Consider the following 144,179-nt stretch of genomic DNA (forward strand, 5'->3'; position numbering starts at 1 on the left):
ACTACTATAGTATTAACTCTTTCCCCACAGCAACACCTACAATCTCCTTGCTTTTCTGATTTTTTTTTTTAATTACTAAAAGGCTTGATAATCAATATAGTGGTAGAAAAAGCAAGATACAGTCTATCTCCTCTTATGCCCTAGCAATAAAATTGCAGTTTAGTCCTGATCACAGAATATCTGTTGCTATCAAAGCTAAATTACAAACTATATGGCTGTGAAAAAATGTAGCTCAATTTTCAGATACTGTGTTAAGTGCAGGCCTGGCAGTTAGAAAAATCTTATTTTGCCTTATAAATGGAGTGAATTCGATACGGAATTTAGTGAAGAAGCATCAGAATGAAACATCAACATGCCGTTTGCCAAGTAGAACAACATCCCTCAGGACAACTAGATTTGCATGGAAAAAATATTATCCAGCATTGGGTTACCTGTTAGCACCAGAGTACGTTCTGCTGATCAGAATGTATTAACAGTCATACTCATGTCCAGATCATCTGAAAAACCTCTGTATGAGACATGGAACAAAATTCTCTTAAAAGAGTTAAGTAAAACCCTTTGGAAAGAGGTTGGTCTAGAGCTGAGGAAGGAAAAAAGGTCAGAGATATGGGGGGGTTTCTTAATTTTACTTTTTGTCTCCATAAGGTTAAAATAACTGTTCTGACTCTAACTCTTTCACCATGCATTTCTTCTTTTCTTTGGTTTCTCCTATGAACCAAGTGGAGTTTCTCCTGTGAACATGCACTCTTTTGCACAACCACCCAGCATATTTGCAGGTAGACTTTTACAAACCAGCATCTCTTCAGATCTGGCTCAACACTTGAAATTATGCCTCTGCTGGCAAGTTCATGGGAAATCACAGGCAGTAAGACTTCTGTCTTACTGCATGGCATCTGAGCCACTGATTGCCATCTCAGTTTGAAACTTCCAGTTCACTTTGTCTTACTGAAAGCAGACTTGGCTTTTCTCTCTCTCACAGATCAGCACAGACCTGTTTTTTCTGAGCAACTATGAAGCATGCTGTTTCACTTCATACACACTTCCAGAAATAAAGGCAGGCGGATCCTGATGTGATATTCTGATAGAGCATATGCAGCTCATTTCATCCTACTTTCTAAATGAAAAAATTGCACATTTTTTTTCTGCTATACAAAGTGAGAAGTATTGCAAAAGGAGTGACTACAAGGCAGCCAGCTAGGGAAGCAGAGACTGATGAAAAAGAATACGCATTGTCAGATTTTTCTTTAAATTTGCAGTAGAAAAAGAACTGGGAGAGAGTCTAGCCAGGAGAGTTGGAAACAGAGAAGTGGCTTTAAGCTCAGTAGAACAATAGGCAAGGCAAAAGGTTAATTATTCACTCTGTGGAAGTTATAGTCCCTGAATTAAAGGAGGCAGCTGCATCTCCCCCTTAGAAGCAGTTACTGGATTCAGTCATTGCTGTTCCACATGAACTATGTTGAACTGCCAATGTATAACAATGCTCAGTGCTTGCTGCTAAGCTTCCCACCACCCCTAGGCTTCCCAAAGTGAAAAGAAGTAATATCTGCTAAGTCCACCTTCACGGAATGGACAGTTTTATAGGGTGGCATTCTAGTTTACAAAAAGTCTGTATAAGAGAAGCAACATGTCTCTGCAACCGCAGGTCATCACAGCCAGGGGTACAGTGCTAAAGGAGTATCGATGAGTTCTAAGAGCAGTGCCAGGTAACAGGAAGCTGGAAGAGGTTATACTCCTTATACTGAAGCAGATTTAAGAGAAAAGAGGTAGTTGAACATCTACTTCTTATATATACTAAGCAAAAGTAACACCAATCCCAAGAAAGAAGGCAGCAGCAATGGGAAGCAGAGCTTGCTGCAGCTTTTAATACTTGCTTTGTGAATGAGTAGTGATTTTAATAACCATTCTGAATCAACTCTACTGGAGAGTGTATGGCATAGCCCAAGTGTTTGTGTACCTGTAGGAACTTTTTTCCTAATTTCAAAAGTCATGGAAGTTAGTAAGTCATTCCCTTTCATCTTCAGTTTCTAGAAGGCATATTCACTGATAAAAGAGCATGCTTTGGGGATAGGCACTATAACTCCAGACGTATTACTTCCAGCCTTTCAAACGCACAAGAATATGAACTACTGGAGACAGTGGAGAAATTGCTGGGAGAATTCTACAACAAAAAGACCTCATTAGCCTTGAACTATTAAAAAATCCAACACAGTCACTGGAGTCAGCCAAACTGCTGCTTTTGAGTTGGCTGATAAGAAAAATGCTAACAACCTTAGAGGTAAATCTTTGTCCTAAGTGGCCCTGCACAAAGAATGTGAAGCTGTGTAATAAGGCATTGCCAATTCTCTTCATTTTTATTACGGGCCTTGCAATATATGATGTTTGTTTAAAGCCCAGCTCCCAGAATCAAGAGATTAGATGAAAGTCTCTGTTTTAATTAAGGAACAAACAAGAAAGGTTTTCTTAATTTTGTGGTTGCTGGAGAAAAAAACCTCCAAGGGTGCAAAACCCCCCAAAAGCAGATAGAAAAATACTTCATATTGATATATGATTTAGATATATTAAATCACCTGATTTAAGTTGATTATATTATTTATGGATACTGAATTTTTAATGTCCGTTGTTTAATAACACTGATACTAATCTCAAGAGGTTTCTTTTTTAAATGGCCCATCCTTTAATTAGCATCAAAACAGGTTCAAAGAGATCCAAGCTCAAACCAGTTAATTCCTTTGTGATAACAATTGTGAAAGAAAAAAAGAAAAAAACAAGCAGCACTGATAGCTGATATTATACCTTTAAGATTGCAGCTAAGCAGGATATGCAATATAGAGCATCAATCCATGGCTGTTTCCAAACAAAGCTGCCACATGACTGACATTACATGCACAAGATAATGGCAATGGTATCACTGTGGCACAGAGAAAAGGAAATAATCTTGTCTGGAACACATAAATCTGCCAATGAGGAATCTTCCCCTTCTGGTATGTCACATTAGGTCTTTGCGAGACTGAACTGCAGATATCTGATTCTAAAAGCAAGAACCCCCATTGAAGTTGCCTCTCAGTTGTAAATAATACACACCTTTCTGGTCACAATGGGCATCTGGTCTTTCCATTAGATAGGACAGAAAGCTATCATGAATCAATCTATCTAGCCTGCTATTGTCTCTGCACAAGAGGTTCTTCCAAACTGCAGAGAGTACTGAACGTGATGAACCTTCACTGTGAATGTAGCCCTACAAGGTGGCATTTTAACAACTGAGCTAGAATCTGGGTCTTCTAGACTTGTGTCTCTCTTGCCTTCTGTTTTTGACTTCTTGCCCTCTAAGAAGCTTTAGAAGTCTTGTACAGATCGGAAGCTAAAGCTCCCTCATTCTTTTGGGCAGCAATGGACCTCTTTTCTAAGTTATCATTTAGTATGACTGATTTTTCTCCAACTCAACAACTACTGCAACCTTCCTCAATATTGCTCACTGTACAAAACAGTGGACTTACCAGTTGGGTGTTTGTACTACAGTGTGTTCAATATTGAAACAAACTAACACTTCTAGATGGCATCACAAGCTGAAGTGGTGGGAGGTGGTAGGAGGAAGCAGGACATACCACTTTTCTTTCAGGATAATCACCATACACTATGTGGAGACTTATACAGACATGTTGCACGGTTTTATGATAGGTGACATTCCGATTATTATCTTTCCACTTTGAAGACGTAATGCTTTATTATCTTATTAAATAAAAGATTAACTCAACATGTGGACCAAGATCATATGATAAATTTTAAAATAACTTGGTAATTATATAACCATGTTTTTCATTAATCGTGCATTTGACTCCTATGTAACAGTTAATACCTTTCATGGTTCTCACATTCTTGACCTTTATCTAATTTCTGGCAAGGTTCCCTGAGGTTTAAGAGTTTTGCACAGCTTTTGAAGTGTGAGAGAGTTAGCCCGCACAAACCACAGCCATAGAAAAACAGTTCTGTGCAGTCTAAAATTCCAGAAAGTGTTTTCCAAGCTTACTATAATTTCTAACTGCTTTTAATAATTCCTAACTAAACTCACATGAACTTGCCATTGAACTGTAATAAAATGAGTGCCATCATCATTGTGAAATAAGAACATATTCAGAAAAATCATGTATTTTGTTTGTTACCATATTCAGGTTCAATTTGTGCTGAAATTAGCTATGATTTGCAAATAACAGTCAGGTTAAGATTCATCCTTTTTCCTTACTTCCGAATAGCTAGAATGGCAAGAGGTAATTAATTTTTCTTAATAATTGCTTCTGTAGAAAAAATCTCTGAAAAGACAGTTAAGCCAAGTTTCTCGAACATTGTAAGATAATACTTGGATCACACACAGAAAAACCTTGAAATGTCCAGTGCAGTAAAACTTGGGACTCCATTTCATGGTGCCCATAAAATCTGCTCCTAAGCCTCCAAAAAAAAAAAAAAAAAAAGCGCCTTAAAACAACTCAGAAAATGTCTGATTCAAATTACAAGAACTTCTCAGTGATTGAAGCGACAGTAGAGATAGGGTCACTGTCAGCTCAGGTTTGTTTTCAGGAAGTTCACTCCTGTACTCCTATGCACAATTGAATAATGAATTAAAGCATTTTAAAACACATTTAGACAGGTTTTCCAAAATGCAAGCTGTACATCATGAATTTATTTTTCTAATGACAGCAGAATATAATGATGTGCCTGATGTCACCAGATGGTGCTCTTCCACCATTTGTCAAAGTGCCTTTGCAAGATTTGATTCTTAAAAAGATAGGTTTTTCTAACGGCAGTTCTGGATTATGTCAGAGTCTACCGCTTAGAAGTAGTCTGAAGATGGAGGGAGTAGAGTGAACAGTAGCAAAGTTTGCTCTTCATTTAGGGTCAAGTTGCAGTCAGGCTAAAATTCCTGAAAAACGATGTTCTGTGAAACTGTTTCATTTCAAACCACATATACATGTTTAAATTACTCAAGTTAAACTTGATGTCTACCCAGAATATACAGCTAATTTTTTTTTCTGCAGGCAAGCTGCATGGTAAAGCAGCTTATGTGTGGTCCTGGATATCTTAAAGGTTTGTTATAGTGCCATAATGAGACACTAGTATAGGAAGAAGATGGAGGATTTATAAAAGTTAATATTTTTCATCCAAACCTTTTCATCACAAAAGGCTGCAGATCATTCTAAATTTAAATTGTTGATGCAGTAACTGTAATTCACAGAAATGGTGAAGTCCTGTTTACTGGAATAAAACAGAAATCAAGCAAGTGGAAATGTCTTTGTTCCGTACTTCACATGCCTTTCCACTCAGCCTTCAGCCTCTTTTCCTTTTTTGCTTAGCTGTCTTCAAGGTTACACTTCAAGTGTTCATCTTGTATCTCTGCCTTTCTGTTCTTTCTACCTCTGTATCACTGATAGTTTCTCTTGCTCATCTTACTACTTCTGGGCCTTTTAAATTCTCTTTCACAAAAACTGACGTGAAAGAGAAAGCCAAAGAAACTCCTTCACTTGAGATTTTCTTTCTCTTGGGAGTGAGGTATACCTGTGAGAAGTCTGTTACTGTTTTAGATTATCTGACTCTGCCACAGAACTTAACTGTTCATTCTTAACAACTATTTTAAGTGGAACATGTGCCATACTATTATGACACAAAGAAGGTAAAGTCTAAATCCATATATTTTGCCTAAAAAAGGCACAGAGAAAATATATGCCTCTCTGCCCCTTTTTAAGGATTTGTTCCAAGACAGCCAGCAATCCAACAACCTCTATACTTTTAATCTTTGAACACCAAATAAATTTTAAAGTGTGATTCTGTTGGGAAAAGTTTTACCTTTTAAAAGTATATTTTAAATTCCTGAGCTTTTTGTTTTCCAACAATTCCAAATCAGATTTGCCCAGTCTAAATATAAAATCAAAATTAAAAAAATTCTCCCCAGTGCTACATCACAATCACAGCTGAAATCTCAAATTTAATATCCTGGCCCAAATTGAGGGCAGTGTGATGCACTTAAAGTGCAACTGTTCTCATTTTCTTTTTATCTTTTTAATTGTTCCATGGATGATATGTCACAAAAACCACTTAATTCTCCCATAGATTATTTTTTCTTGACTGTGACAGCTACAGATGACCCAAGACTTTCAGAAGAGGTGATGTGTAATGGCACTGTCCCAAACAGACTTTGCTATAAGTCATTACTCTGTGTCAAGGTGTACTGCACCTCTCCTTAACTGGACTTTGCAACGTGTACCCATGTAGAAACTGAGAAACTCCTCAGCAGCCTGATTTTCAAATTGGGCACAGTAGGCACTCTCTGAAAATCATGCTCCTCGTAAAGTTTCTTAAAAATTGAAGTACCCAAAATGACTAGTTACTTGCATATTCTGACCCCGGTCTTTGAGGGATGCGACCAAAACAGAAAGAAGTCTGGTAAAAACTTTAGTATTAATCAGATACTTAGTTATAACATTCTCTTATTCTTCAGGCAGACTGCTATGAAAGAGCTTGCACAGATGAAACTGTAGAGAGGACCAGCCACCAATTTTGTCAACTTCTGTCATATAGACCATGATGTGTTTGTTGGGTTGTTTGGTTTTTCTTTTTACCAGAACATCAGCATTTTCACTATTGGACTGTATTATCCTCTAGAAATTCCACAGGCCATAAAATTTTCCCTTTTCCTCCTGCTTAAAAAGGAACTATCTCTTGGCCATTTGCTAACTACATCACCAGGAAGGTGACCATGAACAGGAGCTGCTTCTGTTTTCTCATCCATTACTCCCTCCTGTGTTATTTGTGCTTGCCTTGTGCATGGCTGGGATAAACTAACAGCTTGGTGAGTGAGCCAAAAATATCCACTGCCAATCTTAATAAAAAAATACTAAAAATTACACAAACAAAATTTTCAAGAAACATGTCATCCTGTCTCCCTGAATTTTTTAAACTACTAAATGCTGTGAATAGGAATCATTCAGAGGTGAGACTGAATAGGATCTTTGTGGGACTCTATCTTCTAGATGTCATCAATGGATGTGATAGTGGGCATGTTTAAAAAATCACTATTTAATGTTAGATGTTATTGCTGAAATGGCACTACACCTTGCAAAATATATCAGTCTGTTTGATGGGATGCAACATTCTGCTGCAGCCTCTAGCACAATGGCTACTGTAACAGGTCTGTGACTTTTTCATTTCACAGTGCACAGTCTCACTTCCACTGATGATAATTGGGAATTTGCAATTGCCTACTGAATCTACTATCTACTACATCTCAAACAATAGATCAAGAGTAGCTGAATAACTGTAAAGAAAAGGGATATGACCAAGACGACAACTAAAAAAAAAAGAATAAATGTACACAGAGGATGATATGGCTCCCGGCAGTATTGCTAATTCCAGAAATCTAGATGGAAACTTTCATGGCAGAAGTCATTTCATTAGGGATCAGGAAGTGATCTCTGTGCTGGAGTTGCCAGACATTAAAATCGGTTGAAAACAGAGCTTGTCCAGTAGATGAGCCGCAGAAAACAATGCAAAAACTGAAACTGATTGTGGAACTGGGTTCTGTCTCCTACAGTTGGCTTCAGCTTCTCCTGTAACTGGGCATACAACTCAGGAGATGCAGTCATGGCATTACTGAGGTCCATAGTCCAATGCATTCAGTGGAATTCTTTCCATTTACTCCCAAGATCTATCCATGACACTTCATTTTATGGTATACATAAAAGAACATTTAGCCCTAACAAAAAGATGCTATACAAAGGACCATTGCACAGGGAGCTATACTTACTTTATCTATCATGCAGAATTTATGGAAATAAATTCTTTTAGACCTTCTCAGCATGGAAACACTGGAAAATTACTAAAGTCTGTCTATTTATTTATCTAACTGTGCCTGCACAAAAAAGAGTGAAGCCCTTGCTGTTGCTGTTTTAACCGCATCTCTTGTCTTAATTCTTGTTAAAAGAAAAACCAAGTATGTGCTAAAAGATACACTGAAACCTATTTTCAGTTGTGACCAACTCTGATGCTGTCAGAAGTCCAGGCTGAACAGCTAAATAAATCATGTGGTTATCATAAAAGGGAGGAAGCTTTTTAGCTCAGCCTCATGGGGTCAAGATTAATGAAATTCAAAAATCAAGACAGGATTGTTCAAAGCAGCTGTACCAAGAACCAGAGGTTGCTTACCTTCACAGATCAAAACAGAGCAGGGAAAGGAAAAGCTGAACCTGCTAGAGATTTGCAAGCACAAAATCTAAAGATCTGAAGGAAGGGAGGATTTTCTTTTTTAGATGGTACCCCTCTTGGGACTATTTTTAAACCTAATTGGTATTTAGAAGATTGATTATCTGAATGTCATAGGGGACAATGGCTCTGTCTGGATAACAGGGTGAATTTGCATAACAATTAGGTATTGGGAAGCAATGATTTGAGGTTCAAGTCATCAAATATGAGTTGCAATGACAACAGATACTTTTTTTTTTTATTATTATTTTCCTAACTTTCCTTTTCATTTCCTAACCATGTACCAGGTGAAGGAACATTCAAGTCTTCACTGTAAAGGAGAAAAATGTTTCCACTCCTTGTGGTCGCATAGACAGAAAGCAAATTAAAAGAACCTATTATATTTCTGCAAGTATATAATTTCAAACCTTGTCTAATACTCAGTTACTACTTAAGCCCCTAGTTTATACTACCCTTGGCTTTTTATTTACCCTTTGTATTTAGTGTGTTGCTTTGAAAAAAAGTCTTATGACCATATGATGGCTCAGGAAGCGTTTTTCTAAGTTGATGTTTCTTTTCAGTAGTTATCTTATAACCTGTGGTGGCCACTGCGTCTGAAGGTCACATACATCCCTTCCTAACACTCTTCTCTTTCAACCCTTCTTCTCGTCCCTGTTTTTCATTTCCTTGTTTGTTTGAGCCTTCCTCTGCATGACAATCAAATTACAGCTGTACAGTTCTTTGTGAGAAGGCAGACAAAGAGCAGAAAGCAGTATTGCTCTGGTGAGCATGTTAGCCTGTGGGGCAGCATAACAGTTTTCTGCAACTCTAATTAAGATGTGGCCTGTCGTTACACCAGTACACAGCCTGGGCCAGCCTGGCATATTTTTGCTTTTATTATTATTGTTTTGATTACTCTGTCAGGGCAGCAGTTGGTGTGGACTGGCTTGGGTATGCTCCGCTGCCCTTCAATGGATGGAAACAATGCTCTTGTGTGGCTTGTTTCTTCACCTCTCAGAGATGTTTCCAGCCACAGCCTTACACAGTTTATTTTTTATAATGCTCTGTGCACGGCCAGGAGCCTAGAAATGGAACACATGGGGCAGGTGTGAAAAGAGACCTCTGTCAGGTATTTCCGAAGCTGGCATTGACAAGAAAGTTTACCCTGCTGCCGAGCTGTGGATGAGTTCACTACCAGACTGTGCTCACCCAATAAATCCTTGTGCATTGGTGCAATTTTACAGGTGTTAGTGACCAAATGGTGTTCGGGCACAGACACCCCTTCCTAACACTGGCACTACCAATGAACACCCATCATGCTGTAGTGCTTGCTAGTGTTGGTGAACATGCAATGGGAGGCCAGGCTCCAGCATAACCGGTCCCTGAAGGCAAACAGGTGCTCACCTTCCCAACAGCGCTACCCTTATACATGGGCCCCAAAACACACTTGCTGCCCCAAGGCTGAGGTAGAACCATGTTAGGCAGGCACAAAGGGTCCTGGGCATGGGAGCTGTGTGCAGGAGAGAGACACGTAGCTAAATCCCCCTCAGCTGTCAGGTGACCAAACGAAACCCAGTGGCTATGGAGGCGGGTAAGCATCCTGTGGGTCACGAGGGGCCGATCTCTCAGGTCATAGAGCACTCAGTAGCTTCTTCTCCATGCCAGTGAAAGGCCTCAGGTCCCCTTGCAAAAGATAAAAGGAGAAGGGCGGGCGACCACCAGCAGAACAGAAGCAAGCGCCCGGGACCAGCGGGTGCCAGCAGGGCGGGAAGAGGCCGTGCGCGGCCCAGGCGCAGCCGTGGGCACACGGGTATTCCGTGAAGCGCGCAGGGGCGCCTCCCGCGGGCACAGGCGGGCGAGGGCGGGACAGCTCTCCGGCGGTTACGCTCCATGCAGTCAGTCACATGAGCCGCCGGGGAGCCGCGCAGCCCCCGCCCTCCTTCCCCCACACCCCTTTGGCCGTGAATGGCACGGCCCGGATGCGCTTGTACGCAGGGAGGGTGCGGGCGAACCATTGAGCGGGGGCGGGGGAACCCGGCAGCCGCCGGCTGGGAACACCTCTTCGCCCGGGCGTTGCGGCGGCGGCAGGGGGGAAGCGGACGTGACAGGCTGAGCGGCTGGGCGCAGGCTGCCGGAGGTGGAGGACGATGGTCGTCCCCAGGGGACAGGAGTACCAGGCTCCCCAGGAGGTACCGTGTCGGCATTTCCCCCAGCCTCCCTCCCCCCAGCGTTAGGCTGAGCAGCGTTGGCGAGGCGCGGCCGCCCGCTGCTTCTCCGGCCTCGCTGCACTGGCTTCCCCAGACTCCCTGCCTGCTCCTTCCCCTGTTCGCCTTCCCGCGGGCTGGGGCTGTGCCGGGAACCTGTGGGTCATGGCTATTGAGCGGGCTCGGCCCTGCGCGCGTGCGGCCCCCAGCCCCGTGAGGGCGGTCCTTCGGGGCGTGGGGAGCCGGGCTCCTGTGCGCCCTGTGCCCGGGGGCGGCCTGTGGGGCTGCTGGCAGCGCCTGTGTTGGTCACCTCCTGCGCACCATGGCGTTTCCTTGTCCCCTCTTCTTGCGAGGTTTTACATATTTCCGAGGGAGGGAGGGAGACGAGAAGAAGAGGAGGAGGCTGTCGAAAAGACTTTGGGGAAGAGGATGGTGGGGGGTGGGGGTGTGTGTGTCTCTCTGGCTGTGTCTGTGTGTGTGTGACTGTGTGCGCATCCTTGCAGCCTCAGAGGGGAGACCTGAAGCCCTGTTAGATGTCTCTTGGCTGGATCTGAGGTGTTTGTGGGCTCTGCGTCTCTAGTAAATCATATATATTCTTGGAGCTGTAGGGTTTCATCCTGTAACGTGGGGACAAAAGTGCTTTTACGGGCTTGCTGCGCTGATAAGGCTTTGGAGCACTGAAACTATCCAGGCTACTCATCAGAGTTTACTTTTTTGTTACTGCTGCACTTTGCTTAAAATTGCATTACCCAAAAAGTGGAATTCCACATGAATTTCTCATGTTTTTATAAAAAAGTTATAGAAGTGTTAAATTAAGGTGTATGGTTTTGTGAGCCCTGAAATTGGAACAAGTGTGCAAAAAGGAGAATAGATAACTGTCTTGTAACAATAGTAGCAGTCTGTCTAGCTAGAGGCAAGCAGTAGACCAAGAGTTTGAACGGCAAAAGCAGATTAAAGTATTTAACTGGGTGAAAAAAAGTGTTGTTAAATCCATGTAGAAATGCATTGCCTATTTCTTTAACATTTTTCAAATTAACAACCCAGTTGCTAATGGAAGTCAGGTTTTTCCCTGATGTATGGTTTGTACTAAGATAAACTTTGGAAAATATTAATGGAAAGAATGAAAGAGAAACAAAGAATTAGTGTTCTGTTGTTCGTTTGTCAGGTTGAAACGAGAGAAGATGAGGAGCAAAACATCAAGTTGACTGAAATTTTGGAACTGTTGGTGGCCGCTGGGTATTTTCGAGCCAGAATCAAAGGGTTATCACCCTTTGACAAGGTGAGACCAGTGCAATGTTTCTTTCAATTTTCTAAGTGTATGAGGATTAGACATTTTTTGCTGGGTAGTTTAGCAGTTCTAGGTGACTTTAAAGAAGAAGACGCTTGCAACATAAGAGGCTTTCCTATGTAAATAATTCTGTAAATGACCTAGTTTCAGACAGATAGGAACTCCTCAGTCTGAAAAACAATTTTGTGTAACAAGGCCTGTTTTAAAGGAGACAACTGGATGCAACTAATTGCTGGTGTGGTTTTTTTGTGGGTGTTACAGCCTAAGTTATAGTCATATATGGGGAGTTTTGCCCCTCTCTCAGCTCCAGTTATAATAGCTAGAAAGACTTGATAATTGGAGATAGAATGGTAATTTTAAAAAGAAATATTGTAAGAAATGAGGAAATACTTGTCTTGAGAGGTCTGTTTAAGAATGGAGCAGTTAGCCTAGTGAGACTATTTTTGGGCTGTTTTTACATATCTTTAGAATGTTATGTACGTTAACCTTTCATTGTCCTAGGAAGGAAGTATGTGATACTTGCAGTGAGCAAAGTTCAGGTTGAAAAGAGACTTCTGAATCATTTGAGTGCTGACTCTGTGAGAAATTCCTGAACCAAGGTTTGAAAACACGGAATTACAGCAGCCCTGAAATAGACTCTCCTGCTTTCTGCTATTTCTTTAATCGTTGCACAGCTGTACTTTTCAATGCAATTTTAGTTTCTTCGAACTTCTTGGCATTACTGACCTTAGCTGGTCAGAAGGCTGTGCATGAACACAAAGTAGTTCCAAGGAGACCACCTTAGGATGTAATATTACTGCATTTATGTGTCGAAATGGTTGTATCAGGTGTATACTTGCCTAAATACAATTGCAAAGTTACCTTTTCTTGACAATGCCCAACCTATACAATAATGAGAATTGCTGTTGAAAATAATCTAGATGCTAGTGTAAAAGGGATACTGGTTAACTGTTGCAGAGGGTAATGAGAAGGGTAATGTGTTACAAAACCTTGTATAAAACACCCTAAGTTGCTGTGTGATGTTGGTAACTTATTCCACGTTTTAATCCCTATTTCTATGATTGCCTTTGCATACATTTAGGTTAACTTGCATATGTTTATGCAGGCTGTCTTTAAATATTTATGTAATTTATGTAAAGTTGATGAAATGGCTTGGGAGTTTAAATATGCCAAGTAGCTCTAGGAATAGCGCCTGAAATAGAAATTTCTGCAGAGCTGGTGGTTTTCATTGCTATGTTGATACTGTGCCTAGCGTTTGGTGTTGCTTATGTTAGCAAGCAAAGAATAATAGTAGCAATGGTTATATATAAAAGTTAAATATATGAATACAGAAATTATGATCCTTGACAAAATTTTTATACAGTCACTTTTTAAAGACCATGTAGTTTAAGATACCGCTGTGTTTTATCTATCGGTTTGGATTTTTTAGTGAGAACTGTGTCAAAACTAACATAAAGGTAAGAGAGGAATTTAGAATGTCACTAACTGCTGTTTTTTATATTTATGTTTCTTCTTGTATATGTGTGTTACATGTAGAAGTTGTCTGCTTTTTGTATATATTTTAGTCTCCATGTAAGAATACTGAGGATGGAGAAAGTACTAAGCTGTAGTTTCTATAATAAATAAAGCCTTTAAGATGTACTTGGGTTTAGTTCTTCAAATTAAAATGGAACTAACTACGCTGTTGGTCCTTTGGTAGGTGGTAGGTGGCATGACGTGGTGCATCACTACATGCAGCTTTGATATTGATGTTGATTTATTGTTTCAGGAAAACTCTACTATTGGTCAAAAAATGTAAGTTGGTTAAATGGTAGGTGTGGCGGGTTTTTTTTCTTTTTCTTCTTGGAAAAGAAGTGGGTGGTGTGGGGGGAAAGTTAGCCGATACTTGCTTGTTTATAAAAAAGATTTTTAGTCCAGGTTTCCTGTTTTTCAAGACCATTTGTTTGTAAAATACTGCACTTGTTTCTGGATTTCTCAGACTGTAGTTCCACAAACTCTAGAACCAGAAAGAAGCTTATTCCAAAAAAGACAGTGCTATTTCCCTCTGTGCTGCATGTTCTTATATCCCTACTAAGCAGTGAAAGTATTTGTGGGGCTGTACTTTGAACTGGATTGGGATCTGATCCAGATTAAAACCTACCAAAAAAAAAATATATAGTTTTAACGTGAACCAGTTCCTGGATCCAGTTCTTTATGCAGCTGTACAGATGCTTGTGCTGGCACAAGGGGATGATGCTGAAGCCAAAACAAAGGGCAGAGGGAGACCATGCTGCTGGAAACTGGAGTACAACATTAGAAGACCTTCCTTGAGGTCTCTGTCTGCAGTTTTGCTGTGTAAATAACTTCTGATTTTCCTTTATGGCTTTGAGTTGTAGTTGTAGGCATCAGCAAACAATTTAAAGTATGACACTTTCTGAAAGAGTTACTGAGGAGGAGTTCCTTCCTCATGGTGACCCAGTGAGACCATTTTGGATTGATTCGTTTCTTATGCATGGAATTTGCTCATAAGATAGCTAATTCCTGTATTAAGGAGGTTGTAAATGTTGTTTATGATGAGAAAAGAAATACATTCTAAACTACATTATTGCTTTACGCATTTCTGTGACAAGAGAGCAATAATTAAAATTTGCAGGAAATAAGATTGGCCTGTCAAGTTACAGTTACATGAAGAGAACTGTTTGATCAATGTAGTTGAAAAAACGTCCTTCTGTGGCTTTTTCTTTAAAGTCATTTAGCATTGGCAAGACTGTAGCACATTATAAATGTCTCTAATGAGACACTTAAATCATCACAGATGACTAAATACATAAAGCATTAAGTGCACAGAATTAAGTACAGACTAGGATTGAAGGTGGTTTTTATAATTGCCAAGTTTTTGTGATTGCCATCTTTATTACCCTTAAGAACAGCAAGGTAGGAAATAGTTAAGTTGTTCTCAAAATGTTCTGTTATTTTTCCAGCTAACTGGATGCAAAACTAGCAAAATAAAAATCAGGCTTCTTCCCCAAACCAGGAACAACGATTTATTTGCAAATCTAAAGAGTTCTGAGTGGAAGTATAGGCTGTTTTGATGTCCTTGAAATGTTTATATTGGTGGTGGCTCAGTGCTTCTGTGATATTCTCAAGATAAGGAAAAGTTAGGTTGTGTTTTCGCAGTATTATTCTGAAGACATTTTGATGGTGTCCTATTATTTAATTGCTGGGTTGGAAATAAACATGGAAACACATTAGGAGAGGATCTTGAATCTATTGCCGTATAAGAATTATGTCAAGGTTTTTACTTCTCTTTAGAAGTATAATTTTTCAGGCTCTTTTCTTAGACTTTGGTCTCTGCCTCATGTCTTGCTCGCCTTTGTTCTTACAGAGTATTAGTTGTACATTGAGCAGTACTGAATATCACTGAAGTCAGTACTGGGCCAGTTAATTTTTTTCGTTCATGGAAAGGTAGTTTTAGTTTTTCCAATCAAGTGCTCATCCTCTGTGCTGGCACCTGCTTTACAAATGTGTTTGACAATATTGGCAACAAAGAAATAGAGAAATAGCTTGCCCTATAAGGGATTCAGTGGAAGCAGTCTGATGGTCTTGTAAATGACTCCCTTGTGTTAGGGTAATCCTTTTGCTTTACCAGCTCTTACTTGAGCTGTTAGAATAAGATGATTGCCAGCAAATTCAGTTTTACTCACTTCAAAACTATGAAGCATGCTGTGTATTTAGCTTTTAGGTGCAATATATATTTAACCTCAAAATTTCAGTAGTAACATCAAGGTATATTTGGGGAGTTATACTAAGCAAATTTTTAAGTACTTCATTTGATTCTGGACTTTCTTTGAGTGCATATCATTTACTTAGTAGAACTGTTCTTAAAACTAGTGTTTTTTCATGTATGCATATATTATAATATGCAAAGGTGTTTGTAGATACATCTAACATGGGTATTTTATCTCACCAGACATGCAGATCTTAAAATTTTGTATGCAATACTATAAATGAAATCACAAGGGATTTAATCGCCTCTTCACAGGCTAACTGTATATATAGTAGAATTAAAATCTATTTTGTAAATGGAAGTTTGATTGCTCTTCACAGCTGTATACAGTGGAAGCCACTAGAGGGAACCTTCTAACTTCTGCGTTTGCAAAAATAATTTGTAAGTTACAAAAGAAAATTGTAGCATACATACATGTGTGTGTTTGTTGTTTTATTGTAGTGCCTTAACTGAAAAAATTGTATCAGTATTGCCAAAAATGAAGTGTCCTCATCGTTTGGAACCACATCAGATCCAGGGACTGGATTTCATTCATATATTTCCTGTTGTACAGGTAATAGTTCTGTGATGTTTCAGTACCTTGCTGAAAAAAGCTAAAAAAATTTTGCATAAAGAGCTTAACAAAGATATGTAGTATTACTTGGCTCTTTATTTAACTTTGGAATGAATAATTACAGAAAAGTAGTTTAAATGGATGTTTTTAAAGAATTGAGTGACATTACGGATGATAGAATTCTTATGTGTTGTTTGATCCACATTTAAGAAAAACACACACCAAACTCTTTCCATTTTTTGAAGTGGAGTCAAGATTCTGCATTTATGGAATGTCTGCCTAAAAACCCTAAAATTTAAGCTTGTTTCAGAATCTGATAATCCATTTTGCCACACTAGAAAACAGAACAAATATCTTGCAGTCTGTATTTAAGCTTATGGAGTAAGTTATGCAGATAGTCATTCAATCAAAAGGATATGACTAAGGCAGAAGCCAGCTGAGGTTGTTTCTTTGAGATTAATTCATCCTTCATTTGTATCACTCTAAAACTGTATGGGTGGAAAAATAAATTGCTCTGACCTCACTTGAAGTACTGTGTACAGTTCTGTGTCCTCAACATACTTGGAGCTGTTGGAGCAAGTCCAGAGGAGGGCCATGAGGGTGATGGTAATGGGACACCACACGAGTGGTGCCCCTCAGGGATCGGTGTTGGGACCAGTCTTGTTCCACATCTTTGTCAGTGACATGGACAGTGGGATTGAGTGCGCCCTCAGCAAGTTTGCCAATGACACCAAGCTGCGTGGTTCAGTTGATACACTGGAGTGAAGGAATGTCATCCAGAGGGACCTTGACACGCTTGTGAGGTGGGCTGATGCCAACCTTATGAAGTTTAACCATGCCTAGTGCAAGGTCCTACATCTGGGTCAGAGCAATCCCAGGCACAGCTACAGGTTGGGCAGAGAAGAGATTCAGAGCAGCCCTGCAGAGAAGGGCTTGGGGGTGTTGGTCGGTGAGAAAATGAACATGCGTTGGCAGTGTGTGTTTGCAGCCCAGAAAGCCAACCGTATCCTGGGCTGCATCAAAAGGAGCATGACCAGGAGGTCGAAGGAGGTAATCCTGGCCTCTGCTCTCATGAGACCTCATTTGGAGTGTTGTGTACAGTTCTGGTGTTCCAACAGTTCCATATCCTTTTTATGTTGAGGAGAAGTTCAGAGGAGGTCCACGAGGATGATCAGGGGGCTGGAACTCCTCCTGTGTGAAGACAGGCTGAGAAAGTTGGGGCTGTTCAGCCTGAAGAAAAGAAGGCTGCATGGAGACCTCATAGCAGCCGCCCAGTATTTGTAGGGAGCCTACAAGAATGCTGGAGAGGGACTGTTCATTAGGGACTGTAGTGATAGGACAAGGGGTAATGAGTTCAAACTTAAACAGGGGAAGTTTAGGTTACCGTAAGGGTAGTGAAGCACTGGAACAGTGCCGGTGAACAGAATTCACGAAGGAAGTGGTGAATTCTCCATTCCCGGCAGTGTTCAAGACCAGGATGGACAGAGTCTTGGGTGACATGGTTTAGTGTGTGGTGTCCCTGCCCATGGCAGGGGGACTGTGGAACGAGATGATCTTAAGGTCTTTTCCAGCCTTAACTGTTCTATGATTCTGTGATGTGATCCTGTTACTGTGTGTCAGTTGAGCACCATGAACTGAACATATGCATGCTCATAGTTCTCCATTTTTTTTAAGGTTTAAGCTAACATGTGATGTGTTCCAGTTACGTGTGGTATCTTGAGAATCCTTGGTATTTCATGATCATTTTTTTGTTTTACTTCATCAGCACACAGAATTTAACTTTGATAAATAGGGAAAATTAAGACTGTTAAGCAAGCTTCTTTTTCATCAAATATCTCCTTACCTCCTGCCTATGAAAGGATTTAGCAAGAGTTTAATATAAATTCCAGTTCATAAGAAGTGGCAAAATTTCGTGTTGTGTATTTCCTGTAACCTTCTAGTTAAGGGGCTTTGGAGGAAACCCACATTCACTGCACTCCCCACATAAAGTTACATGGTATGTGCTACTGTTATACAGCTTTCAAGCTGTGCTGATGCTGCCTAAGGTGGAAAGTTTGTATCTTGTTAATGTGAGTTTTTACTTCTAAACTTGTAATTTCCTACCAAAGAAAAAAAAAAAAAAATCCAGCCCATGTTAATTTCTTGCCCTGGTCACTTGATGGTAATGAATGGTCATATTTATCAGATACAAGATTTCTTTCACAGGAAGAATAATTCTTCTGTGAAAGTGAGAACATGAAATATTCTCTGACATGCTCGATCAAAAATCCTGATTTGGGATATTTGCCTCTGGAAAGGCAAAACATTAAGTGGTATATCTAATCCAAAGTTGGTGAAGAATTCTTGATGAGCTTATTTTTTTTGTATGTAGAGGATTGTTTTTAGAAACTGTGGCTTTCTGATAGGTCCCTGTGAAGTTCTGTCTGCTTCAGATACTGTTAGTTCCTTATTCATCCCCACCCAGAGAGGCTTTCAAGAAAACTTATTGGTGTCACTAGTATACTGTGTTCTGAAAAAGACCAGAGAAGAGCTATAATAGGCTGACCACACTATGGCATGTAGGATTTATGTATTTGATAATGGCATTTTACTCAATTCCTTGTTAAATTTAAAATTTCACTTACTATCTGTAAATCTCAAATCAGTCCCCAAAGAATCTCTTTCATCTACCTAGCGTTGTGTCCCAAAAGCTCTTGCACTGTGCAAGCTAGACTGGTGAACATGACGGGAGAGGAATTTAGATGAATCCTTCCCTACAGGAAGAAATTAGATTGAGCTGGCTCACTGCCATAGGCTGTAGTAGAACTTTAAAAAACAAACAAACAAAAAAAAAAACCAACCAAAAAAACAGTATATATATGCACACCCTAAGAAAAATTCAGCAGCCAAAAATGGTGCTGTTCTTACTTGTAAATTCTGCTTATATTCCCGGAGAAAAGTATGTACACAAACTTGTGTTGAGATGTGCTTTGTTAATTACTAGTCTGCATTTTCCCTGTCATTGTCATCAGCTTCCCCTCACTTTCCAGGGGCTCATGGTTATAGCAGAGAAGACAGTTGCTGGTTCAAACTTGGATCCTGAGATTGATCTGATCTCTTATGTGACCTGCTGCATGGGCTGTCAACAGCCCACAAGATTTATCTTCTTCAGCACTATTTAAAATGTACTTCAGTCTTTTGTGGCTTTTTGTGTGGTTCTTATAAATGTCAGAAGAAGTCTTTTTTCTTATATGGGCATGGTTATTCTCGAACATTTCATAGGCTTGAAGATACATATTTTCATGGAGGAGCTGTAGTTTTTGAAAACAGTAAGTGATCTGTAATAGAAAAGAAGAATCATAGAAATGCACATAACCTAGCTATATTCACTTCTACCTGGTATACAGCCAAGATTAGTGAGGTGAGATCATGTTCCAGATGGTGTCTTATGCCAGAGTATAATGGACGAGTGATACAAGACAGTTTCGGTGTTGGGTCCTGGCACTGAGAGCCAAGAGCATTTTCTGTTCAACTTCTAATTGCTTCAAATTCCAGTAGAGCTTCAGCCCGTCTCCTCCCACTCAGGCTGATAGAGGTGGGTGCTATGAACAGTTCAGGCTTGCTTTATAGGAGGATGACTGTAACAAAGCCCACAGACTGTATAAAAGCCACCTGGAATATCTGTTGTTTTAAATCATGCTCCCAAGGGCTTCTTTGGAGTAGAGAGGGATGATTGGGATAGGTTGCCCAGAGAGGTTGTGGAGTCTCCTTCCTTAGATATATTCAAGAGCTGTCTGGATACGATTCTGAGCAATGTGCTTTAGGTGACCCTGCTTGAGCAGGGAGGTTGGACTGGATGATCTCCGGTGGTACTTTCCAGCCTCAGGCATTCTGTCACTGTGAACCCCGTATGCATGCAGACACATTTTTGTATGTGTGCTGTAAATTAAATGCTTCATAGAACTGAGAGATTTCTTATTTATTCAGTATGGCTTGCTTAGTAGGAGTACAAGATTAATAGCTTTTAAAGTACAGTAGAGTTTTGAGGTTTTTTTGAAGGTAGAAGAAGACGTATGTTTTGCAGGCTGGTACAACTGAACTCCTGATCTAGTTAGTTGTGAAGTATGCTGGCTATTCCATGGTATAGATGAAAAGAAAAAGCCAGAAAATTAACATTCCTTTCTTTCATGAAATACTATGTATTTTTCTATATTATGTATTACTCTATATTTTCATAATTACATTATTTTGTTATATTAACATTATTAATGTTTAACAAGTAATAATAATATAGCTACTATAACTACTTAGTGTGATGAAATGTACTTTTTAAAAACATACTTTTAGCTTAAGTAGTAGATGTCTTCCGCTAGAATGTAAGTTTTATGCAACTCAGATTTTTGGGAGGGCACTTCAGGGTTGGTTTTTTTTTTGAGGGTATATCTTGTGGGTTTTTCACTTTCTTAAAGATGCAGGCTAAACGGATAATGTTTAAAGTGGCCCACATCCATTTCTGTTCCACAGACACTCTTAATTTTTCTTTTTTGGAATGAATTTATTGAAGATACAAATACTTGGATTACAGTAATCCATTTGGCAAAATTCCAGTGAATTTTGGTTATGCTTGAGAAGATTTCATATGGTTTTGTTTATAAATGAATTTGTCAACTAAGAATTCCTAATAGTTGAAATTCACAATAGAATTTTCTTTCCATACTTACTAGAACAAAAATAGTTAGAATGCAAAAGCAAGTCAGTATATGAGAAGTTACAGTGCAAGCTAAAAAAGAGTAAATCATGCAACAAAATAAGTAATTTTACAATACAATATTTACAAATAACATTTAGAAAAGTGGTTTCTGGGGGTGATACTGAACTTTGCTCTAATGAGCTTATAAGGGAAGGCAGTTTGTTCTTCTTTGGACTATTGAATCCCATTGTGGTGTGAACAGTATGGCTCATTGAAGTTTGTATGGTTTGCTATTGTTCAGCAAGATGAAGGGTATTTAGAGTTTTAAATGTAAAACTGGTTATAGGAAGAAACGTGATTTCTTAACTTATGCTTTATCTGATTGCTCTACTGAGATTTTTAGAACATAGAAGAAGAGCAAATATCAAGTTTATGAAATAGCTAATACTGAAGCACTTTGTCAGATCTCTGAATTACCATGTTTACAAATATATGTTCTTGTTTGTGTGCTTAAAATGTGCCTTTAGCTTTTATCATGCAAAAAAATTAAAACCGATTATGCAGTAGTTTGTTTGCCGCTGTCACTTCCCCTCCTTTCAATTGATACAAACTTTCTTTTTTTCTAGTGGCTGGTAAAACGTGCAATAGAAACAAGGGAAGAAATGGGAGATTATATCCGTTCTTACTCAATATCACAGTTTCAAAAAACTCATAGACTACCCGAGGTAAGATTAAGCCAGTTCTTGTTTCTGTTATGTCAGATGCTTAGGTGGAGTACCAGCTTCACAGCTCTGAAATCAGCCCAATATACCGGATCTGCCTTTGTTATTGTTTTCATAATCAGTCCTAGAGGAATCCATGTACAAATTCAAAATGTTATGAGAGAGAGTTCATAGATACTTGTTAACTTTTGCTTTATAGTTGCGTTAGTTTTTCTGCAATATTTGGTACTTTTCTGTCAGTCTGACATGCCAGGTAGGTTGCTTCTGGAGTGGGTATAGACCTCTGTGCAGTATATACAGCCTAACTGTGTGACTGGAGCTGTGTTGCCTGAAATGTGTTTGAAAACACCTGGCATGCTATGAAGAAGCTGATCAAGCTAAATGAGAATTGATGTGTTGTCAGTGTTCTCCTTGGGTTTTGTTTTAGAGTGTTCAAAGTCAGCTCCTTTCTCCCTGTATCCAAACCCTAAAATTTGTTCTTGAAAACTAGGTTCCTAAAAATCTTCATTCAAAAACTCAATTTGGGGAAAGACAGAGAGGGACATGTTTGGGTTAAAAGAAAATACATTTGTCTCTGTAAAATATAATTGCCAAAGGAGTGATAGGTAGAGTTTTATCTAAAAGTGTAGTGGTAAGAGTAATTTTGCACTGTGTGTGATACCTTAATAACATTCCTTCTAATAGTCAGATGCCCCCTGTTTTGAAATTACATGCTTCAAACAGTGTTGTGATCCTCTCTTCTTACTATTCTGCAGCAATGATGTAAAGTTTCCTTGGTGTAGGAGAATGAGCTTGGATTTGTGCCTTTAGTGCAAAGTCACCAGCTCTGTTCATGCATATCCCAGGGCAATTCCATATTTAAAACCTAGGACCCAAGTTTTGTTTCTAGTTCAGTAACAGCATTAAGGGTAGATGTACCTAGTACTGGGAGAGACAGCTGGATTTTATTAGCTTTGGGTGGTTTAGATAATATTGTTTAGGTATTTTTATTGTTTTTAATGCTTAGAAACTGAAATAATAGTAGGGGAAATTTTTCTTTTCCACATTGTCCAGCCTAAGTTCAGTTCTTCACAGTGTAGAAATTATTTGAGACCCCGGTAGTGGGCTGGCATTGCATTTGTGTTAGGTACTTTGTAAGCAGAGAGCAGAAAGACTGTATTTCTGGATACAGTTTTAAACATCTACCACCCATCTGATGAGGGAAGTAAATAAATTTCTGTTAGAGCATATCACTAACATTTCACCAGATAATTTGGTTAGAAGCTATTTGGCCATTTAGTTTGCTAAACTCATTACGGTATCTGAGATTTAATCTCCGTTCCTGGTATTTTTAATCACCTCCATTAATGTCTTGCAGGATGATGAATTTATGCAAAGAAAAGAGAAGGCTATCAAAGCTGTCACTGATATATTTGTAAGTATTTTAGATTTTTATGATCGAGAAACTAGTGGGTTTAGTGGGTGGTGGTAAATTCTTATTAATGCAGCCAGTCCTGGGTTTCCTCATGAGGAGGTCCCAGTTAAGTTACATGTCAAGCTTCATATTTAAACCAGGTCTCAAATACCAGCGTATCAGAAAGCCTTTTGGGTGTGCACTGTATGAATATATAATCTGTATCAACAGTCTGCAGAGAGAATGTGAAGTTCCATGCTATCGAACAAAAGTCACAAGGTGGCTTATAAGCTGTTAAACCCTCAGCAGACTGTTTGTTCTGAAGTTATCAGCAGTTGGACTGTTTGTCTTTAACCAAATAGCAATGATCTCAATTAAAATGTCTGCATTTCAGCACTTGTCGTTTTTACTCCTTGTAATTATCAGTGGAAATACTGTACTTTGAAAATACTTTCTTCAAGTAGCACATGTTGGTTGAGAAATGTGGTATCACCTCTTGTGATTCCCTGATATGTGGGAAATGTTCTACCTCTTCAGATGCATTTTTTTCTAAATCTTGAGTAAACGTTTTGTATTTTTTTTGGAAGCTTGTTCATGAACACTGCAAGGAGTAACATTTAAAATACATAGACTGTATCACTGAGTTCAGATGCGTAGCTAGCACTTGATAAATTTTCAGGCCATCATTTCAGAAGGTATGAGAAATCTTGGTATGTTTTGAGTGGGATACTTCCAAGGCTGTTCAGTAGATAGGAAACCCCACTCTTCTGAGAAAATCAATGCTACCTGAGCCAGCAGTGTGCCCTTGTACATGAGAAAGTCAATGGTACCCTGGGCTGCATTAGGAAGCGCATTGCCAACAGGTCAAGTGAGGTAATCCTCCCTCTCTACTCAGCCCTGGTGAGGCCTCATCTGGAGTATTGCATCTAGTTCTGGGCTCCCCAGTATAGCAGAGATAAGGAGCTCCTGGAGCAAGTCCAATGAAGAGCTACTAGAATGATTAAGGGTCTGGAGCATCTTTCATATGACGAAAGGCTGAGGAAGCTGGGCCTGTTCAGCCCAGAGAAGAGAAGGCTCAGGGTGTACAGATACTTACACACTTACAATGTGTGTAAGTATCCTAAGGGAAGGTGTCAAGAGGATGAGGCCAAACTCTTCCTGGTGGTGCCAGACAACAGGACAAGAGGCAGCGAGTATAAAATGAAATGTGAGGTTCCATTTGAACTGTGAGGGTGATTGAGTGTTGGAATAGGTTGCCCAGAAAGGTTGTGGGGTCTACTTCCCTAGAGATACCCAAGAGCTGTCTGGACACGATCCTGAGCAATGTGCTCTAGGTGACATGGCTTGAGCAGGGAGGTTGGACTAGATGACCTCTGGTGGTCCTTTCCAGCTTCAACTATTGTGTGGTTCTGTAACTTCAGGTAGCTCTGGCTAGACACCCTGAACTCTTCATCCATGGAATAGGTGTTAAGTGCCAGTATAAGAAGCTGTATGGTAGCTTACATAACAGACCAGACAAGTCATCTCACTCTTTTGTCGTGTTTTGGATGTAGTTGGTTTTCCATATTAATGACGTGAGTGCTGTTGAGCCTAGTATGTGGTTGAATTACAGTGTATGTTTATACAAAAAAACGTTGCTATGAAAGTCTCCAGGTGATGACCAATGCAAATCCCTTGTTAATCTATTTGTGTAATTACTCTTGCTTTAAAATTTTCAATTACAGTCTCTGATTGTTGTTCCCCATGGTTTGGTTGGGGTTTTTGTAACTATTAGCAGATATATAGTGAGTCTTCTGCTCCAGCCGGCAATACGTGTCTTTCTAGTGAGATCTGTTTTCCATTTTACAAGTTAGCTCCCCTTGTGAATGGTTATTATTGTTTTGTTTGTGCACCTTTATAACCCTTTAAATTGAGAGAGAATGCAAATCCATGTAAGAAAGCAAATTCCAAATGTGTGTTGGATCAATTAGCACTTGAAATTCATTAAGCATCTGCTTATTTTCAACCTTCAGAATAATTGTCCTAATTTTCGAAGTGATTAAAATGTGTCCATTTTCTACCTTCATTGTCTTTAGCTAGCACTAAGGATTCTGTGTCCAAGTGACTGATACCAACGTTGTCACTGAAGAGACAAAGTAATAACAATGCTGTTATGAGATGTATGTACCTAGAATTTTTGGTGTAATTTAAAAAAATACAGAAGAGACTTGATTAACAGTGATGAAGGGATCGCTTTGATTGCTGAGGAACAGAGGTGGTTTCAAGGCTTTGTTTTAATGTTTTAATAATTAAGGGATTTAAGTTAATTCTGCTTTATTAATGCATTTATTTGTGAGAACTTGTATGAAAAGAAAATGCAATGTACTTTCAGTGTGCAGTTACTTAGTAAACGTCGGGTCCATTCAAATGGCTTGTCTAAAGTCCCATGGTGCTTTGTGGGGTTTCCTTTATCTATCTTTCTGCATGTTTTCTGGAATTGCTTTTTAGTGCTTGAAGAGAATGACACAGCAACAATGAAGCAGTTACATGTATGCCAAATCGTGTGTTTCTTTGCTGGTTGAAGCTAGTGAATTGATTTTCACTTACCCGTTATATTAGGGCTGTTACTTTAAAATTTATAGGTCATGGTCCTTGAGTGGATATGCATGTGTCTACTTCTGCAGCTAAGGGAATAGTTCCATTTTCAGGTTCCAATAATGAAACAGATAATGGAAAGCGAGGAAAACAAGATACAATCTTAAAAGTTTGATACTATTTTGTACCACTTGGCTACCCTGTCTAAATAACTCTGAATAGCTCTCCTGCCTTTGAACATAATGGCTGCTTTCCTGAGTTTTGATCCATCTTCAGGGTTGATAAAGGTGTATTCTGTCTTTTCCTTTGAATCACAGATCTGTCGTTTTTAGGTGCATCTTCATGGTAGATGAAGTTTTGTCATTTGTTGTTTTGACATCATTACTCAGGATATTGCTAGACAAACACCTCTTTCTTAAACATGAGCTCTGTCAGAATTATATCTGTTATTGTTATAACTCCAGCTGGCACCTGATCTTGTTAATGGTAGATTAGTTAATGAGATCTCTTAAGGCATTAAGGCATGAGTGCAGTCTAGGAGAACATACAAAGTGAATTTTCAGGAGAGAAGGTGCAAAGCTTTCCAATCTATCCATAGGAACTGGAAGAAGGTGGCAGCTATTAGATGAAGGCTCTCTTGCAGGTCACTTTTATATTATTATGCATTGGAATCGAAAGAGAAATCCACTTTCCTAAAAGAGGACCACCAAGTTTGAAAGATTACTCTTTTGCCTGAATTCATTATTGTAACTGATCTAAGGGCCTGTTCTTTTCTCCTCAAGGGGACAATACAGTGAGATTTATGGTCATGGTCAGGCTGAAAGGTCAGACAAGGGATTATTAAATATTAGTAATGGTTATTGGAAAAGGAACTATAGCTGCTGAAAGGTGACAGACTAGTGGATTATGATTATTTTGCAGTGGTCTTGTTCAACTACTCAATTATCTGATGCCAAGACTAATGTTTATGGTATGATGTCTACACTTTGTATAGCACAGATAAAATATAGAATGCCATCATAAAAGCTATAATTACTTTCTTAACTTACATTGCTTTTCTGTAGGTGTGAAAGTACATTAAGTGTGAGATTCTTGATCATAAAAAGTTTTTTCGTTCGACAGTCAAAAATGTAGCAAGATTTAATACCTGGAAACAAAGATAACAGAAATTGAGACCAGAAATAAAGTAAAAATTGCAAAAGCTAACTGACAAATTCAGGAGACACTTGCCAAGGAATACTATCTATTTTCACTTACTACTTTGGGATTACATGCCTTTGAAAAGATTGAAAGCTATTTTGGCAATGTTATGGTGTAGGAATTGCTTGTTGAAAATAATAGTTTGTGTTTGTACAAAAAGTCAGTTCAAGCAAAAAATCTTTTTTCTTTTCTTTTAGAATCTTCACAGTTTCTTGCATTGAACCTTTTGTGCCATGTGAATATAATTTTCTGAATTTAAATGTATATGTGGAAAGACCAAAATTTGATTTCAATTTTGGCTTTTGTAATGTATTTCTCCTAAGCATTCTGGCCCTCAAAGGGTTCATATATTTAAATTCATGTATTTAAAATAGATGAATTTAAAAATATATGTAATATAAATTTGAAAATATATAGAATCATAGAATAGTTAGGGTTGGAAAGGACCTTAAGATCATCTCGTTCCACAACCCCCCTGCCATGGGCAGGGACACCCCACACTAAATCATGTCACCCAAGGCCTCATCCAACCTGGGCTTGAACACCGCCAAGGATGGAGCATTCACAACCTCCCTGGGCAACCCATTCCAGTGCCTCACCACCCTCTCAGTAAAGAATTTCTTCCTTATATCCAATCTAAACTTCCCCTGTTTAAGTTTGAACCCACTACCCCTTGTTCTGTCACTACAGTCCCTGATGAATTGTCCCTCCCCAGCATCCTTGTAGGCCCCCTTCAGATACTGCAAGGCTGCTCTGAGGTCTCCATGCAGCCTTCTCTTCTCCAGGCTGAACAGCCCCAACTTTCTCAGCCTGTCTTCATACGGGAGGTGCTCCAGTCCCTGATCATCCTCGTGGCCCTCCTCTGGACTTGTTCCAAGAGTTCCATGTCCTTTTTATGTTGAGGATACCAGAACTGCACACAATACTCCAAGTGAGGTCTCGAGAGAGCAGAGTAGAGGGGCAGGATCACCTCCTTGGACCTGCTGGTTACGCTCCTTTTGATGCAGCCCAGGATACGGTTGGCTTTCTGGGCTGCGAGCGCACACTGAAGCCAGCTCACGTTCATTTTTTCATCGACCAACACCCCCAAGTCGTTCTCTGCAGGGCTGCTCTGAATTTCTTCTCTGCCCAACCTGTAGCTGTGCCTGGGATTGCTCCAACCCAGGTGTAGGACATTGCACTTGGCATGGTTAAACTTCATAAGGTTGGCATCGCCCACTTCACAAGCGTGTCGAGGTCCCTCTGGATGGCATCCCTTCTCTCCGGCGTATCAACCAAACCACACAGCTTGGTGTCATCAGCAAACTTGCTGAGGGCACACTCAATCCCACTGTCCATGTCACCGACAAAGATGTTGAACAAGACCAGTCCCAACACCGCTCCCTGAGGGACACCAGTCGTTACCGGTCTCCAGCTGGACATTGAGCCATTGACCACAACTCTTTGCGTGCGGCCATCCAGCCAGTTCTTTATCCACCGAGGGGTCCACCCATCAAATTGATGTCTCTCCAATTTAGAGACAAGGATGTCATGTGGGACAGTGTCAAACACTTTGCACAAGTCCAGATATATGATGTCAACTGCTCTGCCCCTGTCCATCAGTTTCGTAGCCCCATCATAGAAGGCCACCAGATTGCTCAGGCAGGATTTCCCCTTAGTGAAGCCATGCTGGCTGTCACCAACCTTGTTTTTCATGTGCCTTGGCATGCCTTCCAGGAGAATCTGCTCCAAGATTTTGGCAGGCACAGAGGTGAGACTGACTGGTCTGTAATTCCCCGGGTCATCCATTTTCCCCTTCTTGAAAATGGGAGTTATATTTCCCTTCTTCCAGTCGTTGGGAACTTCACCTGACTGCCAAGATTTTTCAAATATGATGGCCAGTGGCTTAGCAACTTCATTCGCCAGCTCCTTCAGGACCCGCGGATGGATTTCGTCAGGTCCCATGGACTTGTGTACGTTTAGTTTTTTAAGATCGTCTCAAACCAGATCCTCTCCTACAGTGGGCCTAGGGTCTTCATTCTCACAGTTCCTGCGTTCACCTTCCAAAACTTGGGTGGTGCGGTCAGAGACTTTGTCAGTGAAGACCGAGGCAAAGAAGTCATTAAGAACCTCAGCTTTCTCCAAATCCTGGGTAGCCAGTTCTCCCAATATCTTCCGAAGGGGGCCTACATTGTCCCTAGTCTGTCTTTTACTCACTACGTACCTATAGAATCCCTTCCTGTTATCCTTAACATCCCTAGCCAAGTTCAATTCTAACTGGGCCTTAGCCTTCCTCACCTGATCCCTAGCTTCCCGGACAGGATCCCTGTATTCTTCCCAGGCCACCTGTCCCTGCTTCCATCTTCTATAAGCCTCTTTTTTCCTTTGAATTTTCCTGAGCAGCTCCTTATCCATCCAAGGAGGTCTCCTGGCCCTCTTGCTGCCCTTCCTTCTAGTTGGGATGCAACACTCCTGAGCTTGGAGCAGGTGATCCTTGAATAACAACCAAGAATACGTAAGCATATTTTAAATTCATCTATTTAAAATTCATATATTTAAAATCTATGAATGTGGAACAGACCAGAAGAGAGTGTCATGTTCCTTTTTGATGCTGATTATTTGATGGTGATGATGAAGGTTTCCTCTGCTGTGACAAGGGCTAGGATTTCATTTTAGGAAAAGGAGAAGAGAAAATGTAATTTAGTTGATCAAGGGGAATACTTTTAAAAAATATGAACTGGAGTAAAAAAAAATCTTTGAGGTCACAGGTTCTTGTTTAGATTTTTTTCAATATCTGCACTAGCAGGAAAGCACTAAATACTAGACTTCAGTCAACCTCAAGATCTTTATTCCAGCAACAGAAATGTTGTCTTACAGACTCACTGCACCCTAATCTTTCACCAAACAAGCAGCAAAAATAATTCCAGTCAAAGTAAATGTTATCTTGGTTCCAAGTTCTAATCTGCGAAAGCTCTCATGAGAGAGAAAGGATTGCTGATTATTTTTTCTTTAGCTTTGGGTTTTTTGTGCCTTAGTTAGAATAATTTCTCTAATGTTGTTACATAGATCTTTTATAGTGCCACAGTTGATCTATATGGAAGGAGGTAATAAAAAGGTGCTTTAATATAGGCTGTATTTACAGTGCTGTAACAGTTGTATCTGTGTTAACAGTCAGAATAATGGCGTTTTTGTTTCTATTTTTTTTTTAAATTAGAAGTAGCTCTATCAGCACAAAATAATGCTCATGAATCCTTTTTATATTTGATGGACTGTTGTCCAGCTATAGGGTCACTTTGGGATGCCATGATATCAAATTATTTTAATACCAAATGTCTTAAGATATTTTGTTCTTATATTGCAATTAAATCTGGTTTAATTCCATCGTAACTTGTGATCATTGAGTAAGTAATAATTGCATTTAGTTATCTAATCAGAGATTACAAATCAGTATTAGCCTGTAAAGGAGGTAGCATTTCTAGACACTGGCATTATCAGCTAAATCATAGATATTGAATAGATATTGATTATATGATTTTTCACTTTTTTTTCAAACATGGTGGAGATGGTTGAAGAAATCATGTTTGTTGCTAAATACCAATTTGTAATTTTTTAAAACCTGGAAAGACATGTCCTGTAGCAGATTGTTTAGAAGTAAATTCAATGAGATTTTATCATATCATTCCAAAAAGAGAAAGATGTTTATTTGGGTAAGTATATGGAGCTGGAAAGCCAGCAGTGGTATATATGTCACTCTAGGTAACAATTCATTTATTTCAGAAAAGCCTTTTACCAGCTCTGAATTCATTCACTGTCTTTCAGGAGGTTTACAGACCCCAGAGAAAATATAAACGTCAGAAGGGAGCTGAAGAACTGCTAGATGAAGAATCAAAGGTTCATGCTACGCTGCTTGAATATGGCAGGTGAAAGGCTTCATTTAATTGTCTGTGGGGTTTGTATTGTCTGTATTTAGAAGCATTCTGTATAAAATTTGCATTGTGGTTTTGGGGTTGGTTGGCTTGGGTTTTTTCCCTACTTGAGAATCAAACTGTTTCAGACTTACTTCTCTTTGGTTTCAGATTTTGTTTGCTTACCTTTATAAATTCTCTGGGGACTGGACAGTCCTCATATGTGCACTATTTAATAGTGGGAGCCCAAGTTCTGATTTTATGCTTAGGTTTTTTTATTTAACATACTTGTTCTTTGCTTCATAAAAATATCTTAAATTCATGATGCTTCTAGGTGGCATCTGTCAATCAGTGTTGCCTCTTTGTAAGCAATCCCAGAAAGTGGGGAAAAAAATCAAATGAGTCTTGCTATTTTCTAATGCTAGTAGAGTTAGGCTTGATTTACCTCATCCATTTTAGAGTCAGATTCCTTCCTCCCCAGTGAAAATGGAATTTGTAATTTGGTAATGGTGTCAGGGATTATTCTACTTGGCATGTGGATTTCTTTCCTGGCTTCAGCAGAAAACATGCCTACTGAAATATCTAGATTTAGATCAGGTCATTGCTGCCTCGTAAGTGCTCACTATAGGAATCCAAAGAGCTGGTATGGAAAAACAAAGTCCTGGTGTATTCCCAGTCTGTTTATTTATAGTTCTTGTACTGTTTCAGTGTCATTATTCCATATTGGTGTTAACAGACATCTCCCAACAAAAAATGTATAAATCAGTTTATGACCTTTAAGGGAATTCATGTGTTTGATTTTTCTAGAGTAATTTTAGGTTTGGTTTGTTTTAGGGTTTTTGAGGTTTTTGTTTTGTTTTTTGTTTTTTTTTTTTAAAGGCAAAACTTGAAATCACTATGTAGCTTGAAAATATAAATAAATGAAAGATGGTTTTTTGTAGATTCTTACAATTGTTTTAGCATTAGGTACTGTGGAACAGTTGAGACCCAAGTAAAACTGGTTTTGCTGGGAAAAAAGATAAGTCTTTAGTATAAAAAACAATGAAAATGGATGATGGAGAGTTGAAGCACAGAGGAAATAAGAACAGAAAAGTAGAAGGCATTGAAAATACAAAGGAACAACTCTTCTGTTGTATAGTGTGCAGCAGTACGCACACATGAGAAGTCGCTTGGGATTAGTGAGATGATCAAGAAATTGTGAGCTTTGGGGAAGGAAAATACCTCTTTGAGTCAGTATTTGTGGAGGTGACCTTGACGGTATATCAGAGCCCTAGCAGAAAAACAAAGGGAGAAGAGGAGAAGAGAAGGCTGTGTGGAGACCTCATAGCAGCCTTCCAGTATCTGAAGGGGGCCTACAAGGATGCTGGGGATGGACTGTTCATCAGGGACTGTAGTGACAGGACAAGGGGTAGTGGGTTAAAACTTAAACAGGGGAAGTTTAGATTGGATATAAGGAAGAAATTCTTTACTGAGAGGGTGGTGAGGCACTGGAATGGGTTGCCCAGGGAGGTTGTGAATGCTCCATCCTTGGCGGTGTTCAAGGCCAGGTTGGATGAGGCCTTGGGTGGCATGGTTTAGTGTGAGGTGTCCCTGCCCATGGCAGGGGGGTTCAACTAGATGATCTTAAGGTCCTTTCCAGCCCTAACTATTCTATGATTCTATGATTCTGTGTTGGAAGGACATTTATTTAAATTCGTGATAGAAAGGACAGGACTTACTGAAAGACCATACAATTACCTATTTGATATGAAGAGCTTAACATTAATTGAATGAAAGTGGAAGAAAATAATGGCTGGATTTAAATGTGTTCTGGTATTGATTTCTTAATGAATTCTCAAAGCATAAAACTTGTGATCAGAAAACTATTTTTTGTATGGTGCAAAAATAAAGAACATCTAAGAAGACCACAGTAGTGAAATACACAAATATCTGCTTCACGTGTTTTGGTAGAGAAGGAGACTCTTAGGGAAGGTGATAGTATGTCTACTGTGAACCTAGTAATAAATTGTCAAGAGTACAATGACTCCAAGATTACTCTCAGAAATCTGTGGGGGCAGTGGGGATTACTTTCCACTTTTCAACACTGTTAGGGAAACAAGAATGCTGCTGAAAAAGGCAAATCCTAAATGTTTGTTAGATTTAGGAATAGAGTTGAAAATTTTTAAAATTAAAATGGCTGAAGTGAGCCTTTCATTGTCTTATTGCATGTAGACTGCAGTCACAGAAAATCATGAGGAGAGGATTTTTTTTTTTCTCCAAACTGCCTCTTGGTTATCATCCAAATGGCTCCTGCTTCTGCAGTGGTTAAGGAATTGGACAAACAAGAGTGACAGCTGTAGCTGTAAGTTAATCAGGAACATCACTTTTCACATCTGTGTTGATGGTGGCTTTAGTGCTTCATAATACCAAAGATGATCGCTCGTATCTAAAATTTTTCTACCTGTCTTTTTCTTTAAGGTAATATTTCCAAAATAACAACGTAGCTCAAATGATAATTTTATACTCTCCCTCAAAAAAAACCACAACCAGATGTAAAGAAGTCTATTTGAGTATGTATTTAAAGCTCTGAATGCCATGCTTCAGAAAGAAATTGTGAATTCATCAAAGCACACAAGCATGAATGTTTTTTGAGGAGTAGAGATTGTATTGACAATTTCCTGAGGCCTTTCGAGTATTCAGTTGTATATATCTAATAATAGCTCAGGAATAACTTCCAAATGGAAAGAGAGCATTGTTTTTTCCTTTCATGAGCATTATAAGACAACATGAAATGTCTAGATTTGGAAATCATAATGGAAAGAGTAGATGGAGCTAAAATTATTCTTCAAATATGCTGCAGTACCTGCTTATTTAGTTTATTTGAAGCATTCCAAGACTAACCTGAATTTGGCTGTTGATGCATTTCTTATGTTGAAAATTGATAGAACAATGCATTGTAAAAAACGATGTCTTTCATTTCGTTATTGTTCTTTTAGGAGATATGGATTTAGCAGACAAGCAGGAAAAACGGAACAGGTAAAAAATACACTATTTTTAAATACTGAAATTGTGGGAAGAATTGCATTGGTTTTGCTGAAGTGTTGGGTACTGTAAGATCTTAAAGTAATACAACAACAACCAGCTGCAGCTTCTATTATTACCATCTCTTAAAAATGGTAAACTGGAACTAAAAATCTACATGCCATGAAAGATGCAATTTACCTTCCTTTTTGAAATGGTTTCTTTCATTTGTAATTAAACATTGCATTTTGCAAACTTTTTTTTTTTCTTAGAAGGAAGGGAGTTTAGGTGTTTTGTTTGGTTTTTAATGTGAGGTAATGACCATATCCTGTGTGTTTAATGAATAACTTTTAACTAAAGGTTCCATGATGTGATCCTTAAGAGGTTTTCCTTTTTTTTTTTTTTTTTTTTTTTTTTTTTTTTTTTTTTTCAAAGAACCATTCAGCTTGGTAAGAAATTTTGTAGGCATTTATTACATAACATGTTATTTAATGTGATAAGAGAAATGTGATAGCATACCATAAATAAATCGTAGTGCCTCTTGAAAAGCAGCTTCCTTGCTGTGCTTTTGATGCTTATGGAATCATAAAATGTCCTTGTCAGAGTATTTCCGGTTTTATTGTTTCAGTGCAGATATTACTTTAGCTACAAATTTTTATTACAGACAGAGATAGTGAAGAAATGCAGTGTGTTGTGGACCCAGCAGTACATTGAGTATATTTACATTGCACTTCTTTGTTATCTCAATAGTCCACAGACAAATCTAGCATTTAAATTTTAGCAATTGAGATGTTCTTCCAATCTAGGCATACCTTTTTCTCCTCAAAGTAGTTGCCAGACTGCAGTCATATAGAGTTAATAGAGTTAGATTTTTTATAGAGTTAATTTTTTTTTCTTCAAAAGCATTACTGACTTTGAAATATTGTGTATTAGATGGTCATCATGCTTGCTGTGTAAATTAAATCTCCTTTAAGGCAGAAGTGGAAGATTATTCAGGTTGGTGGTGCACTAGAGTGACCTAGAAATTTGTATGTAGTCACTTCTTATTAGTCTTCTCACTGAACTAGGCAGTTTAACACTTGATGTTGTATGTTTGTGATATTGTTAGAAAATACGTTTTGTGAAAAATACCTAACCGCTTTCTCCTATATTTTGGGGTAGGTAGTTGTCATGTGAGGTTGGTTGCTCTCAGAAGACTGTGTAATAGAGGATCATTGCCCCAGATGTGCCCAGATTAAGGTAGACACCCAGCTTGAACAGCTGGAATTCTTGTGAAATCAGGAAGGGTTACATTTCAGTTAGCATGAATTGGAGTGTGAGGATGTTCCAGCTGAAATATATTCATAAAAACAGAACAGCTATGTTGCAAATTTCTCCTTGCTGTCCTCCTTAATACTTTAGAATACTGCAACTAGATATAATATTTTCTTAATTCTTCTTTAAAAGGCTGAAGATAAAAAAATTGCAGTACCTCCAGGGCTTGCAGCAGCAGGAAAAGCTGAGCCTTGTGATGAAGATGACCTTCAAGCTGCTGAAGAGGTGTGCCACATAGATAGTAGGCATTGATGTTACTAATGGGGAGGGGAGGGCATCAGCTATCACTGCACAGTCCTTCTCTGGAAGAGGGAAAATCTCTTAAGCTTTGCTGAAGTGAGAATTTTGACCCACAGGAGAATATGGAACCTGAAATTGATGCACAACATTAAATGTTTGTTGGTGTTTAATACCAAAAACAATGCTTATGCATTGGAATCTGAGTGGTTTTAAAAGGCCAGGTTTTAGTTGACAGGGGGAGCTGAATAGTCTGAACCTTTATTACTATAAGGAATTTTCCTTAAATTTGGTAACTTCAGCCACCTCTTCTTTAACTTTCATAGACTTACTCTGCTATTACATGCAATAATATATGCATATTATATGATACTAATTGTATATATGTGTCCTTGTCACTAAGCAGAAGTTAAATGACAAAAGATAAATTACGACATGTAATCCCTCATATTTTGCCCTAGCTTCGCATTAAAACTCTGATGACTGGAATGGCTGCAATGGCAACAGAAGAGGTAAACAGCACTTAAAACTGATAAAGCTTTGTTTACATTATGGTTGATTATGCCAATTATTCCTAAAATTGGGTTAATTATGAGTCTGAAATCTTGGAATGACAGTGTTTAAATTATCATGAAGGGAGTGCATGAAAAGATGGTTGAATTGAGATGATAGTAATTTTTATGAGGCTGGTGACTTAATCTTTTGCCTTGAAATACTGAAAGCGATATAAATAAGTGCCTCTTTAAAATGGTTTCTGCAAGGAGAATTTCAGGGGAAAGACATTGCTTTGCAGCTACCCAAGATGCAGTGTGGTCTTACTTTATTTATCTTGTGAAGATAACCACAGAAGCAATCATTTTACTGGGAAGAGTGAAGGAAAGTTGTTTTCATTTCCAGGTGTTTTTCAGAGCAACTGATAAAGATTTACAAACACCACCATTAGTCTAAAACACTGAAAATACTGTATTCGTGTCTTCCTTTCTTAACTGGTTGTAGTTAATGATATAATGGGACCTGAGTGGGAGGACTGGGAAGAAATTCAGTTGTGCAACATTGTTTCTGTTTATGCTGAAGTCACAGAAGCAAAGGTAGTAATTAGTCTAGTCTCAAAGTTGATGACATGCTTTCTACTGAAATCCACTGTAGAATTCAGTTTTACTTGAATATTGTTCTTGTACATGCATCCAGTTTGAAAGGTGCATTTTTTCACACATCTGTATTATCATAGTTTGGCTCCAAATGTGGTCTAATACTGAGTTTTATTACTGCACATGAAAAATTCAGTGTACAGAGTAGAATTAGGTAGGTTTTTGAAAATCTGAATTCAAGTTTGCTAGAAGGTTGTAAATGGGAAATTTCCATCAGTGGAGTTTTTTGGGGGTGGAATGTTTCACGGTCTTATGGCTAGAGATTATTACCCAGTGTGAAGGTTTTGCACATTTTTGTTAAAATTGGAGCTTGGGGAAATTGCCATGTAAAAAGCACAAGCAGCTGCAAAATTCCAAATGTTTTCTTGACACGACTGCAGGGCAAATTGACAGCAAGCACAGTTGGCCAGATTGTTGGACTCCAATCAGATGAGATCAAGCAAATAGTGTCAGAATATGCTGAAAAGGTAAGTGCGTTACCTGATTGTGTTTGGTTTACCAAGTTGTGTTTGATAGCTTGTTAATTTAGGCCTTAAGTTTTGAACTTAATTTCCGTGGTTTTTTTGAAACAGCACTGTTTCATATATGCTGTAGATAGCACAGTCAGGATTCAGGAAAGTATTTCAATGAGATTTAAACATTCACAAGCTTTTAGTGTGTTAGCACCTGTTCCTGGATTGTGTTCAATTTTAAGCACCTGATTGAATGTTTTAATGAGTAAAGAAGGGCCTGGGTTGATACCTGTTCAAATAAGAGACCTACACTCTTAATGCATTTTAAAGTGTTCAGTGTTAAGCATAGAAGTTCTGTAGGCCTGCTCAGAGAAAAATCTAGGCCTCCTCCGCTCAGATTTTCAAACTCTGGGCTCTTACTTGTGCTGGGCTCCAATTCTCTGTCATGCCCTGGGTCTCTAGTTCTGAATTTAGTATTAAAAACAGAGCTTTGTTGCTTTTAGAATCCAAGCCTATTAGCTCCATTTATTGTGTTCCACTGTGGGGTTTTTTTTTTTCACAGTAATGTGAAAAGAAAATCTTTCTCTTCAAGCAATTAATACATACAATACATCACTGCCAGATATGAGTTATAGATCGCCCTTACTTGTCCAATAGTCTTCTCATATTTCTTTCTTTTTGTTGACACATGAGGTATGGAGCTTTCCCATTTGGGAGATAAACCCTATAACTCAACATAGTCTATCGCAGATTCTTGGTCTTTCTTTATTAAAAGGGATTGGAAGAACAGAAGCCCAAGGGTCATATTTCAATGTTACATTTCTTCTGTTCTGAGAGAAAGCAGCAGGACCTTGACTATTATAGTAGAAGAATGATTAATACTCTGGAAAACAAGAACTGATTCACGTCAAACCAAAAATATATTGCTTTTCAGATCTATTAGATGTGGCCAACAAAAAAAATTCTGTGTGCATGCAGATAACTGGAAAAAAAAAGAGTTAAGGATGTTATCAGCTTATTAAAGCATCAGCAGTGTTTGGATATGTAGAGTTCCAATAGTTTTAATCCCTTGTAACTATGCATATTCTGAAGAACACAGCAGTGCTTATTTGTCTACCAGAGTCTTTATAATTCCCCAGTGAAGATAGCTGGCAAAGAAAATTCTAGATCTGATATTGCCATGTGCCAAGACCTTCCTTACAAGGTGGCACCTTTGCAGAAGGTCAGTGCATACAGTTTTCTGCATTTGTCTTTTCTTTCTGCTGCTATGTTAACTTGCTGGGTAAACTGAGAGGAAGATTTTGGTTGTACCTCACTTCCTGAAAATACTGGCAGAAAATTAACATGGCTTTTATCTGTCTATTCATCACCAGCTTTCTAAGGCCAGTTATTCAAAGTAGTTTTGATTTTACTGTTTTAGAAAATTTACAAGTATAGTCATATATAACAGGTGATTTTGCTAGGAGCAGAATAGGAGGAAAAGTAAAATGAGGGAATGCTAAAACTGAAGAAGTGCTGTCTCAAAATTAGCCCCTTCAGAAATGCCTGAAGGAGGATCTCCTCTTCAACAGTTTAAAATGTAGTTTGTGAGTTGCTTCTATCTTAGGAAGTTGACTCAGAATATTTTTGGGCTTCTAGAATCCTACACTGGAGAATACTGTGCACCCTACAGAGCCGGTTGAAGTAGCATACAATAATCATTTCAATCATTTAATATGTTTAGGGGTTGTCTTTCAAGGAAAATACTAAATTGGATATTTTTGTATTTTTTTAGTTTGAGGAAACCCTCAATGATAAAGTGAGATGCAGAGAGTTCCTGAGCCTCTAGAAAGGGGCAAGGAAAGGTGTCAGCAAATTACATTGAAATGACTGGAATGATTTACGTGGAACTTTACTGAAAACAGATATGAGCTGTTCCAAGGCTGGGGACTGCTTTTTTCCCAGTGGGATTCAGACAATGGACTTCCAATTGAGGCAGTTATGAGGGAGTTAGAGACAGATCTAAACCTGTGAAATCTGCTAGTAGGAGATGGTTAGAATCATAGAATAGTTAGGGTTGGAAAGGACCTTAAGATCATCTAGTTGAACCCCCCTGCCATGAGCAGGGACACCTCACACTAAACCATGCCACCCAAGGCCTCATCCAACCTGGCCTTGAACACCGCCAAGGATGGAGCATTCACAACCTCCCTGGGCAACCCATTCCAGTGCCTCACCACCCTCTCAGTAAAGAATTTCTTCCTTATATCCAATCTAAACTTCCCCTGTTTAAGTTTGAACCCGTTACCCCTTGTCCTATCACTACAGTCCCTGATGAATATAGTCCCTCCCCAGCATCCTTGTAGGCCCCCTTCAGATACTGCAAGGCTGCTCTGAGGTCTCCATGCAGCCTTCTCTTCTCCAGGCTGAACAGCCCCAACTTTCTCAGCCTGTCTTCATACGGGAGGTGCTCCAGTCCCCTGATCATCCTCGTGGCCCTCCTCTGGACTTGTTCCAACAGTTCCATGTCCTTTTTATGTTGAGGATACCAGAACTGCACACAATACTCCAAGTGAGGTCTCGAGAGAGCAGAGTAGAGGGGCAGGATCACCTCCTTGGACCTGCTGGTCATGCTCCTTTTGATGCAGCCCAGGATACGGTTGGCTTTCTAGGCTGCGAGCACATGGTTGAATATGAAGAGATAAACAAAATTATTTACTGCTACAAAGTTTGTGTTTTTGTACAGAGACTCTTTCATTGGTTTTCAGTTGTATTTTGTTTTTAAGAATGGGAAGTTCTGTAATGATTGAATTCTCTTTAATTATATGAAAGTTTATAGCACTAATGTGTGTGAGAGAATCTCATTACAAAGAATAACATTAATTGCATATATTTCCTTCCTCCTTCCCATTTAAAACTTTTACATGTGAACAGTGGGAGGCAGGATTTTTAAGTCTAGAATTAGCCATTTATTTTAGATGGCAGTTTTTGAGCTGACATAGATAAGTGATCTTCATGCATAATTAATGTGGTGTTTTAACTTAAACAATAATATCCTCATTTCCCATGACAGAATTTGTCTTGTTTATTTGAATGGGCTATATCTTTTTAGGGCAACTGAGCAGTTGCAGGGAATGCAGAAGAATGCAGAAGCGAGCCTATACCTGTTGGTGGTGGGGATAGTGTGTGCTAACAAAGTTGAAGGATGTATTTATGTATCCCTTTTTGTCACATGTAATTTAAGTTCTTAGTTTGAGTTAGAGTGTCAAATTAATCATCTTAAACAGTCATACATTAGTGCTCAGCTACAGCTTTCCTACATTATGTTCAAAAGGCAACCGTTGTTTCAGTCTAGTAAAAGACCACGTAACAACAGTGTTGTCAAAAGCAAAGCAGCTTCTATAATTTGTGTTTTCTTCCTTCTCTGCTGAAAGATGCATTTTCCTCCACAAATTGGAACCCAATTTCTCAGTAACTTTAAAGCTGTAGTGTTGCTGCAGAGCAGATCCTTAGCCCACTTTGACTGCATGAGACTTAACCCTAACTTTTTCATTTGCAGACCATAAGGATTTTTTTTTTTTTGCAGAAACCTCTGTATTACAGTGATGGTTATTTCCCATTTTCAAGTAAACTGTAACAGTCCAGTTCTTAAGACATGACCTTTTCTTTATACCTAACCTGTACTGTATGGATTTTAACTGTTTTTGCAAGATCACTCTTGGGCTGATTTAGCTGATGTTTCTTTCTCTTGCATTTCCAGTTTTCTTGATTTGCATGGTATGCATATGAGATAGGCAAAATGTATGGTGAGCAGGATGGGGTCTTAGATTGCATGACATGATGAGAGAATGTGATTTGACTAAATAATGAGAGGAGTAAGTACATCTGAGTGTTTATTTGTTGAATAGTTCAGTGTTAACAGGTGCTGCTGAAAGGCATTTTTCCTTTCCTAACATATGCGAAGGAAGTTTGTGAATTGGCTGGGTTAAGATGTCAGAATTGGTCTTTTCTTTCTGTGGATGTAAAAGTATAACAAATCATTAAGCTGCTCCTCAATATGAATAACATAGAAAATGGAGAAGAGGACGACAGGTCTTGCCTCTTATTTTCATTTAAAATTAAGCTGTTAAGGAGGCATCTGCTTACCTATCTGCCTCGAGTGGATACCAGGAGCAAATATGAGTGAGGAGTATTTAATTCTTCCTGTACCATTTATGCTGATTATACATTGTAGTGCTTGTCATCATTTGGTAAATATTCAAAAAACACTTGGTACTGAAGTCTTTGACAGACTCTACGAATTAGCACCTGAAGTACTTGCAAATTAACCATTTTTCTAGCAAAATACTGGAAAGTGGATTAGCTGGGGAAAAAAGTCTAGGTGCATGCAGCAAATTACCAAAACAGATGGATATATTTAAGTGAGGACTTCCAAAAGATACATACAATGCTTAGGCAAATAATCACATAGACATCTAGCTAGCACTGATTTTTAATTATTATTTAATTATTTAATTATTGTCTATCACAAATACACAATTTCTATTATAAATGCTATTCCTGGTAAAGAAGGTTTCTGGCAGCTTTCCTTTCACAATTCAGAGAGAACAGGGTCCAGATGGTTGGCTTCATTATGTTTTATGAGACACTTTCTTGGCAATGCATGCTGGATTGAGTAGTTTTCAAAGACTGGCGTCAATAGAACACACATGCACACCAAAAAAAAAAAGAAACCACTTAGAGTGGTAAATGTATCTACCATGCTGAGTATGTCATTGTCATATAGCATAAAGATACATCCAAGCCAGTATTTCAAAATCTAAATACACAATTTTTCAAGTTCTAGATCTACTAATTGGGGTATGGAGCAATTTACCCCATCTGATACAATGAGTTCAGTAAATAACACTGTTCAAGGAGTTTTTTTGACATACTGTAAAAAAATGTAATTTTTTCTGTTTAAGAACTGACTGTACCAGGTTTAACTGTAATGCTCATGTGAAAAATGTATTTCTTCTAGTTTACTGTAGTATTTCTAACCTCACCCAGGGCACCTGACTTTACTTTTAGCTTAATTTACCTGTCACCTTTGGGATATAATTCAGTTGTTCAGCCACTTCCTTATCTTGATGTGAGATAAAATGGTAAGTCATTCTTTCTGTTGTATAGTGGGACACAGCTCTTGATAAGGAATGTCACAGGTATGTCTCACTTTGGCATTTCCTGAGCTACTGAAGGAGCAAAGAGTAATGGTGTGAGGTCCATCAGGCTGTTGTTATTATTTGTTTTAGCAATCTGAGCTTTCTGCTGAGGAGCGACCAGAAAGGCTTGGAGCTGCCCAACAACATAGAAGGAAGGTGGCATCTCTGAATAAGCAGATTTTGCAAAAAAACAGACTCCTGGAAGAGGTAAGTATTGTGTGTGTAATAAAGAAGAAAACATGCATAAATGTAGTTGATCACAAAGTTTTTGCCATCCAGAAAAGATTTGCAAGCTGTCTTCTGTACCGTCAGTTTGTCATGCTGAACATTCATTTCTACATTTCTGAATGTCTTGCTTGCACATTTGTTATGAAGACAATGTGGCTGTGTTTACATTAGAGAAGTGTATAGTCCTGTTTGTGAGAAGAGGGCTAGCTAACCAAATTGTGCTTTTAATTTTTTTTTTTTTTTTTTTTTTGCATACCTGTCTTGGGGAAAACCAGAGTATCTCCATTTGGCTTGTTAGCTGTAGTGTTGAATGGGCTGTTTTCACAGTTTCAAGGAACAGTTTAGCAAGTTTCACTAAAATATGCCACAGATTATTTGTATCACTTCCTGCCCTTCATATGAGCCAGCTTGTCTCACTGACTAAGGTGGGTTTTTTTGCTTGTTTGTTTGGGGGTGTTTTTGCACAGTCACTGCTTGGTTCACATCTTCACATTTGTTTTAGGGGGGTGGAAGGGCTCTTGAATTTGAAGAGCAAGAGCCACCATTCCTGTATTTCAACCTACTTAGTCTATTGCCATTTAACCCCAGGAAAGTACAAGTAGGAAAGCTGTGCCATTAATGAAATGCCACTTTTAATTATGCATACTGCTGTAATCAGTGTGATGCCATCTTTACCTTGCAGAATCTGATGAAAACATACTGCATCAGAGTCAGTAATTGGCAGAGGTTGCCAAAAACCAAATAGTACTTGAGGAACAATGGTTGCTGATGACTTCTGTCAAGTACATCACTGCTTCAGCAACTTTCATCTGTTTTTTCTTTTGTTTTGCTCTGCTCTTGTCAGTAATGTCTTAACCCCCTACATCTTACCTGTGTTTTCCTATTAAATGTTGGTGGTATGTGGGCTCTGAAAGATAGGCATCTGTGTGGCACATTTTATGAGAAAGTTATAGGTTCAGTCTTTCAAACAGCAGTAAAGGAATGGTAGCTTTGAACGCCTTCCCTGCTATTCTATAACTATGGGAGCACTGTATTTTAAGCCTTCCTGCTCAGCCACTAGTAGACCTGACTACTTTTTTTATTTATTTTTAAAATGAGAATAAAGTATTCTGTAACAGTGCAATAATACCTTTTATTTAAAGGATATTTATCTCTTCAAAACTCAAATCTCCCTTCAGTAAAGCATATGCCATGAACCATTTTCTGAAGTCTGTGACTAAAATTCAATACCTAGTTTAAATTAAGATATAGAAATAAAGCTTATGCAGAAGAAATTGGAAAGACAAATTCCCTGTCCTGTTCTTTGTTTCTGTTTTTTTCTGACTTTAATAATAAGGTTCATGAAAAAGCAGTGCACATTCTTCTTAAATTATTTTGTGTTAAAAAAAAAAAAAAAAGACTTTGGGAGGGTAGAGTATGACAGTATATTGAGTGGTAAATATTAGAATGCATTTCTTCTGGAACACGCTGAACTAGTTTCATTCTTAAACTGATGCGTTTCTGTGTTGCCCTTAGCATGCCCCATCTGTTCAAAAAAAGCATTTTTTCCTAGTCAGTAACACTACAACTATTATTTCCATTGTATGTTGAATGTAAACCATGTCTGTCGCAATTCCTCTCCATTCTAGAGTGGAATATGAGAAAGTGTACTATATTTATGTATACTATAATTACGATATTTTGATCTGAAATTAAATACACCTTTTTTAAAAACTTTAGTTTGTAGTCTTTTAACACTTTGGTAATATCAATTTTCCATGTCTGTTTATGTCAAGCATAACTTTACTGTTTTTTTCAAAATGATGACTGTTAGTAAAAAAATATTAACAATGTCTAGCATTAAATGCAAGCTGAAGTGTCAGGCTTTCAAAAATAATAATATGGGCTTACAGACAGTTAAATTCTGTGTGAATTCTCATGTTGGTTTGAGGTTTTTTTTTTCCTGAAGTAGAAACACAAATTACAGTATGAGATCTTTCAATTTCAGAAGTGGGGAAAAAGAGGATGAAGTTCATTGTATCCTAACTCATTGCAGTACATTTCTGTCACACTTAAACTCTACTTTCAAAAGGCTATAAGGCAACTACATATGAAGGGAGATACAGATGTACTGTGTGTATATTATAGAATGGAGACAGATGAAGGCTTCCTCACAGCATCTGCTCTGAGCTAGCAGGTTGCAAATCAGTTCCAGATAAGCCTCATTTGTCATGAATGGCAATGGTTTAGCACTGCCCCTTTATAAAAGGTGGCACATTTGCTCAGGTTTAAGGATATTCTGGTACAGTTCTACAGATTTTGGTTGTGTTCACCAGCTTACATCTATCTGCATTTTGTCTGTGGGCACTATGTAGACATAACAGAAGGCATGCTCGGTTTGAATGTATGCATGTATTAGAACACCGCGCCCCAGCCCTTGCATTGTGAGAACAGCACGTTTTTGGAGGCAGTTAGCTGAAGTTTAACATTGAGGTGTACAAGTTAGGTACAATTGTGTAGTAAGAGTAGCATTAGGAAACTGGAACAGGTAGCTCAGGTTTCAAACAATGAAAATGTGCACTAGCATAGTTCTCCAGCCATGCTGTTTCCTTGATCTTTCTTGCCTAGTTGAGCTGTAGGAAAGTCTGGTAAATGTGCTTAGCAGTTGTGGGTGGCTTTTGCAGCTGTTCTGAAATGTTCAAAAGCTTTTTTCTTTTTCATTTTTCTTTTTTTTTTCTTTTTTTTTTTTTTTGGAAGCAGTTGGCTCATATTCTAGGAAATTGTAGCGTAGTGTGGCTACTGTATTAGTAATACTGAATATGCCTGTAACTATATATATGTTGAGTGAGTTACATTTTCATGCCTGGGGCAAGTAATTTCCTCTGCCAGTTTCCCAGACACATGAATGTATATATTTGCTTGCATTCCCTGTACTGTTGAGAAGAAAGCAGTTTGGAGTAAGGAGGAAACATGGTTATAAACCATACAAAATTGGTAGAGTCCTTAATTCATTACAGATCTGCTTTTCACAGCCAAGCAAACTTCACAATCCACAGAAGTTAAATGATTTCTAAATCTGTTATCATACTATTTGTCAGTTTAGTAGTTGAAGGCCCTTTAATTCTGTGTTGCTTATTTCCACTACATAACAATCTCAGTGCTATGTGGTTTTAGAAGGGAAAAGAAATACTGACAGCTATAAGACAAGTACAGTTCTTTTATCACTTTCGTAAAGTAAAAAAACTCCTGGCTGGGGTTTTTGTTTTGAGTTTGGTTTTGGGTTTTTTTGGTTTGTTTTTTTTTAATTTTTTTTTAACCACTTGCCAAAGACAGCTTTTGAACTTAGTCATAATCAAGACACCCCTTCTGAAAAATGATTGTGAAGTTCTGGCTTCAGTACTGCAGTAAGTTTCAGCAAGAGTTCTTATAAAAAATGTTCCTTAAGCTTTGTGAGATATGAACTGGAGGTTTAAATTTACTTTTGAATTATTGGTGAAAAATATGAAAATGCTCTCTTTTTATAAATTCAGGTGTGGAAAGTAACGAGTGTTGAGTCAAATCTCCATGTTGTGAACAGCGAACTAAACCAGCATGAAGTGGAACAGAAAGCTAAATGTGCATTTCTTTGTTTGCAGCACTTCTGCTCCACTTTTAACCCATGTCACATTTTTATTGTTACTATTTGCAATGTTATCTTAAATAAGGATGTTTAAATCATAAGGATCTTCTAAAACTGGTCTCTGTAAGTTATTTTACAAGTGAAATATACAGTGACATTTTACTAACTGCCTTCTTACTAGACTTTCCATAGTTACACAAAAGAAAAACATAAATGAACTTTCCTAATTTATATGGACGTGTCTGTGGTATGGTGCCACGGCACTTTTATGCAAGTCTTAGATCGCCCTAACTTATCTGAAGAAGTACAGAATGGAGCTATCTTCTTAGCCTGGTATGAAACTAGACCAGTGTAACCAGGCTAAATAACACTGAGATTTAGCAGCGATTTTATCAAGTAAGTTACGATTCCGTTGGCATCCAGACATCTAGAAGGTCAGGTTGAAAATGATTGCTGTTATTAATTAAATATTCAATCAGAGTTCTTGCAATCAAATGCTCTCAGGGTAGATGACACAAAAAGACAGTGTGTTTGATGGTTAGCCTATTATTTAATAGGCAACCATTATTAACAGGTCAAATACTGCTGTTCTCCATTACAGGTGTAATTAGCATGATTTTTTTTTTTTCTCTTTTGTAATAGTTGCAAGCTAAATGTACTGATCTGCAGGCAAAATGCACTGAAGCAAAAAAGACATTAACAGAGGTAATCTTTCTTTGTTTTTCCATGTACGCATTCTGGCTGAATCATTTTTGAGGAGCTTTGTGTGTAGAGGGATGTATTAAATGGAGAAGACATTTGACAAAACTAAGTGCCATGAATCATTTCATGTCTAGAAGTGTATTTCAATTTATTGTTAATTGCAACCCTTAGGTTAAGAGTTACAGTGAAAAGCTGGACAAAGAATTGGCAGCCTTAGAAACGATAGAATCCCAGGCAGATTCTAGGTAAGTTACTTACTTTGTGACCTTTGAAATTCTGAAAATTGATGGTTTGAAAATTAATCATTTAATGTTTCTTGCTTTGTCAACCTAAATAAATAACTACAATTTAGAAATTAAATAGTTTCCAGCTTGTTTTCCAAAGAGAATAAAATATTACCATAGTATTCATTTGGAATGAAAAATGTCGATCTGTAGTTGAAAATAACTGTAGGTGTTTAAAGCAGAAGAACTCTAGACACAGTTGATATATCAGGAAGGCCTCATCTACTTATTTTCTTCATATTTGAAGGTTTCATCTCACATACAATAAACAGGAGTCTCTCTCAAAACTTCCACAGTAATGAGGCCAGAACATAGCAAAACCATCAAAATACTCAGTGTAATATTACATTTTTATTTTGACCTTAATTTATCAGTGGTGATATTTGGGTTTTTAATTTACACAGGTTTTACTGGAAATTTATTTAGAACTAAGCTTGTTCTAATGTCTTTTAGTTTGCCATCTATTTAAATCAGAAACTGAAAATCTAATGTGGTTTACTGGATCTTCAAATTTAGCATATTACAGAGTCTGCGAGCACTGGTGGCCATGAATGAAAACCTAAAAAGCCAGGAGCAAGAGTTCAAAGCACATTGTAGGGTAAGTTTTACTTTCTGAAGTAAGGATTCATTTAAAACTTTGGAAATAAGCATTATACTTCTTCCTGATTTGTTGTCTTGTTGTGTCCCTGTCAGTCATCTGTCCCTGTCCCCTTCCCCCATTTACTGGTAGTTCTAGCTTCTTATAGAATTCTGCCACCAGCTTGATTTGCAGCAGAACTATGAACAGTTGCCCAGTTCTGCAGTATATCATATCTGCAACAAGGCTGATGTCCAAGAAGGATGGAACCAGATTAACCAGGACTTATCCTCTAGCCTGAGGCAGGGAGGTATAAGGAAGGGTGCTAAGGCATCTGAATTAGTCTGGCCTTCAATATTCTGCTGTGCCTGGATTTTTTAATACAGGACAGTTTGTAGACATAGACTATATCAGCCATATACTGGTCACAGCTGTGGCTTTTCTTGTTCCCTTTACCATCCTGCTGAAAGCAACTTGGGGTGGGTTGACAGGGAGCATTAAAATCTAAGTTCGAGGTTGGGCTGTGCTAAATACCCACCTGTGCTATTCACACCTGAAATAGGTTGTCTTTTCTTGGATAATGCAGCCAACAGTGACCTGAGGAGAGGTAGACTGCCAAAGAGGAGGGCTTTGTGAAGGCCCTGAGCTTTGGAGCAACCCACCAAAAGAGACCAGACTGAGATGCAGCTATTGCAGTTTTCAGAGCACATTTCAGTTTTACCACTTAATTGCTATGTTTTGCTGCCTTGTTTACTGCTGTGTTTATGGACTGCCTGGAAACGTGATCAGAGAGAATTGTTTTCATTTTCTTCTATTTGAACAATAGTGGGTGGGATTCAATAGAATGTGAAGAAGTAAAAAGAAATAGTGCCCAGAGGCATAGACTGATCACAGGAACCTTATTTTCCCATACATACTGCTTTGGAAAGTACTAAAAAATTGTAATGGAAACTGCAAGTTTGTAATGGAAACCTGCAAGTGACTTTAGGTTCATTCATTTTTTACAAATGCAATATGTTGCAGTCCCATGTCATGCTGATGCTACTGTAATATTTCTTTGCTTCCTCAGTTCCTTTTTCCACGTCACTCATTAGTTGTCTTACTTGCAAATATACTAGATCCAGCTAAGAAATAAATCTGTTCCTGTCTGATAAAAGCAGACACTTTTATATAATGAGTAATAATGGATGTCTTACTCTTAAGCAGAGAATGCTGTTTAATCTTAAATTCAAATATAAAGTTTGTGTCAGCTCATTAGAGGTGTATGTTGTCAAGCTTCCTGTTTTCCCCTTTTAAGAGGATAAGTCTCAGTTAAGAGCAACTTTTTTTTTATTTTTATTTTTTTTCTTGTTTTAAAGGAAGAAATGGAGAGACTTCAACAAAGTATTGAGAATTTGAAAGCTGAGGCAGTGGAAAATGGGGAGGAACAGGTAATAACAAATGTTTATTTTCAATTTGTAATTTAAAATGTTGATTCAGGCCCTGCTTCCTTTCAGGGTATTCTTGTAAGCAGTTAAGTATCTGTTGCATTCTCTGAAAAATTCTGTCCCCACTCCCCACTGGTAAAGCCACAGTTCAGGCTAATAATCATAGAAATACAGCAGACCGAAGATAGCTGTAGTATTCTTTATTGTTCTTGCAGAATCCATGGGGCTAACTTAGAGATGCTTTTGTGTCTTTAACTTCTTTATAGTACCGGAGAAGAAAATCTCTGGATATTGTGTTAAGAGCAGTGCATATCTCTGACAAAAACAGGTCTTCCTCAGAAAGCATGTCTGTTTTGGTTGATTTTTTTTTTAATTTTTTTTTAATTTTTTTTAAAATGTGAATTTGTTTGAAGGATGAAAGCACAAGTTTTCAGTGGCTCAGTACATTGCATGCCATGAGTGACTGTCAGAAGTTAGGCTTTAACACAAGTGCATCCAGCCTGATACCAACGAATAATGTACAGAAAAGGAAAAGCTAGAATGACTTGTATTTTCAGCTTGTAAACATTTGGTATATTAATGCCTCTGAGATGAGGTAGGTTACAGGTAGAAAACAGATTTTCATGCTGTTCTTCTGAAAACAGAATAAAAAATTAAAATGTAAACTTAAGTCTTAAAGATAATCTTTTTCTTGTTTAAAAATTTAAGTCCACAATCCAAGAAATTTACACTATGTGTCAGAGGGTCCTGGACCATGTTTGTCCATAACTCCCCTGCTGAATCAGAGTATAAACGTTCAGACAAGGAGTATGGGCAATCTTCTGATATAGATCTTTATTTAAAGCATGACTGTTGTAAAACAGTCGAAAAATTGTTGACAAACCTTAACAACTAAAATATTGAAGGCTTAAAAGCCAGCAAAATACACTTGTTTACAGTAAAAGATGTCAGGTTTTTAATGCAGATTATGAATCATTGTTTAAAAAAAAATACAAAAGCAAATGGTGCCGTTATTGTGGGAGCCATTAAATGGGAATTGGACAAATACAGAAAATAAACCCAGTCTGCATGTTTTTGCACTGCAGCTCTCATGCTACTGTAATTCACAGTTGTTTTGGGTTCTTAAATTCTAGGAGCCGAATAAGATTATAGAACAGCAGTACAAAACTGAGAAAGATAAGCTTCAAAAGATCCGTCTGTTACTGGTGAGTGACTCTTCATAAATTTGCTTGTACAAAATTATTGACATTTTCTTACCTTGTAACTTCTAATACTACTTTTTGTTGGGGTTTTTCTGGTTTTTTAAAATTTTTTTCTGTCACAAATGAGTTACGAAAGAAATTGAGCCTCAGCCAATGCTTTTCTTAATTAATTATTTAGTAACGAAATATTGCTGGGGGGGCTTCATCCATTTTAAGAAGAGAACAAGAAGAGGCTTTGTTTTCTCCCCTCCTAACTTTCTATTCAGGCAAGAAGAAACAGAGAAATAGCCATTTTGCAGCGCAAGATTGATGAAGTACCCAGCCGAGCTGAGCTAACACAGTATCAGAAGAGATTTATTGAACTTTACAGTCAGGGTATGTATATCTAGCAGGAACATCCTGCTGAAGGCTAAAGCCCTGAAAGGAGGGCAATTGCATTTTTAAGCTTATAGCATATAACAACAGCACTTGCTAACTTTGTGATCTCTTCAGGACCTTTTGGTATTCATGTTATACACCCTATTTTCAAGGTTTTATAAACTGGCTAGAAGAATTTTATTGAGCGTGAAACTTGATGCACAGGATCTCTGTAGTAAATTTTGTCTGCAACAGGTTCAGTCATTTTGGATAATGTGTTTTTAGAAAGTCCTTAATTCACCGTTTACAAGTGAGGTTGCAGTAAATTCGAGGTGTGTTTAATTAATTGCTCTTACCATTAGATTGCTTGCATTGTTTTCACTGACATGAGATATCTGGTTCTGAACCAAACTATGTCAAAATAAATATCCTGCAATATCTTGGTAGTATTAGACTACAAATTGTCTTTAACTTTTCTTATGATAAGATGTTATAAAACAGGTAAATGCGCTCAGTTGACTTTTTAGATAGGTGTGTGTAAGCTGTGCACTTGCTGTGCATAGATGGTATGAAACATACAAACTGAATAAAATTTGGAAGTTATTCCATTAAATTGATAACAGACCGGTATATTTACCAGTGTATATTTGATGTAGCTTTCGTATTAGCATAAGCTAAAATAAGTTTCTATCAAGAAGAACTAGCTAGTGTTCTAAAGGTATTTTGCACTTATTAAATATGTGTGTGAACCAAGCTCTTGAAGGTTGAGCAGTTCTGAAATTTTTATCTAATTTTGATGCAAATCCTTTGCCCTGATGAAGCATCTCTGGTGACATAATCGTGTGGTATCTTCCATGCATTATCTGATTCAATGCATAGAATAGATGGACTTCTTTAGTGAGTACAAATCCAGTACTTCCTTCCCCCCACTTTGCTTCTTATGTACTGTGCAGTTTATTTAATCAAGTCCAGCTATAAAGACAACTTTGTTGTCTTGCATTAAATTTTCTGCAGATTGTTTTCTCTGTCATGTCAAGGTGACTTCAGACAAATAATCTATGCTCAGAGCATCTGCCTGCTTAGAAGACGGGGGCTTCATTTGTATATGGCGTAAAGAAAGATTAAGATTGAAGAGACTTGTGAAGCTTTGTAGATCTAAGATGCTTTGAATTTTATGGGACTTTGTTTTCCATAGTACAAAATACGTATAGTTACTTAACACACTGCTCAGTTGTAGCCAGGAACTTGCATTGTACAAGCTAAGCTTTTGGAAAAATGACCTGAAAACCTCTAGCAAGTCTGCCTATGAATTGTGGTATTTTTTAGAGGCTTTTCATTCAGCCAGATTCAGGTGATATTTGGAGTTGCCAAAACCTGGTATTTTTGAACTTTGATCTCCGGGGTGTTGGGACAAAACAGTCTTCAGCGTTTCCTTCCAGTCTCAGCAATTCTTGATTCTGTACAAGAATTTCCTGCTTTGTTTTTGACCTAACTGAACCTCTTTCCTTGAGAACATTAAGCTGCGGTTTCAAGAGAATCAGTGAGCCAAATGGCTCCTTTTTCCTCTTCCTGCTTTGCCTGTCTTACCTTATGTGAGCTCTGGTGTGTGCCCACAAGGCTCTATAAAATGGTACAACTTTCTAACCCAGTGGAACTCTTGAAAAGTTTTCTTCTGAGTTGGTATGTGGAATCCACTCCTAAAAGATGTGTGACTACCAGAGCTGCTGCCAGAAAGTGAAGAGCTGCAAGAAGGAAACAGTTAGGGAAATGTATTTTCCAGTCCTGCAAAAAACAAACTAATAGAGCACACCAGAAGTAAGCCTGTTGGAGATCCTCGTATTCGTGCAGTTCTTCAAAAAGCAGCCTTATTTCAGCATTTGGAAAATCTTTGTGGAATGTTCTGAACAGCCCTAACTAATTTGTCAGCCTATTCCAGGATTTCCTGAATTCTTCAGCGCTTTCAGGCTCCCAGTACTCAGTATGTTTCTCGAGGCTACATCATGTGTAGAACATGTGTCACAATCATACTGTAGCAATAAGAAAGCACTTTGGTCCCCAGCATCTCATTACTACAGAAGCAGCAGTCACTAAAACATTCAGCTTTGAGCTGTGGGTTGCTGTTGGGCTTCAGCTGGAGAACAGAATTGTTCAAATCAAAAGTTGGTATTTCTTACAAAATTTGTATGTTCAGTGATGATGTGATGTGGGAGGGGAGGTCATGCTGTCTCTAAATGCTTCCATTCAGAAGCTTAGTCTAGCATATCAGTTCAGTAAAGGTTTTATCTAAAGATGGGAACTTGTTAGCCTTCAGAGTTTAATGTAATAAGCATGGTTTCACTCAGGTTTATCTTTTTTAACCCATACCTTTTTTCCAGGTTTAGAATTCTACACAGTGCTTAATATATTAGCTGTAACAATTTTTGCCAACTCTCCTTCTCTGATGAACTCTTCTCTTGGGATTCACAAATATTTTAGGTTTCCTTAGGCATTGAAGACCAAAAAATAGATGAACACTTTGCATATCTGAGTATCAGTCATCATCTTGTAGGCCCAAAGGGAATGCATGTCTGAGCTGTGACCAACATCTGGTATAATCATCAAAACCAGAATGTATTTGAAAACATTATTTAATTCTAAATTGTAAGGAGAGAAAAAAAAGACTTTAAAGCAGTAAGAGCTTTCTTGGGCATCTTGAGCACGATTAACTTGAAATATATAATACAATGCACTTTTTTTCCACGCAGTGCTATCATATTATCTGTTTCCTATCTGTCCCTGCTGAGCCTGTGCCTCTCCACCACAATGGACAAGCTGTGCGAGGGCAACTGTTGGCAGCACAGCAAGCTGTATGGTATAAGGGTAAAGTTTATGAAAGAAGGGTGAACAGACAGTGTCAAGAAAGCACAGCTGGTAGTGCCAACATATATTCTGTCAGCAGTTGAGGCTTAATTTAAACACTGAGCTGTGGTGTTCTCATAAAATCTGATAGCTGCAAACCCTGCTGGAGATTTAAATGCAGACGGAATATCCTTCCAGGATGTATTAAAGTGTGCCATTATTGATAGTGGAAAGTATGTTAGGTAAAGCTTACAAAGTATTTTTACAGATTTCACCTCATGCTCTTTTATTATGCTACCTTTTTTTTTGTTTGCAGTCTCAGCAACACACAAAGAAACAAAGCAGTTCTTTACTCTTTATAATACACTGGATGATAAAAAAGTATATTTGGAAAAGGAGGTAAGAAAATGTTAATCACTGTTTCCTAAATATTCAGTCTATGGAGAAGGAGATAGAGTTTTTACTTGGCTTTCACCACATTCAGTTGTGGCAGAGCAGTCTAAGTGAAAATGAAACAACTGACTTGTAAGAATATTTCTGACATTGAGGGGGAAATGGTCTGTGCTGTAAAGTAAGTGCTATTAGTACAGCATGTTTAAACTACTCACTGCATTCACGAAACATTAGTAATATTTGATTAGCAAATATCTGTCTTGTTATGACAGGTCCAAATTACCCTCTTTCTTTTTTTTTTTTTTTTTTTTTTTCCTCCTCGGTTTGGTCAATATCTCTTATTGTGAACCAGTGAAAAGGCAGTAGCTTTTGGAGGGCAAATTCCAGCTGTTGTCAGCAACATCAGAGTTAGTTTTCAGGGTCTGAGCCTGACTACACTGAAATTGCTGATGATTCTAACTGGATTGGGATCAGAAGAGTAGTTTCCATGAAAGCAATGTGGGTTGTTTGTTTTTTTTTCCCCTCCCTTCTTCTTGGGGAGTGACTTAATTAAGTGATCTCAATTTTTCTGTCTTTTTTTGATGACAAGCAGAGCTTACTAAGAATTATGACATTACTTGTAAAATATATAATGTTTCGATACTTAGAATCATAGAATGGTTTGGGTTGGAAGGGACCTTAAAAATCATCTATTTCTAGCCCCCCTGCCTCATGCAGGGACACCTTCTACTCAACCAGGTTGCTCGGGGCCCCGTCCAACCTGGCCTTGAACACTTCCAGGGATGGGGTAGCCACAGCTTCTCTGGGCAACCTGTTCCAGTATCTCATCCCTGTGCAAGAGTGGGTTGTATAATGGCTGCCAGGAGTCCTAGCAAATGCCTTACCTAAGTCTGTAAGAAGATTATGACATGCTTTGTTTTCCTGTGGTCTTTCATTGGTTTTATTTTCTTATTCCAAATAGTGAAATGTATTCATAATACAAGAAGTTGCAGATAACAATATACCAGATTTAAAATACTACATTGAGTAGCAGCTATTAAATTCATCTTACTTTAACTTCTCCCTGAAGTTTTATAGTTTTATGCAGATTTTTTTTTTTTTTGAGGGCAAGCTTGCAAATCTAAAAAGTGCACAAAGATAGTTTTTGTAATGGCACATAAAAACAGCAAGCAGAATAAAGAGCAGATGAATTTCATTGTTGTATAAGTTGGGAGTATTCTTGCAAATACAATTCAGCGTCTTGGGAGTAGGGGGTGCTTTGCGTTTTCCCCAGTTCCAGGCTTTACTTACATGAATATAGTTTCAAAAGACAAATAAAGAGGTCTTAGCTTGATGTCAGTCACGAGAGAGATTTCTGAATGTCTTCTGATGCAGCCTTTTTTTAAATGTAGAATATAGTGGAAGTTTCCTTGTGTTGCTTTCAATATTAGAACAAGGTTTCAGCAAGTAAATATTGTCTAGTAATGTAAAAAAGATGCCTTTGGTGTGAGCGCCTCACAAAGATTTCTGGAATATGCTTGTGCTTTTTCTTGTCTTGTTTTGTTGTTGGTTTTGGGTGTTTTTTCCTCTTTCTCCTCACAAACCCAACCCTTTCATAAAATACTCTGAGCATAATTGCTTTAAAATAACAATAGTAACAACTGTTACACAGTGAGATTTTGACTACAAGGATTAGTTCTGACATGAAAGGTCTCTTGAGTATGCTTCATATTTTAATCATATTTTGTGATTAATTTTTTTAAATGCTTTTAAACTTTTTTTTCATGATGTCTTTGATTTGGGGTTTATACACTGATTTTACTGTCTGTAATATAACACATCAGCACTCTTACTATGCAACAGCTGTGCAGTATTACTTTTCATGACTTAAATTTTTTGCTGTATAGACTATAATTATATTCTTAAACGCACTCATTGGAAGTATCCTGAGGCAGAGATGTGGACTTGGCAAATATTGATGAGTCATGCTGTAATTTCTTTCCTCTAAGTAACTGGAATTTTTAAGCATTTTGGCTGCTTTGGAGTCTGTTCAGAATTTCTGTTTGAATTTTTCAAAGTAAGGTCAGGAAGAACTGCAGTTTCTGCTATGCAAATGCTTACCGCTGTCTCATTCAGATGGAAGAGAGATTTTGATTTGGGAGAGATCAATTTAGCTTTCCCATAGCAGTGGAGCAAGTTATTCTGATTGCAGAGCTCTGGTTTGTTTAGTATAGAACACTTTAAAATATTCATCAAAGGGAGAAACTGCTTGGAAGGTTTAACCACAGGAGACTTGCAAGAAATATTGAAAGCCAAGAGACAGAATCACATTAATTGCTACTTGGTGAATTTTAGTACTCTCAGCAATATAGATAGAGCAAGAAAAAAATCAAAGGTGATTCCACAGAATATATTCTACGTATAGTTTAATTAGGTGGGTGAGTTTATACTGACAGCAACAAAATATACCTAATGCCCATTACAAATTTCTGTTTCTGTCTTGATTCAATGCAATGTTAGTATAAGAGAAGCCATGCGTGCAAAATGCCATTCTGTACGTGTTAGAACTTAATCTTTTAATAGCCTGTAAAATGCATATAAGGAAAGTAAGTGAAGATGCATGGCTGTGGAAACCTGTAAAACTCATCTGCACAATGAAAGCAGTGCAGAAATTCACCTCCCGTTCCTGCAGAACTTGGTGAGTCTTTCGGGTAGTGTGTGGAGACACTGTTCCAGTCTCAGAAGCAGAAATAAGTTTGGGTTTTTTTTTTTTTCTGTTGAGTTTTTTTTGTTTGTTGGGGTTTTTTCCTCATGTTTTAGGCTGATGAGCCAAGTTGCAGCTTCTTGATGCAGCTGTGCTGCTAATAGCTTCAAAGCTAGCATCTTCAGTACTGTTAAATACAATTTGAGTTACTTTTAGGCAGTGGGAGTTACTCCTTGTTGTGGTGGTTTGGTGGGGTGACATGGGGAGTCTTGGTTGACATGGTCTTGTGGTTTCTGTGCTGAAAGTAACCTTATGGTGATTTTCGTACAGCTGTCTTCTTGTCAGGGGAATATATATGTAGTCGAATTTTTTAACTAAATTTCATTTTGTTGTCCATGAAAAGTCATGCCAGAAAGGACAAATTCTTCTTCTAATTCACAGGTCAACTTACTGAATTCTATTCATGACAACTTTCATCAGTAAGTAATGGTTCTTTTTCTCTTGATAGTTGCAATGAGTCATACGGCTGGTTTGGAAAAATGGGAGTGGGCATGAGTTGTAGAGACTAAAAATGTGTTAGAAGTTTTTATAAACTAGTTTATAAAATAGTTATATAGCTTAATACTGTTCAAGCCAATGTTTGGGGAATCATGGACTTGGAATTACCTAACTTTTATAGCCAACATATGTTTTTAATATCTGTCTCTTCAGTTGCAGTTGTGGAAAGAAGTCATTTACTTGTAAATTTCCTGGCATTAATTTAAATATTTTTCTCTATTTGTGAAGTTGTGGTTATTACATTAGGTTCAAAACATTAGGCTCGGATATATTTTTAGACATGTTTCTTGTAAACTAATTCTGTATTTAAAGGTTTTGATGTAGTGTGAAGTCTTTAGGTAAAATTGTGGTTTCCTTGGAAGTTTGAGCTCGAATATCAGTCTGCAATGCAGCCAGTGTTTATTTTTCTCTGGGGGATTTTGACTTCAAAAAAATCCAGTATGAAATTTTGGGGAGAGTCGTGGGTGAGGGGATGCCCATTTAATAGTTTTAAACAAATCTTCCTGTTATATCATTTTGTAATTCTGTTGTGAAATTCTAAGCTGCTTTTTTGTTGGTTGCTTGGTTTTTGTTTTGTTTTCCCCAGAGTAATTATCTCTTTACTTGCTTCTATCCAACTGTTTCCTTCGGTGTTTAGTCAGAATTCTTGATTTTAAATTCTTTTTTCCCTGATTGTGATGTGCAAAACTTTTAATTACAACAAAACCCAAGAATTAAGTATTTCAGATCTTTTCCTTTGCAGCAAAGATTGTAGATCTGTTTTGCTCAGTGATGACATCCTTTTGATTCTGTTCAGGCAGGAGAAATGAATACTGTATTGGCACCTGGCTTTTGGATCTTTTGTTGGGTGGGTGGGTATGTGGGCATTGTATTTTCTTTCATTATTTTTAGCATGTTTAAGAGATGTTACAAGTATAAAATTACTTCTGGGCTTTCCCTGTTAGGGCATGAAATTATTTTTTTTAGAATATTTGCCTGTCTTCTAGTCCTCTACACTTCTTAATATTCACAACAGCTGATTTTAAAAGCTTGTGCTTTTGGTTAGCTAATAGCAATTTATTTCTGTACAACACGTGAGAGAAAGGAACAGATTTGAACTAACAGGGAGAACACTTGTGATGAGCTCTGAAGTCTCCCTTTCTGTCTCTTTGACAGTTTATACCAGCTGAAGAGCTGCAGTGCTATCAGTGATTAAAGACACGAAATTTTTGCATAGAACACTAAGCAGTGTGAATTCTTGGACATGGGTAAATGCGTAAGACAAGTGTAGGTGAGACGCGTCCCACATCCCTGGCAGTTGTTACCTTTTTTTTTTTTTCTTTCTCTCCAGAGCAATGTCATCTTCTGGTTCTCGGGAGCAGTTTTTACGGCAGATGGAGCAGATTGTAGAAGGCATCAAACAGAATCGAATGAAGGTCAGAGACTCTTCACACTTTCTATGCTAAAACCTGGGAATTATTTCAGAAAAGCCTCTTGGATACTTGTGCATGGAGAAGTCCATTATGTGAGCTGCAAATTAAGCAAGCAAATAACAAGTAGTATTTCTTTTCACATTCATAAGAAACCTTTCACCACTACAATGTTACTGACTGGAATAGAGCAGAGGTATCGTAACGTTTCTGTCCTGACAGGAAGCTTTGTTATTGGCAGTGTAGTGATTTAGATGCTTGAAACAGCTGTATGTCACTGAAGTCAATGAGAATTCTTCCATTTGGATTTCATGGGGACAGTCACACCTGTGTCTCAGGTATGGTTCCCCAGGCAGGTGGAGCTGATTGAAGCTGCTTGCTGCTGCTGAAGAGGGTCAGCAGCACCTCACAAGAGTCCCAGCCATCAGCTTGCTTTGTGCCAGTTGCAGCAGTCATCTGACACCTTGTTGAATCCACTCAGGTGTTTTGTTTTTTTTTTTTTGTGTGTGTTTTTTGTTGTTGTTGGTTTTATTTTTTTTATTGTTTTTAACCTGATTTAGAAAGGGGTTAGTGTGTGTGTGGTGTCCGTATAGCAAGTGTGAAAGGTGTTTGTGTGGGAGCAGGGCCCCAGTGCTCACTCAAAGATGGCAAAACTGCCTTTGGTAACATTTGGGAGCTATTTTGTAAAAGCACAGCCTCAGTTGACTTGTGTTGTCACTTGGGGCAATGCAAGCATGAGGTCTAGCAGCAGCTCCAAGTAAAGCTGTCCACAGGCTTATTTGCATACAATGAATTGGCTCAAGTACTTCTTGGTAATGATCGTTACTAACTTGTAGGATGTGGTTCTGGGCAACCTGATCTAGTTGAAGATGTCCCTGCTCATTGCCAGGGGGTTGGACTAGATGATCTTTGAAGGTCCCTTCCAACCCAAACTATTCTATGATTCTGTGATTGTGTTGTTTTACTCTTTTATTTTCATATGCGAATATACTGATATTTTCCTAAGTCACATAAAAGGGCTCTGAGATTCTTTTCTCTGTAGAGCCACAAGATTCTTGGTAGTGGATTATAGCTGTTCTTTATTTGAGTTCAAATGGAAGTATGATAGACTGTTAATCAATATAGAGTATGTACTGAAAGTGCAGTCTGTCCAGGTATTGGGCTGTTTTATCTCAACAGCTAAACAAAAATTTCAAGTAGCAAGTATGATAAACATTTGTATATAGAAAAAAATAAAATGGGGTGCAGCTCAAGCTGTAATAAAGCTTTTGTACTAATAAACTCTAAAAATATATGATGTTCACTATAGACCGCTGTGTTTGAAGAAGTGGCTAGTTCATTGCCATTTTTTGCAGTGAATTATTTTTATTTGCTTGACCTCTTATTTTCAGAGAGGACAAAATGACAGCAAAAAGGATAGTGATACTGGTGGTTGTATGTGTGGATCATCTTTCTATCTTCAGTGCTGTTAACCTAATGACTGGCTTGGCATCAAACTGAGGTTATGAAAATAGAACAGTGCAGTTCTGACTAGTGAAGATGAGCTTCACTGTGAGATGATTAGACATCTTTGTTTTGGAAGAATGACATTATTTTAATGGCTGCAGCAAGCAACTGCTCCAAACTGAAACTGTCCAGGAGTTCAGTATTTTGTCTTCTGTCTTGTCTTTGTTACATGCAGAGAAATGTGTAATGGCCAAGCAAGTGTAAGGAGTGACAGCAGACTGAAAGGTCTGCTGTGACTGACTTCATGTTCTTGCAATTGAACTCTTCAATCTTTTTAAGTCCATGAAATCATTCTGGACTCTCTTATTATATTCTCAAATATCTTAATATATCAAATAAAAAATCTGCTTGTACAGATAAGGGAGAGGAAAATGAATGGCAGCTATCATGTCAGATGGCTCATTATTTGGGGGGGAAATACAATTTCAGCATCTCTGATGGTTGCTGAAAGCCATGGCAGCTCACTTCACTTGTGCCTCATTTCTGCACTGGCAGTTTAGCCACTGGCATATTGTGAGAGGTCAGAAGTGACATTTCATTCCTAGGTGCAGGTATTTGGGTCAGCAGGAGGTAGCAGTGACAACTAATGGAGAAAAACATTTTCTGAATGAAAAACCTAAGCTTATCTTGATTGAGGGGAAAAAAAATTGTTAGTGATGGAGTAGATAATCCTTCTCTACCTTCTGATGTTGGTTTCTCAGTGAAGATACTGACAACAAACGGATGCTCAAAAAATTTTAACAATTCACATGATTCCTTGGGGAACAGCTCTACAGCAGAAGGGACAGTTTTCTTATTCTTCGCCTAGGCTGTTGGATGGCTTTTTCAATAGACAGGCTAGTTGTGCACTGCAAGGGTTATTCATCCCTGTCATGGTTTAGTCTTACCTGTTCAACTTTTATCTGTTGTGCATTCGAAGTGCTCACAGTACATCCACTTTGTTTTCTGTACAGCCCTGAAGACCTTACACCTTCTACCTGAAATTTCAGTTTGCAAAGCTTATAATATGTAATTGCATCGTAAGAGAGGCCTAAGGAGAAATCGGACATACTTGCTACCACGGACAAGTAACTTGTGAACAAGCATTTCAGTGTGATAACAGATACTCATGAGACTTGCTGAGAACAGAGTAGGACAGTTTCCTTTACGAGGAGTATGTTGGGAGATGTGTGATAGTCATGCATAAAGGAAGCAATTTATCAAAGGATAGTAATAGGGCCTTATCTCTAAACAAAATCTAGGTCCTAGGTGTTCCAGCAATGTTGGTTTTAGTCTCATCCTCAAGGATGGGATGCACATAATACCTTTTTCTGCATGAACACATGTGATGCTGCTTCTTCCTCAAGCATAACTTTAAAAGTGTACAGGCCCTGATAGGTTATGTTAGTAGGGAGTGCATACCTTTTGGACAGCAGCTGGCTTTGTAAAGGAGACGTACCTTGTCAGCAGTGTTCATACACAGAGAAAGTTTGGGATCTGCTCATTTCTTTTAGCCATATCAACTCATTTCTTTTAGCCATATCAACTCATTTCATTTAGCCATATCAATGAGATTTACATATCAACATTGATCTAGAAATGCAGCAAGTTCTGCTGCTGTGTAATTACATGCTTGTTTGGGCTTTAGGGGATTCTTGCAGGTTTTAGAATTGCATTTTTCCCTGTCAAAATTTAGGAGGTGAAAGCTTGTCAGAGTATGCAAAATAATTTTTGGGGAGAGGAATACAGCAGGGCTCTTTTTTATGTGGTTGTGCCTTAGCACTGGATGGAGGGAAGATTTACAGACAAGCACTAAACTTGTCTGTGATGCAGTGATGGAAGAACTTCATTAGAACTATCCCTGAGAGAAGGCAGTCTATTCTAGAATAAGAACCAGTCTCCTTCACATTTAGCGACTGAAGTTATGTTTGTCACAACTTTGGCACACAGAAAAAAGAAGAGTTTTCTTACGAGTGAGTCTTGAGCAAGAACAGCATTGCATAGGAAGGCAAAGATATCTCCTGCCCTTCCTGTTTGATACAACTAACAAACAACCAAAACAAGATCTGTGTTGCATCAGGAATCTTTTTTTTTTTTATTATTGTGTTGGTTTTGGTTGGTTGGGAGTTTTTGTTAATAATTTCACTGTGTCATTGTTGCAATAGGCTTGTTCAGTGAGCAGGATTCCTGGCTTGCAGAGATGTGAGCTGTAGTTTAACTCTGAATACTACCACTAGTACCACTGGTACTGAGACTTCAGTGTTAGGTTTTCAATTTAAAAGCTGGCCTAAATGTTCGTTGCATTTAAAGCACAAGCCAGGGTTATCACTTATGAAGCATCTGTCTCCCATTGTCTAGCATAGATAACTGTTCCTTATATAGTGTATATATATGTGTATGTATATTCCTTATACAATGTATATAATGATCTCTTATCTCTTTTGTGTATCAACAGATGGAAAAGAAGAAACAAGAAAACAAAATGCGAAGAGACCAGTTGAATGATGACTATTTAGAGCTTCTAGAGAAACAGAGGCTTTACTTTAAAACAGTGAAAGAATTTAAAGAGGTAAGAACATTTTTGCTAAACTGTCAAGTGTTCAGTAACCCATTTTTGGCTTGACTTGTGCATTAATATATGCACAAGATTACCTGATACGATGCTTACTGCACCATGTTCACAATGTCTCTTGGTGGTAATCTCCACATCTTTCTTGGACTCTTGAATTTGATTCTGGAAATTCTTTTTCATTGATAGATTAGCCTCCTACTCCATGTTACAGGGGAAGGAACATTTGTTACAAAGCAAGCTGTATATTTAGGTTTCCAAATGGAATCTCTTGAAGATCTATGGGCAGTTAGGTATTGGAGCAAAGAGGGTTGTGGAAATGCATGTGAATAAGGGAGGGAATCCAGAGTCTCAGTAGTTATAAATGCCTTTAGGAGCTGGCCTTATTTTCTAACCACTGTGAAAGCCATGTTTAACACTTTGTTAATTTAGCCTTTTCCAAGCTTTTCATCGTAATGTGTTTCTCTTAATTATTGCCTCCATGATAATGAATGACAAAGTAGTGCTGCCAAGCAAAATAGTCATTTGGTTTCAGCTTTTTGAGGAAAAACATCTTTCTGTAATTTGTCCTGCTTTGTGCTGAGACAGTTCCTTCCTGTTTTGGATGACATACTCTAGGGCATAGGTACTGTTCAGCTAATATTCAGCTATTCGGACATACAGATTTTTACATCGTAGTTGCAGAAGTTAGGTGGATTTTTTGGGGGGGTTTTGTTGTTTTTTTTTTTTTTCTTTTAGTAATTGATTTCTGCTGCCTTGTGAAGTAACTTCTACTCAACCTTGCTATCCTTAAAAATAAATGAAATCACAGTTGTGGTATTGAAACCAGGTGGTATGTACTATGTAAATATATTTCTTGACCCACAGTTGTGCCCTTAACACTGACATTTTTGCAAACTGTCTTGTGATGTTCCAGGTCAGCTAAAAGTAATCTTGGTTTCAGATGTATTTAATTTGTAAGTAAAAAGATTTACTTTAGCTGCTTGTAACAACTTTACTGTGAGGGTGGTGAGACACTCGAACAGGTTGCCCAGAGAACCTGTGGCTGCCCCATGCCTGGCAGTGTTCAAGGCCAGGCTAGATGGGGCTTTGAGCAACCTGACCTACTGGAAGGTGTCCCTGCCTGTGGGAGGGGTTTGGAACTAGATGATCTTTAAGGTCCCTTCCAACTCAAACCATTCTATGGTTCTACAAACTTCAGATGAATGGACAAGCAGCATTCCTTTTAGCTTGAATGTCTAATAAATGTTTTAACGAATGAAAGTTTAATGACTATTACCATTTGAATACCATTATGGATGAATCAGAATTATTTTGAGCTCATCACTCACTCCAGACTACTTGGAGATCACTCAAAATAAAAGGGTTTAGTTTTGCTGATGTGAAGATGTAGCTAGTAAAGAGTGACTGCCTCCTTACCTGTTTGATTTCTGTTAACAGGAATGCCGTAAGAATGAAATACTGCTGTCCAAGCTGAAAGCCAGTTCTTCCTGAAGAACTTCAGCTGGTGAAGTTTCTAGATGATTGTTCAGTCCATTGAATCTCTTTTGTGAGGTGACAGTTATAACTGCAATGTAGATATATAGAGATATATATATAAAATACGTATATATATATATACACACAGCTATAAAAGTGGGGTTTTTTTTCCAGTATGTATTCAGTTTTACATTCCTTCATCACTGGCTGTATTCTTCATTATTGCCTCCACTGCACAGTAAAGAGTTGATGCAGTACAGCAAAATAGAAATACTGTCTAATTTTATTTATTTGGGTTTGGTTTTTTTTTCCCCCAGTAAGAACAATGGGGATGTGTTTTACTTGGGTTTTAACACTGAATTAGGTCAAGATTCTGGAATAAATAGATATATACTGTGTAATATATCCAGTACCGACAAGCCGAGCCCTGCAGAGTGCAGCGGTTTGTTAATTTTGGCTAAAAAAATGCCACAAAATGGGATTCTTGAAACTTTCTTCACCATCTAATAACTTCACATCGTTTTAGTTTACACTCTAGCCATAGATAAGATTCCAAGGGATAAAAAATAATTTCTAATGATTAACATATAAGAAAATGGAAACTTGCCTTGCGTAATTCCTGGTGTAAAATTATAGATCTATATTTTTATAAAGTTTAGCTGTTGTATAAATTTCTTTGAAATTTCATTTTTATATATAGAGAGTGTACTTGTTAAATTAATAGCTCCAGGAAAAAAACACCTTAATCACTAGGATTATCATTTTATGCCTGGCTGGGATAAAATCAGAGCCTATGTCACCTGTAATATAGGAAGAAAAAGATTCAGACCTTCTGCTCCCATGAACTGATGTTCACCTTTGAAGACAACAACCTATTTACCCTGCTGAAGATTTGCTCTTGAAAGTTTAGAAACTTTGTGGAACACTTTCTGAAACATTTTTATATCTGTATATACAGTATTTTATAATTCAAACAGTTGCTTTTTGTACTTAACATCAGGATTTTGGACAGACTTCTTAATGTAAATCACATCTTCAGAAGAAAGAGGCCCCATGTTCTTTTTCACCAGTAACACTTATAGCAGTGCTGTTCCGTTACTTTCTATGGCAGCAAATATAAAATAAAGAATGTTTGGAATCCAGTGACCTTCTGCTATCGTATTTTTAAGGTGGAAGTTGCTTTGGAAGCCTTAACATGCTTTCTGATTACAAGCACATTGAAAGATTAATTGTGTCAACATTCACTCATAAGGATGTTTTCATGTGTCCATGGAATTGGTAACATTTTTTTTTTTTCTCCTTGGTAAGCTTGATGTTCTGGTATTTGGCACAAACTACCAAAGGAGGTCCCTGGAATGTTTTATTTGCCGTCTGTAATTATCTGCTAAAGATACAGTATTCTCAGTGGTGACTGGACAAGCTCATCACAGTGCAACACCTGGTTCCACTCCTGAATACAACAAAAAGTTTGGTATTAGCACATGAATGTATGCAAACTCTGGAGCATTGAAAATGGAGAAGTGTGGACATTTGTTAAGCCTTGCATAAGGAGATTGTTCTGTGCAGGTAGGATGCAGTGAGTTACCGGAACTGTGGTCAACTAGGTTCAACCCTCTCATAAATGAGACCATGTTCTTGTAGCATTCTGAAAGACTTTTCCTGGTCCTTCAGTACAAACAAAGAAAACCTTTCTACTGATCCAGCTTGTACTTTGCTCCCCCACACTAGTTAGTGACTGGATATCTTTATTCAAAAAGTCAGTCTTCCTAGAGTTAGTGAAATAGTGAAGGCAAAATGCCAAGCACCTTCAAAGAAGGAAAAAAATTGCATTCAGAGTTCCTCCAAAGAGGGACATTTGCACTGACTGCTACTTGCAGATTTTCTGTAGTCAGCTTTGATATTAGGAGACATTATTTATGTCTACAAACTTTGCCCTCTATACAAACTGTAATTTTCATTCTAATTTGTAAATTGAATAATTTAACTTTGGCACCAATATAACCTGTTTGTGAATTCAAGCTATGATGTATTTGTATACCAGGCACTTAAATAACTTGAATGTGCATATCAATTTGGGATTTATTATTTTAATCAAAGTTGCTATAGTATCAAGGAAAATCTCCTAGGTAGAGTAACTAAAGAATCTGTGTGTAGAATAAATGGTGTGATTATTTGTTCAGTATAATATTAAACTTTATCCTTACCTGCTATAAATATAGTACCCTGGAAACTTTAGCATGAAATATAAAACATTAGATCCATTGCTTTGGCTGGGAGCTAGTGATTTTCACTAAGATACAAATCTGGGATTTGTGAAGATCCAGTTACTACTCCACATAGAAAATAAATCAGAGTCCAGATGATAATTTACTGTAACAAGTCAATTTCTTTCTACAATAGGTGGAAATCCAGGGCAGGCAGATGCTACCTCTGCTCTCAGACACCACTGTGAAAATGAGAGGAAAGAGGCTGAAGAAGTATGAAACAGTTACATCAGCTGTTCCTTGCCCTCTGTCACAGACGTGGGGAGTGGGGGGGTGGTGCCCTTTCTTCTGGTACCTGTGGCGTCAAAATGAAAGAGACACTTCTGCTAACAGCCACCTTCATTCCCCCTTATGTGTCAGTTGGTGACTGTCAGGCTTAACTGCTGGATCAGGCTGTCCCCCCTCAGTTGTAGTGTGGAGGAACAAGTACGCATCGTGCTGTGGCTATCTGGGGAAGGTGGGTTTTGGGAACTGTATCCAAGATGCTCTGATGCTATAAACTTGGCAATCCTGCCAAACAGAAACAACTGAAAGTAAAATGATGACAGCTCTTTGTTGAGGTGAAGGGCAGTTCAGGAAGGTAACTTCTAAGCAGAGTTCTCAAAGAAGGGAGGGTAGTGCTTTAAAGTGGTTTTCTTCCTTTAAGTCAGTAAGCATCAATGCAAACCATACCTTTGCTGGAGATTCAAAGTCCTTTTGCATAGTTATTACATTAGGTTTTTGATCTACAAAATTAAAAGCATTTTCAGTGCTCACAGTTTGGTGACTGAAGCTGTGCAGCTGAAGCACTAGAATCTGGGAGTGAGATGTACATGTGGATATAGTGTGCAAAGGACTATACAAACCTAGAGCAAGCAGAATATGTCTTTATTCTGCAAGGGAGGAGCAAAGAGTTTCTCAGAATTTTACCTCAATGTTGCTGGATTTCTTGTGACTGCTTAAAGAGAAAGATCTTGCCCTGAATTCATTTGGTGTTACCAGGCTTTGTAAAATAACATCTACAGGAGTTGTAGTAAAACATTTTTATTATTATTATTTGATAGAGCCCACTAAGAGCTTTAATTTGCATTTCAATTAATTTAATAATTTTGATACGCTTGAATGGACTGCTGTAAAGTAAGGCTGCTGAGACAGTCTCTGAACTTAAGGCATACACACTTACCTTTTAGACTGTGACACCTTTCTTTAAATGCAGTTCCACAAGCACACTTGTAAAATACCTTTTGAGAGTGAAATCAGTGACACACACCTAATCCAAGCATGACAGAGCAGACAGTCTTCTTCTCGCAGTATATCAAAACAACTGAGTATTGCTCCAAGTCATTGCTGCTCTGAATAAAAGAAAATCTTTGAAGGGAAAATAAAATGTGACGAGTATTTTCTTTAAGGGCTCTTCCCTTTTTCATCTTTATTTCCTTGAAAATCTACTTATTGAAGTGTGACCCTAGTGTGTAGTGTTTGATGGGGGAGAAATGTATGACATGCAAAAGCATTTTACTGTGTAGCCAAATAACACGTACTCTTTATTCTCTGGAGACACTGTGGCACAGGTATATCCAGCCATACAGGACGTAATAAAACTTTACTGAAATTTCTTTAGAAAAATAAAATTACTTGCAGGAGAAAAAGTGCATTACTTCTTTTAGCTCCCAGTTTGTGTAGCTGCTGGTACTTAGGCGGAACAGAGAGCTGGAGTATCATGCTTTGCTGGTACATCCACCTCCTTGGAGCCAGCTTTGCTATATTAGGCATGTGAGTAGAACACATGTACAAGGTGATACACAAATCTCACCCATTTCGGTGATGGATGATAGACTCTTAGGATGATCTTTTTATCTAAAAAAATTATGAACAGAAGAAGCCTGTTTATTTACACAGTGTCTGCACAGCCATGGCTGTAGCTTCTGCCAACTTAGCCAGTTGGCATCGGAGCTCCCCAGGCTCTGGTCTCTGGAGCTACAAGCAGGCATTGTGCCTCTTTACCCAGCAGTTCAGGCATTGTAAGTGGCTGCTTCCCACCCAGCAGCTCATTCCTGTAATCAGCTGCTCCCAATACATGGTGTCTTGGTGACTCTGGTGTACACAGTGAGGTGTACCACCTTGTGAGGTGCTCCTCACAAGGGTTTGTTAATATCTATTCTTGGGGCCAAGCCCTTCATTGTTTTGCATCAATCTTCATGTAGGAAGGGCTTGGGAATTCTCATGTAAAAACAGCTATTTAGAAGGAGATGCCTGAGTCTGATTGAAAGATGAGGAACTCCTGGGTACAGTAATAAATTACTTGAAGAGCTTCTTTCACTGTGGAAGCATAGCATGGATGTTGGTTTCTTAGAGAGATGAGCACAGAAGGTTATTAGCATTTTCTGCTCACATTCATCTTCCAAAGCTCTTTGATTTCTGCACTATCTATGGATTGCAACTGAGGCTTAATTTCAGTATAGCTGCAGGGTTCTCAGAGCCTTGTTGCAGGATATAGCAGTGCTTTTCTGCTGAGCAGAGGTTTCCAGTGAGTTTTTCTAGGAGTAGGTTCAGTGTTAGGAAATAAAATTTAAACTTCTAGTGCACTGCTTGCAAGCAGAGATGACTGGTGTAGTCCAGACTGGCAACTTCTGTTTGAGGAAATAGAAGACCGTACATCTAAGCACTGCCAAAACATGATTCTTTAGAATATCTGATTATTTTTTTTTAGATATTCAGGATATTGTATAATTTATCTTAGTTAACATGAGTTGTATTTTTCATGCTTTCCTTAGTCTGTCTTGAAGCCAAAGGAAAACAAGGTGAGAATGTAAGTTCTAAACTCTAATGCTCGAACTGCCAAAAAGAGGAATGCTTGTGTGCTTGATTTTTCTCTTTCCTCTTTTTTTCTCAGTTAAAGTTGGAAGCTTTAATAAGAGTAATCATGGAAATAAAATACCAATGGAGGAAGAAAACTATGCACAGTTCCAACTTTTTTTAATCAAGGTTGACAACTACACAACAGTTAACGCTCCCATCTCACCAAGTTACTGGGTTTGGCACAAATCCACAGGTAAATCTCCATGCTCTCAGTGCAGGAGCCTAAGCATGGTAATGCCTTTTCTGGCTGTCCTGGGTTCAGCAGCAGCAGTCACTTTTTCTCCTTCTTAGTAGCTGGTGCAGCACTGTGTTTTTGACTTTTGGCCTGGGGATAATACTGATAAAACTGATGTTTTCAGTTGCTGGTCAGAATTTACTCTGACCAAGGACTCTGTGAGTCTCATGCTCTGCCAGGGAGGAGGGGAAGTCGGGAGGAAGCAGGGACAGGACACCTGACCCAAACTAGCCAAAGAGGTATTCCATACCACAGCACGTCATGCCGGGGGATGTAACTGGGAGTTACCCGGAAGGGCACGCTCTGCTCTGTCGGGCTCGTTTTTGGCGGGTGGTATCGTATTCTCTTCCCTTGTTATTTCCCTTATCATTATTATTATTGGTGGTAGCAGTAGTGATTTGTGTTATACCTTAGTTACTGGACTGTTCTTATCTCAACCCGTGGGAGTTACATTTTTTCGATTCTCCTCCCCATCCCTCCTGGGGGGCGGGGAGGGCGGGGAGTAGAAACTGTGTGGCTGACTTGCCGACTGGCTTAAACCACAACACTGGCTTTTAGCAGGAGCCAGCAACCAGCAGGTTAAGCCATAGCCCCCCATGCTAAGCTCAGTCTCCACGTGATTAAACCCCAGGATTTTAAATCCTGAATATGCTGCTGCTCTTCTAAATGCAGACATGCACAGAGCCAGTGTGGGAAGCAGATTTTGTTAAGAGCTTTCTAAAGCTGCTGTAGTGAAATGAAAGCTCTGCTTGCTTCTTGTCACCTCTGGGTGAGCAGGAAGCAAGGCTGCTTTTAGGGGAAGCCTGTCATTCTGTAACAACTCCCTGCTGTCACAGATGCTTGGGTGGGCAGAGCACTGAACTAGTTATATTGAGAACTTCTCCCAGTAAAATTACACAGGCTCAGATTCACCTCCTGAAGAGGCTAAATTAATCTTTGTGGAGGTGGAGATTTAGATCAGTAGCCCTTCTACCAGTTCTGAAGGTAGCTGGAGACAGCCCTGCTGCACCTTCAGCATTTCTGTTAACACCAGTGCAAGCATAGAGCTACACCAAAGTGCACAGCAGCCTTCTGGCTTTATGGTGTTTTCTCAAGCCCCAGATGTCAAGCCATGGTAAAACCTGCCTTCAAAATCTGTGTCCCTTCTTGGAAGGGTTCCTCCAGTCAGCTGGCATGTATAGTTGGAACAAGTATCTCTGCTGCTGCATGCACAGAATGTGACATGTAGTAGGGTTGGTAGGAGTTTTGCATGCAAGTCTTACCAGGCAGATGGGGTACACACACTAAAATTTGGCCAAAGTATGATTATTGGAAACGTCAGGAGTGGCCATATGCAGCAGATTTGTGTGCTTTTCAAGAACCAATTTAAGATGACTTCTTCATTTTCTCCTTCCCTGTCATCCATTTGGATTTTTAGGTTTTTAGGGACATGTCTATCTTGCATGAAAAATTCAAGTCACTTGAAAAATTCATTAACGGTTCTGAAGAAGGCCTGCAGGTTTTAGTAACTTATACACTCCTACATATGTGTCTTCTGGTTTAATTAAGCCTCCAACCAGTGGTTTGAACTGTAGCTGTTTCCCTAACACATAGAGAAATTGGGATTTACAAGGGAAGAAGTTATTTAAGTTGCCATTTAAAAGCCTGATCCACTATCTAACAACCCTTGGAAATCCTGTTATTAAAATGTCTCAATTTCCATGGAAATTGAAAGCAGCATCCTCTGCAAGGACCTAGGATGCACAGGTGGCTGTGGCTGCACACACAGAGCAGAGTGTGAAATACAGCAGTGCCTACTCTTGCCATGCTCGTGTTAGTGAGGCCAGTGAAAGTGGTTCTCTACAAGAACTGGAGGAACATGTGCTTTGAGGGCATTTGTTTAAACCACTTTTTCAGAAAGGAGCTGGAACTTGCACAGATCTAAGTTGCCCATGTATCTGACATAAGGCTCAATATGACATCACCAGGTAATCATTTTAGGCTACACTGTAGTAATCTCTGCTTTAAAGTTAAGCAAGTAAAGGCTGCATGATTTTTTTGTTTTTCAGAATACAAAAGCTACTTGCTCTACCTCTCTGGCATGGCTGTTAAATACATCAGTCCCTAGCTGATGGAAATTCTCCTGGCTGCTGTTGCCTGTGAGAGACTGCCAGGATACCAAGGCTTTGGTAGGAGACTCGCGATCAGCCATCTCATTGATGTGATGCCCATTAGGTTGGTAAATGTCAAAGATGAGGCTGAGTGTGATACGCTACAGTGAGCTCAAGATGCCAGTGGTGTATGTTGATGGAGTTGAAATTCATGACTTCTAGTCATTCTCTGCAGTTCTGCATTGTTTGCCTGAGGGTACACTTTGGACTAAAGGGTTTTTTAAGCAGCAGCAAACACAAAACTGGCAGAAGACAGCAGTGCAAAAGGTTAAACCTCAACTTCAAAACTAGTTGTGATATTGCAGAGCCCCTTCAGTAGCGTTACTATGTTTTGTCCTTACAGTATCTAAACCAGCTTTAGGAGGAGATAGGAGAGCGTGCTGGGACTCCATGTCTGTCAAAAGCTGCCACAATAGAAATACTCAGCAGCTCTTTTCAGGTAAGGGGAGGAAGCAAAACCCACTAGAGAAACAGAGAGACTGGGCAGTATACATGGAAATACTTATCTTTTAATTTATTTATGTATATATTGTTGGGACATGAGTGTTTGTGAGATCTTGGAGAAACAATTTATGGCTTGATTTTGAGTCACTGGAGTTTCTGGAGTCACTTATTGCTGATGGCATTAAGACCTTTCTTACAGCAGGAGGAAGGTTATGCAAGCTGACAACCTGTGCACTCCTCAGTAGGATGATGGGCACGTTTATGGTGCAAGGACCCCAGACAGTGCAGTACGGGTGATACTGACTCCTGCCAAGCAGCCACATTGTGCTGCCAGCAAACCTGATGATTGAACACATGTTTGGTGTTTGTAACACAGGTGCAGGCTTAGTTTTATGGTAGCATGAAATAATAACAGACAGTCCCACTTCACTTGGAGGTATCAGGTGTCTGCCTGGAGCTCACCTCAGTTGAAGAAAACAGGGAGAGCCTGAGTCCTGCAGAGCAAGAGAGTACACTGCAGGTGAACACTCCATGCTAGGTTCTCCTGTGCAAGCGGTGAGAGCACACTTCCAGTAGCTTTGAATAATTTTACACTTGGCTCTAAAGTTTCACATAACCCCAGGGGACATACACAGCTGTCCTGTATTTCACTGAGACTTCCCTTCAAGGACTGCTGCTTGCTAGAGAACACACAGCCCTTCAATCATACTAGGGTGTGTTTCTGAGCTGCTTGTTCATCCATTTTAATTTCACATCAATTCAGCAACTGATTGAATACAGCATACTTATTCCCTTCCAAATAAATCTCAGAAATGAAGCCGACATCCTGCCCATATCATAAACATTTCAGTACTGCTCAATTAGCAGTTCCCACTAGTGCCTCTGCTAATGAAGAGAGTGCTACAGAATGGCACCTGTAGCTGGTTAGATGAGATCAGTCCAGTTAGATTTGACAGTCATGGTGTTAGACACAGACAGTGGTTCACTTGCAGACCGTAACGTGTTGATTCAAAGAGCAGACGGGAGGTATTCACTGCTTCAATCTTATTTGCCAATCCATGGAGCAGGATATATGTGTGTATTTCCAGGAGGGAACAGTAAACTGTCAGTAGATTTATATCCAAGCATCTTCCATCTTCTTTTTGATTGTTCCTAAATGCCCTCAGGTAGCTCTTGAGCATGAAAACTGTACCCATCATACGCACGCTTCCCTCCAGAAATCTCTGTATTGTGCAATAAGAGAATATTTTTCTACTCTGTATCCCCTTTTATCTCTGCTTTATAAAAAGGTTCCTGAAGGCACTGTTGTAATTTTTGTTAAATGCTGTATAAATGAGAGGATTAAAGAAAGAATTGGAATAGCCAAGCCAAAGAAAGATGCTTTTCCAGATGGCTGGGATGTTGCAGGAACAGAGGGGACCTATTAATTCTGTGATGAAGAAAGGGATCCAGCACAGCACAAAATCTCCAATTAAGATGCCAGCCATCAGAGCTGCCTTTTTCTCTTTCTGTTCTCTCCATGTTTCTCCATCTGTCTGGAAAGTGATTGCTGCATGACGAGCTGTAAACACCATCTGTGGTTCATGTGAAGCTTCCTTCAGCTCAAAACAAAAGCAAACACAGATTCTTACCGAGACAATTTGTTTGAGTGAAGTATTACTTTTAAATGACAGCATGACATCTGTGCACCTACCACTAAAGGCCCAACTCCCTTCCTTCCATGCTCAAAGAAAGAAAATGCCCCAGAGTGCCAAAATTACCAGACTTCTCATTACATTGGAAAACCTTCTGAGTGTGACTGACAAAGCTAAATAAATAGAGTAACCATATGTGTTGTGGGCATTCTATTTCAGTTTACTTTACTGGATGCCTTGATAACTAGTGGGAAATCAGGGTGGTAAGGAAGGCTGACAAAGGTAACAAAGGCAAGTGCCTTCTGCCCATCTCTAACCTGGACTCTCTGATGCTGCTACATGACCTTTAGGATTTCTCAAGCCTAAATCATAAATTAATTTCATTTCATTGCAGACCCTTTGGTTCACTTCCCTATGGTATTAGGGAGGGACCTGCCACAAATGCCAGCTCTTGAAGCTATTTAGACTAACTGCCTGGATGCACAGCTCAGAATCCCACCTCTGGTGGGTGCAGTAGCTTAGCACTACCACTTGTTCTGCAGAAGGGACAGCATACCCCAACAAACTAGGCTAAATCTGCAGGATATTTTTGCCATCAGAACTTTTTAAATGAAAGAACAGGATTTCAGTTAAAGGGAAGTTTTAAGAAATGTATCCGATCTTTTGAAAATACCAATAGTCCATTACCCTCCTCAAGAAAAAATACCATAAATGCCTGAAATAAAACTGAATACTTTGGAAATATTTCAGTGGAAAGTAAACCCATCAAGAAGAGTCCCTGATGGAAAACAGAACTTGGGTGTCTTCTGCTCCTCCTTGACAGAGGCTATCTCATCACAGGCACTTCTACCTCAGGGAGAGGGACAGACTGCACCTGCTGCTGCCTGGTCAGTGCCAACACAGTATATGACAATGGAAGCATAAGGATGCACCTGCAATGATGCATCCTTAGGCACTGTGCCACCATTTTGAATTAGCTCCTAAAATACTCTGGTAGTAATCAACAAAAAGCTTTGCTGGAAAAGCAACATTTTCTGGTCCCTCTTTTCCAAGTTGTGTCACCTGTCCTTTATTTCATTCGGATCCAGTTGATATTCTGACAAAAACCATATTCTGTTGCCAGAAAAACATGGTTTCAGCCACCTTCAGTTCAAACTCTGGCTTGAGCAGAAGTTACACAAGCAAGGAGAAAACTTCAGCTAGTGCAGGCTGCTGACGGTACTTCTTGTCTTCTCTCTCACTGAGGGCAATTCATTCATCTGTGCAGTGAGTACAGCCCAGTGCTCCAGGTGGCAGTGAGGCTGTGCAAAACAGGTTCTGGGCATAAGTTATTATTCTGTGCTCAGAGTCTTACCAGAAAAAGATACTCCCTTGTGATTTTAATCTGAAGATTAAAGTACCTGCTAGTTTAAAGTTCTGCTACTTGCTTCAGTTATGAAGACAGTGCAATAAAATAAACAGTTTAAGGATACAACCTGAGGCTCTAAAATTTGCCTGAGTGATAATACACAGACACTGCAAGACTTTGTCATCAATCCAAAGACAGCTTGTTAAATCAGCTACATATTCCACATGTACGTGCCACCTTTGTGCAAGCTTTATAATAGATGGAGGGCTTCTACATGATAAAAGCACAGCAACTCAGAGAGAGGGAAGCACTGGCAAAGGCTGAACAATCACTCTTCAAGATGGATATCCCTGTCTTCACCCTCAGACATGAGATATGGCTGCAGAATATATGAGCAGCAGATTATGGGTGCAGGCAAATAATGGAGGAAAATGAAAATCACATCTGTCCTGACAATTAAAATGGGACACCCCTCATGTAGCAAGGATCACACCATTTGTCTCCAGAAAGACTTGCTCTGCACATCCTTAATCACACTCTGCAAAAGGGATGAATGTATAACATGAGGACAAATTTGTGACAAGCAACCCTGAAAGATTATGTCTTAGCCCTGAGGAACAGCTACACAAGTATGCCTCTTGGGAAGAGCCATACAAAGGACTTTGTCACTAGCACTGGGCATGGTTTGGCACTATATTTAACCTTCAGCTCTTCCTCAGAAGGTAGAGCTTGCAGTGTGCCATATCAAATTGGAGCCTTTTTGGTACGTAAGGTTTTAGAAGGCTTGTAACCAAACTGCAGAATTTACTAGTAGCAACTCTTTTATCACCTAATTACATATTACAGGAAAAAGTAATTTAATTTATTTTTATAGAAGATACGCCAGTCCTTAGGTGTTTTCCCTAATAGAACATGTATTTACAGCCTGGCCAAGCTGCTACTGAAATCAGAGGAGCTTTCGCAAACCACTGGTTGTTAGATCAGGCCTCTGAATATTAAACAGCAAGTGAAAATAGATCCTGATATTTTTTGTAAATTACAAGACAGTAGTCAGCTTCCCGTCTACAGATTTTCTACTTTCTCTGTTGTCATAGCTTTATTTTTTTTTTTTCCCCCAATTTTTTTCACTAGTTCTACCTGGGAATTCTGGATAATGTTGTAGTAACAGTAATAATAAAATGCAAATACCTGGTGCTTTAGGAAAAGTACTGGGATCTCCCATTGAACCTTCCATTAATTAAACTGTGTAAATATCCCTGGCAGACTGAAGATACTTTGCTTTAATTTTCCATAAGAAATGCTTTGAAAAGGACACAGAGCATGTTCTTGAAAAGGTAACTAGTGTCCCTACTCAGCAAGGTCCTTCAGCCTGTGCCTTGAACAATCATATAAACCGTGGAAGCTGCAAGAAAGCTCAGCTTTCCATGATCATCAGTATCTAATGCTCACCCCCTACGTTATTTCTAACTGGACAGCCGCACATGCTGTGAACAACCCTTGCTCAGTTGGCTCTCCATCAGGCTCACCCACCCTGACACCTGCCTCTCGGGCATTCCCAGCATGGGGTACTGTTCCAAGTGCCAGCCCTGGCGTGTGCCCTGCCACTTGGCAGACCTGTGATCCACTGGCCAGCTGCTCGTGGCTTGCACTACCACAAAAGGGATCAAACTTCACAGAGGGTTTCTAGTGGGGCCCTGTGCTCAGCACTCCTGTGTGCAATGCCCCTGTTAACGTGCCAGCTTTGCAGTTCTGTGTTCCTCCCTGCCTCTCAACTCAACTACTCAGCTACTACAGGACTGCAGCATCTCATCCCTGCTGTGGAGACAGATTCCTCAAGGAACAAGTTCACTAGATTTTTGAAGTTAAACACAGATTTAATCTGAAGTGCTGTTCATATCAGAAAATATACATCGATATGCATAAGTTTAGAAGGGCTATAAAGCTGGCATCTGGAGAGTAAGTCTTATGAGGAACACTGGGGTTGTTCAGTCTGGAGAAGAGAAGGTTCGGAGAGACCTTATTGCTCTCTACAGCTCTCTGGATGGAGGATGGAGAGAGGAGGTGCTGGTCTCTTTTCTCAAGTAATAAGCGATAGGACAAGAGGTAATGGTCTTAGGCTGCGCCAGGGGAGGTCTAGACTGGATATTAGAAACAATTTCTTCACTGAGAGGATGATCAGGCATTGGAACAGGCTGCCTAGTGAAGTGATAGAACCACCATTCCTGGAAGTGTTCAAAAACCGTGTAAATGAGACCCTCTGTGACATGGTCTTGGCAGTCCTGCCAAGGTTGGACTTGATGATCTTAAAGGTCTTTCCCAACATAGTTGATTCTATGAATACAGACTGCAAAACTGGGCAAATCCAAACTTTCATTATAATTTCACTTTTTTTTTAATTTTCTTTATTGCCCAGTCTATGATTTCCTTCAGACTTGACTCATGTTCTTGGCCTGGCTGGTGCAAGATTATTCTTTTAACAACTATGAGCCCCCAGGACCACATTGTCAAGACTGTTTGTCATAAACCAGCACACAAAAAGTACACTGAAAGTAAATTAACCCACTGTAGGCAACCACTGTTGAGGTACACAGTGCTGGCACGGGACCCATGCTCAGGGATTCCCCCCCTCACGCGGGCATGCGGTAATCCACTGCAGTTTGGCATTGTCTGAACATGAGCACAAAAAGACTATGTAGCTGTTAGTCACAATATCTGACTGTTACTGCTGTGCCACATGGAATAAAGGACAAGCCCAGCCCTTTACCCCCATTTTGGGCCTACTGATGAGCACTAGTGAGCAGGCTGCAACAGGGGAAAAGGCAGTTGCAGACTGCAAATTAAAACAATCTGTTAAGATGCCCTAGTTTACAATGGGCACATAGAATCATAGAATAGTTAGGGTTGGAAAGGACCTTAAGATCATCTAGTTCCAACCCCCCTGCCATGGGCAGGGACACCCCACACTAAACCATGTCACCCAAGGCCTCATCCAACCTGGCCTTGAACACCGCCAAGGATGGAGCATTCACAACCTCCCTGGGCAACTCATTCCAGTGCCTCACCACCCTCACAGTAAAGAATTTCTTCCTTATATCCAATCTAAACTTCCTCTGTTTAAGTTTGAACCCGTTACCCCTTGTCCTGTCACTACAGTCCCTGATGAAGAGTCCATCCCCAGCATCCTTGTAGGCCCCCTTCAAATACTGGAAGGCTGCTATGAGGTGTCCACGCAGCCTTCTCTTCTCTAGGCTGAACAGCCCCAACTTTCTCAGCCTGTCTTCATACGGGAGGTGCTCCACTCTCTTGTAAGAGCATCTCTGCAGTGTTGCACACTGTTCTCACTCAGTCACTAGGAACACGCTATGCCTTGCGCACAGATTTCCTTATATCCGCCCAGGTTGTATTCCTGGAGTGCTACAAGCTGGGAGCAGTGGGGAAAAAAGCTGGTATGAAAAGACTGCTATTCTGAGGCCAGAATTAGGTTCTGAATTCACTACATCAGTTATTTCACAGAACCACAGAATGGCTGAAGCTGGAAAGGACCACCAGAGGTCATCTAGTCCAACCTCCCTGCTCAAGCCAGGTCATATTGCTCAGGATCGCATCCAGACAGCTCTTGTGTATCTCCAGGGAAGGAGACTCCACAACCTTTCTGGGCAACCTATTCCAACACTCAATCACCCTCACAGTTCAAGTGGAACCTCACATTTCATTTTATACTCGCTGCCTCTTGTCCTGTTGTCTGGCACCACCAGGAAGAGTCTGGCCTCATCCTCTTGACACCTTCCCTTAGGATACTTACACACATGGTAAGCGTGTTAAGTATCTGTACACCCTGAGCCTTCTCTTCTCTGGGCTGAACAGGCCCAGCTTCCTCAGCCTTTCCTCATATGAAAGATGTTCTAAGCCCTTAATCATTCTAGTAGCCCTTTGCAGGACTTGCTCCAGGGGCAACAGAGGTGCAGAGATGACCACTTTCCAGTCAGAGTGGAAACTCTTTAACTCATAAAGAGTTAAATGAAGGAAAAGAGCTCTCAAGTACAAATTCTCCTACAGCCAGAAAGGAATTTTGATTTGGTTTCAGAATTCATTCTTCTGTATGTTGATCACCAATTATTGCTCAATGCCACTTCTGCCGTTTGTCTCCTCCCAGTAAATTACTGCTACTGAATGGCTGTATGTTCCTAGAGCCGTCTGTTCCTAATTCCCGTGTTCCTAACAAAGTTATAAAAAATATGCCACCACAGAGTTCTGATGAAATCCCTTGATTTAAAGTGTTCCTTATAGCTTTAATAACTGTTGTTAATGATCCTTTACATCAGGTACCATGCATGTGTTTGTATTGTACCTCCAGAGTTTCCAATAACAGAACAACAGTGACGGTGATAAACATCAATCAAATCTGACTACAAGTTCAGAGTTTTGCTTATTACCATGTGATTCAGCAGAGATGGTTCCTGCCTCAGTGTAGCTTTGGCAAACTTCAAACAAGAACACAAGAAAATGAAATGCACAGCGAAGGATCAAAACATAGGAATGCCTACACTGTCTTGGACACTCCAGCAATATGACAAACAGTACATTTGATAGGGAAGAGAACACCTGCTTTCTGTCACAGGATTTTCTGTTGCTGTAAGCAGGAATAACTGCATTTTTCCAAGGAAACTGCTAGCCATTTTGCTTCCTGCCTCACTTTTCTCCTATTTGACATCAAGGAAGCCGGAGAGGGACTATTCATGAGACTGTAGTGACAGGACAAGGGGCAATGGGTTCAAACTTAATCAGGAGAGATTAGGTTAGATCTAAGGAAGAAATTCTTTACTGTGAGAGTGGTGAGGCTCTGGAACAGGCTGCCCAAGAAGCTGTGAATGCTCCATCTCTGGAAGTGCTCAGGGCCAGGTTGGACAGAACCTTGAGCAACCTGATCTAGTGGAAGGTGATCCTGCCTATGGCCCATGGAACTCGATGATCCTTAAGGTCCTTTTCAAACCAAACCATTCTATGATTCTATCTGCTCCCAGTTTTCTGGGCAGTTGCACTTTGTTTCCTGACCCATCTCCTCTACTTATACAGTCATAGGCAGAAATAAGAAAAGGAAGGCCTGCAACTCCTTCAGAGGAGAATCTGTTTTCTCTCCCATATGGTCCATATGAGTTGTAGAGGCCAGCAGGCCAAGGTGTAGAACAACACTACAATGTTGAAGCTCTGGTGCCTGATGCTACCTAAAATAAGAAGGATTCTCACAAAACTGGTAAAGGTTTGGCTCAGGCCTAATTACTCATACACTATATAAGGTACCTTGAGGGGAGAAAGAAAAAAACCAAGCAAACAATCAAAACCCACAGCCATCAACAGAACTTGATTTTTAACTCCTCACGTGACTTTGAAATTGCTACATGTAAATAATCCCGAAGTTCAGATTCTGCCATCCTTGGTTTTGCCAGGCAAAACCTGTTACAAGTGACTTCATTGATTTAAAAGGGCACTATCCAGCAAGATCTGCTGTTTTTCAAGTAGTCTCATTTATTTCAATTGGACTACTTATGGAGAGAATCCTTACCTGCTGTCAACAAGGCGTGACAGACTATAGCTCTCTATCAGTGATGGTATGTCACTAGTTTTTTTACGAGGCTCACTCATGTCAGTATTGACTGTAGAATTCACTTTTTAAAGAGTTTCATAATTACAAAAAACAGCCCTATTTAGGGTCTCAATTCTACCTTTTTTTATTTTTGTTTCAAGAGAAAGTAAGAAACAAGCTCTCATTCAAACTAGAAGCACCTCAGATGTTTCATGTCCATGTCTCTCACCTGATTTTAACACTTCAAAAAGTGTTTTGCAACAGCACAAGTAAAATTTTAACCAAAAATTACTCAAATAGTTATTTTGTAACTATCCTATTCTGCACCTCTGTAACAGTACAGAAACATAACTTACATACGTCAACTCTCAGCTCAGAGACAGCTGCCCTTCCTGTATGTGTGTGTGTGTTTGCATATATATATGTATATATATACATATATATACACACATGTATATACACAGTGGCAACCTGCAAAGCACTTTGGTGCCTAGCTCTGTTGGCTGGAAAGCACTGTACAAAACATTAAGGTACCATCATGATTGTTCCATTTGGTGCATCGGTTTCTTCAAGGCATTTCTACTGGCATATGACCTCATCTTCTCCTCTTTAAAGTAACTTCCTAGAACCAACCAGCTATACTGTTAGGTATACTTCATGCCATAAACTGCAGCTCTGGCACACAGTTCCAATCCAGCGCTACCTGACAGCTAATTCCCGAGTGCAACGCAGATGTCTCTCCCAGCAGGGATTACTGCTGTTCCTACTCACCTCCAGCCTGGGAAGCGCTGCCAGCCTTTGGCATCGGCTGCTGAAAGCCCCTCTGATGTTACTCAGATCAACCAGCGCAGGGCACCCAGAGAGAACAGTGACATAGAGGCAGAGTCCACATTGCACCCAGAGTAACAGTGACAGAAGAAAACTGTTCCAAGGGCAAGCATGACAGGTGAGCATTCTCAGAGAAGAAAGGCAGCAAAGAAAGCAGAGGTAGGAGAGTTATTAAGGGAGAAAGAAATGGAAAATTAGAGTGAGTTGATGAGCAAAACAAGTGGAACGGAATGTGCCCCAAAAGAGAGGACAGAGCTGACGCTGACAGCCTAATAAACCCTGCATGTGAAGCAAAGCTGCATCACCTCACCAGGTTTGCCACATACCCTGGCAATGTTATCTCTGTGTTCTAATGTAAAAAAAAACCCTGTTCCTATAAGCTTAAATGAGATGAGGATAAAACTTGGTAAGTCTCTGTCTTTTAAGGAAAGAAAACTGCAAAGAGGCAGGAATGCCAGCTCCCTTGATCCATGGGTTCACTTAACGCACATGTGTGCAGCTGGGCATCAGCTTTTCCTTTAGGTGAGGAGTAAAGGTTTGCATCTGAATCACAATGGTCTTTTTATTTAAGCCAGCAAATGAAGCTGCTGGGACAATGGGGAAGGTTGCCACTAAACACTGATTGCAGATTCAAGAATCACTGTTATAAAAGAAGTTAGTATGTCTATCACTGCCAGTGCAAGAAAGATGAACTACTGTCTTGAGCATTTGCTGGTGTTGGAATAACAGCTACAATGTCAATCCCTCCAAAATGGGGATTCAGCTCACACTGACAGGAATATTTTTGTCAGTACAGTCTAAACTAGCTCCTAGACACTACATCAGCAAAAAGCACTCACCTGCCAGCCTAGCTGTGCCCACACAAGGGATTTGAAGACAGAACTACGACAATTAGGAGTCAGACTCTTGTTAAACTGACATACCAACAATGTGTCTCTGTATAGGCTAAAACTTCCGCAGCAATGCCTCAGCTCATTTAGCTTCTCAGAATCTTAGATTCCAAGCAACTAATCCTGTATGTGTATATGCAAAACATCAAACATGCAAAAAACCACTACAAATATTCAGCTAGCTCTTGTGCTTGGGAAGATTATACATTAACTCCAAGCAATACATTAGTCATACTTAAAATAACTTGGAAATTTGGTGCAAACCAGGGGATGAAGGCCATAGGGAAAAGAATAAAAAAGAATGCCACTAGAGGAGACATCCTCATCTTTTCTGACACATTTTGTGCTTTTACATGGAAGACAGCTTCATAAATGAGTTTATATTAAAAACATTCTCAAGATATTACAATCCAAATCTGCAAGTCTGACCACATATAATTGCCAGTGCTGTCACCTCTAGAATCAGGGGACACAACCCACAGACTTTTTATCTGTGATCATAATAACATGATTCTTCCCGTAAGGCCAAAACAAAGTTAGGATTCAGCAGATGAGTGAGACTCTGCAGGATTAACCCCAACTGAATAGAAGGATTCCCTGTCTCTTTAGGTATCTCTAACATCCACACAGCTCATGTTTTGTCCAGGAACTGGACTTAGCAAGTACAACAAGCAATCACAAAAACATACTGTAAAGAAACATTTCCACAGGTAGGAGTAAGAGTAAGAGCACGTGATAGAAAGACCAGTTTACAGAGAGCACTACCAAGCACCTTGACAACATGACACGGGTCACAGCGTCATCACGCAGAGAGCTTGACTTAATGGGACACAAGCGGTCAACTCCAACCCCTTTCCTGTCCGCTAGCTGTATCCCCAAAATGAATGAAACCTCCCATGTGATGAGGGCTTTGTGGGATTACAGGCAATGTTTGGGGTAAGGAGGAGGGCATGGTTTTTAAGACAGCTGGTAATTTAAAACAGAAACAATTGCTCACTGCTTCAGCACTATGCAGGGAGCACTATGTCCCCAGTATTCAAGGTAATTTAGCCCAAGTACATAAATAAAATGTTGCTGGTTAAAATCTACTCAGACACTGATAGATACTACACAAATGTATACATATTTTTCTATAGCCACGCTGGTTGAAAAATGTGTATGCATTTACTCTGTACACAACCCAGGAACCTACCCCAAACACTGTAAAACGTAAAGAGGAAAACCCTCAAGGAATAGCAAATTCAGACTAAAGACATGACTTTTAAATGGCTCTCCAGACAGGTGAATGCACCTGTCACTTAAGAGAAAAATGAGAATAAAACTCTTCTCCAACAGTGCTGCTTTTTCACTAGCTAACAACTGCTCATGTCGAGTCTGTAACAGAGCTAAATTCACACGAGAGCCCCACGACATGTCTCAGTCATTGCGCTGAAAACACCAATGCAGGGGTGCCAGCTGGGAGCAGACGAGAAGCAGAAGCCCAGGTGCCTGAGTGAAGCACTGGGGACTCTCTTTCCTGTTCCCCATGCTTACCTGGGCAGCCTCGGGCAAGGGCACCACGGCGTTCTTCCTGCGGCCCCGCAAACGGAATTCGACTGCCTTGTTGATCTTCCAGTAGACAAAGAGCACCACGCAGAGGGGCAGGTAAAAAGCCCCGCCAGTGGAGACGATGGTGTAGAAGGGCTCCTGGCTGACCTGGCAGCGCTCCTGCTCAGGGCTGTACGTCTCCCCCCAGCCAAAAAGGGGGGCGAGTGAGATGGCAGCGGACAGCGCCCAGGTGAGCGCGATCATAACATTGGAGATGCGGCGGCGGGTGAGCAGTGTGTACTCCAGGTGGCGGGTGATAGACCAGCAGCGGTCCAGGGCGACGGCGGTCACGTCCCAGATGCTGGCCGTGCAGCACAGCACGTCGAAGCAGACCCACACGAGGCACAGTGCCCGTCCCAGCCGCCACCGCAGCCCAGCTGACAGCTCCTTCACCAAGCTCAGCAGCACATCCGACACTGCTGTGGAGGCCTCAAGATTATGGGGCACCCGGTGGAAAGTTTTCACTCGCAGGATGGTTGCCAGCACCAGCAGGTTCCAGAGAAAGGAGGCCACGGTCAGGAGCACCAGCAGGATCAGAATGAGGATGGTGAAGATGGAGAAGGGCTCCCGGCCCCTCCACGTGCTGCTGCTCACCAGCGCAGAGGCAGCCGAGGAGGCGTTGGTGTCCACAGCTGATGAGTTGGCACCCATGCTGGCCTGACACTGACCCTGTGGGGTGCAAGGGCTCAGAGTTTCCGCCGTGCCCGGGACCGGGTTCGGCCCCTCTTACACCTGCACACGAACACTCTTCCCCTACCCAGGCGGCCTGCCGCCCCAGCGCCGTCCCTAGCACAGCTGCCGGGGACCGGGAAGCTCACACTGCGCCTCCCCTCAGCAGGCTCCCGCCACGTGCCGCCTCCTCAACGCAGCCCGCGCCCCCCCTGCAGTGGCGCCGCCGGTCACCCGTTTCCGCCCGCGCCCGACGCTCCTCACGCCAATACCGGGCGGCGCCGGTGCCGGCGGGGAGGATCGCTGGGGCCGTGGCGAGGGTCACGCACGGGGAGGGCGGCACAGCCGCTCCCACCCCAACCCAGCGGCCGCCTCGGGAGCGGTGGCGGACCCCTTCTGCGGCGACCGGCGCGCTCGGCTGGGCTGGAGGCGCCGCCTCCGCCGGGTTGTCCCCACAGCCCCCGTGAGGTGACGGGACACCCCCTTCTCCTCAGGGCGGCTGTCCGCCCTGTTCCTCTCAACGGTCCCACCAGAGCGTCTCCTCGCCTCGAGCAAGCGTCGCCTTCGCTGCAAGGTTGGTGTCGGGTTTAGTGCAGAACGTGAGTTATTTCTAGGCTGCAGCATTTAAATGGGAATTTTTCCAGTTAAAAAATAAAATAAAATAAAAAAAAAATAAATAAAAAAACCATCACTGAAGTTCGCTTAAATTTTTAAGTGACCAGGAACATCTCTGTCCTTGCGGGTGTTCGGGGCAAGTTTATGGCACGGTTTCTTCGCTTCAGGCAGATGCCCAGCCTCTGGAAAACATCCGTTCTCCTGGACCTTTCCAGTAACTGCCTTCAAAATAAAAGTTTTTAAAAAATAATTTCAAACCTGTTACACAGTGTCTTTTGAAGTCCGTAACAGATGTTAACAGGGTGTTACGCATAAAGGAGACACAGCAATGAGCTTTGCCATTTCCTGATTAACAAATGGTGACGAGTGAGAGGATCATAGAGCAACCTGGGTATTGTATTTGAAGTGTGTTTAAGGTATCATATCTCAGGTCTTTGGGAGGTGTCCTTTATCCTCTGCCTGCTTTCATTCCTGGGGTCCTTTACAACCTGCAACCAGCATTTTCACCTGCTTTGTTTCCCCTTAGTCTGTTACCAGGACAATTTCAGTGGGAGTTACTCGACAAAACACAGGCTCTTTTCCCCTACCAGGTTGTATGGTGGTGTTGAGAGATCTCCAAAGTTGTTCAAAGTTGTTGAGCACCAGTAAATAAGATCAGAGAAAGTCAGTGATGTTTGTTTCCTTGCAAGTAGCAGCATACCTGCCATCACAGGCTGTAATGTAGTAGATTTTGGGGACAGGAGATTTGTTGCTGGTTTTTGAGGTAGAGAGGGAGTATTTTCTGGGTCAGATTAGTCTCATGTAAACGAATGCTGTGCAAATCAATGTTCTTCACTTGAATTCACATTCACTGAAGAAATCATTTGACAAAACACAAACCTTTCACAACACCACTATGTTACCCAAGGCAAGCAGGGGCCAGCTTGCCTTACTTATGGTTCCCAAATTCAAAAGCTGGAACAATGATTAAATATTACAGAAATGACAGACAATAGCTGTAGTCAGAATAACCAGGCCGTTTTGCTGCTTAACTTTGGGATGCTGCTTCACTCATTAGATAAACAAATCATATATTTCCCAGGCTCTTAATGCAGACATGATTTTAGTTGCTCCTTCCTATAGTAATTCTAACAAGTGATCTAGTGTAAGCCAACAGCAAAGAGAAAACTATCTGCATTACTTACCAGCTTTTATTATTAGGAAAAAAAGGACTTCTGAGTGGTGATGTCTCACATTTTGCCTGTTGAGCTTCCAGTAGGTAGAATTTCACAGAGCTTGTCAAGACAAGTCTTTTCACAATACTGCTGCAAGTTGAATCTAAAGCAGCATCTGAAACCATTAGGCACTGGTAAAAATTTGTCACGGTTGGGAAACAGTATGTGACTGCTTCACAAGCAGCTTTTAATGCTTTGTCTTTATATTACTCCTTTTTGACTTGTGTCTTGTTTTGTTTTTAAAATGTCAGCTAAAGAATTACAGAACAACACTTCATTCCTTTAAAAGGCACCCAGGCCTGAAAGCAGTAAGGGAAACAGGCAGATAAAAAAGTCTTTTAACTTCTAAATGTTTCAACAATAATCAGTCCAGTTCTGTGAACTTAATAAAGGAATAGAAGAATCTTGTCACAATTTGAATAACTCAGCTATTAAAGAAAGACTGCAAACAAGGAAAACATAGACTAACTGACATAGACTAACTACAAAAGTTTCATGTTTAGGAGCCCGTACTGGCCAAGATATGATTCATTTGTGCCTGCTCCTGCAAGAAATGAGGTTGTCTTTTCCTTGTGTAAGGGTAGGTCATTTGTGGGTTGTGGCCTACCATTGAAACAGCCCAGATTATTTCAAAGCCTTCCTTTCCTAGAAGATGTGTGTCCCATCCCTCTACTCCTGTTTATTACGTGTACATTTCGTGCCACATCCTGATAGTTACTTTCCAGTTCACATGTTAAGTGCATTGAAATCCCCACTTTTTCCTCCCACCTGGCTGAAATAACCTAGTCCTGTAATACAGAGGCTTGAATAAAGTCTCAAATGGATTAATTTTTTCTTGATAATTACTCCACCGCTGTCTTGTCCTGTGAATGCAAAAGCTTAGTGCTCCTCAAAGATTGCTATGGCAACACGTTATGAAGGTCTCAGAAACTAGGATATACTTTGAAAAAGAGAAGAGGAAATTTTAAAATTGAGGAGACTTGCATTTACTCATGTCTTAATAAAGGAAAAGCAAATAAATATTGCATGAAATGATAAAAAAGACAAAGCTAAAACACACTTATCCATCTGCTGAAATTAAAGGAGGACCTAGTTTACTTTTAAGTACAGTTACAGTATTACAAGTTGCTGTCATGTGAAAGTACAGTGAAAACAATGAAAATCTGTTCTTTCGCAAATATTTTAATGACTTCAGAAACTACATTCTGCATCTTTGTAGTTTCTTATTCAATGAAGTATGGCAGTGTGTATCCTCAAAAGATAACTGATATTACCAACTGGTTCATTGCTCTTAAATAAGCAAATAAATATGTGACTAAGGGCTTGGTGCTAGGTGTCAGAATTAACAGTAAATACAAAATAACGTCATCTTCCCTTCTGGATGTTTGGAGCTTTGTGGGCTGAGATGTCTGAGGGATGCAAAACACAAGATGGTGGAAAAACAGTAATCTGCTTGTAAGTCTAAGAGTAGAGATACTTCATATCTTCCTTTGCATCCATTCTTACTTTTCCCTGGTGACCAGAGAATTGCTGAGAAAAGGACTTGTGACAAAGGTGAGGAATGGCAAAACATACTTCCTAGTTGTTACCGCCTTACCAAACACCACCTGCAACTCATTCTTTTGGCTGCTAACATTGAAATAAGTCTCCTCAGACTCAGTCTTGTCATAATGATTAGACATTATGAAGAAGTTCTTTACTGTGAGGATGGTGAGATGCTGGCACAGGTTGCCCAGAGAAATTGTGGCTGCCACATCTCTGAAAGCCAGGAAAAAAGCCAGGTTGGACGGGGCTTTGAGCAACCTGATCTAGTGGAAGATGTCCCTGCCTATGGCAGTGAGGTTGGAGCTGGATGATCTTTAAGGTCCCTTCCAACCCAAACAATGCTTTGATTTTTATGATAATTTTATTTTTTTCCTGTCAGTCTGTAAGTTCCTAAATTAGCATAGCCCTCCCTGCATCCTCAGAATTCCTGTCTGAGCTCCCCTTTGTGCAGCTGTGCTGAAGAAGTGACTGTCTTCACCAGACAGCAGCTACTCGGGCCAGCTTCATTATAGCTCTGTTTTCGACCACTTTCAAGGACAGCATGCTGCTTAGGAACAGCTCTGGAGGATGATGATTCATCCAGATAACAGAATTTGTATTCATTATGTGAAACAGTGCTGTATTTTTCTAGTAAATTATTTAGTTTACATTTTTCAGAAGTTTGCTTTGTATCTGCTAGAGATGGCAGACTATTTTTAGACCATTACAAAGGGACTACACTGAAGTTGAACATTTTCACAGTATCACAGTATCACAGTATGTTAGAGATTGGAAGGGACCTCAAGAGATCATCTAGTCCAATCCCCCTGCCAGAGCAGGAACACCTAGATAAGGTTACACAGGAATGTGTCCAGGCGGGTTTTGAATGTCTCCAGAGAAGGAGACTCCACAACCTCCCTGGGCAGCCTGTTCCAGTGTTCTGTCACCCTCACTGAGAAGAAGTTTCTTCTCAAGTTTAAGTGGAACCTCTTGTGTTCCAGTTTATACCCATTACCCCTTGTCTTATCATAGTTTGCCATTGAGAAGAGCCTGGCTCCATCCTCATGACACTCCCCCTTTATATATTTATATACATAATATATATATATTTTGACTCAATTTTCATTTTTTTGTTTTAGTTAAAAAAGTCCTGTGGCAGCTTCTAGTAGATGCAGTTTTATTCCATCCTCTGTTCTCTGCTAGCTCTTTGAGAGAAAACCAGTCTCGTTTATAAAGCATTTTTCACACAGCAAACTTATATAAATACTGCACTTAGTTCAATAAATATATAGAAAAATTGCAGCTCAAAGGAAAAACAAACCTTCAAAAATCTTTTTAACAGCAGTTTCCATATTTTTATGATTAAAAATTTGATGAAGAATCTAGATGTCACAGAAATGCTAGCTAGTATTTATTTTAATGAGAAAATCTTTGACAGAATAATTCCCATTCACATCAGTTTTATGTAACTTATGAGGATGTGAGCCACTAAGTGCAAGGTTTGAAAACACAAGGGCTAGTTAGCAAAGATCTGTATAGATGAATGAATCAGGTTTGCCACAGGGGTGTGTGCATATGTGTTAACAGATAATGAGCCCTAGTGCACCTAAGGCCAACACAGGAATACAAAGGAGTATATATAGTGGAAGATCTACTAACATTAGGCTTTCCTGCTCTTAGAGCGGCCACATACAAAACCCCCTCAACTAATAATCTACAATTGAGTAAATCTAATTTGTTTGACCTTAACTGTTGGCTTCTGCTACTACTAACTTTTGGACTTTAATATTTTTTAGTGTCAAAGTTATTTAGGAATCCACATCTATTGATTTCTATTTTAATTAGTGTCCAAGAAAGTTGCAGTGCCCAAATGCCTTTGATTGTCATTCTAGCTCACTTCAGACATATGCAGCAACTGTTTTCACTTTCTTAAGTTCAGTCAAAAAAGCATTCACAAAACATTCCCCATATGGGCCACCTATTACTACTAATTAACTCCACTGGCATTATAATGTGGAGTGTGTCCTGGGTTCAGCAGCAGCAGTCATTTTTTCTACTGGTGCAGTGCTGTGTTTTGACTTTCGGCCTGGGGATAATACTGATACAGCCGATGTTTTCAGTTGCTGGTCAGAATGTTTACCCTGACCAAGGACTTTGTGAGTCTCATGCTCTGCCAGGGAGGAAGGGAAGGTGGGAGGAAGCAGGGACAGGACACCTGACCCAAACTGGCCAAAGAGGTATTCCATACCACAGCACGTCATGCCCAGGATGTAGAACTGAGAGTTCCCAGAAGGGCTAGAACGCTGCGGGGTGGGGGCGAGGTACCGGTTGGTGAGCGGTTGTATTCTCTTCGCTTGTTATTTCCTTTATCATTATTATTATTATTGGTGGCAGCAGTAGTGATTTGTGTTATACCTTAGTTACTAAACTGTTCTTATCTCAACCCGTGGGAGTTGCATTCTTTCGATTCTCTTCCCTGTCCCTCCAGGAGTGGAGGGAAGTAGACTGGGGGGGGAAGTAGATTGCGTGGTTCTGATATACGGCCTGGGCTTAAACCACGACAAGTGAATGTAAAGCAAGGCCTTTGTATGAATTTGTCATGAATACAAGTCTGGAATATGTGTGTGTGGCAGTTATTTTTCTATGCAATACTTTTGAATAGACAAGTTTCATACCCATATTCAAAGAAAGAATTGTTTGGGTGAGTTTAAGGTTAATTAAAACCTGTATACACTATTGATTAGTTTGCACCTGAAATAGCATTGGTGCAACCTCACCTTGAGTAGATGATCAGTGTAGGCTCCTTCCAACTGAAAATATTCTCTTCAGTATCCTTACTTAAAAATGATACCTTGCTCAATTTATGCAGAAAGTGGGACAAAAAATTGTGGAGAGTTTACACAAAGTCATAGCATGTAATTGTAAAGCACCAGAAAAAGATTAATAAAATTTTGCAGTGGAAAATGCAGTGTTTAAATAATAATTTCGCACTTAATATAATTTTGTTACAGGCTCTTTGCAGCTAGGGCTTAGTACAGGTCAAGGATTCTTTTCCTGGTATTAAAGAATTACCTGTTGTAGTACATTTCACTAATTTTCCCTCTGCCACAATTAAGATAGGAATGTAAAGATATAAGTGAATAAAATTTCTATGGAAAAACTGTTTTACTGTTTTTGTGATTTTGTTTGGGTTTTGTTTGCTTCATGTTCGTTTTTAAAGCAGTGTCATTTCGGGATTACATTTATGCTCTTAAATTACATTTTGTAGGTATTAGTGTTACTACGTAATTCATTCTCAGGTCTCTTAATAACAATCAGAGCAAGGTGCTGGGCAAAACAAGACTGAAGTCTGTTTTCTCTTCCCATACAGAAAGGGTTTTATTAATTAGAAATGACAATGTACCAAGAACACTTATCCAGAGCTTATAAGGACTCAATAGTTCTAGAAATTCACATGGTCTGTCAGCCCCTATGAGTGAACATCTAGGTTTAGTTATGTCAAGGAACACATTTAATATTCTTGTAATTCTCAGCATTCACAGGTGATTGCAACCACTCAACAACTTAGAAAGCCTAAAGAGGCTAAACATCTTCAGATGACAGCCAAAAGAGGAGCTTTTGGAAAGAAGTTCTGGAACTGTTATACAAGATTTTACAGAGCCTATGATATTCTTCTTTTTAATTCTGGCCAACTGGGGAAAAAATAGTAGCTAGCTATGTTTTTCAGTGCTGTAGCTTACAAAAGTGTTTGGAAAGATGAACTGCTATTTTAGAGGATGCTCAGATACTTTCTTGAGAGGTGAATGCAGTTCTTAAGCTGGATGACACCAATATAACAAAGTGAGTGTGTGTCTAGACAGCACCCCGATTTTCCATTTGTCTTCCATTCTCTTAATGGCACCCTACCTCTACTTCTTCTCACAATTCCATATAAAAAGTTTATTGCGGTGGCTAAGAGGAGAAAAATAAAAAAGGTAATCTCTTCCCACGTGGCTGTGCAATAAAGAGATTTGACACAAGCAACATTATAGTATTTATGACTTTGATGCAAGCCAGGAATTTTTTTAGAAGCAAAGAGCATTCCAGTTCAAGAGGCTGGATTCTTATTGTCAGGGCTCAAAATCTTCTATAAATCTAGAGCAAACAAAAGCATTGCGAACAGTTACATGAATTCTCCTGTCAAGCCAAGCAGCTAAAATCATCAGAAAATCAAGCTAGTAGAGCAAAAGTCAAGAGCAGAGGACAGATTTTATTCTGCATGCTTAGCCAGTTGATTCTAGACTTATTTCAGCATTGTTTGTTTAGTTTGCAAAAAACCAACCAACCAGCTATCAGCCCACATTTTAAGCACTAATAATTGACTCTTTTCTAGTTGTCAGATGTCTATAAAACTCCTTGTAAGTTTTGATGGGATTGAAGTAGCTGGACAACTATCTCCTAGGCAGAATGGTGGTAGAACTAAAGAGTTACAGACCTGTGATGTGTCCTGTCAGTACAATACCTTCCTTCATAGTGACAAATCAGAGACCTCTACTAAAATGTTACTTTGTTTAATCATGTTCTTCTCACCCTTCCTGTGAGAGCTTGCTTCCTCTGACCTCAGATTACTGGCTTGAAAGCAAATCTTTTAGTTTCTAAAGCTTTGGTAGGTTCCTTAAATTGATCTATCAACTCATGCATGAAAAAAAAAGGCTAATTACTGTCAAAATATACACCTATTTACAGCAGATCAAAGTAGATAATATCCTTTTCTCAAGTATTTTTGCTCTACGCTGTCAATAAACTTGTCCTCTACCTGCGAGATTCACTGAAAAATTTCATGGCCACACTTTCTGACTAGTCTTGTGCTTGTCTGCAACTCGGCAGCATTATGGCACAGAAAATTCATATCATGACAAGGTTTTTCATGATTATGAGCAGTAGCTTGGCAATGGAATTCTCCTTTATGGGCCTGTTCCAAGAACTGTCAGAAAAATCTTCCAGTTCAAGCAGGACAGTTTTGATCACCCCCTTAAGAGGTTTAAAGGGTCCAATTTCTTTGTCAAGGTTCTCAGAAAAAGAAGGCAATTTCTCAAGGCACACGGTGGTAGACCCTAGCCTATCAATCACTGTTATGAGACAAGCCTTGAGAATCTGATGGCTGAGGTCTATTAGCTGCTCACAAGATTGATAACAGAGTAAGGTGCGAAGGAAATGCTGGATTTCCAATCAGCTTGACAATCTTCTAAAGTTCTTGCAATACCATCGTAAAATAGATGCTATCCGATACACACAGTAGTTTCATCAAACTGCTCTTTATATATGAGTCTATAAACAAAGAGAAAGGTAACTGCATATGCACAAGCTAGGAAGCTGAAGCTCTTCTCAATTCCCACTTAGCTCAGGAAATCTGGTTAATTGGGAAATCACAGTGTGATGTAGCTCCTACAGGCTGTGCAGCCACTATACATCTATAATGTTTAAATAAGTGTTGTCTTTCTTTTTTAGGCTAATCTAGTACTACTCTAGAGAAATACCATCCAGTCTTTCAAATACTTCTTTGTATTAGGGTACATAAGAGAATGCAAACCAAATATATCAGGGGGGAATTGTGCAGACTTGTGCCTCGTATCATTAGAAATTGACAATGCCTCAACTCTTTCAAAGAAAAACTAGGCATTTCCCCCCCCCCCCCCCAAGATGACCTATTCTGAGGGTAGAAATAAAGTCTGCCAATGTTTTGCAACACTTCAGTGCACATATCATAGTTTTAAATCTGGCATATTACTTCAAAAGACCTAAGGAATAACAGTCCATTTGATAGTGGAAAAACTACATATGATTTTGTATTCCTGATTGGTCCTGAGTTATGTTTTAAATCTAAATTAAAAAAATGTTTTACTGTAATCACATTGGGCCCAGATTTCTGGATTCTGTGACATTTTAGTGTTTCTCTGCACTGATGGATGTATACTTTTTAAATACTACTGCCCACCACCACTGTAGCCTCAGAAAACTTACCTACAATGGTCAAGCTATGAAAATAATAATATATATAATACAGTTACTCTACTTTTTGCCTATTCTTTTTGTAGCCTTCATTTTGTTCTGTTTGCAGTGTTTATTCCACCCTCTTCCATTTCAGTTTTTTTCCCATCAACATATCCTACTATATTTATACCCCATTTCACTTATCAAGCCTCTCCAGCACCCCACTCCTGTGGTAGTATTTTAACTTTGCCCATTACTGATCTGATAAACTAAGACTAAAAGGCACTTTTATAATTTATGAGATACAACTGCAAAAATTCTCACTCCATCAAGGTTATGGAACATTTGAAAAAACATCATCTGGGCCGTGTGCTTCAATTTATGTCATCTGCTTTTCTTAATTTTCTTTGCATATTCATAAGAGAGTACACAAGACATAACCATACAGATAAAGTCAGATTTAAAAAGAACATTTAAGAAAAACCAAACATTTCACTAGAATGTTAACCATTTTGTCACATTGAAAAGAAATACTATTAAACATGTCCCAGATGTGGTACAAAAGATTATTATTTTTTAATCTTGGACAGTGTACTTGTTATACAGGTACCATGACTGAAATTAATCACAAGCTCATACAGCATTAATTATTTATAGGTATGTTCTGTTCTAAAGGGATCTTATATTCTTCTTAATATCTGATGGGCAGAGTTCTGTAGCACTAAAAACCCTTGTAATGATTCATGTGAGCGATTTTTTATCTTACACTGTGATCTGTTCTTGCATTGTCAACTTTCAGAGATGTGCATAGAAAAAAGGGTAGATGTGAAGCAAATTCTTCTATAAACCCTAAAAGTACTTTTAATTTCTTTAATAAAAAACTCTGTGGTATTGACTTAAGATAATTATATTCAACTACCTTTTTTCCTTACAAGCAGCATAGCAAAATTAGTTGGCTATATTCTCCCTTTCTATGTTTAATCTCTCTCCAAAGAGTTTTCCTAAAATGAAAAGTAAAAAGATGTTCCCAGAAACAAAACCACAAAACCCCCTAGAAATGTGAATAGAGCAGTTTAAATTGGAAGTAAATGCCAGATAGTTTTCATCAAGGTAGTCTGTATGAATGTCACAAGCCATTTTAATGAATGTATGATTAACGAGAAAACTGCCGATGGTCTGATTTCTTGTTAATGTGTTTGAAGATTTTAGCTTTGTGGACACTCTTTGCTTTCTGGTAACCAAATCCCCCACCTCCACCTCTTTTCTGTAGTCTTCTGCCATGGTTGCTGTTCACATCTGGAATTTTATTGGTTAAGGAACTTAAAAAGGAATAATCTGAAATGTTGCTTTTTAGGTACTGTAAAGGTTATTAATGTGAGAAAATATAGCAGCATTATACAAAAAGTTGCATTGCATAACTACAGGCAAAACTAGAACTTTGTGCCTGTGGTGCTAAATAAGGCTTTTAATTCCTTCAGTTGTCCAACAAAGTTGGCCAAAGTACTACTGCTTCAAATTCCATACATTGGCAGGTTTGACAATAATTTATAGCATCTCCTATTTCATGCTTTTGCCCCTCTATTTCTGTATTCCATAACTGTGGAACTTAAGCATGAAAATAACAAGGCATGAAAAACAGTACTGTAGAACACATTTGCATGTATGCATTCCAGCACCTGCTACCCCCCAGCAACTGAATCATGTACAGTATCTACATTCTCTAAAACATAGATGTTTGTAGGCAGCTTCTGCAGTTTTAGTATTTGCTATTTAACATACTTTTAAAATAAACTACTGTTGGAGCACAGTACATTTATGTGATTAATAACAAAAATCAGAATTTGAAGTTACACAGGAACTTCAGGAAGTTGCATTTAGTATGTATAACACAGAAATACAGTTTTGAAACACTTCAGTAAAAGGATACTAAGGTCAACAAATGGAGGAACTTTAAAACCAAATGAAAGGCTGACTTTGGGAAGATCCAAGTTATTGACATTATAGATCTGCTTCAGAGAATGGGAGTCATAAGCTCTAATGTAAGCTTTGTATGCTTCCTGGGCTGACTTGTGAAGGAAGTAATTCTTCTCAATCAGTTTTTCCAGCTGGTGGAAAAACAAAACCAAAATAAAACGAGACATATCCAGTTATAGCTGTAACAAGTGTATATAAATTATATTCAAGCAGATTATGTACTGTGAGTGTTGCAGTGACATTCAGTGTTCACTTCAGCAAAACTGCCCTGTGACAGTGGAGTGCACGTACATGTATCAGAATGCTTTTATAAACAAGAGGGGTAAAAAAAACCCAAACAAACCCACTTTTTTATACTGAAACTGAATTACAGTACAAAGCCTCAGCAATATAAAAATTTACAGAAATATTAAATTGGGTTGTCCCAAACAGGTTAATCAAGGAGTATACAACTACAGCCACACCATAAAACTACGTGTATTGAGAATTAATGGGCAACGACAGTGTAATTTTAAGTCACACATCTAAAATGTACAATTCCATGTAATTCGATATGTAGTCTTATCTATTATGGTGCAAATGCATTGTAAAAACATCAGTATTAATTCCAAGACAAAAATGCAGATGCAGTAGTGTAGACATCTTATTTGTTGCAGTCTAAGTTCCCAATGCTCTTTTGATCCAGGCGTCTCATTTGATATTTAGCTTACGTTAATTCAGCATACTAAATTAAGCTGGACATCATTACTTCCTAATTATTCTTAACTAGGAACCTCTTCACTGCCTTTTATACTCATTACTTCAAATTTAAGTTACTGCAAAGAAGCTTTACAGCACTCTTACCAGAAGAATGAGTCACAAAACTAAACAATAGAAATTCACATCTACAGAACTATCTATGTCATTCTATTCAACTTTATGCTCCATGTCTATTTTTGTAGCACTGGAGCACAAAACAGCTTAAGCTGATGTTGGGCTTTATTAAAACTAGCTAATTAAAAATACACCTGGAATATATCTTAACATCTCTAAGTACTGGTACCGCATCTCTTTCTGCTCACAGAAGTCTGAGTACATCATCTTATAAAACATACGTTGCTCAGTTTATCTGAACATATGTAACTATGCAATAAAAGCTGCCAAAACCCTGTTTGCTCTGCCAGACAAGAACATTCCTTCAAAAGCTGAAAGCATGTTTACATCACTGTGCTTTTGCAAGATAATGTGAAAACCTAATTCTTACAAGCCAAACTGTACTGTGCAATGATGCAAATTTAGTGCTAGGTATTAAAATTATTCTTTCATTACTAAACCTTTCATCGCTTTACTGTTATCAAAATACAATACAATGGGAGGATTTTCTAAACTGCATAAGACTAGCCTTCTCCATGTAAATTACTATACCAATATGCAGAGTAACTGTGGTATAAAGTCATTTCATACCTGAGACTGGATGTCTGAAATTTTTGACCAAGAAAATTCAAATTCACTTAATGGTACCTTAAAAAAAAAAAAAAAAAAAAAAAATTTATACTGTAAACAGTGAATGTGTTTAAGACGTCAGACAAATAGAAAAAGATCTCCTATATAACTGAAGATTTATTTTTTTTAATACCCCAGCTGTATCTGTAAGGAGCCTTTACATCAATATGCCAGTATATTACTCTACCTTAAAATGAAGTGATTAAAGACGCTCAGTATGACACTATTACCACTTTAGCTTTGCTTTAGAAGCTATACCACTTAGTTATAAGTGTCAAAACTCTGTAGTGTAAAGAAGCCCAAAAGAGCAACCAAGAAACTATGTGCAGTTCTGCCACATTAAAATGATTATATTTAGAAGGTGGCTACACTTCTGGAATTGAACAAAATGCAGCTGACACTGAATAGAAAAAAAAAATGGAAACTGCACAAGCAATATCCTGGTTTTGATTTCCTCTGGGTGGTCAAACTCCCAGTATGCCTTCACAGACAAGTCACAGGAAATTTATTTATTAATTAGTAACACAAATTACACAGTTGCAAAGCAACTATAAATACACTCAGTATTTACCTTTGTGCTGCTGACTTTAGACTTCAAGATAGTTGTTCAGTTAAACATTTTCTAAGCAACAGAATTTTTGCTTTAAAAAATTAATATTACACATTAGTTTTTGCCTTTAAAAACCTGTTGCATAGTAATAAAAAAAATTTAAAAATTCTAGACATAACGTTTACCCTTGCTTGTTTTAAGTAACGAAGAAAGCCCAGTTCTTCTGGTCGTAAAATGAGCAGAGCATGCCCTCTACCATTTATACCTCTGGCAGTTCTACCAACACGATGAATATATTCCTTTTGGAAAGAGTAAGAAACAGCAAGTCCAATCAGTATTTCAAACACATAATAAACAAACAACTCTCCCCCTCCCAATTTAACATTAATATAGTGTAATGCATCATCCATTATTTTTAAAGACCACTTTAAATGACACATGGATGAGGGAAAGCAAGTCCTGGAGATGCAAAGCATTAATTAGGCTGAGACCTGATTAATTTAACTGAATCCCTAACTAGAAGTATTTTACCTTTTATTAAAGAATAAAAATATTAAGTCTACTGTAACTGAAAATTAAAACTTTGCTTTTGGTATATTTGCTGTGTTTATTTGTCAAAACTCCTGAGTTTTTTGAGTTTTGCTTGTTTACACTGGACATTTATTCAAGTAAGAATACTTTTAAATACAAATCTGGTTTCCACTGGAAAAGCTGCGAGGAGACTCAGGGATGCATATATAAACTCATACTCCTCCTGAGAACTGTTTTGTTGTTTAGCCTATTAGATTTTACATTAATTTAACAGTACAAAGAGTAAGATGCAACTCTTAAAATGGTAATGAAGGTCTCAGCTAAGTGCAGCATTTCCCAGGAGCTGATGAAGTGGGAGAAATCAGCAGCTAGATTTGAACATGGCTGAATCCTGCAGCAGTTTCAGCTTTTCTCTGCAACTATGTTTGTAGCTAAGATTGGATTTGTTGCTTTCAAGTTCCTGTTTCCTTAACTTACTTTTGGATCATCTGGAGGGTCATACTGAACAATCCAGTCAACTTCAGGAATATCCAGTCCTCTGGCAGCTACATCAGTGCACAACAGTATTCCAGATTCTGCATTACAGAACTGGAAAAATGTTGTAGTACGTTTGGTTTGTTTCTGCTTGCCCTAAGAGGAAACAAACACATTAAGGATGAAATATTAACTAAAAAAAGTATATCAACAAATAATAAAAAAAATAATCTGCCCACTTGTAAGCTTAAATCTACTTTCTCATTTCACATATGGTACCACCAGAAAATAATTTGGGGCAGCTTTGCATGTCATGGACTTGTACAGACGAAGCAGGACTATTTTGCAGTGAAGAAACAATGCTACCAGTCAACAGCACAGAGCTACATGTAGTGGTATCTCTGAGAGATTACAGCCTATCTTCCAAAGCATTAAAAATTCGGTTGCATAAATATTCTTTTCAAGAGAGCTGCTGAATGCCTGAAGTTCAGAAAAAGGCATTTGCAAGTTAACAATGTTACATAAGTTACAAGTTAAACAAAACCAAAAATACTTAGAACAGTTCTATCAAAGCATAGCTAAACAAATTCCAAAAGAACAAAATAAAAAAAGGACATTTGCGGTCAGCTGTAACTGATTCCTAAAATTTTAGTTAATTTTTTCTTCTAAACTATGCATTTTATGGTTTTGATAAAACCAAACCAAAACAAACCCAACCACAATTTAAAATACTCATCCAAATGGTAAGAATTGGAATAGTAAAACCAAATATCACCCTAGCCTTAGAAGAAACACCCAACACTTCAGGGATTAGAGTGTTTGGATTCCTCTGACAACAACTTTGCTCCACAAATTGAGCTTTAGTGCTTGAAAGGCAATCTCTTGGAAGAAAAGAGAAAGCCTTCTACACACAGAGCGTAAATTAACATCAGTGTTCAGCCCTGGTTTGGAAAACAGCAAGATTAACAATATTGAAGTGGTGTTATTACATAGTCTTTGCTTTATTTCCTTTCTCTACAGACTAATCAAGACCATCAGTTTTCTCAGCAGGGTATCTGCTTATTAGAAACTGGACTGAAATAAAAAAGGCAAATATAAGGTCAGTAACAGGTTACAGGTACTATCAAATAAATTAATCAATTAATAAAATACTTACATGAATGGCCAAAACAGGCAAATCAATATAGTTGAGTAATTCATAGTGGTACTTTACTGACATACATGATGAAAAAAATACCATTAGTTTCTTCTTCCGGTTCTTCTTAAGGAATGTGAAGAGCAGAAGGAATCTTTTCTCAGATGGACACACTACATATCCCTGGAAAAGTTTTAAATATTGTTAAATAAAATAGTACGGAACGAACTTTTGCTTTAATATATTTTGCTTTGCAATACAATTACATTAGGGAAGTGTTATGTAGTGAAACAAACATGCCAGATAGTTAATTTTTCCAGCTGCAATGGGCCAAACCATTTGATCTGTTGTCTGTTCCTTACCTTGGTATATGAAACTCCTGAAGATGATGAACTTGGTAAGAAGCTTACTGTACTAACTTGAAATATGGAGAAGTAATATGTAATTCTCCAAACTAATGTAAGTTCAGTGAAAAATAATTAGTTTATACAATAAAAATGCATTTCAAGAACTCTGAATTACTGACACTAGGCATAAAAAAAACTGCATAGGGTTATTAGTATTTTTATATGATTTCAGGACTTTCATTTTACAGAATTTTTGCTACTGGTTTACTCTTTTAAGGTAATACACAGCTATCGGGATTTTATTAACAACATCATGTCAACTGCACAGAGAAATTGCTACTACCTTGAAACAACAACGAAACAGATCTGAAGTGTGCATATATACACGTAGTCAGTAACATGGAAAATACAGTTAGAAAGACAACTGGATCTATGTATGCAATATAGACAGGAACAAACAAATCTAAAAACTGTATTAGTATTTCATGATTTTTTAGACCATCTCTCCTTCAAACATTGACTAGATGCATGTAACTTACTCTAGTTAGCAAACTGAATACAGCCCTTTTGGCAAACAATAGCTTTTGTCCATTAGGATGGTAAATACCCTTGAAGACAGTGTTTGTACAGCCCAGTTAAAACCACACAGGACTTGGTATGTTTGCAGATCATATCCCTGTTAACACTTGCATTTTACCTGTTCAAGACCATCTACTGTTGCTGTCTCCTTATTATCATCAACCCCAACATAGAGTGGCTCTTTCTTCAGAGAGATCTTTGCCAGGTCTTCAACCTTTCTGGTTTGTGTAGCAGAAAAAAGCATCGTCTGTCTGCGCTCTGAAAAAATATTTTGAAAGCCAGCCTCATTTTTTAAAGGAGAATTCAAATAGCAAGACCATAAAATCTCCAGCTGCAAACTTCCCTGAGCAAGTTGTCAACTTTTTTTTTCCAATTAAATTCTAATTGAAACATACTGACAAAGACAGGTGTAGTTGTGTTATGGATTGTACAGGATGTTTATTTAGCTATCAAAACACATATTCTTTCTCCCTGGGAAAACGTTTACAATCACTTGCACTCCAATTTAGACACAAAACAATAATTTAAATGGAGACTGACCTTGTAATTCTAACTATAGTGATTTAATTCCCATGAATATTAAATTTTTCTTTAAAAATCATGCTAGACATTGTGCGAGAAAAAAACCTTACCAAAACTAAGGTGCATTGTTACTGTTTGTCTTGCAAAATCAGTCTAGATCATACACTTTGGTGCATATGTTGTTTAGTCACATGGCAGTATTTCTGTACAGAACCTCAGTGACTTCAATGCTCTTACAGCAGGTGTAGGACACCCCCTGCCTGCCTGTCATCACTGACCTCAAATATATATCCTGATCCTCTATCTTTTCCTTGTTACATGAGTACATGGAAAATGCAAACCAAGCCTGTTCCATTTCACAACTGCAAGAACAGTAGAAACTGTTCTTGCCAAACAACCTGGAATAATTAAATGAAAAATGGGGCAAAGGAAATTTTAAGGTAAATACTTAAAACTTCCTTAAGATACTGTTCTTGGACGTATGAAGAAAATTTCAACTGCAATCCAGACAACCTTTTTCTTTATATAGAAGCATTAGGAAGTAATGAATTACAGAAAATAAATGGGCAGAGGAAGATGAATGAGAGAATGTAAATGTTAAACTAAAAGATCTTACACAAACAGAATTATATTCCTAAAGTGCATATGAAAACTCTGTCCTTCAGATAAATGATGTTAAATAAAGTAACATATACTAGCTATCAGAAAAAAAGGACAGAGTAAGACAATGACTCTGAAATGCATTTACAGAACTATAAGAATTAATGACTTTCCTTACAATAATTGAGCCATAAAAGAGACATAATGGTAGTCAAGTGATTTCCAGGAAAGACTTTTTTTTTTTTCCTTACTTGGTAGAAGTTTTATGATCTGTTTCATTTCTTCTTCGAATCCAACTTCCAAGATACGATCTGCCTCGTCAATTACCAGACACTGCAAGTTCTTATACATGAAGCCTGGAGTGTTCTAGAAGATGAACAAATACAGAGTCTGACAGGTACAGGAGCTTTATTATGTTTTAATAGATTAGACATCAATTTTTATCTACCTGCATATGATCCAGCAGTCTTCCTGGTGTTGCGACAATGATGTTGATTCCATTTCCAAGTTTCTGAGCTTCTGCTGATCTGTTACTGCCCCCCATTATCAGACCATATGTGTGAACGTGATGATTCATAAGTTCTTTAAGAACTCCGTAGGTTTGCATAGCAAGCTCTCGAGTAGGAGAGAGAATAATAACACCCGTTCCTAAAAAATACAACAGACAAGTTATAACTCATCCAATCCCCCTCCTAGCTGTGTCTCTGAATGGCAGCGCCACAGTGAAATTCAACTGTGAAATAGAAAATCTTACCATTTCTAGGCATGAATTTCAGCTTATAGATGAGCTCTACTGCAGGAATAAGAAATGCAAGTGTTTTGCCACTGCCTGTTTTTGCAGCTGCTAAAATATCCCTGTATGCAGCAAAGTTAGAAAAAGAAGCATTTAGTTGAGTGTACAAAGAACAATCATATTTTGAACAATCATATGTTGCCAATATAAAAACCTAATGTGGCTTAAAGGAAACCAGTACAGTTGGTACCAAGAGCTTGGTGGCAGATGTGGTCCATGGCAATTGGTCACTATGTCACTGGTGACAGTGTCTTTGAGACACACTGACAAGACCAGTGAAAACACTTGCCAGCTTTCAAAGACAAATGCAAAGCAGTTCCCATGAGCTCACCCTAAGTATCTGTTCACATGTAACACTTATAAAATTTGTTAACCTGTATTACTGTCTATATGAGAACATATGGAGAAAAAACAAAACAAAAACCAAACCCACAACAGTTTAGCTGCAGAAAAGTTACATTTAATATATTTAGCTTCCCAGCAAAATTTACACAACATTTCGGGTCAATATCGCGATTAAAAAGCTGTATTTCTTACCTGCCTTCCAGAAGTGGCTTAATACTTTTATGCTGAATTTCAGTCATGTGTGTAAAACCCATGTCATTTATGCCTTTCAATGTATTTTCACTGACAACACCGGCCAGGGAAGTAAAAGAATTGTCTTCAAAAGCACCTGAAGTGAGTGGTGGAAATAAAATATATTAAAACTTAATTTCTTCAATTTCATCTGTCCTCTGAGATTACGCAGTCAAAACTGAACCAGATTAAAAAAAAAAAAAAAAAAAAAAAAATCAAAGGAATTTTTCTTATTCCTTTCTACCATAAAATCTGAAGACACTGACAAAATACTCTGTATTAATGAGTTCCTCAGACTGTTACACAATGTACATAAATACACTGCTCCTCCATTGTGCTCTTCATTGACTTTTTGCTCTACAATTAAATGTGTATGTTTTAAAGCAGATGTTAATTAGCAATTTTAAGACTAACAGGAGTGTGTATGTAAGGCAGATTTCAAAGGACAGGTACTGAGGAACAGTTGTACAGTTGACAGTGTCACATCACCTATACTCCAACACCTGACTTACAAAGCTAATCTGAAAACTGCAACTTGCTCTGGAAGAGACAGACCTTAGATTTTTGCACAGGCATGAAAAAACTAAAACCAGATACCTGTTACACCTAGTGGTAAACTAGGCACTTCGTCCTCTTCCCCCTCCTCCTCTTTCTTCTCTCCAGAATCCTGCTTTTCTTCATCTTCTACCTTGGATGATTCATCTTCTTCAGTTTTTGCTTTTTTAGTTTCTGTACCTAGAGCATTGTTTTACAGAAGGCAAGTCAGAGATACAAAAAACCTGTTCATCATTACAAATTGTTCCAGATAGTGAATTTCTTTAGTCTGTAAACCTTGCACAAATGTCATGCTTTTTTCATGGGGTGAGAAAGGGCAGGAGAAGGGGAGGCAAGGTTTCCAGGGAATCTTCTGAGGCAGAGCACAAAAAAAATCCTACATTCCTTCCACAATCCAGTTCCCATAGTAAAACAATTAAGCTTAATGTATATTCGATGCCATTTTCTGTGGAAACAAGATAAGCTATTCTTAAACTTCAGTCACAAAATCCTTTCCTATCTGTAATGCAGACATCAAGTTTTCAACTCAGTCTGTGCTCAGGACATGTGATATGTAATGCCTCTGTCCTAAGTACCCGAATTCTCAGAGCATGAAAGCACCTCTTCATATTCATAACCACAGTGAGTGTTACAAAGATCAAATACATCAGGGATAGAAACTTCAGGTATGTATATGTGTATGGGTACCTATACATACATATATATATATAAATGTATACACATTTAGCAACATTTATGGGATGCAATTTTTTGGGCTAGTTGCCCAGTAGGCTTTACTTTCATAATACACAGATGTTACCAAAGGTTGGATGCGTTGCTAAAAGGCCACACAGGCTGCACATCCAACCACAGGAAGCACCATGAAATCTCTCAAAGCTCCACTATGAAAGACGGCAAATATGTATTTGCTTAATAAACAAGCAAAACATCCATACTTCACGTTACAAAGCACAATCCCACGCAACAACTGTTTCCTATCGATTTAGTATGTATTAGAGTTCAAATATTACAATTGGAGTAAACCCAGCAATACTGAAGACCTTCAGGGCTTTAAGCATAGCCCATACCACCGCAAGGCCCTTCTCACTGCCCAGCCTAGTGATCCGCTCCGACAGAGTGGAAAACGAAAGCAAGCGCTTTTGTGGGTCTTCAAGAGTAACTCAGCCCTGGGAGGCAAGCTGTATTCGTTAAGATAACCCACCTTCCTCCAAAGCAGCCGCTACCGCTTTCCTCTTTTTCTTCTTCCTCCTCTTCTCCTGCCCGTCTCGGGGGCCAGCTCCATCCGCGCCCTCCGCCGCCGCGTCTGCCTCAGGGGCCGCCGCCGCTTCCTCCACCTTCTCCTCCTCCGGAGGGCCCTGCGATGCCGCCTCGCCTGCCGGAGGGACGTTTCGGAGGCAGAAAGGGAAAAAAAATAAACACAAGTCAGCGACAGCGCCGCAAGCACTCAGCCCGGGGAGGCCCCCCACGGCCCTGCCCTGCCCGGCCGTACCTGCCCCCTCGGCCGCCCGCAACTTGAGGTTGCGCTGCCGCAGTTTCAGGTTACGCTTGTGGATCTTCCTACGGAGCAGCCGCATGGGCAAGCTGCTGGCAACAACCGGAGCCGACATTCCGCCGCCCCCTTCACGATCCCTTCACACGTGGGACACCGGCACACCGCGTACAGGCCCGGCGAGAACACTTCACCGCCGGCAAGGCATGACGGGAGTCCCACAGCGACACCCAGCAGCACGGCGGGACAAAGCCTGCAGTTCCGGACGCAGCCGGAAGGGGAGTACCGTCTATGTCTGTCCCGTCCCCTGCAACTCAGCCAGCGAGGGAGGAAAAAGCCTCGTTTACCCTGAGGGGGGGTTGCCGCCTCCGCCGCAGACACCCGTTACCGCGCGGTACCAGTAGTGTTGCCTCTGCTCATGGTTACAGGGGTGTAACTGCAAACGGGAGTAAGAAGCACTCCCTGCCATCCACCTGTGCGGTTCTAAATCTGGTATCTCCGGGAGAGGTGGTTTGGGGACACCCCGCGTGTCCTCTTGTGTGCTGGCCAGAGGGGCTGGGGACACCGCTGTGTGCCCCACCGTGCAGGCCCCAAACTGTAAGCAGCGGCTGAAAGTGGTGATCGCCACCGCTGCTGTCTCTGCTGGCATCGCCTGGGGATGCAGCATGCAGTGGCGCAACCTTTCATGCTACTTGCAGCACAAAAGCTGGTGAAACTTTCAGGCTTGCAGAATCCCTAGCACTGACCCTGGGGATAAAGTTCACAGCCTAAAGTTCAGTGATGTCCTGCACCTTTGTTAGTCACCTCATCTGCTGTCTGTTGTTCCTGATGGGTGCAAAGAACATGGAAATCCCCTGGACTTTCTCCAGCTTGGCAGTGATAGTGAGTGGGCCAAATCTGGGACGCAGTCATTTCCAGGGCACAGTTTCTTGGAGCTCTGTTAGGTAGTACTTTCCAGATGGCCAGCTGCACCTCAATTCCAGTGGCAGGTAGTGTGACTTTTCCTTCTAGGGTCCTCCTGCTGTTTGGCTCCGCGTTCTCTTCCAAAGAGTAATTCCTGCAAGCTGGAGTGCAGAATGCCTCAGCCTTCACAACCTGCTTGACCAGCAGATGGCACGAACAGTACAGGAGTTTACAGGAGATCGCTTTGCTACCTTAACCCAATAACCACCATGTTCTTAGGAATCCAAATGACTGCAAATTGTGTAAGGCTCAGGCTGCAACACCTTGCTGTAACAAAACATTAACTGCAGAACTGTTACTATATTAATTTCAAAGTGTTAATTGCATGTAATATATATATATTAAGCTCCTGATATTAGAGATTAAACAAGTAATTTTTCACCATTGTTGTCCAGCTGTTGTCTTGCAGAATATGAACCACATTATCTTGTCCAGACTTTCAAAGACTGGATAACAGGCTTGGTCACTGGCTTATTAAATTGTGAGGGTAGCTGCCATGTCCATCTGCTGTGTTTGAAAATACACTGAACCATTCTCAGCAAGAAAGGTTTGTGGTACAAAACTCTAGGAGAACTCTGTTCAAGGCTGAATTTCAAGCAAGTAAAAGTTCCTTATCTAGCTCAGTATAATTTAGGTTCTGGACGTATTTTCTTCCTGGCTACCTTATATTGTGTCCGCAGAATATGTTTTCAGGTATACGGGTTTGCTCTTCCTAGTCTGTACTGATTTATGGGTATGTGACTATGTTTATTACTGGATCCAGATTTCACCCAGGTGGTGCTCTTTTCTGGAATATGGTCATTGTGCAGATAGAATGAATTAAAAATCTGGGGACTGACGTTAATACTTGCACTTAGGGAGAAAAGAATTATGTTCTTCGGGCATATTTTTATCATAACTACACATATTTGTGTCTTAACCAGTAGTCCAGTCCCAGGATCATCACTATTTTGCTTTCAATCACATCATCACACCCCCAGCTTTGCCAAGAATTAGGACCTGGAAGCCCTGGTCAGGTAAATCACTAAATAAAGAACTCACCTCAGTGTCTGTGTTGAGTCCTGGCTGTCTTGGCAAGTCTTCATGAAATTGCATTAGTGTGGCACGAGGCCTAGATTGATAAACTGTCCTGAGGAGTTATGTTAGATCCCACAGAGCAGAATATATTGCCTGTGTCTGTTGGCTATTAGCAGCATGGTACACAAAGAAAACTTTGTTGTGCTTGTAGATAAATTATGATCTTGCATCTGTGTAAACAGATGTCATGCACTATGTATAGGAATTCAGAAATTACAGATTTTATTAAGTGTCAAAGTGTCATGTGCTCGAACACTGCTTTGCCTCAATTCTTGTAAAAGATACTGCTTAGAGTTAGCAAAGAAGTGTGCTGCTCTGAAAATTTCAAAACATGTTTTATGAGCTTCTTTCTTTTTTTCTTTGTTTCTTGTTCCAGCTGAAATTGCAGAAAGTCAGGAAAAAAAAAAAACCAAAATTAAAAAGACAATAATGATAATTTTATTGTGACAGGTCTAGACAATAGCTTAAACCACTAACTCATGTTTTTTCTCTGAAGTATGGCATTTCTTAGATATCATATGAATTCCCTCTAGTACATGTCCCATTTCTGTATAATAGATTAATTCTTAATTGCTAAGGTAATCGTTACTAACAATAGGATTTTCTCAAATGGTTGTTGATTTATGGTCAAAATGTCCCAAATTTTCTTCACACGATCTTGCAGGATGGTATGTAGATGTTTTGGGTTAGCAAAGCCTTGGTAGATCTGATTAAGACTGTATTAGACACTCTGAATTTATCTCTGAAGGTTAATGTCAGCATTTTATCTCCAAAGACAATTCATCATTAAAGCCAAATTCAGAATCTTTGCTTCTACTTACCATTAACTAACATCTGTTGAGTAACAGTGTAACACAAAAATAGTTGTTGATTTCAGTTGTATCATTTCAGGCAGATGATGATAATTTATACAAACAGAAAAGATCATGAAACAAAAGTGTATAGTCATTTTGGATACTTGAGTTGTGGTGCAGAGCTGAATTAAGACAGACAGGTATTATTTTCAGAAAGCAGAATCTCTGAAAAAATGCTTTCTTGATGTCTATGTTGAACATGAAAAGCCACCACTGATGTCATTTATGAACCTCTGCACCATCAAGCTGAAACTTTTGAACTAGAACACTAGAACTTTTATTGCCTACAGCCACAAACTGGAAAAACTTTCAGATCTGACTTTTCATTTTTAACAGATTATCATTTTCCCTGTTAGATAAAATTTATCTGTCAGACAGTAGTAAGTTATGGATAGGGACTTCATTTAAACTAGTGTTAGATACCAGTTTTGTTTTTTTTTTTTTTTCAAATGTGTCTAACTTCCATAAGAAAAAATCTATAAATATGCAAGTGATGGATACAAAGGTATCTACAGAAATGGTATAGTATGATGTGTCCCTGCCCATGGCAGAGTGTTAAAACTGGATGATCTTAAGGTCCTTTCCAACCCTAATCATTCTATAATTCTATGAAATAATCAATTTTCCAGTTTGATTGACACATATAGTTCTGAAATCTGGACTTTAGCAGAGAAAAGTTACCCACACCTGAACTGATGTATACAGTGTAGATACAGATATATCGCGTAGAGAATAAATAACTTGATTTATAGAGCATGTTATTGTTAATGGGTGTTAGAAACTGCTGGTGCAAATCGTATCTCCATAGGATATCATTGCATATTATTGAATCTGTGAGGGAATTTAAGTATGGCTTTGAGTTTAAGAAAAGGAGAGTAAGATATCTGTGTCTGAAAAAAGCAAGCTGGCCTATCATAATCACAGGGGATTTTTATTGGTTTTGTGGGGGGTTTTTTTGGTGTTTTTTTTTTATTTTATTTTATTTTTTTTATTTTTGTCACTTTTTGTTTAATGCTGCTTTCAAATAATGTCTTCCTTGTGTGATCTGGAGGTATTGTCCCAGTTATAAATGGCATCATCACCACTTTGTGTAGTATGTGGAATTTGTGGGGTTTTTTTAGGAAATTTCTCATTTATCCATTTACCCCACTCTTTTAGACCTCTCTGCAGAGCTTAGCATGGTTGATCATGAAATCTTTGTGTGTCATATGAGCTGGATGGCAGGAGTCCAGATTACTGTACTAGTCTGAGCTCTTCCTGAAGTGATGCATTCAACAGTCAGTGATGATCAGCTGCATGCCTACCCCACTTAATGGCTGGAAACCCACAAAAATCAATTTCCTTATGTCCTTTTCTAGCAATGGAATGCAACCACGCTGGCAGCTGGACTCAGAGGCTAGCAATTTACAGATAGTACCTGTTTGTCAGTATTCATTACCATGTATGTAACTACAGCTAGATTATGTGACATTTATGACAAAAAAAATCCTCAGTATTTAGGAAATGCTATGCAGTATAAAATGCTGTAGTTCTTCCCTGCAATAAGAGGGATTATGAATTGCTTTGCCACACAAATTTGTGCTAAGGTCAGTATTTTGGTCCTCATCTCCAAAATATATCATCACTAGGGCCCAGTTTATGCAAAATATTGCTTAAATCTCTCTGAAATTAAGAAGACTGTGCAATCATAGAATCACAGAGCCACTGAGGTTGAAAGGCGCATCTGGAGATTGCCTAGTCCAATTCCTGTGCTCAAGCAGGGTGAGCTACAGCAGGTTGCTCAGGGCCCTGTCCACTCAAGTTTTGAGTGTTTCCAAGTATGGAGGCTCTCAGAAGACTCCATCTTCTTTACTCCCTCTCATAAGGTACTGATACACATTGAACTTTCTCTTCTCCAAGCTGAACAGTCTGAGCTTTCTTAGTTTCTCCTTGTATGCCAGATGCTCCAATCACTTTACCATTTTTGTGGCCATTTGCTGAACTTGCTCTGGTATATCCATGTCCCTATACTGGGGAGCCCAAAGCTGGACACAGTACTCCACACGTCTCACCAGTGCTGAGTAGAGGGGAAGTCCACTTCCCTTTTGTTTGTCACAGTGGAACTTCTTGTTACAACTATATACCTATTTTTGTAAAGAAACTTTGGCATTTCCAAGAGAAATATAATAACTGTATATTTAACACCTACACACTGCAAACAATAAAATCCTCTAGAAAACAAGGTGCTATACCCATTTTCATCCTCACAGAGGCAATGAGAGAACAAATGCATAATACAAGAACAGTGCACAATTTGTAATGTACTGCTGGCAGGCAGGAGAGTACCATGAGGATAACTGTAGTGTAAAAGCATGCATGGCACACAGATGAGTAGTTGAGATTCTTTTTTATTTTATTTTAGCAATGCAGAACAAGTTGTTTCTGACATTTTTAATTTAAACTTACAAAATATATTTTGGATACTCTGAAATGAATTGGGTGAAATAATAATCAAACATTTTGTGTTCTATTTTAAGAGGCTGTTTACAGCTGTTTGTTTCAACTGTTTCCCCATCCCTTGTAAGAGTTGACAAACAGCCTGTTTTGCACATGATAGTAAGATACAGTCATTTTTATTGTGATAGAATTTAAATTCACAATATTATTTCTTTACGTGCTAAGATCTATTTTTTAATATTTTCCTGTTTTTTAAAAAAACTTAGTGAAAGTTTTTCAAAATACTGCAGAGACTGCAAGTCGAATCAAGTGATTAATTAAGAGATTAATCAAACTGCAGATGTAGCAGCTAGCTTATAACTGACAGGTTCATAATCTTTAAAATAATAGTTTTCTCAGGCATAAAAGGCTTTCATTTTACAGCACCTCATTAATTTAAAGAATCCTAGTAAATATACTCCTATGTCCTTTTCAGGAATGTGTCTTTATATTGCTTATCATTTACATGCCCTCATTTGAAATAGCTCTGTTCAAATAATATAAAGTCACAATTAAAGAGAGTATGACATCTGAGACAGTAAATGAAATATATAGGGTCTACTAGAATTCTTGGCAGCTACTTTGAAGATAAAATTTGAAGGGGAGGGATAGAGCTTTGGACTTGCTGGGTGCATGGCAGCTGGATGGAGATGGATCTGTGGCATTTAGTGGATGGAATGAACACAAGATGTCACCCTAGCTGTGAGAGAGCTCTAACACAAAAATGCCATTAGTTGAAGAGGGAAGAGAATGAAGGCTTGAGGTTACATTTTCTTCGGTTATCCATCACATGTATTCCTTCATTTACCATGGTACATCATTTCACCATAAAAAGCACCTTCCCGAGTATTTCTAATTCAATTCTATTGTGCCATTTATGTTTTGGGTTTTGTTTGTTTGGTTTTAATTGTTGTTTTAAAGCTGGTTCCAGAAATTTGAAGTCAGATTTTACTTCTTTGAATAGTAGCCCTGTGTTTCTTATCCTGTTAGTGAAAAGAGACAGTGGAGAACAGAGTGCAATATTTTTCTGAGTTTTCTTCAGTCTCATTCATTTTCATACATTTACCTGGAAGTCTCAAAGCTTATATAAGGATGCAGTGGCAACTGCTCACCCTTCCATTGCCTGACGTTATCAGTGTGCTCCTGCATCCATAGTTTTACACTGCCTTTCTGGTTTACATAATTCTGCATGTGCTTAAACCCAGTGTAAGCTACTCTTACTTCTAAGACCTGTTTAGATTGCCATTTAAAGGAGTTTAAATATTCTTAAGAACGAGAATGGCTAATACTTTGTCTGTTATTTCATATTTCTTTTTCTGATTAAAACTCTGTGCGAGCTTGGACAGTTCCTTCTTTCTCCGTAAGAGAATGCTCAGTAGCTTGTCTCTGAGCTATTGCAGTTCAAGCCTTTATACTGTGTCAAGCTGTGATAGTTACAATTATTGCACATATTGGCTTAACCTATATAGTGTAGTCATAATGCATTAGCCTTTCCAGCTTCACTTGCCTGTCCTTTATTATCAGTGACATTTTCCCTTAAAGGTTCAGAGCAAGTATGACTTTCTGATCAGCTGTAAGCTTTAACTAAACCAACTTTTTTCCAAAGATGACTGTTTTTAAAGAAACCAGGAGGTGGCAGTCTTTCTTAATCGATCAGAGTTAAAATCAACTGGCGGTCACAATTTCTGTACTTGTGCCCCAGAATAGGGAAGATCTTAAAATTAAGGAAGAGCTGCATTTCTCCTCTTGTTGGCACAGCAAGTCATTGCATGCTTAATGCCTCTGGTATCTTCTAGAGCCTTTTCTTTCAGATGTCATATCTTGAACAATCACAGAAATCCAGGAAAATTTGGTGGTCTTCCCAGTCTTTGGATTGGCTTTAGTGCAATTTTCTTACCTGTCTGTTTCAACATACCTGAACTACAGTTCTCTCTTCCCTGGTCATTGGAGAAGCCAGTGACTAGCCAGCCTTCCTAAGACTGTGTACTTCATCTGGAGGCAGGCTATTTCAGAGAAAACTACCTTAGAAACAAAATATAATTCATTCACACATTTATTAAGTAAAAATCTAGTAATCCAGACACTGTATGACCTTAGACTGTCTCTCTGTTAGTTTGCTTCTTAACATATCTGTCACCATTCTTGGACAACTCTGAGCCTCCACAACTCAGAGCCTCTTCCAAGTGTCCAGCCATATTCTCAGTCATCAGATTTGTCAGTATTATAAAGGAAAAGTTTTTGGTTTTTTAAGTTAGTGATGACAGACCACCGTGTCATGTTTGTGTGTAAAGGTCGTCAACCTTTCTTCTGCAGCTCACCATGTTCAGTTTGATGGACGTTACTCAATGTCTTGCAACTGTTTTCCTGAGCATTCATGCCTGTAGACATTCTGCAGATGACTCGTTCTCACAGCAGAGTTCTGTATTTCACTTCATGCAGGAAGATGAGCTGTTCCCATCTAGCAGGAGGTAAATATCATTGCATTTGCATGCCAGGATTCTGCAGGTGAGAATTGTGTATATGGTAAAGAGTATCCAGACATAGATTTGCAATATGGATACATTGAGAATGCAGAACTCCTTGGTTTGGTGAAACTGCCTGATATACAGAGGACATTGAATATATCATCCCAAGTTTGCTATTTTGTCTGCTTCACAAAATCTCAGAAACAATTCCCAAATAACTATAATGGCATTTGCCTTAGCTGTGTATATGAAGTTTCAGTTGCTATGCAGCATTGTAATATAAGCCTCTAAAAGCTATGTTAAACATTTAGCTTGCTCTTTACCAAAAATGTTTATCAAAATGTTTAAAGGCATAATATCTTATTAATAATTATTAAATCATTGAGTCGTGCAAAGAGGGATGTTCTGGTTTTACTTACATAATGGTAAAACACATTTACCAACCATGCAACAGCGTATCAGATACTGGAATTTTCTTGAAGGGCGTTAATAGAGCCTTATTAGAGGATACGCATGAGTAAAGGAAGGAAGCATTTAGTGATTGAAACTGTGTTCAGCCATAGGTACAGTCTAATTTCTACACTCCCCCATACTCTGGCAGCTTAAAACATTCTCATGGAAATGGAGTGAAAAAAAGTGGGTTTTCTAAGTAAGACTGAGTGAAATGGAAAGGGTTTTTCTTTTGTTTTAGTCTCAAAATGACATTACTTCTATATAATGCCCATCCTTTGGATTAATAGTTTGTTTTACCCTTTCCCATCCATTTAAATAAGGAATGAAGGTAACCAAAAACAAAGAAAAGGAGTCAGGAAAACAGTAGAGGTAATCAGTGTACTATATCTCTCAGGCAGAGAACAAATGTACTTACTGTATGTAAGTATGTAAAAGGGCAATTTAGGGCTTTAAATGAAGCCTGAATTGCTTCAGTCTTGAATGGCAAAATGCACTAATCTGTAATTATGTCATTTCACAAAAGAAAACAAGAAAACCAAGGGATTTAGATGGCAAAATGCCAAACAAACAAACAAGCAAATCCTGAGCTGATTTGTACATTTCAAACAAAATAAAGCAATGATGCATATGGACACTTGGAGCATAAGACATATATATATTTTACAAATGTGCAGCAGGTTTTAATGAATGCAGCAGATCTCTTTGTGACTTCTTAGGCTCTAAGCCCTAAGACCCCAGCAGGTGTAAGCATTCAAAAAATGTCTTCTGTCTAGATACCAAATGCAGAGCAAAATTTCTGTTGTTAAAATGTTTTGTTCAAGTGCCATAGAACTAAACTTTGATTTAAAAATAAGTGTTGGATTCAACTTAAAGATTTGGTTCTGCTATACCCCAGAGTCTCCTGACTGCACTCTTCTAAAAGAGCTCATTCCCTTACTGACCCTGACAACAATAGTGGGACAGTCCCTTGATAATGCCAAAATGGAATGTCTCACATCTAATTCAGTCACCTCAAAGAAAAGCTTGAATATTCTCAAAGCCCTGTTACATCCTGAAATTAATGGCTCCTGGTTGATCATCTCGTATCAGAAGGACAATGAGCATCTCTGCTGATGGGTGTTGCTTACTTGGAACAGGAGAGATGTCTTTGTCATAAGATCAGTCATGTTCCCTGTGGTTAAAGGCTGCCTCATCCAGGCCCATATTTCACACAGGTTTGGGCACTGAAGTGTCTGGGATAAGCTGAATGCCACACCTCAGCTCCCTCAGTTGTTCTCCCTTGATTTCATGAGCCTGTTACAGGATTACAGCACAATGAAATCAGCAGAAATCATTAGGGAGAGTAAGGAGCTGTCAGGGGACTTTGTTGGACTGTGTGTTGAGTCACGGAGTTGTTCATAATGCGGGTGAGGTGGTAGGGGCATAAGTGTTGTAAGGGCTATGTTGGAAGCTCAGGATAGAGTAGGTGGTACAGGTGTTATTTAAAATAAAACATGCTATGCTGGCAGGTCAGATTTAGGACATACACAGATCTTGGTCTCCTTAGAGCATACACACCCCGTAAAAATATCATTTTCAAGTGTATTCTACATTCATGGTCTTGCAGTACTCCCACATTGACTGATGTACAGCTATTTGTCGGTTTCTTTGATACTTTCTCTGGAGTCTGATTGTTCAGGATAAGAATTCATCTGCAAAAGTAAAGTCATGTGTGCTGTGCCATAGAATTAGTGTTAGTCACTTTTTCTTTTTTTCTGTCAGAAGACGATAAAACATTGAATAAGTCTGGCCCTGCAGGTGATGCTGAGAGACACTGGGAGATATAACAAATCGAATTCCCTAGACAGCTTGATTTTAGTGTAGAATATTTACTTCCTTCAGGGAAGTTAAACGTCACCTCCACCACACATTTCTACATTTTTACACCTTTTACAACTCTACACCTTCCAGGTAGTTCTGTATCTTCTTTTTAGATAAAAAACTAATTTTAAGTAATTTTTTGATTGCATAATTCCAACATCATATTTTGTTTCTATTAAACAGTGCAGCTTTTAGCAGAGACACAGACCTATGAAGCAGCAGCAGTGGATCTGTTAAGCTCTCCTTCATTATTTATGTCTTGTTATTACGGGAGTAAAGACAGATTCTTTGAGTCATATTTTCAAAACCATCTGTAGATTTTCATATCTGATTTAAGTGAATGATTTGAAAGCTCCCAGTGTCTCTACCTGACTTCTGTGATTTTGCCTTTTTATGTCGCAGTGAAGGTGCTGAATGAAGCACAGATCCTACTTCAAAATTATGTCTCTTGTTATATTGCACTTGAGAAAATGTTTGAAATTTCAGCATGTAATTTTCTACTATTCTCAGACAGCTTTAGTGGTATAAACAGTAGTCAGGGCGTGTTCAAGAGATACATTTTGATTAATAAAGAACAGACTAGTAAGCTAATATGAAGAACTGTATAAAGATCAAGATTTTCCTATACTGTTGGAATGGAAATAAACCCTTAGGTAAAATATTTTAGGAAACAAATCCAATAAGGGCCCAATTTAAAGAAAAAGGTCTACTTACAGGCATAAGTACAGGTGTCTGACTTTTCCTCTCTCACAAAATTGCCCCCAAAGTTATAAACTAAGAATAATTACCCTTAGCAAAATTTTCTGATCATTTATTCTACCTGGATTTTCTGGAGTACATTTTCAGATCATGGATTATAAGTGCATATCTCATTATCACTAATGAGAATTTCAATGCAGCATATAAATTGACTGTGCTATTTTGTCTGACTTGTATTACACCTGTCAGTCTGCTTTCCTCCTGCTAGTTCATTAATATTTAAATATTAATATTTAAAGGTCAAAGTTAGCCTACAGTGATATTAAAATATATTATTCATTTTCATCTGACTTGAGGAGAACATCTTTGGGACGGTGTTCACTAGATAGGGAAAAAGGCAATTACCATACACTTTGCTGCTTTTTTCTCCTCCCTCCAGTAGAAATTGGACGGTTTCTATCTGAGAGAGAGAAGAGAAAGATTTGTAAAGGAATGAAGGGTAATTCATACTTCAGTCAATGGGAGTGAGGCAACACTCGTCTCTGTTCCTGGAGAGTCTTGCACTGTAGCAGTTGCGGAACTGAAAGTCTTCACAGGACAATAAAGCAAAACTGTTTGTCCACTGGAATTTCTCAGTGGAAAATGTATCTATCAGCCTCAGTGCAGCTCACATTAAGGTCAGTGAAAGAAAGAAGATGTGGCAGGATCCAGACGAAACCTCTCCTGCTCTGTGCTGGGTTCTTGAAACACATGGAGTACATTTGAACAGTGTGGCATCCTGGAAGAAAAAGGAAATTCTAAGTGTTAAGTAAAGTGATGAAGTAAAGGTAGTGCTCCAAATTAAGCAGCACTTGTTTACACAAATATTTAGATAGCTGAACTGTATTCTATATGTGGGATTTTGTGCTTTGAGCAAAACTGGATTAGCTCAGAGACTACGTATCTGTGTAAATATTTGTGACATCAGAATTGAAGGTTATAAGGTCAGGATTGCAAGGAATTATGAATGCAGGATACAAATTCCATACAACAATGTTATTTGAGTCAAGGTCATGCTAATGCTAACTGATTATGTAACCTAATACTCCCAGAAATACCAAAGAAATCATATGGTTTTTATTTGACCCAGGGAATTACAGACCAGTCAGTCTCACCTCTGTGCCTGACAAAATCTTGGAGCAGATTCTCCTGGAAGGCATGCTAAGGCACATGAAAAACAAGGAGGTGGTTGGTGACAGCCAGCATGGCTTCACTAAGGGGAAATCCTGCCTGACCAATTTGGTGGCCTTCTATGGTGGGGCTACGGAAATGATGGACAGGGGCAGAGCAGTTGACGTCATCTACCTGGACTTGTGCAAAGCCTTCGACACTGTCCCACATGACATCCTTGTCTCTAAATTGGAGAGACATCAATTTGATGGGTGGACCACTTGGTGGATAAAGAACTGGCTGGATGGCCGCACGCAAAGAGTTGTAGTCAATGGCTCGATGTCCAGCTGGAGACCAGCAATGAGTGGTGTCCCTCAGGGATTGGTGTTGGGAACGGTCTTGTTCCACATCTTTGTTGGTGGCATGGACAGTGGGATTGAGTGCACCCTCAGCAAGTTTGCCAATGACACCAAGCTGAGTGGTTCGGTTGATACCCTGCAGGGAAAGAATGCCATCCAGAGGGACCTTGGCACGCTTGTGAGGTGGGCTGATGCCAACCTTATGAAGTTTAACCATGCCAAGTGCAAGGTCCTACACCTGGGTAGAGCAATCCCAGGCACGGCTACAGGTTGGGCAGAGAAGAGATTCAGAGCAGCCCTGCAGAGAAGGACCTGGGGGTGTTGGTCGATGAAAAAATGAACATGGACTGGCAGTGTGCGCTCGCAGCCCAGAAAGCCAACCGTATCCTGAGCTGCATCAAGAGGAGCGTGACCAGCAGGTCGAAGGAGGTGATCCTGCCCTCTACTCTCTGCTCTCGTGAGACCTCACTTGGAGTGTTGTGTACAGTTCTGGTGTCCTCAACATAAAAAGGACATGGAACTGTTGGAACAAGTCCAGAGGAGGGCCATGAGGATGATCAGGGGGCTGGAGCATCTCCTGTATGAAGATAGGCTGAGAAAGTTGAGGCTGTTCAGTCTGGAGAAGAGAAGGCTGCGTGGACACCTCATAGCAGTCTTCCAGTATCTGAAGGGGGCCTTTGAGGATGCTGGGGATGGACTCTTCATTAGGGACTGTAGCGACAGGACAAGGGTTAATGGGTTAAAACTTGAACAGGGGAAGTTTAGATTGGATATAAGGAAGAAATTCTTTACTGAGAGGGTGGTGAGGCGCTGGAATGGGTTGCCCAGGGAGGTTGTGAATGCTCCATCTCTGGAGGTGTTCAAGGCCAGGTTGGACAAAGCCTTTGGGTGGCATGGTTTAGTGTGGGGTGTCCCTGCCTATGGTGGGGGGGTTGGAACTAGATGATCTTAAGGTCCTTTCCAACCCTAACTGTTCTATGATTCTATGAATCTGTGATTTACTTGCTGTGTTCCAGAAGGTAGTCGGGTGTCACAGAGAAAATGGAAGAGGTCCTACAAATGGTGGAATGGACCTGCATAGGTAATCTTCACTGCACAAAAGCTGCTTCTCTTTCAAATTTAAGAGAGTGTACCATGCTAGCACCTGAGAGAAAGGTAAAAGTAGAGCTGTGCATATGCTGTGTACGTAAATTCTTGCCTATAGCCTGCACTTGCTTGGAGTGCAGGAAGGAGTCCTTTTTATATTTGCTCATGTGCAAACAAAAGGGTCCCAGGAAAGACCTAATAGATGATGTCCTCTTGACCCCAGCAATGAGACCCTGCTGAAGAACAAGTGGGGTATGTGGTAGCAGCCAGGTTAAATGTCCAGTCCATGCTGGATATTGATGCATTTGGATTTGTGCCAAGAAACATGAGGCATCCAGCTTTCCTCAATATACATCAAGGGATTATGCAGACTTAAACCAAAACCAAGTAGTAGTTCAGACTGAGCACAAGTTTGGCTATATGTTGATTTTGTAGACATACCTCAGGTGCTGGGAAGCTAGTTATCAAGCAACAGGAAAACTATTTAGTCAAAGTGTCAAATCTCTACAATGGATGTGAACAGAAGTGTAATTGTTGACCTCAGTGGAAATAAGATCAATCTCCAAGTGCCTAACAGCTAAATAATCCTGAGCTGATATCCTAAATCTGCCACTGTAATTGTTCACCACTGTTGAATGCCAAGCTAAATGGGGGTTTTTATCCTGGATCTACATATTGTGCTGTTTGAGAGTACATTAGTTTTCCACAAGCAAGATAAAGAAACTACAGTCTCTGAGTCTTTGAACTTGCCAACTAATGTGTGGCTGTGAAGTGGTAAATTAAAATGGACTGTATTCCTCTGTTCTGCAACATTTTAGCTGACTGAAACATAGAATAGAAATTTCTGTCGATGCACAATGAGTTTGTGATTATAGCTTTTTTTATCAGACGTAAAAATAGAAATTGTAAATTCATCCACTTTTAATAGGAGAAATTATCTTCAGCTATATAGCTTTTTATCCAAAACCTAATGTCATTCTTGTGAACCTAGAGCTACTTGCTTCTGTAGGTCTGATGTAAAGTTATAATTAATTTTGTGACTCTCCTCAGCTTAATATCATTAATCAGTGTGATTTTCTGACCTCAGCTGGTGTTGAATAATCAAATGCCCTTGCTGTATTTCTAAATGTTTCTTTTGGAATACAAAATAGCAGTAAGAAAACACAGTTGCAGATGCATCCAAGGAAATGTTTGAAGTGGCATATAAGTAACTGATCTCTTACCACTTTTGGCATATCACCAAAGAAGAAAAAATACTTTGAATAAGCTAAGCAAATCTTCCTAAATTCAATAGCTGAATAGTTCCTCTGAGGGGTGTGTCTGTGGGAAAAAAACAAAAATCTTTTCTGCTGCCATAGAAACCAGCCTTTGTAAATTGTAAATTTACATTGTAAATAAGAGCATCCTCTGGCTTCATATTTATCTTGCATATGTATTCCTTTCTACATATGACAAAAGACACTTAATTTCTTAAATTAAGTCTAGATTTGGCTGTATTTACAGAAACAAACTTAAGAAGTAATTTTTTGGCTAAGAAATGAAAAATGCACGGACCCTAAAGAGACTGCAGAGGCAGTCTGAGTTCCCCCAAAGACTTTTGATGCATGGCAGAGTGCATTGAGTGGAAGGAGTTAAAATGTTCCTATTGTGTCTCAGCATGAGAGACAGCAGATGTGCACCTCTTCCCTTACTGTGCCACCACCCTTCATATACCTCATCATAGTGGATTTTCATAATTTCAAGTCTTTTTTTTTTTTTTTTTGTAAGAAATCAAACATTCTGTTAGAGTGGAGCAACTGTTGCAGCCATTTGCATAGAATCATAAAGTGGTTTGGGTTGGAAGGGACCTTAATGATCCCTGGGCAGGGATACCTTCCACTAGACCACGTTGCTCAAAGCCCCATTCAACCTGGCCTGTAACTTGACTCATGCTTTCCAAAGAAAGGAGCTAGTTGGTGCTTTGACTGATAAGTGCCCATCTAACAGCAATATTTGCCCTGAAAAGGAGTAAGCTTTATTAAAGTGTCACAAGCTGAAAATCCCAAAATGAAGGCCTTGAAATGACACATGAAATGTTCTCTTTACTGGCATGAAAATTTTGGCACATATCAAATGCTTCTCTTGAAAAAAAGACTATACTAGTACATTTTTGCAAATATCATATTCATAATTGCAGAAAAAATAGTTCTTTTTAATATTGAATCTATTTTTTTAACCAAAACTTTTTTATTTTTTAAATGCCTGAATTCTGTTTCTCAGTGTGATCCTGCTCTAGCTCTTAATTTCTAGATACTTTAAAATGTGCTAGTTTTAGGAGAAGAGACTCTGTACGAACTACTGATGTAGCTACAAACTGAGCCAACAGCTAGTAGTATTTTTCCACACATTGTGTGTTAGCTGTTTAGCTGCTTTAGGTGCACTATAAAATTGCACAGTGCAGTTTGGAACTCCAGTGATATTTTTATGGACACTGTGGTGACTTTTCTAGGGAGATGCAGCTGTGCTGGGCTGAACTGGATTGGGCGCATGACTGTGTAAAATGAAGGTCAATCTGTCTGCTCAGTGAAGCTATGCTTTTCCAGCCATTTCTGCAGTTTTTCTACATTTGAGAAAGAGTATATATAATGCCAACACAGGTTAAAAAGGCTTTCTACCACTCACTCCTGCTGTCTCAGGAAGGATGCCTGTCTGATTGCTGTGACTCTCTAGAAAAATAAGCTGAAATGCTTATTTTAACATCTGAGAGTGAAACCAAAAGACAAGGCTGGGTACAGCCCATTTTGGAGACCTCCAGAGGCAATCCTATATATATATTCTTTGGGACCCCAGGTAGCCCAGCTGCAGTATTATATTGAAAAGACCTGGTGAAAAAAAACACTCTTAGGAAGGATCCTACACTGTTTTTTGTCTGATATAAGTCTTACAGCACTGCCACAAGAATAAACAGATAAGTGAAAGCAGCAGATCACAGCCTAGTTAGTTCTACATATTTTACAAATACAATAGAAAAGCAATCAGCCACCCACAGACTGGGTGTTGACAGTGGCTGATTGTCAGTAGGTACAAAATACTGCATCTGTTGCAAGAAACGTATAAATATCTGCGGTCAAGTCAGGATAGCAATATTCTGTGTGAAAGTCTGCTGTTCATTTCAGGAGGGTCTGAGTCAGCCCTCAAGGCTTTGTGAAGGGCATGCTGAAGCTGGATATCCATGCTGTATAAGAAAGTATTTCATCATAGCCGTGGCTTTTTTACCACTGTTGGTTTCATTCTAGCACGTGCTGCATTTCTTTCTTCTCTGGTGTCTGTGTTCTCACTTAAAAATATATGCCTCTACCTTAAAATGCATTTGTAGATGAAAAAGTGTCTGTGTAAGAATAGCCTCTCCCTTCTCAACGTGGCTGCACTCGGAGAATAATACTCACTGACTAGTGTGACAAGAGACAGCTTTGAATGGTTTTTCACTCTGTTAGCAGAATGCTTGTGAGGTTTACTCAGCCAGTACTGCAAAGAAAACCATTTCTTTCCTTGTCTCTCATCATCATTAGACCCATTTGCTAAGACACAGCTGTGCAAATACACTGACAGTGAGGGTGTTACGCAGGTGAAACTGGGCATCTCATCTGAGCTATACAGCCTTCCTTCCCCCTTGATGATAATGTCATATAGGAAATAAAGCACCAGTAGAAGGTTTAGATCTCCCTGCCTTTCCAGATAGCAAGTGTTCTTTCACAGAAAGATGTAGTTTAGTTCAAATAAGAATTAAGTTGAGTCTCTGGGACTTTTCTAGGTGGTAATGGCTGGGGTGTGGTATAGGACGTTAATGCCAGCATAGGTGTTCAAGGACAGCTTCTAGGGAAGAAGTAGTCAGGGGTGATGCAAAGGCAGCACATGGGAAAGGAAAAGAGTTTTTGTATTCTCTTTTAGCTTATTGGTAATTGCTAGTTTGACCAAGGGACTGGGAATCTCTCTGGGCTCAGCGATATCCTCTAAATTCAGAAGCAATTTCAGACAAATGTATCCAGACCCCCATGGCACGGGGCTGTGGGATTAGCATGTGTCCATAGAATGACTGACAAATTAACTATGAAAATATAAGCTTGGGAACAGGTAAAACTTAAATACAAAGTTATTTTATTTACATTTCTTACCACTTCAAAGTGATGCTTGTCTACATTAACAGTCTACTTCTTAGCTGGAGCAATGAAGTTCATTAAAATAATTACTTAAGTTGTGAAGTCAGGTATTTTGAGGCTGAAAAATGCCAGATTTATGGTTGGCTGTGCAACATTAACTGTATGTCCAGTGTCTTAAATTATAATGTGGTATTTCAGTGTTGCAGATGGGGTGATACACTTTACTCATAAAAGTAGCAATATGTTTATTGATATAAAATAACAATTTAACAAAGTTTGATAGTAAACGCAACAGTGGTTTAACAATATTCAATGGCAAGGTACATGTGAGTATTTACTGCATAAAGGGCAGGGTCAGACAAAGACGTCAGGGAGACCCTTCCTTTATGTCACAAGGTTCAGAAAGGAAACCTTTGCTTTCTAAACTCCTCAGAGAGGAGTCTAGGTGCAGTTGGATCCAGACTTGGCCAGTGTTCATGTCTAAAAGGTCATATATGTGCAGTCAATCCTTTTTATCACCTAGCTAAGATTTCAAAGTTTATCATGCTATTAATCACTTAACGAGAATCTTTTGTGGCAGGGAATCTCTCAACCTTGAGAGGTGTCCTACTCAAGGAGAGATCCTGACATGCAGTCCAGTGCCATGCAGAAAAGCCCAACAAGGCCTGGGCTGCCCACTATGCAGGAAGATAATTGACTCATAGTGACATTTGCATACTGGCTACAGAAATTACGTGTTTTTTTCAAACTTGTCTTGAGTCATACCTTGATTGAGGGGCGGGGGGGGGGCACACGTTGCTCAGATTAGCCCTTAGCTATTGTTATCTATCTCCCCTGAATCCACTTTGGGCTGGATACAGCCATTGTTACCGGACACATCCATTACTGCTGCCACTGGTGGTTATTGCGTGAGCAGGGTTATAGGAAATAAAGGTTGGGGTGGGCACACCACCACTCTAAGTTCTTTACTTACTCACTCCAGTTTGCAATACAGAATTCAAAAAAGGGAAGCGAATCAGGGCAACTGAACTGGCAGTGACTCATTGCTGTATACTAAGTCTTGGTTCCCAATAACTCCCAATTTCCTTTGTTTCTGTTGAACATAGTAGATACCAAATGTTAGTTGGTGCTACCAGATTGCTCTTCCACCTGAAAGCTTCAGGCCCTTTATAAATGGTACCTCACCTTTACAAGCCTTCTTCAAATTAAATACTTCATTTTACAAAGACAGCTAGGTGCATAAATATGAAATGATAAACTTGGACCCATAGGCACTTAGAATCAACCTAGAAATGTAACCTAGATATATGGGCTCTTGACCTTCCATTTTAATAACAAATCTCTTTCTTTTGTCTTATGCCAATTAGTTATCAATTTTCAATACAAATGGGAATCAGAAATCTATGGTCCCTTTCAATAGATCTGCTGCAAACTGCTGGAATTATATTTTACAAAATTTCAAGCAGGGTCTCTGGAACAGGTAGAATGACTCAATTAGAACCAGCTGTAGATCTGTTTATATACTGCTAAGTGACAAAGTCTGAAAGTGAAGTCTGTTAATATATCCAGCAGTGTTAGTGGGAGAGGATACTTAAATGGAAAAGGTTTTGTTTTCAGTTACATCATGTGAAAATACAAGTTGAAACTCTACCTATACCTGTATCTTCATTTCAGTTCCTTCTTTCTGCTTTCTTCTGCAGTGCATGTGGAATGCCATAAATCCTTCAGAAGAAATTGTATTGTTACTCCATCTACCAAATTTTGTGTAAGCCTGTGGACATGTAACTAGGATTGTGACTACATTTTCCCCCAGCAGCCAATATAACTGGTCAGCATTGCTCTGGGAAAGCTCTGGATAATGGAAGTGCTGGAAGAGCGTGGGGAAATAGCATGACAGTCCCTCCCAGGGAGTGTGCAGGGGGTCAGACCAAGCCCCATGCTTGGACTTATTTAGTCAAGGTGGATTTTTGCTTGAAAATGTTAGTGCTTCTTTAAAGGCATAAACTACCAAATTTTTTTTGGCCCAAGTTGAAAAAGGGGTGCTTTAACAGTGGAAAAAAAGCTCCAAAACCAAAATGCATAATCCACCGACAAATACATACTACAAATATATTAAAAAAAAAATATATATAATTATCCTCAATGGCCTGAATGACACATAATTATCAATTTGTAGAACTTGGAGACAATTTTAATAACAAGCATACGAAATACTTTTTAAAAATGCTGTACTAGGACCACAGGTGCTTTCTGGCAGAGACCAGTGACATATATTCACTGGAAGGTGTGATTGCAGCACAGAAAAGCAAGTCAGTTCGCTGTAGGCAGAATGAATACTGATGGCAGTGATACTCTAGCATCACAGGCTTCAGAGTGAGCTACATGTGTCAGTTACAAACTCTGGGTTGACCTTTGTAAATAAGGAGTGTCAGCTGATATGCACCGGAGTTGGTCTCCTGTCTGCTGTGGCCATTAGCACCAAAAAAAAGATCAGGCCCTGGGGTGCTGTTAAAACCCTGTGTATTCTTTGTTCAAGCAAAAATGGTCTAAGAAGTCTCAGGATTTGGAGTCTTAGGACTTAAAAGTAGTCTCAGGAATATGGGGAGAGAAGAGAATAATAGTAGATGTTGTTCTGGCAGTAATGGAGGCCTGTTTACAGACTGATTTGTCTACATATCTGTGTGTAATAATGCTGCCAAAATTCCTGCCAAAATGTAATCACCAAAAATAAATATAATCATATTAGTGTCTTTGCTACATACTATGCCAATTTCTTTACTTAGCATGAAGTCTGGAAGGGGATATCCATTAGCATGAAAACCTGCTGTGTAATTTAAGAAATAATATTTGTCTTAATCTTTGTTCCGTTTATTTCCTCTCCCTCCCCCATTCTGTCTCCTTCCCACTGCAGTATGATGTAGTGCTACTGGATGCTGATGAGACCATATTAAGTCCAATCCCAGCCACTTATTATTGGCCAGCTAAATTGGCATCATAGTGGCATTTCATACTTCTGACTGGGAAAAAAAAAGCCATGGAGAAGCCTAATCATGATATTGAATGTCTAGGGAAAATGTGGCTTTGTTTTTGTTTTGTGGGTTGTTTGTTTTTTTAACTGTATTTATTCAAGTCTGACTTGACGATATTCCTTCCTCACCATGTTCATCTCAAAGAGGCAGAGCCTTCCTGTGTTCAATAACCTCAATCTATTTTCTGAAGATGCACATACAGAGAGAAGCCAAGACCTTTCAGCATGCAGTAAGAGAGATTTGTTGTTAATATTTCCTATTGTTTCCGTCAGGGTGGTGCCTGTGTGCCTTGGTTGAAGTGCTTCTTGCTCCAAAGAAATTTGTGGATGAGACAAGCAGATTCAGGAGGGAAATCAAGGAAGAAAAGTACCAGAATGGAGGGTGGCATTTTGAAATTCAGTATTCATACTATTTGAGACATAGAGACAGCACAGAATTGCTGTAGCTAAGAAAAAACAGAGAAGCAGTGATTACTATTAAGCAACAACTGACTGTAGTGGGTGTCTATCTGTGGGTAAAATAGCTCTTCTTCAATAAAAAAATGCAGAATCATCAGGTTGCATAGATTTATGCAAGTCCAAGCTGTTTAAATCTTCCCTAATCTGATCCTTCTCCATGAATTCTAAGTCATCCCTATAGGTCTCATTGACCTGGGATTGCTGATGGCAAGCTTTACCAGTGAAAGACCAAAGTGGAAAAGTCATGGGGTACCTCATTCTTTTCTGTGTCCTTTGGGACCAGATTAAACTTCTAAATTATTTTAGCATTTAAAGTTACCACTATGGGAGACTGCATGGAGATGCTTCTGTGTGTTTGATCTCTGCTTTCACACTTGTCTCTCACTGATAAATATCTTTCATTTTCTGATAGAACAATTGTTTGACACAAGTACACTATGCCCAAAATATCAGGTATTGCAACCCAGCCTGTTAAGGTGATCTGAAATATAATCTCCTGGTCTGGAGGTGCAAGAATGCAGGTTACATAGTTTGATATTTTTCCTTCCTGGTAACTATGGTGTGAGTCCTTCTGCAGCTGTAAGCATCTCTGAGTTTAGTAGCACATTTTTTTTAATCAGAAATTCAGTCTTAGAATCAAAACTGAATCATTTATTACAGAAAGTTAGCATTAGAGCAGATACACTTCTACTGCCTAATGATGGTGTGCTGCGCTGCATGTTTCCTAGTGAATTGAATTACGCTGAATCAGTTCTTATCAGAATGAGGTGAGCATATGCACTCTATAGCTAAGTTTTAGGATAATTTGTGTAGATTCCCCCCAAATTAGAGAACAGGCAAATTGTTGCTTAAGCTACCTTTGTGCTCTGCTGAGAGGGAGCATGAACTAGATGATATGTATCTGTTTATAATTTCCTATTTTCCTGTTTTTTTTTTTTTTTTTTTTTCTTTAAAGGATAGCTGAAATAGTGTGTGTGATGCTGTGGTGCAAAATGCTTGGGTTGCTCCTGAGTCAAAGCTACATGTAGCTCTGGGTGAGGCTTGTGAAAAACAGGATTCAGCTTGATCCGTAAGCACTATTCTCTCACTGGTTCTGTGGCAGATGGCCATTTTGCTTCATGTCAGGTTTCTCACTAGTCCTGTAAGAAATCTATGGCAAATGATTTGCAGGACTTTCCTTCTGGAGTCTGCAGTTTACGTACACTCTTTCAAAGCTCAATTAAATTCTTCCATTTTCTCATTGACATGAGGATAGTAAATGGAAGAATTTCAAGGCTTAGTATGTCTCTCCCTCAGAAACACTTCAGATTGCACAGCTTTGAACAGAGGTGCTTTATCAGAGATTAGTTTGTTCAGATTTCCTCCTGGCTGAAAATTGTTAAAAAAAATTAGATTACTGTTGTGGGAAAGTAGCCTAGGAAATAAAAGCTATTGCTGGCTATTTGCTGAAGGAATCAGTTAAAATAATAGTATCAGTTAAAGGTAGTTGGCACTGCTTTAGAAGTTTCTACTGTCTTAATAGCAATCTTTTCCCAGGTAACATCAGGTAAATATAGAACTGCAATATGTCCTGCACTTCAAGCTGTTTATATGGCTTGTGCCTGTATCTTATGTGTACTGTCTATAGGGGAGATCCAAAATGGGAGAGTGATGTTGTCTGTGCTTCTCACCAAAGGTTCTTGATGGTGTATTGCTGTCTGGATGCATACAGAGATACTGCTCTCTCCTCTGCCAGTTTCATATTACTCTGCTGAACGGTTTAATATTTTGGACATGAAGTGCTCCCCCTCTCCTCTGTCCCACAGCAGTAGTGGACTATGTTTCAGCTTCTAGCAACCATGTGTCCCTAATAGTCTGTACAGATGAACTGCATGTGGTTTCATCTGCTCATAGCATTTCTGTCATTAGCCATGGCTTCATTCAATAGTATTATATCATGTGTACAGCTAATTCTGGCTCAAGGACTAAACATTTGGACACAGAAGTTTAGTCCAGAGGTTGTGCTCAGTACCCTGCCTGTCAGCATGCAAACTGTGCTTTTGTTGAAGAAAAGTTAGGTTTGTATTGAGTGGGAAAAAATGTCATTTACTGCTTTCCTCTGCTCTCAACTGGAAAGTATGGGGCTGCCTTCCTTTAGCTTTGACACATCTCATCTTGGGGTGATTATGCTGAGCATTCCACTGGTTTGCCCTGGACTTGCATCAGAGGAATTGTCATGCTCGTCAGTTCTTGCTGCTCTTTCTGAACTTTAGTTAGCTCTGCCCCAAGGGCTTGTGAGCTTGAGGACCTTTTCTCTGACAAAAGTGCGTTTGCTCACTAGGCTAATTGTAGATTTTTTGAGGTCTCAATGTACTTATCCTGCCTAGCCTATCTTTGGGTTGAGCTCCCCCATCTGTAATTAATACATGTCAGAAATGAATCTGTGCTATAAAATTTTCTTATGAGGATCAACTCTTCTATGGAAATATTTATCAAGTTCACTCACCTTGACCATCACAGTGAATTCGTTTGTTCAATTATTCAGAGTCCTGTGAAGGACTGTGCTGTAATCTATCAGGGCTAACAGAACTCAAGACTAACAGCTGTTAAGTCTGGATTGAAAGTTCGAATAGGATCTTAAGCACAAATTGGTTGGGATGTGCCATTGGCTTTGTACTTGAGTCTGTCTTCAGAGGAACTTAAAGCTTTTTTTTTTTTATAGATGTATTTGAATGCCTTTTTTGATTACCTAAGGAAGAAGAAGACAAGTCAATACTGCCCCAGAATTGCATTTAAAGGTATGAAATTTTGGTGCAGGGATGTTAATGAACTGACTTTTTCCAGACTGCTTAGTCTCTGCAGCTTTCATTAACTTCAGAGACTTGCAGTCATCTGTACTTCTGTCCATAATTTTCCAAGCTTACTTGACTCACAAGTGACAGAGCCAGGAAAATGAGTTGTGTTTTTCATTAATGACTAGTGATTTTGAATATGGCAAGGTTTTAATTTCCAGAAATCTCCCAAGACCCCTTTTCTTTTACCTTTTTGCCCCCAACCTCCCACCTTAATGACATGGCCAAAGATTTTCTTTTGAAAAGTCAGGTTCTTTTATTTCGAGGTTTCAGATTAAAACTGAAAATGCGAAGTTCTGAAAAGCACTTGTCACTCACAGAGGTCCTGGCAGTAAACCCTTTCATCTGATTTTATCTCCAGCATTCCTCACAATTCACTCTGCCACTTCTGTGAAGCTGATTCTAGTGTTTTCATCTCATCCTGTTCAATTGAGAAGAATATTTCTATTGACTCAGAAAGCAGAAGGATTAAGCTCTAGAGTGTGCTTTGCTCCATTGTGCCAGGGAGTGCCTTGTAACCAACTTACAGCATGTGCAGCTTCTGTTTGCTGGGTGTGGTTCCAATATCTGTCTATCTACATCAAGGCTGACATCCTGACACAGATAGTTACTTTATGTCATTATAAGTGATACAATATTTCTGGAAATTAAAATGGGATTTTTTTTTATTTATTTTTTTTTTTTTCCTGCTGCAGCTGCCTTAGTAAAAAATACTCAATTTAAAAGCATCTCTCTGACTCACCTGAGCTGGGTTCAGCTTACAAAAATACCTACTTTTGTCACAGAGGTAGAGAAGAGTCATTAGGTCATCTGGCTTATCCTCAGGTATTCTGTGCTTGGAGAGCTTGTGCTTACACTTTTTAATATTCTGCCCATTGAAATAGTGTGATACTTAAAGAGCTACTGTCAAACTGATAGGATTAAGACCAGTTCTTGCCACTGTGTGGTTATTTATTAGACTGAGACTGCTTGCTGTCCTGTCTCTCCATTCTGAGTTTCTTCAGGCCTGGCAATCAAATGTGCAAGAAATTGGCCACATTAATAAATTTTTTAAGGTTGTGCTAAAGAATCTCAGTTTGACTATACTTAGCAGTATGTATTTAATCCAAACAGAAATTAAACTATGATAATTCCTTGAGGTGAAGGTGAGACGAGGGTAAAACCTCTTAGGCACCAAAACGTGTTCTGTTTGCAAACGTTTTGAAAAGAGATCAACAGGTGTGAACCAGCAGCTGCCATTCTCCCTCCTGGGTATGGATTATCCATCACTGACACAGAGGACTCTTGAAGGTGCTTTTTCATGCTTGTTCCTTATGATGTCTGGGCTCCCCAGACCTACAGGCATAGGAGGCTGGGGAGCTGACAGTCCAGGCCATGCAGATGAGGTTTGGTGGTCAGCAGATGCTTGAGAAAAATAGACAATCATCCAAGGGCCACATGTGGAGCTTATCACTGAGCTTATTCTCTTGACCCCAAAGGATGATGATGCTCTAATGCTGCTGTCATAACTCTGCTGTGTGTTTATCATGAATGCACTGCTGCAGGGCAAAGCTATGTCTCCTGCTGCTGATCTTTTACAGACATAACATTGGGATTGGAGGCCTGGGACTGTGGGGGGAAAGTTGATTACCATATACTTCTAGACAACAGGACTATTCCTCTGCTTTCAGCAAAAAATGGGGTTATGCAAGGCTACAACTGCATGTAGCCTTACAAGTCTACAAATCCCTCAGTTCAGCACCTGTTAGAATATCCCATATCTAAGCAAGAACTGCTAGTTTTCCCTGGCTCTGTGTGGGGCTGTTGCATCAGTGTTTTCCTCATACATGTGCTGAAGACTGCCTCCTCCCAGGTACATTCTTGTGCATATAGTCTGTGGAAACAAAGCACATCACAAGACTCCTCCTTGCTCCTGGATGTGACTTAGGTTTCCAGCTTGGTTGTCAAACTGGTGTCAGTCTAAATGAAAAAGCCGTGTGTATTGCTGCAGTCATGGGGTTTAGGCGGTATGCCGTGTATAAAAGGGTGCTGGTGCTGATGTGGACTATGCCTGCAGTCTCACTACAGCTATAAGTATATTTCTGACTGCAGATATTGAACACACAGTGTCTACATATCTAATGTATCATGAAAAGATGCCGCCTTAGTTGAAGGCTGTTCTTGAAAAACAATTAAGATGGAAAGCATATAGGATAAAATGGTAAAGACTGGTACTTTGCGGTGCTGTAAATTCAGTCTGGAAAAGAGAGATTCATCTCAGTTTTGAAATGTGTTTAGTTCTTTGCTTCTCTTCTATATATTACACGAAGAGAGGAAAATGGGAAAATGATCAGAAAAGTTGCCTGAATACATTTTAATAATAATTTTAGCTTAAAAAGAGAAAAGTCATAATTTTGTTCAAGTAGTTAATCTCCATTCAGACAATACAGAGGTTACCACAGAGCTCATGCCTTTGATTTCTTACTTTACTTTGGCTTGTGTACCAACCAATTCTTGTTAAATATTTATAGACAAGATTAAAGACTTTATAAAACTTAGCAGCTGGCAGGTGTCCTTGCCTAAAGGATAATGCAGAGTTTTCATTTTAATTGGATAACTATGTGACTGAAATATGCAAACCCCAAGGGAAATACAAAACCTGAAATATGTTAAGATTTTTTTTTAAAGAAAACACCCTTTTACATTCCCTACTTTCTTTTTCCCTTAGTGTCTTTTATCTGAAGGTGAAATTGCCATTTCTTTTTCAGTTCTTCCTTTTTAAACTTTTTTTTAAAGTTTGTTGTTATTTCCCACCTCTCCGCCCAGAAGTTAAACATTTCAGATGGGGTTCCTTCTGTTACAGGCCAGACATGAATTAACATGCCTCTATTCTTCCTTTTCCTCCTACACTATTTCATTTTTTTGGTGCTCTTAGTTGCTGCTGTTACTATGTTAGTGGGAATCATTGTATTCTGCCCTTTGAAGATTAGCCCATCAATACAGTCTTACAGGTCTTCCACATTAGCTGCCTATACACACAATCTTGTCCTTCTGTATGTCAGTGCTTTACATACGCCACACAGCCCAGCTAGAGGAAAGGGCAGCTGTATCTAAGCAAAAGCAGATTGTATTTCAACCCTTTTTCTCAACGGACCCTTTGCTTCTGTCTTTCTAAATATGTTTTCCCCACAATCTTAAGCTGTCTTGTGACAACTAGAATCAGTAAGGTTGTCTTTGCAGAAATGTCTGCATAGAGTGTGGTAATAAAGCAACAACAGTTTCTTTCTTCACCTATCCAGCATCTCATAGTGCAGAGACCCATGTAGCGAAATGATACAGTTCCTGACCCCTCATTTTCTCCCTGCATGGATGCTCTTCTGTTTTCCTTCTTAAACCAATTTTATGACTCATTTTCTTTAATACCGTTCCTTAAGGTATTTTCAGATGTGTGTGTATTAGCTGTGCTATACAATCTAGTTTGTTTTCGCATGAATAGTTGAAGGTAATCAACATACTTCTGTGAATTTTAGAGTCAGGTGTATCTATCATGCTGTTGTCTTTGTTATTTCCCAAGAAGAAAAAAGCTGGAGAAGGGCTATAGAAGATGCCAGAGGTCAACGGAGAGAGAGCTCCTCCTGCCTGAGGATCACAGCCTTGCTCCTGGAATAGTGCTACGAAAACTGAGCAGAGGTCCTTCAAAATCCACTTGGAAATGGCATCCTCTAGCCAGTAGCTAACTGGCTACAAAGCCAAGACAAGCTGTAGGAACTATGAATTCACAGCTTCACTGACACCTCCACTGTCTGAAGAGACAATATCTCCTGGAATGTGAGTTTCTGGGGCACTGGGATAGAAGAAGAAGATCAGTCAGCTGCAGATGCTAGTTTATGTTTTGAGGCAAAGTTAAAGATACATTCTAATAGAAACTGATGCTGATCTCTAACCCTGTGTTAGTGCTTCTGTAGAAGGACAGAAAGATGGATTCTACTGCCTTTTTTTCCTATGTATACTATTTATATATAAAATCTCTATAGGCAGTGGTTTGGGGGGGGGGGGGGGGGCAAGCTGAAATAGGTTGTTTCTGAACACTTCCAGGAAATGAAATTTTAAAAAGGTTAAGAGTCTGGAGTAGCAGCTGAGCAGTGATTCTGAGGACTGTAATTTGGATTTACATTGCTCAAATGGAAATTAGGCAGGACTTTGGAACCAAAGTCTTTCTTCAGATATCTTAAAATGACTCACCAAAGATCACAGTAGAAGTCTTTATCAAAGAAAAAAACCCCAAATTAGCTCTGTAAATAATAAACTGACATGTCCATATGGGCTCTGCTTTTTTAGTTCCAGTGTTACTTCTTTCCCTGTTGGCACTTCAAAGCACTGACATTTTAGATTTGACACAAAAGTGTGTTTTTAAAATGGTCTGCAAAAAGCAGGAAGCTATGGAGCTGCTGGACCTCTGTGCATTTTTTGCATGCCTTCTCACCTTCCAGTGACAAGCAAAAAATAAGTTGGGTTTTTTTTTTTGTTTTTTTTTTTTTTTTTTTTTTGGTATTTTTTTGAGGCTGTAAAATTTCCCAGGGTTGCTTCATAAAACAATATGGTTGCCTTGCATTTGTTAAGAAATGAGTACTGATTAGAATATTATAGTGAAGAAACATCTAATGAAAATTACCTTTTTCATTTGTTTCTGCATCTCATTGTAAAGATATCAAGAATCAACAATGATATCCTATTAAGATTTATTTTAATAAATGACACAATAAATGGATACTAACTCCTCTAATTTGATTTGTACTGAGATAGTGAGGTCCTTTGAAAACATAAGGGACTCTTCTCTTTTTAGGAGATGCCAGTGAGATCAGCTGATTTTTTGAAACTGCACAAAAATCTTTAAAATACTCTTATCCAGTGCTGTATTATTAATGTATCTTGTTTCTGTTCTTTAGAGTTGGACTGGAATCTGTAATGCCAAAATTCTTAGTTGGATGTAAGGATCTTCAATAGTTGTAAAAACAGCTCAGTCTGTGTTTACAGTGGTCAAAGTGCACCAGAGAATGCTTATATACTGTATATGCTTTAAAGGAAATACTGACATCAAGGTTTAGTTGTATGCTGGGATTTTGACTTTTGCTTCTATAGTAGAACTTTTAAATATTCAGATTGGTACTTAAGCCCCCTTTCTGTCATTCTGCCTGATGTTGGCTGGTAATTTCCACTTTCATGCACCTTTGTTTTAACTCTCTATGGTTAATTCAGCTTGGAAGTGCTCGGTGATCCAGGCAAGAAACTTCTGGTTTAACTCCTCTAAGGATTTCAGATCAGCCATTACAAATAGGGACACTTTACATAATCTCTGTGACAGCATCTCTAATATTTCTTTTTTTTTTTTTATTTCTTTTTTTTTTTTTTTTAAAAAAAAGCAGGTCTCAGTATTATTTCCTTACTTTGTGATACAAACACTGCTGAGAAGCATACTTGTCCTCTGTTTTGATTCCTTTTCTAATGGAATTTCTGTGATTAAACAAATATATTGCAGAAAAAAGAAGATATGTTATCCCCATACTGTCTTAACCTCGTAATAATGTTGGTACCACAAGTAATGTCATTCATCAGGAGTCACTACTATCTGCCACATTTTAACTCCTCTAATATACTTTCTGTGTAGGTCTATAGAGAGGATAAGGCAGTTATTCCTATAGAAGTGGGTTTTATGAGTTTTCATTTAGCTCTTCTGGTTATGCGTATATGATATTTTGCCGGTTTAGTCCCACCTCTCTTCATATGACAGAAAGCATTTGTTGTATACAGCACCTGAAACCTCTTACGTGCTGGACACCTAATCTAAATGTAACAAAGTCGTGAGAGAAGTCTGTTCATTAGAAATGAATCCAAATACCATCTGTTGTGTTATAACCTACCATTCTGGTTTTGTTTTGTCTCTCAGAGTTCTTGGACTATGTGTCCATGTGTGATAGAGTACAGGAATACAAGGCATTGAATAAGGTAGAAATCCCTCCTCTTGCATTTAAGAGACTCCTTCACTGGACTGCATGGGCTAGAAGGGTGCATCAACAATGTCTTGATTTCCACCTCCTCCCCCCCTTGTGGTTTTGCCTGCACAATTCAATTAGTTTCAATACTGTAGCAGAAAGGGAAGGAAAACTGCAAGACCCAGAAAACTAGAGAAAAGCAGAATGTTTGATTACCTGGCAATGCTATAATAACATTTGGTTCAGCATAAGTCTTACATGAATTAAGAAGGAGGTTTACTATTTGCTTTGTTGCTTCAAACAGAATCTCTATATTACTGAAACTCACATGTGTTGTATAAACGCTTGTAACACACTGGTGAGCTGAAAATATATTTGTAGTTAAGAACTCCACAGAGGAAGGTTTTGCTTGAGTATGCTTGAGAAAGGTGTACTTTTAAAGACCTTTGATGTAGAGTTGGTAACTCACAATGGCCAAGTAGTCGGAAAGGATCCACATTTGTGGGTGGCTTTTAGGAAGAAGGTGTTAAGTGATGCTGATTAATTGTAATTCCTCCTGGCTCAGCCTCTCTGAGAATTAACTCTCCAAATCTCTGCTTCAGTCCCTGAAGGGTATCAGTTTTATCCAAAGGGATATCTTAGTTCCAAACCTATGCTTATGACTCAGCATCTTGTAAGACTCAGTGCCAGCCTGCCAAAATCTAATAATAGAAAGTGCTCGTCTTCTCCATTGCCATTGCCTTTAAGCTGGCACCTACATCTGTACATCTATGTCTTGGCTGAACCCCATCTTTGCAAATTGGGCTGTTAGTCTTGGAGTTACTGAACAATATTCAGAACTGAAAAGAAGTCTCTGATACATAGCTTTTCACCCACCTTTCACAAGTTTTTGGGCCAGGCTAAGTACAAACATCTTTTCAGAGATCACTTGCCTGTACATGAACTGTCATCTCTGAGGAGATCTCTTCACAGTTAAGCAGTACTCGAAAGTCCTATGAGGAAACCAGATTCACGACAATTGCAAACAGGTCTGGTTTTGAGTTGTATGGTAGAATGTACTTTGAGAAGAACGCCAGCATTGACTGGGGATGGGTTATATGTGATAGGGAATGATAGCAACCCCTCACCATAGGGAACTGAGAAAGAAAGATGTGACCAAAGGGGGAAGTAATGAGGTATAAGAGAGACTCCTCAAGAAAGGAAAGCAAAATGCCACTGAAAAAAGAGTTGGAGGCTGCAAGAGTTGGCAGAAACACAACAAAGCCTCATAAGGAAAAGCAAAATAGAGAGGCAAAAAGGGATCAATGAGATTGCAAAAACCCCACATCTTGGGGAAGCCTTCTTTATCTGCCTTGCAGCACTCAGCCTACAAGAAAGCTCCTTTCTGCTTAAAGGAGTGGCATAGAAACTTATATAACCCACAGCAAGATTTAAATGAAATTGATAATAAGTTGGTCAAAGGGAAGAAGAGAAAGTGGGTTTTCTTCTGTCATTAAAATCCTTAAAAATGTACTTTATTTTTCCCCATAACTTTCAGCCTTTGCTTTATTTTCTTTTTTTCTAATTTTTGTATGCAGGGTTTAAGTAACAGGCAAATGTAGCATATTTCTCTTTTCTTGATCATTCTTTCAGGCAGAAAAGCAGAACCCATTTTTGCTCCTTTTGAAGACTTTACCACTGAATCTCATTTAGGGCTTAAGAAGTCTTGAAAAAGGCCCACAGAAAATGATCACTTTTCTGTTCTCACCCTTCTTGCTTCCCTACCCTGAAATTTCAGCAGGCTTTTGTCGCTGAACATTCAGATTGAAATAAAAAAAGCAATTGCAAGAAGTATAGCATATTCCCTTGGATTACAACAAGTTTATTTATCTGCAGCCTTTGGCCTTAACATTAGAAACCTAGTATCTGCTTTCTGACACAGTTTCCAAGGAGCCTGTATGCATAATAGCCCTGGCATGGGGAAACTTTTGAAGTAAGCAAAGAATGATGACTAAAGACCCTGCTAAGGCATTAGTATTGCCTTGAAAAGTAAGCTCAAGATGATGTATCTAGTAGCTCATAGTTGGAATAGCAACACTTAAACTCTACAGCATGAATTTAATCAACACCTTGGTTGGTTTTTTGTTTTTGTTTTTTTTTTTTTTTTTTTTTTTTTTTTGTCTTTTGTCATAATACATGGCTGTAGAGCAGCTTGGTTTTGTTACTCACCACTTCCCAAGCAATGTTTTATGAGTATTTTGTATTTTTTAAGTGTGCAGTAGAAAACATTCTAAGTACTTTGCCGATTGAAAGGAAGATACAGATACGGTGTTAGTATCAAAGGCAATACCTGCAAAAATAAACACAGGCAGACAGAAGGCCATATCCATTTTGGGCTTTGCTCTTCTGGACGGTAGTTTTACGTCAAGGAATTGTCTGTCCCAAAAGCTGTCTGTCCCAAAAGCTGAAAAGTGTAACAAGCAGGCTGATGATGAGGCATTCCTTCCATGATGGCGAAAGGCAGAAGTGGAAAGCCAGAATTAGGAGTTTTTATGCGTCTTTAACATCCCCAAAGGATCTGTGGGGAAGAATGTGCGATTTATGGAGCAATGTTTTTGTCTGTTATCTCTCATTTGTGATGGGGAACGTGATGGGCGCAATATTCCCAGTTCATGAATATTACCAACTGTATTTCTCAGTTGTTCAATCCAGTGGGATAGGAGAGACTGAAAGTGTGCTTCACCTATTCTTCACTGTCTTTCTCTGTTAGGATTAAACAGAGGGCAGTGATGTTTGGTTTCCCTTCCTTATGTCTTCTGGGGAAGGCAAGTAATTCTGAGAAAGACCACAGAATAGCATGGCTGTGGGAACCAAGCGAGGCTTCAGTAGTACAGATGCAAGTTAGCTTCTTCTTGAATGTAAACACACTAAATACTCCAGCAAGTATTTAATAAGGCCAGTCAGCAAGATAGCTTCTGCAAAGAAAACAGCTTTTTATAGAAGTATTTTTGCCAGGTGCTCATTTTCTAGTAGGATTCACCCCTCTTTTTTCTACTTGCTAGTGGTAGACTGAAATTGTTGGCTATCTATTCAGCAATTCATTGATTGCTTTTGTCAATTTCATTTCTCCATCACACATTCTATTAGAAATTAGGTTTTCTTCCTAATGATCTTTGATTCTGTCTTGGTTTAAGCCCAGGCCATAAATTAGAACCACGCAATCTACTTCCCCCCCCACCTTTCTTCCCCCCACTCCTGGAGGGACGGGGAGGAGAATCAAAAGAATGCAACTCCCAGGGGTTGAGATAAGAACAGTTTAATAACTAAGGTATAACACAAATCACTACTGCTACCATCAATAATAATAATGATAAAGTAAATAACAAGGAAGAGAATACAACCGCTCACCGACTGGTACCTCGCCCCCACCCCTCAGCATTCTAGCCCTTCCGGGCAACTCTCAGTTCTACATCCTGGGCATGACGTGCTGTGGTATGGAATACCTCTTTGGCTAGTTTGGGTCAGGTGTCCTGTCCCTGCTTCCTCCCGGCTTCTCCTCCTCCCTGGCAGAGCATGAGACTCACAAAGTCCTCGGTCAGGGTAAACATTCTGACCAGTAACTGAAAACATTGGCTTTATCAGTATTATTCCCAGGCCGAAAGTCAAAACCACAACGCTGCACCAGCTACTAAGAATTAGAAAAAATGACTGCTACTGCTAAACCAGGACAGATTCCTAATTGCTCTTTCTGGCAGTCCAGACTCCTAGTCAATGGAAAAAAACAGTCCTGTGTGGATGAGGAGCAGAGTTCCTTGTCCCCAAAAGAGGAACAAAATTTATTGCAAGGTGGGGAAAATGGGACAAGAGGAAACCAAGGCAAAGGATGAAATTATTTGGTGTGCTCTAATATAATATTAATTGGTGTACTGGAATGCTAAAAAATATCTGAAAGGAACTAGTATCATTCTAGGAAGTTCATAAGAGAGGCTGGCTGAATGTGTATTTTGTGGCAGCTTGCCTGTTCACTTTCATAATATGCTTTTTCTTGCACACAGATCTCACTGTCTTCTTAACCAGTGGCCCTAGGTGGTCTTGTACAGCCCTGCTGAAGATTTTTCTGCTGGACAAACTTATCTTGGCAGCTGCACTGGCTGTGTTAAAATTAGCTTGGATAGGTCTCTGCATGATATATGTGCTAAGGTGTTGAGGTACTTCGCAGTTTGCGTATCTCCAGAGGAGTATTAATACCACACTGGACAAAGCACTGTTTGTGGGATTTGATGGGATTATTTAACAGACCATCTTCCTTGGTATAAGTCTGGCAGCACTGTGTCTTGGACAGCATGCCCTCACAGCTCCTATTCCATCCCAGCTGGACTGACTGCCTGCAGGGTTTGGTCCCAGCCTGAGAGAGTCAGCAAGGCTGTTGAACCGCTGACAGTTATCCTCTGCCCAGGTAGTTACGGAACAGGCAGGGTTGTAGTTGTAGATTTTGTTTGCTGGCTAGAGTGATGGCAGTTTGGCAGGAGACAAATTCGGTATCAGGATCAGATAGCTGTAAACTACGTGTCAGGAGGAAGAGGTAGGAGAGAGATTATGACTGTGATGAGGTGTGGATTATAACAATACCTTTTATTTGGGGCTGTCCTTAATGACAAGATGCAGCTCTGTGAAGGCTAAAGAGTAAATATATAGCCAAAGGGATATATATCCTCACATGCTTTCTTTAAAATCATTGTCATGGGGTGTCAGAAGACCTTGTTTTAACCCAGCAGCAAGGCAAGATTGCAGCTGAATGATTCCCTTCCTCCTTGAGCATCATATTTTTCTGTTCTGTTGCAGTAAATAAACCAGCAAAGTTAAGCAGGCTGGAGCTAATGAGAGGCCACTGGAAAGCAGTATGTGAATAATGTAAATGTCTTACTATGTAAGATGGTGTATTTTCATTAGGTTGGAACAGCATTGACAGGGCAGCTGAAGAGCCCTTTGGCAATATGAAGGCTAATTACTTGCCATGAAGAAATGAAAACTTGTCAAGCGGGAGCTCTGTCATTGCTCAGTTCAATAAATCAAGGCAATAAATCATACTCAACAGAGTCCCAGTGCCATTTTAGCTATCTGTAATGTGTGTGGGAGTGGAGAAACCAAACACTGTAAATAGTGTCATCTTAAATAGGGTCTGATTTTATGTGGTTTATGAAAAATTATTTCCATGCTTGGGTTTTATTTTTTTGTTTTTAATAACGTGTATATGCTGAACAAGGTAGAGAATGCATCTGTGGCTATAGAGGGAAAATAAAGAGTAGTGAAGGAGGTTTATTGTTTACTTAGGAGCTCAGGATAAGAACTTTAAATGTGCTGTTTGGTTCTGATTCCTCACTACATGACCTCCAGATTAGCTGATCAACTGTTTTCAGAGGTGCAAATAGCTTTCAAAGGCAAACTGGTTCTCAAGGGGAAGTGGTTCCTGTGTTTCCTGATTGCCTTCTGGATAAGGAACCACTGAATATTACTGTCAGCTGGGCACTGCTGTTCCAGGTCTGCTGCCGCCCCTGCTGACCTTGGGTAACACACTGCTGCATTCTGTGCTGTAGCCTTCAGTAAAATGAACGATATAACACTTTCCTTATTTCTAAACTTCCCTGAAAACTATATATTAAAATACATGTTAAAAAAATAGTGGCTAAACCTTGCTTATTGTTGTTCTTGTTGTAAGAGAAGCTATTAAATCAGGATAACTGAAATAACTTAAATACTGTCAAGAGCTGAGTTTCATGCAGACTGGGGGAGGCTACTCATGCTTGTTCCACAATCTGATTTGCAATTGTAAATATTCTCTGAAGAGATCTGAAGGAGTCCTTTCTGATCTCTTTGAGGTGGTCAGCTGCCGCTGCATCTCTTAGTTTCTAATTGAAACAAGCAATCTATGAGTAAAAAAAAAAAAAAGTTACAATTGCTTAGTTTTGATTTTTACTTTTATATTTGTTCTGAACGAATACCATATAATGTATTGGTTTTCCCTGTCATTGATGACAACAATTCCATTTCCTCACAAATTGTGTGTTTAATTACTATGTGGGGTTCTTTTGCAGTAACATTTATTTATTTAAAAAACTTTTAGGGCAAGAGATGAGATGAGATGAGATTAAAACTATGTAAAAGCTGTAATCGACTAAAATAGTTTAGATTACAGAAAAGTTGCTTTCTCCTTCTCCCTTGACTTTTAAATATTAAAAAAAAAAAAAAAAGAGTTATTTCTTTTCCTACTGCAACTGATGTAATGTTGAGATTTCCATTGTGTTTTTCTACAGGTGATGTGATAGGTGCCAAGTGAGAATGATTTGTTATTGTGTATCTTACAGTTGGGAATACCCACAGCAATCCATTCTCACATGCTCCCATCCTTCCAGAAGAGATGGTGTGAAAAGAATGAGGTGGAGAAGAGGAATGCTTGTGTGCATCAAGTGACTTGACACACTACTGGGAAGTCTAAGGATATTATGGTAAGGAGACCTGCATGGTCCAGAATAAACATCCAAAGGAGTTCATACATAAATAAATATACAACATATTGATAATGACTTGAAGTCAATATCAGAAAATCTAGATCATGGGTATTACCTGAAATTTCCTTTTAAGCTGTTTTAAATTATAAACAATTATAAACACAGGAAGTATAATGGAGGGTGACAATTGGTATTGGTTAATGAGGGGTTTTTCATTTGGTTGTTTGGTTTGGTTTGGGTTTTTGAGATAGGGAGAAGCTGTGCTGATCCACTACCTATGTGGACAGCAAGAACTAGTAAATTACAATTAAATTGACTTCAGCTGTTTGGTTCTTGTGGACAGCGCTTCCTCCACTCTGAAGCCTTGTGGAACTAACCATTCTTATTCAGCAAAGTTTAGGTACAAGTTTAACTCCCACTGACATTAGTACATTTCAGTATATGCTTAAAGACTTCGTGGAAGTGCAGCTTGGTGCACTTTTATGAGGAGTTTAACACAGCTGAGTTTTTCATCTCTTTATCCTCTCAGATACTGCGGATATCAATATCAATGATACATGGAGGTCTATTCAGCCTCAAATCACATTCTTAACAGGCAGAGTCACCTTTTTTACAGATGTAGTGTCTCACTACATGAAAGACTTGAATGAGAAGTAGTGCTGGGCCATGTGAAACAAATGTGCTAACAGTAGAGCAAAAAAGCAATCAAAATCCTTTTTTTTTTTTTCTCTTCTAAAATGGCATTTTTGTAGAATGCATTTTCTGTCTTATTTTTGATATTTCAACATGTACCAGATGCCTTACCGCTGTTCATGGAATTTTCAATTGCAAATTAGCTCTGAAAAATGTATCATAACACTTTTTACATCTGTGTTTATTGATTTACATACTTATCATATTCACCCAGTACTGAACAACTGGTCATTCCAAAAAAAGAATTTCCTTAGCAAAGAAAACAACCTATTTTCAGTCATATATCTCTCAATACCCAGAAATATCCCAGTATACATGTCTTTTTACTTCTATCTAGATTTTTTTCCTTGAAAATATTTAATAATGTAACAACCTTATAAGTATGTAACAAAAACCTTTCAAATGGCAAATACTATTTGTAGTATGTAAGTATTACAGAACTGAATAATACTGTGTAGCTGCATAAAAATTCTCTTAAACCAAAGATTTTTGTTGCTGTGCATTTCCATTCTCAGTAGCCTGATCATTTTCTCAAACTTAGTAAGTACAGCTAAGAGAAATGAGCTTTATCAAAAGGCATGAATAAAGAGGGAAATAATTCTCTAGTTAGAGATGTTCAACACTACTTATGCTTTATTACAGGGAGATTTTAGTTTTGTTCCAGAAAACAGGGACATTAACAGAGGTTTTAAATGGTTTTGAGTCAAATGCAACACAGTAACATGGACAGTAGAGTTAGCAAATCTGGTGCTTGATGCATATGATAAGGTTATACAATAAAGTTAGGGTTGATGATTTAAGCTCAGCTGTCACAGAAACTCAAAGAACTCATTATTGCATCAATCTGATTTTTGTTTCTCAGGCTGCTATGTGACCCCTATCCTAAGACCAAAGGCTTTAGCTGGGGAGAAATATTTTACTGGCTTATTTGGCAGAGGGCAGGGAGCTCCAGTGTCCTACTCCTGCAATGGGAATAGAATAAATATGATGGGTTTCAGCCCCTGTGCTGGAGAGAATTTTCTTTCTGGCTGTCTTTCCTCCCCACCTCACAATCCTGAGATGCTTGTCAGTCCATGTCAAGGAAAATTACCTTCTGTACCCAAGTCTGTATGATCATGTTCCTGATAACAAGACACATTGTCCAGACCATGAAAGAATGAGAGTTTTTCATGCCATTTGTAGCCCATGTGTTCAAGTGTGCTGAATATATCAATATCCAGACTCAGAGGAGAGCAAACCAACAAAATATGCTGACAGTTTTGGATGGCAGAGGTGGAAGGAGATATGAAGCAGATCCCTTTTGATTTCTGGGACAAAAGGCTGTAGTGTTGTATGTAAATGCAAAATTCCAATGAAGCTGTGTTTTTTGCTGAAATTTTTCATGAAGAAAGAAAACCTGCATTGAGGTTGCTTTGCCAACAGTAGCAAAACGTGACACCTGAAGGTGCATCCACTTAGTTGACTTTCAGTGTTTGACTCAGAAAGTTTTTGCTGTTGAAGGGAAAGCATCAGGGTGTTTTTTGTAACTAGCACTATAAAATTGCAACAGAAAGTATTAAGTCTAATTCAGCCCTACTGCAAAACCATGAAGAAAACAGAGGTATTTGTGAAGACGTATTTAGACCACTGTAATATAACAGTAGTTGTAGATCAGAAAAAAAATAATCCTTGTGTAATTCCCTCATCTTCACTGGGTAGCTCATTAAAATCTCATTAATAGAAGAGTTCAACTTCTGTCAAGTTCCTTGAGGCAATTTTGTTTTATGAAGATAGCTATTTTCTTACTAGCAACTGAAAGATGAATTACCCTTGAGCAATGCATATATGTGGAAATACCCTAAGATCTTTATTAAGAATTCTTTATTTTTAAATTAGATTGCAGGTAAGGATTTTTAAAAGCATTAGCATGTAACATATTACAGAGTCTATCAGCAGTTCTATGATAAACTTTCACTTTTAGGTTGATTTGTATAGAATCTCATTTTAGGCTGATAGCAGTAAAATAAGTTGGAAACCATGGTGCATAAGAACTGTGGCATATTTATCTCATATTTCAAAATCATTTCTCAGAAACTGAAATCTTGTATTTATGCTATCAGTAAAGTCTGAATGTAAGTCTTTTGTAACTAAAAATTATAGCTCCT

General features: G+C 39.1%; 2 protein-coding genes and 1 pseudogene across 7 annotated transcripts; 1 reads left to right on the top strand and 2 right to left on the bottom strand.

Annotated features, from left to right (window-relative positions):
* Positions 1-10,272: 10,272 nt before the first annotated feature.
* CCDC93 (CCC complex scaffolding subunit CCDC93) lies at positions 10,273-63,820 on the top strand. 5 transcript variants are annotated; one of them, XM_080620952.1, is made up of 23 exons: positions 10,273-10,412; positions 11,593-11,706; positions 13,415-13,509; positions 15,923-16,034; positions 21,330-21,428; positions 22,783-22,839; positions 30,391-30,491; positions 33,452-33,491; positions 34,923-35,015; positions 35,489-35,539; positions 36,556-36,642; positions 41,898-42,014; positions 46,276-46,338; positions 46,507-46,580; positions 47,136-47,217; positions 48,555-48,626; positions 49,757-49,828; positions 50,092-50,200; positions 53,337-53,419; positions 56,538-56,575; positions 57,985-58,069; positions 62,004-62,117; positions 63,558-63,820. In XM_080620952.1, exons 1-23 carry the CDS (start codon positions 10,371-10,373, stop codon positions 63,609-63,611), a joined length of 1,854 nt encoding a protein of 617 aa, XP_080477078.1. In that variant the 5' UTR covers positions 10,273-10,370; the 3' UTR covers positions 63,612-63,820. The 5 variants fall into 5 exon arrangements, 4 of the variants coding, with proteins under 4 accessions (XP_080477078.1, XP_080477079.1, XP_080477080.1 ...); XM_080620953.1 differs by lacking the exon at positions 46,276-46,338; XM_080620955.1 differs by lacking the exons at positions 10,273-10,412; positions 13,415-13,509 and having other exon boundaries at positions 11,610-11,706.
* Positions 63,821-72,795: 8,975 nt separating this feature from the next.
* LOC308223234 (5-hydroxytryptamine receptor 5A pseudogene) lies at positions 72,796-84,688 on the bottom strand (annotated as a pseudogene). Its single transcript has 3 exons — positions 84,394-84,688; positions 83,342-84,120; positions 72,796-73,128 (listed from the first exon to the last, which is right to left on the bottom strand). The product of its transcript is annotated as a 5-hydroxytryptamine receptor 5A pseudogene (transcript).
* Positions 84,689-90,796: 6,108 nt separating this feature from the next.
* On the bottom strand, positions 90,797-105,175 carry DDX18 (DEAD-box helicase 18). Its single transcript, XM_080620323.1, has 14 exons — positions 104,995-105,175; positions 104,707-104,877; positions 103,548-103,685; positions 102,912-103,047; positions 102,336-102,436; positions 102,030-102,229; positions 101,833-101,947; positions 100,578-100,717; positions 99,555-99,716; positions 98,402-98,554; positions 97,579-97,692; positions 96,805-96,861; positions 95,315-95,492; positions 90,797-94,683 (listed from the first exon to the last, which is right to left on the bottom strand). The coding sequence occupies exons 1-14, from the start codon at positions 105,110-105,112 to the stop codon at positions 94,541-94,543; spliced, it is 1,926 nt and encodes a 641-aa protein (XP_080476449.1). The 5' UTR covers positions 105,113-105,175; the 3' UTR covers positions 90,797-94,540.
* Positions 105,176-144,179: the final 39,004 nt, after the last annotated feature.

The sequence above is a fragment of the Psittacula echo genome (genome assembly GCF_963264785.1).
Source record: "Psittacula echo genome assembly, chromosome: 6".
Taxonomy (NCBI): domain Eukaryota; kingdom Metazoa; phylum Chordata; class Aves; order Psittaciformes; family Psittacidae; genus Psittacula; species Psittacula echo.

Bases quoted from the DNA above. Each gene is read 5' to 3' on its own strand.
- CCDC93 (XM_080620952.1), top strand. From the start codon at position 10,371: ATGGTCGTCCCCAGGGGACAGGAGTACCAGGCTCCCCAGGAG. The intron at 11,707-13,414 runs GTGAGACCAGTG...GTCCTTTGGTAG, and splicing joins GGTTATCACCCTTTGACAAG to GTGGTAGGTGGCATGACGTG. The intron at 53,420-56,537 runs GTAAGAAAATGT...TCTAATTCACAG, and splicing joins AAGTATATTTGGAAAAGGAG to GTCAACTTACTGAATTCTAT.
- DDX18 (XM_080620323.1), bottom strand. From the start codon at position 105,112: ATGTCGGCTCCGGTTGTTGCCAGCAGCTTGCCCATGCGGCTGCTCCGT. The intron at 102,437-102,911 runs GTAAGAAATACA...TGCTGCATACAG, and splicing joins AAGCCACTTCTGGAAGGCAG to GGATATTTTAGCAGCTGCAA. The intron at 98,555-99,554 runs GTAAGTATTTTA...GTTTCCTCTTAG, and splicing joins TGCCTGTTTTGGCCATTCAT to GGCAAGCAGAAACAAACCAA.